The sequence below is a fragment of the Oncorhynchus gorbuscha genome, linkage group LG10 (genome assembly GCF_021184085.1).
Source record: "Oncorhynchus gorbuscha isolate QuinsamMale2020 ecotype Even-year linkage group LG10, OgorEven_v1.0, whole genome shotgun sequence".
Classification (NCBI taxonomy): domain Eukaryota; kingdom Metazoa; phylum Chordata; class Actinopteri; order Salmoniformes; family Salmonidae; genus Oncorhynchus; species Oncorhynchus gorbuscha.
The window spans coordinates 98,373,094-98,517,272 of NC_060182.1; the positions used below are offsets into that span (position 1 = coordinate 98,373,094).

Consider the following 144,179-nt stretch of genomic DNA (forward strand, 5'->3'; position numbering starts at 1 on the left):
TTGGTGTATGGAGTCAAAGACAGGTCTGATTTTTTTTTAAAAGCATGTCTTCATACAATTGTCTGTATTTCTACCTTAGACTACAACATACCAGGCACTTAACAGAATTTATTTAGCTGAACGTGAAGCACTAGTACAGTGCCTTGCGAAAGTATTCGGCCCCCTTGAACTTTGCGACCTTTTGCCACATTTCAGGCTTCAAACATAAAGATATAAAACTGTATTTTTTTGTGAAGAATCAACAACATGTGGGACACAATCATGAAGTGGAATGACATTTATTGGATATTTCAAACTTTTTTAACAAATCAAAAACTGAAAAATTGGGCGTGCAAAAAAAAACACAGTTTTATATCTTTATGTTTGAAGCCTGAAATGTGGCAAAAGGTCGCAAAGTTCAAGGGGGCCGAATACTTTCGCAAGGCACTGTATATATATACAGCTGATTTGACTAGGCTGAACACAACCAACTTGTGTACGTTACTTGCAACGTTTCCATGCCTCGAAGAATTCAGGGTGTTCTGGAGGCAAAACCCCTATACTGCACAAATATAGCAGATCCAGATCCCTGAAAGTGTTGTGTTGTCTACTACCGTGTCTTATTTAAACTGTAATGTATTTTTAGTTATGTGTATGGACTCCAGGAAGAGTACCTGTTAGCATAGTGATCTGAATAAAAAGTAGTTAAAGTAAAGCCTAATAATGACAACAGTTGAAACTAGTATGGGGGAGAAGAGACAGACAGAGAGACAGAGAGGGAGCGAGAGACAACGAGTGACAGAGAGGGAGAGCAAGACAGAGCGAGACAGACAGAGAGAGAGACAGAGACAGAGAGAGACAGCGAGAGACAGAGCAAGAGAGAGAGCGAGAGACAGAGGGAGAGAGAGAGGAGAGATTGTCTCAAGGCAGAATAAAGACTAAATGTGTAACTATCATGTAAAGTTGAATAAGAGTCTGATTCGTTGGTAACAGTTCATTCAGGTGAAAAACTTAACATTTATGTCCAAAACAGACCCACAAATATTCCATTTGCCATTATCAATCAAAACCTCTTCCATCAATATGTAGCAATTACTTTGCAGCTGAGCTGAAAAACGTCACAGTAGTAAAAGATAAAACATTAATTTAACGTAACATTACAATTCCTGTCAATTGAGAAAGTAAACCAAATTCCACATTTTCCTAAATGAAAAGCATTTGAAGAGAATCGGAACGTCAATGTACTTCCTGTATTGGCTGGAATGAACCCTGACGCGAGTGCCAGTAGAATGCCCATTGGGCGCCAGCCATGGAGCCTTCTATGGAGGTCAACATCTAGAGCTGAGCCATCGGCTGCTGATGGCGACAGAGCAATCAAGCAATTATATTAAACATGTCTGTTTAAACAGACATGTGATTATCCAGCAGTTAAGTTAAGGCAACATCGGTGGTTGTTCCTGGTGGGATTCATAGTCCTGTCAAACGTATGCAGACGGACCAGGCTACTTGTCTACCATAGAGCCCACCTACCTGGCTACTTGTACAGGCAAGCACACCACACCAATAGAGTGTGGAGGATAGAAGTGTAAAGGTCCTGCTGGACGGACAGTCTTTGGTTTAACAGTCTAAGTGCGAGTCTGGCTTTGGGTGAGAGCAGTCCTTGGGTCTTAAGTGCTAGTTTGACCTTCAGGGCCACCGTAGCAATCAGGATGGATCCAGGAGTTCCAGCAAAGCCCCGACTGATCCGAAGTAGCCCTGACAACAACAACAAAAACTATGTTAGTTTACTGCAGATCTCTCACTTTCTCACAGTGTTTTGAAATACAAACTGAGCAGATATACAGTGGTCAAGAGACGTTGTTCCGTTCCATCGCTTTACTTTGTCTCAAGGATTGATCAAGGAAGGAAGAGCTTTACCTCGTCTCAACGATTGATCGAGGAAGGAAGAGCTTTACCTCGTCTCAACGATTGATCGAGGAAGGAAGAGCTTTACCTCGTCTCAACGATTGATCGAGGAAGGAAGAGCTTTACCTCGTCTCAACGATTGATCAAGGAAGGAAGATTGAAGAGCTTTACCTCGTCTCACGATTGATCAAGGATTGATCAAGATTGAAGGAAGAGCTTTACCTCGTCTCAACGATTGATCAAGGAAGGAAGGGCTTTACCTCGTCTCAACGATTGATCAAGGAAGGGCTTTACCTCGTCTCAACGATTGATCAAGGAAGGGCTTTACCTCTTCTCAACGATTGATCAAGGAAGGGCTTTACCTCGTCTCAACGATTGATCAAGGAAGGAAGAGCTTTACCTCGTCTCAACGATTGATCAAGGAAGGAAGAGCTTTACCTCGTCTCAACGATTGATCAAGGAAGGAAGAGCTTTACCTCGTCTCAACGATTGATCAAGGAAGAGCTTTACCTCGTCTCAACGATTGATCAAGGAAGAGCTTTACCTCGTCTCAACGATTGATCAAGGAAGGGCTTTACCTCGTCTCAACGATTGATCAAGGAAGAGCTTTACCTCGTCTTACTGTGTTACTTTAGTCCCTCTTCCCATGGCGTTTACCAGTATGTGTATCTACAGGGCCTTCATAGTATTCACACCCCTGGACTTTTGACACATTTTGTTGTTATGCACATGGATTTGGTAGTAGAGTAGTGGCCTGAGGGCACACACTGAATATGTTGTGAAATGTACTGTAAATGTTTTTCCAATTGTATAACTATGATTCAAAAAGCAATCGATGCCTGAATTTAAAATGGATTAAATTGAGATGTTGTGTCACTGGTCTACACACAATACCCCATAATGTCAAAGTGGAATTATGTTTGTAGAATTATTTTACAAATGAATAAAACATGAAAATCTGAAATGTCTCGAGTCAATAAGAATTCAACCTGTTTGTTTACGGCCTAATTAAACGTGCTTAACAAGTCACATAATAAGTGCCATGGACTGTCTGCAATGAGTGTTGAGCATTAATTACACCTTGGATAATGTATCAATACACCCAGTCACTACAAAGATACAGGTGTCCTTCCTAACCCAGTGTATCAATACACCCAGTCACTACAAAGATACAGGCGTCCTTCCCAACTCAGTTGCCGAAGAGGAAGGAAACCGCTCAGGGATTTCACCATGAGACCAGTGGTGATTTTAAAACAGTTACAGAGTTTAGTGGCTGTGATAGGAGAAAACTGAGGATGGATCAACAACATTGTAGTTACTCCACAATACTAAACTAAATTATAAGGAGGCCTTCACAGAATAAAATATATATATATAAATATATAAATATATATAAATATATATAAAGCACTAAAGTAAAACTGAAAAAAAAATTGGCAAATAAATTAACTTTGTGTCCTGAATACAAAGCGTTATGTTTGGGGCAAATCCAACACATCACATCACTTAGTACCACTCAATATTTTCAAGCATAGTGGTTGCTGCTATGAAAAGCCAACAGACATATACTACTAACGAGGTGCTGACCAATCACTGATTATTATTTGAGCCTGCTGGTCATCTATGAACATCTTGAAAAACAATGTACTCTTAGAAATTTCCACCAGGCACAGCCAATAGAGGACTGGCCACCCCTCATAGCCTGGTTCCTCTCTACCCGGCACAGCCAATAGAGGACTGGCCACCCCTCATAGCCTGGTTCCTCTCTACCCAGCACAGCCAATAGAGGACTGGCCACCCCTCATAGCCTGGTTCCTCTCTACCCAGCACAGCCAGAAGAGGACTGGCCACCCCTCATAGCCTGGTTCCTCTCTACCCAGCACAGCCAATAGAGGACTGGCCACCCCTCATAGCCTGGTTCCTCTCTACCCAGCACAGCCAATAGAGGACTGGCCACCCCTCATAGCCTGGTTCCTCTCCACCCAGCACAGCCAATAGAGGACTGGCCACCCCTCATAGCCTGGTTCCTCTCTACCCAGCACAGCCAATAGAGGACTGGCCACCCCTCATAGCCTGGTTCCTTCCCAGCACAGCCAGAAGAGGACTGGCCACCCCTCATAGCCTGGTTCCTCTCTACCCAGCACAGCCAATAGAGGACTGGCCACCCCTCATAGCCTGGTTCCTCTCTACCCAGCACAGCCAATAGAGGACTGGCCACCCCTCATAGCCTGGTTCCTCTCTACCCAGCACAGCCAATAGAGGACTGGCCACCCCTCATAGCCTGGTTCCTCTCTACCCGGCACAGCCAATAGAGGACTGGCCACCCCTCATAGCCTGGTTCCTCTCTACCCGGCACAGCCAATAGAGGACTGGCCACCCCTCATAGCCTGGTTCCTCTCTATCCAGCACAGCCAATAGAGGACTGGCCACCCCTCATAGCCTGGTTCCTCTCTACCCAGCACAGCCAATAGAGGACTGGCCACCCCTCATAGCCTGGTTCCTCTCTACCCAGCACAGCCAATAGAGGACTGGCCACCCCTCATAGCCTGGTTCCTCTCTACCCAGCACAGCCAATAGAGGACTGGCCACCCCTCATAGCCTGGTTCCTCTCTACCCAGCACAGCCAGAAGAGGACTGGCCACCCCTCATAGCCTGGTTCCTCTCTACCCGGCACAGCCAATAGATGACTGGCCACCCCTCATAGCCTGGTTCCTCTCTACCCGGCACAGCCAATAGAGGACTGGCCACCCCTCATAGCCTGGTTCCTCTCTACCCGGCACAGCCAATAGAGGACTGGCCACCCCTCATAGCCTGGTTCCTCTCTAGGTTTCTTCCTAGGTTTTGGCCTTTCTAGGGAGTTTTTCCTAGCCAACGTGCTTCTACACCTGCACTGCTTGCTGTTTGGGGTTTTAGGCTGGGTTTCTGTATAGCACTTTGAGATATCAGCTGATGTATAAATACATGTGATTGATTATGTTATGGGTATCCTTGTCATCGGCAAGGATTGGGGAGGTTTTTTTTAGGATAGAAAGAAAAGTATAAAGCTAAGCACAGACAAAATCCTGGAGGAAAACCTGGTTGAGTCTGTGTTCAAACCAGGAGAAATTCCGGCTTTTTATTTACAGTAATGACTTAAAATCAGCTTGAAAATCTACGGCAAGATTTTAAAATGGCTGTCTAGCAATGATCAACAACCAAATTATAAAATAATAAATGTGCAAATATTGTACAATCCAGGTGTGCAAAGTAGAGGTCGACCGACTATGATTTTTCAACGCCGATACAGATTATTGGAGGACTAAAAAAAGCAGATACCGATTAATATCGGACGATTTTTATTTATTTATTTGTAATAATGACAATTACAACAATACTGAATGAACACTTTTATTCTAACTTAATATAATACATCAATAAAATCAATTTAGCCTCAAATAAATAATGAAACATGTTCAATTTGGTTTAAATAATGCAAAAACAAAGTGTTGGAGAAGAAAGTAAAAGTTCAATATGTGCCATGTAAGAAAGCTAACGTTTCAGTTCCTTGCTCAGAACATGAGAACATATGAAAGCTGGTGGTTCCTTTTAACGTGAGTCTTCAATATTCCAAGGTAAGAAGTTTTAGGTTGTAGTTATTATAGGAATTATAGGACTATTTCTCTCTATACCATTTGTATGTCATTAACCTTTGACTATTGGATGTTCTTATAGGCACTTTAGTATTGCCAGTGTAACAGTATAGCTTCCATCCCTCTCCTCGCTCCTCCCTGGGCTCGAACCAGGAACACATTGACAACAGCCACCCTCGAAGCCTCGTTACCCATCGCTCCCCTCCGCAAGGGGAATAACTACTCCAAGTCTCAGAGCGTGTGACGTCTGAAACACTATTAGCGCGCACCCCGCTAACTAGCTAGTCATTTCACAATGGTTACACCAGCCATTAGGCTGATAGGCTTTAAGTCATAAACAGCGCTGTGCTTGCTAAGAGCTGCTGGCAAAACACACGAAAGTGCTGTTTGAATGAATGCTTACGAGCCTGCTGGTGCCTACCATCGCTCAGTCAGACTGCTCTATCAAATATCAAATCATAGACTTAATTATAACATAATAACACACAGAAATACGAGCCTTTAGGTCATTAATATATCGTTCCGTAGTTTATCTAACGTGTGGCATCCATGAGTCTACATATTCCTGCACAACCTTCAATGTTATGTCATAATTACGTAAAATTCTGGCAAATTATTTCGCAACGAGCCAAGCGGCCCAAACTGTTGCATATACCCTGACTCTGCGTGCAAGGAACGCAAGAGAAGTGACAACTTCCCTAGTTTAATATTGCCTGCTAACATGAATCTTTTAACTAAATATGCAGGTTTAAAAATATATACTTCTGTGTGTTGATTTTAAGAAAGGCATTGGTGTTTATGGTTAGGTACATTCGTGCAATGATTATTCTTTTTTCGCAAATGCGCTTTTGTTAAATCATCCCCCGTTTGGCGAAGTTGGCTGTCTTTGTTAGAAAGAAATGGTCTTCACACAGTTTGCAACGAGCCAGGTGGCCCAAACTGCAGCATACACCCAGACTCTGTTGCACAGAACGCAAGAGAAGAAGTAACACAATTTCCCTAGTTAGAAATTCATGTTAGCAGGCAATATTAACTAAATATGCAGGTTTATAAATATATACTTGTGTATTGATTTTAAAAAAGACATTGATGTTTATGGTTAGGTACACATTGGTGCAACCACAGTTCTTTTTTTGCGAATGTGCTTGTTAAATCATCACCCGTTTGGCGAAGTAGGCTGTGATTTGATGATAAATTAACAGGCACCGCATTGATTATATGTAACGCAGAACAAGCTAGTTAACCTAGTAATATCATCAACCATGTGTAGTTAACCAGTGATTATGTTAAAATTGATTGTTTTTTATAGGATAAGTTTACATTTACATTTACATTTAAGTCATTTAGCAGACGCTCTTATCCAGAGCGACTTACAAATTGGTAAATGACTATTGTAGTTGGAAATGGCAGATTTGTTATGGAATATCTACATTCGTACAGAGCCCATTATCAGCAACCATCAATCCCGTATTCCAAACGTTGTGTTAGCTAATCCAAGTTTATCATTTTAAAGGCTAATTGATCATTAGAAAACCCTTTTGCCAATTATGTTAGCACAAAAAACTGTTCTTATGATTATAGAGGCAATAAAACTGTCCTTCTTTAGACTAGTTGAGTATCCAGAGCATCAGCATTTGTGGGTTAGTTTGCAGGCTCAAAATGGCCAGAAACAAAGACCTTTCTTCTGAAACTCATCAGTCTATTCTTGTTTGAGAAATGAAGGCTATTCCATGCGAGAAATTGCCAAGAAACTGAAGATCAAGTACAACGCTGTGCACTACTCCCTTCATTTTAACAGTGCAAATGGTCTCTAACCAGAATAGAAATAGGAGTGGGAGGCCCCTGCACAACTGAGCAAAAGGACAAGTACATTAGAGTGTCTAGTTTGACAAACAGACACCTCACAAGTCCTCAACTGGCAGCTTTATTAAATAGTATCCTCAAAACACAAGTCTCAACATCAACAGTGAAGAGGTGACTCTGGGATGTGGCCTTCTAGGCAGAGTTGTGAAGAAAACCATATTACATTTACATTTAAGTCATTTAGCAGACGCTTTATCCAAAGCGACTTACAAAACATTCACCTTATGACATCCAGTGGAACAGCCACTTTACAATAGTGCATCTAAATATTTTAAGGGGGGAGGGGGTGAGAAGGATTACTTTATCCTATCCTAAGTATTCCTTAAAGAGGTGGGGTTTCAGGTGTCTCCGGAAGGTGGTGATTGACTCCGCTGTCCTGGCGTAGTGAGGGAGTTTGTTCCACCATTGGGGAGCCAGAGCAGCGAACAGTTTTGACTGGGCTGAGCGGGAACTGTACTTCTGTTAAATGCTAGCTAGCACCTTACCTTGGCTCCTTGCTACACTCGCATAACAGGTAGTCAAGCCTGCAATACAGTCTCCTCGTGGAGCAATGTAAGGAACAGGGCTTTACAAAAATGCCGTTGATGAAAACTTGAAATCGGACCTAATTAAATCGGCCATTCAGAATAATCGGTCGACGTCTAGTGCAAAGCTCTTAAGAGACTTATCCAGAAAGACTCACAGCTATAGTTGCTGCCAAAAGTGATTCTTAATATATATATTTTTAATTTTACCTTTATTTAACTAGGCAAGTCAGTTAAGAACAAATTCTTATTTTCAATGACGGCCTGGGAACAGTGGGTTAACTGCCTGTTCAGGGGCAGAACGACAGATTTGTACCTTGTCAGCTCGGGGGTTTGAATTTGCAACCATTAGGTTACCATGCCGCCCCAAATACATAATAATATGTATTAACTCAGGGTTGAATACTGATGTAATCAAGATAGTGTTTTATTTTACAAATATTAAACATTTTCTTCACCTTTAACAGAGTATTTTGTGTAAAAATTACAATTAAAATCACCTTGTAACGAAATGTGAAAAAAGTCAAGGTGGATGAATATTTTCTGAAGGTGAACCACGCGGAGACATCTTCAAGGGACATTTAACAATATATATATTATACTCCATCACACTGGGGCTTTACTACAGGTTGACTGAATACCTTACCTCGTGTCTGAGGAACAGGGCTTTACTACAGGTTGACTGAATACCTTACCTCGTGTCTGAGGAACAGGGCTTTACTACAGGTTGACTGAATACCTTACCTCGTGTCTGAGGAACAGGGCTTTACTACAGGTTGACTGAATACCTTACCTCGTGTCTGAGGAACAGGGCTTTACTACAGGTTGACTGAATACCTTACCTCGTGTCTGAGGAACAGGGCTTTACTACAGGTTGACTGAATACCTTACCTCGTGTCTGAGGAACAGGGCTTTACTACAGGTTGACTGAATACCTTACCTTGTGTTTGAGGAACAGGGCTTTACTACAGGTTGACTGAATACCTTACCTCGTGTTTGAGGAACAGGGCTTTACTACAGGTTGACTGAATACCTTACCTCGTGTCTGAGGAACAGGGCTTTCAGACCAGTAGACAGTCTTACCTCGTGTCTGAGGAACAGGGCTTTACTACAGGTTGACTGAATACCTTACCTCGTGTCTGAGGAACAGGGCTTTACTACAGGTTGACTGAATACCTTACCTCGTGTCTGAGGAACAGGGCTTTCAGACCAGTAGACAGTCTTACCTCGTGTCTGAGGAACAGGGCTTTACTACAGGTTGACTGAATACCTTACCTCGTGTCTGAGGAACAGGGCTTTACTACAGGTTGACTGAATACCTTACCTCGTGTCTGAGGAACAGGGCTTTCAGACCAGTAGACAGTCTTACCTCGTGTCTGAGGAACAGGGCTTTACTACAGGTTGACTGAATACCTTACCTTGTGTCTGAGGAACAGGGCTTTACTACAGGTTGACTGAATACCTTACCTTGTGTTTGAGGAACAGGGCTTTCAGACCAGGTTGACAATCTTACCTTGTGTTTGAGGAACAGGGCTTTACTACAGGTTGACTGAATACCTTACCTCGTGTCTGAGGAACAGGGCTTTCAGACCAGTAGACAGTCTTACCTCGTGTCTGAGGAACAGGGCTTTCAGACCAGTAGACAGTCTTACCTCGTGTCTGAGGAACAGGGCTTTCAGACCAGCAGACAGTCTTACCTCGTGTCTGAGGAACAGGGCTTTCAGACCAGCAGACAGTCTTACCTCGTGTCTGAGGAACAGGGCTTTCAGACCAGCAGACAGTCTTACCTCGTGTCTGAGGAACAGGGCTTTCAGACCAGTAGACAGTCTTACCTCGTGTCTGAGGAACAGGGCTTTCAGACCAGTAGACAGTCTTACCTCGTGTCTGAGGAACAGGGCTTTCAGACCAGTAGACAGTCTTACCTTGTGTCTGAGGAACAGGGCTTTCAGACCAGTAGACAGTCTTACCTCGTGTCTGAGGAACAGGGCTTTCAGACCAGTAGACAGTCTTACCTCGTGTCTGAGGAACAGGGCTTTCAGACCAGTAGACAGTCTTACCTCGTGTCTGAGGAACAGGGCTTTCAGACCAGTAGACAGTCTTACCTCGTGTCTGAGGAACAGGGCTTTCAGACCAGTAGACAGTCTTACCTCGTGTCTGAGGAACAGGGCTTTCAGACCAGTAGACAGTCTTACCTCGTGTCTGAGGAACAGGGCTTTCAGACCAGTAGACAGTCTTACCTCGTGTCTGAGGAACAGGGCTTTCAGACCAGTAGACAGTCTTACCTCGTGTCTGAGGAACAGGGCTTTCAGACCAGTAGACAGTCTTACCTCGTGTCTGAGGAACAGGGCTTTCAGCTGGCCTTTAGACCAGTAGTCCATGGCGTAGGCCAGCAGCTTCATGGACAGGGTGTTCACCCTCAGGAAGTTCCCTACGAACACCACCCTCTCAATGTTCTGAACAGAAACACAAACAGGGGGAGGTACAGGTCATTAGGAACACTTATTTTTCTTATCATTGTAAAACGGAATGATTACAAATGGGTCATTTCAACCTGATATTCATATAAATATTTTAAGATGAAGTTTAATTTCTCAAATCAATAACAGACATGAAAAATAAAACAAGTTGCAATGCAGACTGGCTGAAGCAGAGGCTGAAGAAGAGGCTGAAGCAGACTGGCTGAAGCAGAGCCCAGTGCCTTCATAGCCCTGTACAATGCTGCTTGATCCAGATTCCACAAGGCAGCATCATAAAGAGGCTGAAGGCAAAGAGAGAACATCCAGCTCCCCCCTGAACATCCCCCCTGAACATCCAGCTTCCCCCGAACATCCCTCCTGAACATCCAGCTCCCCCCTGAACATCCCCCCTGAACATCCAGCTCCCCTGAACATCCAGCTTCCCCCTGAACATCCAGCTTCCCCCTGAACATCCAGCTTTCCCCCTGAACATCCCTCCTGAACATCCCCCGTGAACATCCCCCCGTGAACATCCCCCGTGAACATCCCCCTGAACATCCAGCTTCCCCGAACATCCCTCCTGAAGATCCCCCCGTGAACATCCCCCTGAACACATCTCTGTGTGATGTTTATCTGTCTCCATTGTCTTTCCATCGTCTTCAAAGCAGCGTGCACTATACAGCCACAACATGCGAACAGCGCCTGAAACTGTTTCCTGTCTGAACCGGCAGCCTGTTTCCTATATTTATAACCACTATATTTATTCACAATTTCAAACTGTACAAATACACTACGGCAGTTTAGATATAGTGCACTACTATTGACCAGGGCCCTGGTGATGCACTATTTGGGAATAGGGTGCATTGTGAAATACCTCGTTGAGCGCAACCATCCTGGTGATGGAGCCGATGTTGTTGGTGATGGAGACCAGGGTGGCTCTGGCTAGATCCTCTTTAGAGATGGACTCCCGCTTCTCTTTACACACCATGTTCCCAAAACTACAAGACAGAAATACATAATGTTCCCAAAACTACACCATGTTCCCAAAACTACAAGACAGAAATACATAATGTTCCCAAAACTACACCATGTTCCCAAAACTACAAGACAGAAATACATAATGTTCCCAAAACTACATCATGTTCCCAAAACTACAAGACAGAAATACACAATGTTCCCAAAACTACATCATGTTCCCAAAACTACAAGACAGAAATACACAATGTTCCCAAAACTACATCATGTTCCCAAAACTACAAGACAGAAATACATAATGTTCCCAAAACTACACCATGTTCCCAAAACTACATCATGTTCCCAAAACTACATCATGTTCCCAAAACTACACCATGTTCCCAAAACTACATCATGTTCCCAAAACTACACCATGTTCCCAAAACTACACCATGTTCCCAAAACTACATCATGTTCCCAAAACTACATCATGTTCCCAAAACTACACCATGTTCCCAAAACTACATCATGTTCCCAAAACTACATCATGTTCCCAAAACTACATCATGTTCCCAAAACTACACCATGTTCCCAAAACTACACCATGTTCCCAAAACTACACCATGTTCCCAAAACTACACCATGTTCCCAAAACTACATCATGTTCCCAAAACTACATCATGTTCCCAAAACTACACCATGTTCCCAAAACTACACCATGTTCCCAAAACTACATCATGTTCCCAAAACTACATCATGTTCCCAAAACTACATCATGTTCCCAAAACTACACCATGTTCCCAAAACTACAAGACAGAAATACATCATGTCCAGAGTGACTTACAAGAGCAATTAGGTTTAAGTGCCTTGCTCAACGGCAGACAGATTCTTCAGTTAGTCGGCTCAGAGATTCGAACCAGCAACCTTTCCATTACTGACCAAACGTTCTTAAAACGCTAGGCTACCTGTTGCAAAACATTTTGCGACGGTGTGCACTAATGAATACACCCCGGGTACTGCTAACGGTTTTACCTGGAGGCCACAGCCCAGCCGGGGAGGCCGAAGCGCTCGTAGTCCCCTCCGTAGATGTCCCGTACTAGCTTATCCACGTGCGTGCTCTCCCCCTGCGACGCCATCTCCAGAGCCTCCTCAAAGCTGGAGCAGCCAGTCAGTAAACAGCACAGCCCCAGGAATGTCCCTCCACCCAGACTGCATGAGGAAACACAGGACATGGTTATAACCTGTAGTAACCTACCACCATATTCTTAGAAATCACTACAAAATGTTCCAGTCTCCTCCTTCCTAGGCCTCAAGGGGGGGGGTTCTCCTAGGTACAGATCTAGGATCAGCTTCCCCTCTCCCAATCCTCAACCTTAACGAATGGTGGCGGAAATTCAAAGTCTGTCCTAAGATCAGAATCTAAAGGAAACCGCTCCGTGTCCCTTCCTGCCTCTAGCCATGCAGCACACAGGACCAGTATGACAGACAGGGCCCGAGCAGTCATGTGCCAGACCGGAAAACTACCAAGGACAACAAACAGAGGCAAGGGGAGCTCCCATAGCCTGGGTACCAGTCTGGTTGAGCTCCCATAGCCTGGGTACCAGTCTGGTTGAGCTCCCATAGCCTGGGTACCAGTCTGGTTGAGCTCCCATAGCCTGGGTACCAGTCTGGTTGAGCAACCATAGCCTGGGTACCAGTCTGGTCTAGCTAGAATTCCATTCCTTTTCAGAACACAAGGAGTGGAATGTAAGCACAAAAATAGGTTCTGGATTTCAGGCTAGGACAACCATCAGTCATTGGAGGAAAAGCTAGCAGATAATCAGAGATCCTATCAAATTACGAGAGAGGTTATATGTCATAAAACCCTCAAAGTTCAAAAACAGGGCCAAATGGCAGCCATCTTGGTAATGGAGAAATCCAAAACGAGTCAATTGGAATGAATGGCAGTAGAGATACGTGAATTATTCGCTGTTTTTACTAATGCAGGAAAACAAAAGTAAAGCATGTGATGTATCAGAAATGTTGCAAAGGAAATAATGTCACCACACAAATATTGTTGTATAATTATAAAAATTGTTTATATGGGTTATATACCAATTTTCTGTATAAATAGCCTCTAAAATACGGACACCGACGTCACGCTTCCAGACAAACTAAACACCTTCTTTGCCCACTATGAGGATAATTCAATGCCAACGTCGCGGCCCGCTAACAAGTACTGCACCCCCCCCCCTTCCTTCTCAGTGGCTGACGTGAGTAAAACATTTAAACGTGTTAACCCTCACAAGGCTGCTGGCCCAGACGGCATCCCTAGCCATGTCCTCAAAGCATGCGCAGACCAGGTGGCTGGTGTGTATACGGACATATTCAATCTCTCCCTATCCCAATCTGCTGTTCCCACATGATGTCAACCATTGTTCCTGTACCCAAGAAGGCAAAGATAACTGAACTAAATGCCTATAACTTCTGTCATCATGAAGTGCTTTGAGAGACTAGTCAAGGATCATATCACCTCCACCTTACCAGCCACCCTAGACCCACTTCAGTTCTTATTCCGCCCCAACAGGTCCACAGACGACACACTCGCCATCACACTGCCCTAACCCATCTGGACAAGAGGAATACCTACGTAAGAATGCTGTTCATTGACTACAGCTCAGCATTCAACACCATAGTGCCCTCCAAGCTCATCATCAAGCTGGAGGAGGCCCTGATCATGTTTACTTTGCTAGCTACTGGTAGAAACTTGGTACAGTTGGCTAAACATTGTGGTAAAGTAGATCTAATATAGGTCTACCTAACGAAGTTAAATAACATCCTCTTTTCAACATTGTTTTTAATTACGATTGCTACTGACAGACACGAGGCTACATTGATTGATGTATCACGTCAAATTGGCTAGCTAGCTAATAACAGATCAGTCAATATGGCTAGTTAACAAGCTAATAACAGATCAGTCAATATGGCTAGTTAACAAGCTATCAGTCAATATGGCTAGTTAACAAGCTATCAGTCAATATGGCTAGTTAACAAGCTAATAACAGGTCAGTCAATATGGCTAGTTAACAAGCTAATAACAGATCAGTGAATATGGCTAGTTAACAAGCTAATAACAGATCAGTGAATGTGGCTAGTTAACAAGCTAACTTTCCGGGGATAAACTAGATGACTATAGCCATATTGACATTATGTTATTAGCTTGTTAACTAGCCATATTGACTGATCTGTTAGCTTGTTAACTAGCCATATTGACATTGTTATTAGCTTGTTAACTAGCCATATTGACATTATGTTATTAGCTTGTTAACCAGCCATATTGACTGATATGTTATTAGCTTGTTAACTAGCCATATTGACTGACCTGTTATTAGCTTGTTAACGAGCCATATTGACTGACCTGTTGTTAGCTTGTTAACGAGCCATATTGACTGACCTGTTGTTAGCTTGTTAACGAGCCATATTGACATTATGTTATTAGCTTGTTAACGAGCCATATTGACTGATCTGTTATTAGCTTGTTAACTAGCCATATTGACTGATCTGTTATTAGCTTGTTAACCAGCCATATTGACATTGTTATTAGCTTGTTAACTAGCCATATTGACTGACCTGTTATTAGCTTGTTAACTAGCCATATTGACTGACCTGTTATTAGCTTGTTAACTAGCCATATTGACTGACCTGTTATTAGCTTGTTAACCAGCCATATTGACTGACCTGTTATTAGCTTGTTAACTAGCCATATTGACTGATCTGTTATTAGCTTGTTAACTAGCCATATTGACATTATGTTATTAGCTTAACTAGCCATATTGACTGACCTGTTATTTGCTTGTTAACTAGCCATATTGACTGATCTGTTATTTGCTTGTTAACTAGCCATATTGACATTATGTTATTAGCTTGTTAACTAGCCATATTGACTGACCTGTTATTAGCTTGTTAACTAGCCATATTGACTGATCTGCTATTAGCTTGTTAACTAGCCACATTGACTGATATAAAGTGCTTCATGGCTACCGATGTAAGTGGTCATTTAGGAATGTTAACTTCGCTTTGGGCACAGGGATTATGGTGGTCTGCTTGAAACAGGTACTACAGACTCAGTCAGGGAGAGGTTGAAAATGTCAGTGAAGACACTTGCCAGTTGGTAAGCGCATTGCTTTGAGTGCACTTCCTGGTAATCCATCTGGCCTCGTGGCCTTATGAATGTTTACCTGTGTTAAAGGTCTTGCTCACATCGGCTACGGAGAGTGTGATCACACAGTCGTTCAGAACAGCTGCTGCTCTCATGCATGCTTCAGTGTTGCTTGCCTCAACGAGAGTACAAAAGACATTTAGCTCGTCTGGTAGGCTCGCGTCTGGGTTTCCCCTTGTAGTCCAACGAGCGTCAGAGCCGGTGTCGTAGGATTCGATCTTAGTCCTGTATTGACGCTTTGCCTGTTTGATGGTTCATCTAAGGGCATAGCGGGATTTCTTATAAGCGTTCGGATTAGTGTCCCGCACCTTGAAAGCGGCAGCTCTACCCTTTAACTCGATGCGGATGTTGCCTGTAATCCATGGCTTCTGGTTGGGATATGTACGTGTGGTCACTGTGGTGACGACGTCGTCGATGCACTTCTTGATGAAGCCGGTGACTGAGGTGGTATACTCCTCAATGCCATTGGATGAATCCCGGAACGTATTCCAGTGTTATCCTAGAAAAACAGCCATGTAGCGTAGTATCAAAGTCATCTGACCACTTCCTTATTGAGCGAGTCACTGGAACTTCCTGCTTGAGTTTTTGCTTGTAAGCAGAAATCAGGAGAATAGAATTATGGTCAGATTTGCCAAATGGAGGGCGAGGGAGAGCTTTGCACATGTCTGTGTGTGGAGTAAAGGTAGTCTAGAATCTCCTCTGTGACATGCGGGTAGCTAGAAGGTAAAACAGATGGTAAATAGATGAAAAACTATTGGTAGATAGTGTGGTCTACAGCTTATCATGAGGTACTCTACCTCAGGCGAGCAATAACTTGATACTTCCTTAATATTAGACATCACGAACCAGCTTTTATTGACAAATAGACACAGACCACCACCCCTCGTCTTACCAGACGTAGCTGTTCTGTCCTGCCGATCCACAGAAAACCCAGCCAAATTAATATTATCCATGTCGTCGTTCAGCTACGACTCGGTGAAACACAAGATATTACGGTTTTTAAATGTCCTGTCGGGAGGATAGTCTCAAACAGAGCTCATCCAGTTTATTTTCCACGTCTTTTCTTCACGTGAATGACGGGGATTTGGGCTGGAGAAGCAGTATCTCCTTCACGTCAGCCTCATTAAAGAAATAAATCGTTCTCCAATCCGTGGTGATTAATCGCTGTTCGGAAGTTATTTTTCGGTCATAGCAGCAACATTATGTACAAAACAGCACAGTTGGTTAGGAGGCCGTAAAATGGCCAACCAACCCCCTGGCGCCATTATAAACCAAGGCCTAGTTGTCAATGGTTTTAGCGGGAGCTGGGGGGAGGGGTTCTGCCACCTGCCCCCCAGCAGCTAAATCGAACGTTGTGCATCTTATTGTGACCTTTTATTGGCAATAACCAATAAGGATGTTGCCTGTAAGCAAGTGTTTGTAACACTTTTTGGTTCATGTACAGATGTTTTGTGAATGCTTAAATAGTGATGTGAATACAATTATGTACATTGATGTTTTTGCTGTGTCGGAAACTCAGTTCAAAACGCTAAACTATTTCACAGGTTCAAGGTTCAACTTGGCCCCTTTTCAACATGTAGAGAAAAACATCTCTGAAGAGGAAGTGCTTCGCTTTTATCCCCCTTCGGCTACATGATACAAAACAAACCAGTGAAGTGATGTCAAACAGGAAATTACATCACAGCAGGAAGTAGAACACAAATGTACATCTACATCTTTTGGTGGGGGGGGTTGAATGTGGTTAATAGACTCAGGTGACAGACTCGACCACCCAGTGACCGCATGCTGACCTTACCTGGTCCCAGTTACTCGTTTGTAGTTGTTCTTGGAGTAGACGGCCAGAATGCTGACGCCAGAGCCGATGTTGACCAGCAGTAGAGGGTAAGGGTTCTCCAGAGTGAAGGGTTTCTGGACACAGTGTTCAGGGTCTGTAGGGTTCTCATAGTAGTAACACTCTGAAGGATTGGACACCACTGAGTCTATGTAGAGAACACCTCGTATCAGACAGTCCAGCTCATCTAGCTTCAGCAGCTGGAGGTCAGCCATCTGAGGAGAGAGGAGAGGAGGTCAGCCATCTGAGGAGAGAGGAGAGGAGGTCAGCCATCTGGGGAGAGAGGAGAGGAGGTCAGCCATCTGGGGAGAGAGGAGAGGAGGTCAGCCATCTGGGGAGAGAGGAGAGGAGGTCAGCCATCTGGGGAGAGAGGAGAGGAGGTCAGCCATCTGGGGAGAGAGGAGAGGAGGTCAGCCATCTGGGAGAGAGGAGAGGAGGTCAGCCATCTGGGAGAGAGGAGAGGAGGTCAGCCATCTGGGGAGAGAGGAGAGGAGGTCAGCCATCTGGGGAGAGAGGAGAGGAGGTCAGCCATCTGGGGAGAGAGGAGAGGAGGTCAGCCATCTGGGGAGAGAGGAGAGGAGGTCAGCCATCTGGGGAGAGAGGAGAGGAGGTCAGCCATCTGGGGAGAGAGGAGAGGAGATCAGCCATCTGAGGAGAGAGGAGAGGAGGTCAGCCATCTGAGGAGAGAGGAGAGGAGGTCAGCCATCTGGGGAGAGAGGAGAGGAGGTCAGCCATCTGAGGAGAGAGAGAGGAGGTCAGCCATCTGAGTAGGAGAGAGGAGATCAGCCATCTGAGGAGAGAGGGAGGATCAGCCATCTGAGGAGAGAGGAGAGGAGGTCAGCCATCTGAGGAGAGAGGAGGTCAGCCATCTGAGGAGAGAGGAGGTCAGCCATCTGGGGAGAGAGGAGAGGAGGTCAGCCATCTGAGGAGAGAGGAGAGGAGGTCAGCCATCTGGGGAGAGAGGAGAGGAGGTCAGCCATCTGGGGAGAGAGGAGAGGAGGTCAGCCATCTGGGGAGAGAGGAGAGGAGGTCAGCCATCTGGGGAGAGAGGAGAGGAGGTCAGCCATCTGGGGAGAGAGGAGAGGAGGTCAGCCATCTGGGGAGAGAGGAGAGGAGGTCAGCCATCTGGGGAGAGAGGAGGTCAGCCATCTGGGGAGAGAGGAGAGGAGGTCAGCCATCTGGGGAGAGAGGAGAGGAGGTCAGCCATCTGGGGAGAGAGGAGAGGAGGTCAGCCATCTGAGGAGAGAGGAGAGGAGGTCAGCCATCTGAGGAGAGAGGAGAGGAGGTCAGCCATCTGAGGAGAGAGGAGAAGGAGGTCAGCCATCTGAGGAGAGAGGACAGGAGGTCAGCCATCTGAGGAGAGAGGAGAGGAGGTCAGCCATCTGGGGAGAGAGGAGAGGAGGTCAGCCATCTGGGGAGAGAGGAGAGGAGGTCAGCCATCTGGGGAGAGAGGAGAGGAGGTCAGCCATCTGAGGAGAGGAGGTCAGCCATCTGAGGAGAGGAGGTCAGCCATCTGAGGAGAGGAGGTCAGCCATCTGAGGAGAGGAGGTCAGCCATCTGAGGAGAGGAGGTCAGCCATCTGAGGAGAGGAGGTCAGCCATCTGAGAGAGAGGAGAGGAGGTCAGCCATCTGGGGAGAGAGGAGAGGAGGTCAGCCATCTGGGGAGAGGAGGTCAGCCATCTGAGGAGAGGAGGTCAGCCATCTGAGGAGAGGAGGTCAGCCATCTGAGGAGAGGAGGTCAGCCATCTGAGGAGAGGAGGTCAGCCATCTGAGGAGAGGAGGTCAGCCATCTGAGGGAGAGGAGGTCAGCCATCTGAGGAGAGAGGAGGTCAGCCATCTGAGGAGAGAGGAGGTCAGCCATCTGAGGAGAGAGGAGGTCAGCCATCTGGGGAGAGAGGTGGTCAGCCATCTGGGGAGAGAGGAGAGGAGGTCAGCCATCTGGGGAGAGAGGAGAGGTGGTCAGCCATCTGGGGAGAGAGGAGAGGAGGTCAGCCATCTGAGGAGAGAGAAGGTCAGCCATCTGAGAACGGGAAGTTATTTTCCTCAATTCACCATATAACAGCATTTAAAAAATATTTTAAATTGCCTAATACATTTACTGACTATACTAAATATTAGGAACACCTTCCCCTTTTGCCCTCGGAACAGCCTTAATTCGTCGGGACATGGACTCTACAAGGTGTCTGAAGCGTTGCACAGGGATTCTGGTCCATGTCGACTCCAATGCTTCCCACAGTCGTGTCAAATTGTCTGGATGTCCTTTGGGTGGGTGGACCATTCTTGATACACAGGGGAAACTGTTGAACGTGGAAAAACCCAGCAGCATTACAGTTCTTGACACACTCAAACCTGTGCGCCTGGCACCTACTACCATACCCGGTTCAAAGGCACTTAAATATTTTGTCTCGCCCGTCTACCCTCACTGGCCCACACCCACAATCCATGTCTCAATTGTCTCAAGGTTTAAAAATCCTACTTTAACCACCTGTCTCCTCCCCTTCATCTACACTGATTGAAGTGGATTTAACAGGTGACATCAATAAGGGATCATATCTTTCACCTGGATTCACCTGGTCAGTCTACGTCATGGAAAGAGCAGCTGTTCCTAATGTTTTGTGCATATATTCACTTAAAAATCAATTAACATCAGGAAGAATAACATTTACCTTTCTGATCATGTGGTGTCTTATAACAACCCCCCCCCCACACACACACACTTTATGGCTGTGCCTGCTAGTGACCACTGAGGAGCTGCCTCCAGAACAACATTCAGGATGAGAAACGCTAACCTGCTAGTGACCACTGAGGAGCTGTCTCCAGAACAACATTCAGGATGAGAAACGCTAACCTGCTAGTGACCACTGAGGAGCTGCCTCCAGAACAACATTCAGGATGAGAAACGCTAACCTGCTAGTGACCACTGAGTAGCTGCCTCCAGAACAACATTCAGGATGAGAAACGCTAACCTGCTAGTGACCACTGAGGAGCTGCCTCCAGAACAACATTCAGGATGAGAAACGCTAACCTGCTAGTGACCACTGAGGAGCTGCCTCCAGAACAACATTCAGGATGAGAAACGCTAACCTGCTAGTGACCACTGAGGAGCTGCCTCCAGAACAACATTCAGGATGAGAAACGCTAACCTGCTAGTGACCACTGAGGAGCTGCCTCCAGAACAACATTCAGGATGAGAAACGCTAACCTGCTAGTGACCACTGAGGAGCTGCCTCCAGAACAACATTCAGGATGAGAAACGCTAACCTGCTAGTGACCACTCTGAGGAGCTGCCTCCAGAACAACATTCAGGATGAGAAACGCTAACCTGCTAGTGACCACTGAGGAGCTGTCTCCAGAACAACATTCAGGATGAGAAACGCTAACCTGCTAGTGACCACTGAGGAGCTGCCTCCAGAACAACATTCAGGATGAGAAACGCTAACCTGCTAGTGACCACTGAGGAGCTGCCTCCAGAACAACATTCAGGATGAGAAACGCTAACCTGCGAGTGACCACTGAGGAGCTGCCTCCAGAACAACATTCAGGATGAGAAACGCTAACCTGCTAGTGACCACTGAGGAGCTGCCTCCAGAACAACATTCAGGATGAGAAACGCTAACCTGCGAGTGACCACTCTGAGGAACTGCCTCCGGAACAACATTCAGGAAGAGAAACGCTAACCTGCAAAACATTACAGTAACTAGGAAGGATGTTCGCTCTCTTTCCCGCTAAAATCTTTTCCCCCGGTTGACTGTACCCACCTGGCGGAAGTCGAACTCAAACTTGTAGGCACCCCCTCCGGTGGCACAGAGGGTGGTGTGGAGGCTGGAGAAGTGTTTGTTGCGTGCCATCTGTAGGAAGGCCGGCAGATCCTGGGTGGGGAAGCGAATGAAGTGGAGGTTCCCTGTGCGTCCGCAGATCGTCAGGTCCTTCATCTCCAGGTGAACATCTCTGATCCCCGTCTTACCTAGCAGATTCACCGTCAGAAGGAATGTACATATGACCATCCCATCCCCATCCATCCATCCATCACCATCCCCATCCATCCATCCCCATTCATGGCAGCCTCTCACTCAGCACCACCTTGTCGTCAGTGAACACTCATCCCCAGTCTAAGTACTGTACGTGGAACATCTGTGTCTTCTGGAGAGTTACGGTACATTTTAAAGTTATGCTCTACTACGAACCGATGGAGAATCCTTTAACACTTACATCAAAGATATAATAATGCCACCTATAACATTTGATAATAGGTCGCTGTTTTTAAAAATGAGGTTTGATTATGTTCAAATGACAGTTCAAATCATTTAAAAAAAACACATTTTCACTTAAGTCATTAAGGGATATTATGTGTAGATAAAAAAACATTTTTTTTAATCCATTTTGAATTCAGGCTGTAACAACAAAATGTGTATAAAAGTCAAGGGGTGTGAAGCCTTTCTGAGCTGTATAGAGAGCCTGCGTAAAGTCAAGGGGTGTGAAGCCTTTCTGAGCTGTATAGAGAGCCTGCGTAAAGTCAAGGGGTGTGAAGCCTTTCTGAGCTGTATAGAGAGCCTGCGTAAAGTCAAGGGGTGTGAAGCCTTTCTGAGCTGTATAGAGAGCCTGCCGTAAAGTCAAGGGGTGTGAAGCCTTTCTGAGCTGTATAGAGAGCCTGCGTAAAGTCAAGGGGTGTGAAGCCTTTCTGAGCTGTATAGAGAGCCTGCGTAAAGTCAAGGGGTGTGAAGCCTTTCTGAGCTGTATAGAGAGCCTGCGTAAAGTCAAGGGGTGTGAAGCCTTTCTGAGCTGTATAGAGAGCCTGCGTAAAGTCAAGGGGTGTGAAGCCTTTCTGAGCTGTATAGAGAGCCTGCGTAAAGTATTCAGACCCCTTGACTTTTCCCCACATTTGGCTACTTCACAGCCTTATTCTAAAATGGATGACATTTCGGTCTCATAGCAAAGGGTCTGAATACTTACGTAAAATAAGGTATTGTTTTAAAAAATATATTTTTAATACATTTGCACACATTTCTAAAACAACTGTTTTCACTGTCATTATGGGGTATTGTGTGAAGATTAGAGGATTTTTTATTTATTTAATTTTTAAAATACATTTAAAAAATGTAAAAGTAGCCTATGCCTAAAGGGCAGAATCAGGATTATTTGCATCAATCCAGTGGCCATTTTGTTTGGAAACCTCCATCACAAAACTGCACTACAAAACTGCTAACCAAACACAGTCTGGCTGCGCCGGAATTATTAAAGGGTACTACACGAAAATGATCTACATTTCTCAAATGGTACCCTGATGTGGATTAAGCACTGTTGTGGACTTAGAAAATTAACTAAATTGGATGTTCTACGAAAAAAAGTGGTTTTGAGAGCAAAAACAACAACAAAAACAACCGGGTGAAATCAGTCTGTATTGTTTTGGTATCAAGTATTGTTTAAAACAAGTTATTCTGCCCTCTAGAGGACTTTGCAGAAAATAACATACGGCACTTTGAAAATCAGCAATAAATACAGATTTATAACAGTCTCTTTTCCTTTTCAGTAAATCTATCCAAATCAGCATAAGAACACAAGGGCAGCTCATTTAAAAAGATGGCTAGTCATTATTAGCCTGCTTCTGTATGGAATGCAGGTGCATTATGGGACGCAGGCATTATTGATTAACTTAGATGCGACCAAATCATGTGCTGGCGCCACCAGGGGAAATAGTTAGTAGCGCCAGTGCCACCAGGGGAAATAGTTAGTAGCGCCAGTGCCACCAGGGGAAATAGTTAGTAGCGCCAGTGCCACCAGGGGAAATAGTTAGTAGCGCCAGTGCCACCAGCCACCAGGGGAAATAGTTAGTAGCGCCAGTGCCACCAGGGGAAATAGTTAGTAGCGCCAGTGCCACCAGGGGAAATAGTTAGTAGCGCCAGTGCCACCAGGGGGAAATGCCACCAGGGGAAGTAGTTAGTAGCGCCAGTGCCACCAGGGGAAATAGTTAGTAGCGCCAGTGCCACCAGGGGAAATAGTTAGTAGCGCCAGTGCCACCAGGGGAAATAGTTAGTAGCGCCAGTGCCACCAGGGGAAATAGTTAGTAGCGCCAGTGCCACCAGGGGAAATAGTTAGTAGCGCCAGTGCCACCAGGGGAAATAGTTAGTAGCGCCAGTGCCACCAGGGGAAATAGTTAGTAGCGCCAGTGCCACCAGGGGAAAGAGTTAGAACCCTGCAGTGTAGAACCCTGCAGGTATGGTTCCAGCCCTACATAGAACATCAGCTCTTACCCAGGTAATGGAATACAGTGCAGGGCCACTGCAGGATGTGACGACACTGGTTACCGGTACTACTTGACAGACAGCATTTTGTGATTATTATTTTTGACCCTGCTGGTCATCTATAAACGTTTGAACATCTTGAAGAACGATCTGGCCTTAACTGGCCATGTCCTCTTATAATCACCACCCGGGACAGTCAGAAGAGGACTACCACAGCCTTCTAGAGGGACTGACTGTCAGCCTTCTAGAGGGACTGACTGTCAGCCTTTTAGAGGGGCTGACTGTCAGCCTTCTAGAGGGGCTGACTGTCAGCCTTCTAGAGGGGCTGACTGTCAGCCTTCTAGAGGGACTGACTGTCAGCCTGATAATGTAAACCTCATCTATAGGAACTTTTCTCCAGAGGTGTTTTAACATTCTGTAAGCTATACATGTTCCCTGTGTACACCTGTAATGGACAATCAATACAATTGAAAATGACATGGCATGTGAGGTCTTACCGTAGGCTGTTTTAGGTCTATAGTCTGGGCCAGGTGAGGTCTTACCGTAGGCTGTTTTAGGTCTATAGTCTGGGCCAGGTGAGGTCTTACCATAGGCTGTTTTAGGTCTATAGTCTGGGCCAGGTGAGGTCTTACCGTAGGCTGTTTTAGGTCTATAGTCTGGGCCAGGTGAGGTCTTACCATAGGCTGTTTTAGGTCTATAGTCTGGGCCAGGTGAGGTCTTACCGTAGGCTGTTTTAGGTCTATAGTCTGGGCCAGGTGAGGTCTTACCGTAGGCTGTTTTAGGTCTATAGTCTGGGCCAGGTGAGGTCTTACCGTAGGCTGTTTTAGGTCTATAGTCTGGGCCAGGTGAGGTCTTACCGTAGGCTGTTTTAGGTCTATAGTCTGGGCCAGGTGAGGTCTTACCGTAGGCTGTGTTAGGTCTATAGTCTGGGCCAGGTGAGGTCTTACCGTAGGCTGTGTTAGGTCTATAGTCTGGGCCAGGTGAGGTCTTACCGTAGGCTGTTTTAGGTCTATAGTCTGGGCCAGGTGAGGTCTTACCGTAGGCTGTGTTAGGTCTATAGTCTGGGCCTGGTGAGGTCTTACCGTAGGCTGTGTTAGGTCTATAGTCTGGGCCAGGTGAGGTCTTACCGTAGGCTGTGTTAGGTCTATAGTCTGGGCCAGGTGAGGTCTTACCATAGGCTGTTTTAGGTCTATAGTCTGGGCCAGGTGAGGTCTTACCGTAGGCTGTGTTAGGTCTATAGTCTGGGCCAGGTGAGGTCTTACCATAGGCTGTGTTAGGTCTATAGTCTGGGCCAGGTGAGGTCTTACCGTAGGCTGCGTTAGGTCTATAGTCTGGGGGCCAGGTGAGGTCTTAGCATAGGGAAGCTGGGACCAGGAGACTGAAAAATAGCTTCAATCTCAAGGCCATCAGACTGTTAAAACAGCCACCACTAGCACAGAGAGGCTGCTGCCTACATACTGACTTAAAATCATTGGCCACTTTCATAAATGGATCACTAGTCACTTTAATAATGTTTATATATCTTGCATTACCCATCCAATATGGATATACTGTATACTCTTATATATTGCATCTTGCTTATGCCAGTCAGTCATCCATATATTTATATATTATTATTCCATCCCTTTACTTAGATGTGTGTGTATAAGGTAGTTTTTGGGGGAATTGTTAGATATTGCTGCACTGTCGGGAACTAGAAGCACAAGTCGAGAGATCGAGAAACAGCTTCTAGAGAGGCTGCTGCCTACATTGAGACCCAATCACTGGACACTTTAATAAATGGATCACTAGTCACTTTAAAAAATGCCACTTTAATAATGTTTACATATCTTACATTACTCATATCACATGTATATACTGTATCTACTGCATCTGGTCTATGCCGCTCGGGCATCGCTCATCCATATACTCATATGTACATCTTCTCATTCACCCCTTTAGATTTGTGTGTTTTAGGTAGTTGTTGGGGAATTGTTAGATTACTTGTTAGATATTACTGCACTGTCGGAACTAGAAGCACAAGCATTATGCTACACTCACATCTACTAACCATGTGTATATGTGACTAATAAAATGTGATTTGATTCTTACCGTAGGCGATGTTGGAGGTCAGGTAGCGCCGGATGCTCTTCAGGTTCTCTACCTCCTCCTGCTCCTCCTCGGCTGTGATATCTTTGGGCTCAAAGTAGACCAGCTTCACCAGGGTGCCACCGATGTCCATCCCAAACCAAGGGAAGGCTGTACAGACACAGAGACCAAACAGAAAGAGGACGAGGAAACAAATGTTTGTTAATCAAAATGTCAGCAACAGTAGATACAAATAGAGCTGCTGCATAGAGACAGGTCTGGAAGTGATTAGGAGGAAGGGTGAACAGCAAATCTGTATGTCAACAACACACTACACAATGAGTTATCATTTACAGCACTGGGGTTACTGCACAATCCCAACTCATCTGTAAAGTTTGGCATCAAATAACACTACAATATATACATTAAACATGTGTTAACTGTTTCTTCTTTTTTTTAAATCGCGCAATCGTGACACAAAAGCTTATTGAACGATTTTCTTCAAATACAACGCTAATAAATATGAGAATGACAGTAGACCGCCGTGTAAACACGGTGCTCCTCCAAGGCAGTGCGCACTGGGACGCCATCTTGTCTGTCTGCTGGAGAAACATAGTCACATTGTAGACCTGGAAATGACAGGGTCGCATCTATTATCTATTATGCTGCCGTTAGACTAACATTAACATAATAGGTAAAAAAAAACTGTAAATATAATTTACTGGTTCGACATACGTGGCCTGATTTTTCCCAGGGAGTCAATCTTTTGCCTCGACGAATAGTTGGATGTGGATGTGCGTCGGTCGTCGGTAGTGGCACAACCCCCGGTCGTGGTCGTCTCCGTGTTGTTACCGTCTAATATAAACATATTCGACTCGTCACTCCTTGAACACGACTGTTTCGGTGGAGCAGGCGCCGTTTCTTCGTTCTCCCCGGTCTTCGGTTCATTCTCGCCGTGGTGGCCATTCCGTTTCTCCATTGAATACAATTGAAGAATGACGTCTTGATATACAATTAGTATTAAATTCTGCGTTCCGACTGAGATAATATCTCAAGCTGACAAGATAGCTTAAATGAAAATGGATCTGTTTTTAGCTATAATTTAGTTTGTTTTTTTTGGATGTCATTTCGTTTTCACAACAAGATGATGCTGAAGAGTGACAGGAGCTCTGAGCCAATTCCTTCTAACCTAAACGTCCCTTCAACAACATGTCCCAGTCGGTTAAAGGGATCTAGCTTTTGATCAAATTAACGTCAAAAAGTATCATATTTTTTTGTTGTTGTTGCATTTAATCTAACTCTAAACCATTTTCATAACATTAACCTAATTATCCTGTTACGATCATTCGAAAAGTTAAAATGTTAAAATTTTATTTTTTGTTTTTACAAAAGCTGGATCCCTTCTAGCCATGGCCGTTCTCGTCATGTCATTGGACAATATTAGTTCCGCGTTCAATAGAAGGTGGGGAGTACAGCACCTAGTGTTTACATTTAGGTCATTTAGCACAGTGGTTTTACCAACCGTTTTCAGTTAATGTACCACCAAACTGAATTTTGCTTTCCCCTCGTGTGCGTTTTACCGAAAGGCTATGGTCTCATCAAGTATAAGATAGGCCAAGTACCCCCAGGAGTGCTAGGAACCACTGATTTAGCAGACACTCTTATGCAGAGCAACTTACAGGAGCAATTAGGGTTAAGTACCTTGCTCAAGGGCACAGAGAAATATTACACCTAGTCAGTTCGGGGATTCGAACCAGCAACCTTTCAGTTATTGGCCCAACCACTAGGTTACCTGCAACCCTCGTAAAGATACATTTACAATTTACATTTATTTTCACAACCTCTTGAGAGGAAATTGGTGAATTGCTCACTGTTTAGACATAGTTCATAGAATAGATAATGAACCTCCCATATCTATTGGGTGAAATAACACAGTGTGACATCACAGCAGAAAGATGTCAGACCTGTTGCCACGAGAAAAGGGCAACCAGTGAAGCACAAACACCATTGTAAATACAATGCATATTTATTTATTTTCCCTTTTGCAGTTTAACTATTTGCACATCGTTACAATACTGTATATCACATTTGTATATTCCTTTGGAACTTTTGTGAGTGTAATGTTTACTGTTCATTTCACTTGTTCTGGCAATGTTATCATATGTTTTGGCACTTTTTAAAATTAAACTAGGCAAGTAGGTCAAGAACAAATTCTTATTTACAATGATAGCCTAGGAACAGTGGGTTAACTGCCAAAATAAGAGATTGTTTACCTTGTCAGCTCAGGGATTTGATCTAGAAACCTTTTGGTTACTGGCCCAACGCTCTAACCGCTAGGCTACCTGCCACCCCACAATAAAGCCCTTTGAATTGAATTAATCATGAGTGAGCAGCAGAATTGTATTGATTGTCCATTACAGGTGTTCACAGGGAACATGTATAGCCTACAGAATGTTAAAACACCTCTGTAGAAAAGTTCCTATAGATGAGGTTTACATTATCAGGCTGACTGTCAGTCCATCTAGAAGGCTGACAGACAGTCCATCTAGAAGGCTGACAGACAGTCCATCTAGAAGGCTGACAGTCAGTCCATCTAGAAGGCTGACAGTCAGTCCATCTAGAAGGCTGACAGTCAGTCCCTCTAGAAGGATGACAGACAGTAAGTCGCTCTGGATAAGAGCGTCTGCTAAATGACTTAAATGTAAATGTAAATCTAGAAGGCTGACAGACAGTCCATCTAGAAGGCTGACAGACAGTCCATCTAGAAGGCTGACAGTCAGTCCCTCTAGAAGGCTGACAGTCAGTCCATCTAGAAGGCTGACAGTCAGTCCATCTAGAAGGCTGACAGTCAGTCCCTCTAGAAGGCTGACAGACAGTCCATCTAGAAGGCTGACAGACAGTCCATCTAGAAGGCTGACAGACAGTCCATCTAGAAGGCTGACAGTCAGTCCCTCTAGAAGGCTGACAGTCAGTCCATCTAGAAGGCTGACAGTCAGTCCATCTAGAAGGCTGACAGTCAGTCCTTCTAGAAGGCTGACAGACAGTCCATCTAGAAGGCTGACAGACAGTCCATCTAGAAGGCTGACAGACAGTCCATCTAGAAGGCTGACAGACAGTCCATCTAGAAGGCTGACAGTCAGTCCCTCTAGAAGGCTGACAGTCAGTCCATCTAGAAGGCTGACAGTCAGTCCCTCTGAAGGCTGACAGACAGTCCATCTAGAAGATTCACTAAAGCCTGGGGCGGCAGGGTAGCCTAGTGGGCTAGAGCATTGGACTAGTAACCAAAATAGTTTCAAGTTCATATCCCTGAGCTGACAAGGTGCAAATCATTCTGTCCCTAAAAAACCCACTATTCCTAGTCTGTCATTGAATATAAGAATTTGTTCTTAACTGACTTGCCTAGGGTAAAGGTAAAAAAAAATTTTTTTTTTAAGTACCTAACCAACTGGTACGTACGCCATAATGAGAGAGAGCCCAACATTTACATTGTGTCTGCATAACAATATGTGTAATTACAAGACTATATACAGTGCCTTCAGAAAGTATTAATACCCCTTGACTTACTCCACATCAACACACAAAACCCCATAATGACAAAGAGAAAACATATTTTTAGATATTTCAGCAAATGTCTTAAATACAGAAATAGCTCATTTTCTGTCACACAACAAAATGTGGAATAAGTCATGAATCCATTCTGAAGGGATATAAACATTTGATTTCATGGTATTCCTCTCACTAGGATGTGCAGCATGGCCACATTTAGGGCATTGTCACGTACCACAAATCCCCACCACCATGCTGGACAGTTGGTATGAGATTCTTACTGTGGAAAGCAGAGTTCGTTATTGACAGGCATATTTATTTAACTAGGCAAGTCAGGTATTATTATTATTTACAATGACGGACCCTTGTTCAGCGGCAGAACGACAGATTTTTACCCTGTCAGCCCGGGGATTCGATCCAGCACCCCTTCGGTTACTGGCCCAATGCACTAGGCTACCTGTCGCCCCATAATGGGACCAATGCACTAGTCTACCTGTCGCCCCATAATGGGACCAATGCACTAGGCTACCTGTCGCCCCACAATGGGACCAATGCACTAGGCTACCAGTCGCCCCGTAATGGGACCAATGCACTAGGCTACCTGTCGCCCCACAATGGGACCAATGCACTAGGCTACCAGTCGCCCCGTAATGGGACCAATGCACTAGGCTACCTGTCGCCCCACAATGGGACCAATGCACTAGGCTACCTGTCGCCCCACAATGGGACCAATGCACTAGGCTACCTGTCGCCCCACAATGGGACCAATGCACTAGGCTACCTGTCGCCCCACAATGGGACCAATGCACTAGGCTACCTGTCGCCCCACAATGGGACCAATGCACTAGGCTACCTGTCGCCCCACAATGGGACCAATGCACTAGGCTACCTGTCGCCCCACAATGGGACCAATGCACTAGGCTACCTGTCGCCCCACAATGGGACCAATGCACTAGGCTACCTGTCGCCCCACAATGGGACCAATGCACTAGGCTACCTGTCGCCCCACAATGGGACCAATGCACTAGGCTACCTGTCGCCCCACAATGGGACCAATGCACTAGGCTACCTGTCGCCCCACAATGGGACCAATGCACTAGGCTACCTGTCGCCCCACAATGGGACCAATGCACTAGGCTACCTGTCGCCCCACAATGGGACCAATGCACTAGGCTACCTGTCGCCCCACAATGGGACCAATGCACTAGGCTACCTGTCGCCCCACAATGGGACCAATGCACTAGGCTACCTGTCGCCCCACAATGGGACCAATGCACTAGGCTACCTGTCGCCCCACAATGGGACCAATGCACTAGGCTACCTGTCGCCCCACAATGGGACCAATGCACTAGGCTACCTGTCGCCCCACAATGGGACCAATGCACTAGGCTACCTGTCGCCCCACAATGGGACCAATGCACTAGGCTACCTGTCGCCCCACAATGGGACCAATGCACTAGGCTACCTGTCGCCCCACAATGGGACCAATGCACTAGGCTACCTGTCGCCCCACAATGGGACCAATGCACTAGGCTACCTGTCGCCCCACAATGGGACCAATGCACTAGGCTACCTGTCGCCCCACAATGGGACCAATGCACTAGGCTACCTGTCGCCCCACAATGGGACCAATGCACTAGGCTACCTGTCGCCCCACAATGGGACCAATGCACTAGGCTACCTGTCGCCCCACAATGGGACCAATGCACTAGGCTACCTGTCGCCCCACAATGGGACCAATGCACTAGGCTACCTGTCGCCCCACAATGGGACCAATGCACTAGGCTACCTGTCGCCCCACAATGGGACCAATGCACTAGGCTACCTGTCGCCCCACAATGGGACCAATGCACTAGGCTACCTGTCGCCCCATAATGGGACCAATGCACTAGGCTACCTGTCGCCCCACAATGGGACCACTGCACTAGGCTACCTGTCACCCCATAATGGGACCACTGCACTAGGCTATCTGTCGCCCCATAATGGGACCAATGCACTAGGCTACCTGTCGCCCCATAATGGGACCAATGCACTAGGCTACCTGTCGCCCCACAATGGGACCAATGCACTAGGCTACCTGTCGCCCCATAATGGGACCAATGCACTAGGCTACCTGTCGCCCCACAATGGGACCAATGCACTAGGCTACCTGTCGCCCCACAATGGGAACAATGCACTAAGCTACCTGTCGCCCCACAATGGGACCAATGCACTAGGCTACCTGTCGCCCCATAATGGGACCACTGTCGTCCAAACAGTTTTACTTTGACTAATCTCTGAAATAGAATATTCTTCCAAGAGACTTGATGATCGTCCCAGGTGCTTTTTGGCAAACTGGAGTCAACCTTTTGGATGACATGGGTCCCATTATATCTGGCAAAAACCAAACACTGCATTCAACAGTAAGAACCTCATACCAACAGTCAAGCATGGTGGTGGTAGAGATGGTTTGGGGTCAGCATGGTGGTGGTAGTGTGATGGTTTGGGGTCAGCATGGTGGTGGTAGTGGGATGGTTTGGGGTCAGCATGGTGGTGGTAGTGTGATGGTTTGGGGTCAGCATGGTGGTGGTAGTGTGATGGTTTGGGGTCAGCATGGTGGTGGTAGAGATGGTTTGGGGTCAGCATGGTGGTGGTAGTGTGATGGTTTGGGGAGGCTTTGCTGCCTCAGGACCTGGTTGACTTGCCTTAATAGAAGGAACCATGAATTCTGCTCTGTATCAGATAACTCTACAGGAGAATGTCAGGCCATGTGTCTGTGAGCTGATGCTGAAGCACAGCTGTGTGTCATGCAGCAAGACAACGATCTAAAACAAACAATCAAGCTGTCGTGTCTTTGGCTATACCGGATTAAATGATATGACATGCTATTCTATAAAATCATTTCTCTGTAATTAATATTACCTGATTAAGCTACTCAGGTAAATAATTAAACTAGAAAGTCGGGGCACCACGAAAGAGTGTTTATAGAGCTGTTATCTTCCGAATAAACTCTTAAAGACCTGGTCATCTTTTACATCAGTAGCAGTCAATATTTAATCCTCACCTTATTTAGTCTCAACCAAGAATGTACAACTTTCAGATATCTTCATGAACCCTGGCTAACGAGTTGAATCATCAATACAACATTTGGTTTGATTATTTATTTACTAAATACCTAACTAATCACACAGAATGAATCATACATTGATGGACCTGGTGAACGGAGCCGATATAGAGGCTGGTTACACAAAGAAAACGGGCTGGGTTTGAGTGAAAGAGCGGGAAGACTGAGGAACAAAGGGAGAAGTGATGTCTCTATCGTAAATACAGTATCTTATGCATTCTAAATTACCACCCATTTGGAAAAGGAGAATGCAATAAATATTTATTCTGAGCTGCGCTTCGGTAGATTGGCCCTTTGAAGAATGTCTCTTGGTGAACTGGAGCGTGGTAGAATGGATACTCTGTCCGTCCTCTCCTAGCCAGCATTTAGCGACTGCTGCTAACTCATCGGCTAGGAGGTTTCACTTCTGGAGTGAATAAGAGGTCAAAGTTCATACCAAGTTGCCATACTTTTAAGCTCATTCTATATTCTGGCCGGTATCGTCGAAATTCATCCTTTCGGCGTGTTGGTCATCACCTTCACATTGAAATTTGATGCCAATTGCGTTAGGTTCTTGCTGAGGTTGGCTTAGTTCTGGAGGTGGTGTTTGTCCTTTCAACGTGGGGATGGTAAGTCCTCACGTCCTTGGAACAGGTTGTTATCTGAGCCCTTTTAACGTAGGACCGTCGCCCTAACGTACTCGGAATAGAAAGTTACATTTTCGTCAAGGGGTTTATATAGGATTGGGAGAGAGGGCCGTGTTTCATAGTTTACAACCCAGGTCTGTTCACATGGGCGGGGCCTCTGAGTGAGCAGAGTGGTGTTCTTCTGACAAACCGTTCTTTCATCTTCTCACAAATAGTTTCATATTGCACAACAATTGCACAACAATTCCATGTGAATCTGATAACTAGAATGTGTAGATTTTCCGAGATACAGTTTATTTCATCCTATCATCAGTAATCATGTCTCAGACATCAACTGAACTGACATCATATTCATTAAGTCCCAACGCATATTTTCAACTGGTTGGATTACCGATATATGGTTCCGTTTCCCACCTTCTGATGTCACCAGACTCTCTACGTTAACTAAATGGATTTCCAATAGTCACATCGGTAGAGTAGAGAGAGGAAAAAGGTATTTATGGGCTGTCATAAACCTCCCCCCTCAGGCCAACGTTGTGACAAAGTCTACATGAAAATGTCTAAGAAAGCAACACATTTGAAGTTTTGGAAAGTCAAAGTTGGTATGTATCTTCAAGTGAACACGTACAGTGACTTGGGAAAGTATTCGGCCCCCTTGAACTTTGCAACCTTTTGCCACATTTCAGGCTTATAATAATAATATAATAATATATGCCATTTAGCGGACGCTTTTATCCAAAGCGACTTACAGTCATGTGTGCATACATTCTACGTATGGGTGGTCCCGGGAATCGAACCCACTACCCTGGCGTTACAAGCGCCATGCTCTACCAACTGAGCTACAGAAGGACCATGATGCAGGGCTGCCGTCACTCCATAAAGATATAAAACTGTATTTTTTTGTGAAGAATCAACAACAAGTGGGACACAATCATGAAGTGGAATGACATTTATTGGATATTTCAAACTTTTTTTAACAAATCAAAAACTGAAAAATTGGGCGTGCAAAATTATTCAGCCCCCTTAAGTTAATACTTTGTAGCGCCACCTTTTGCTGCGATTACAGCTGTAAGTCGCTTGGGGTATGTCTCTATCAGTTTTGCACATCGAGAGACTAACATTTTTTCCCATTCCTCCTTGCAAAACAGCTCGAGCTCAGTGAGGTTGGATGGAGAGCATTTGTGAACAGCAGTTTTCAGTTCTTTCCACAGATTCTCGATTGGATTCAGGTCTGGACTTTGACTTGGCCATTCTAACACCTGGATATGTTAATTTTTGAACCATTCCATTGTAGATTTTGCTTTATGTTTTGGATCATTGTCTTGTTGGGAAGAAGTCTTTTGCAGACTCCATCAGGTTTTCTTCCAGAATGGTCCTGTATTTGGCTCCATCCATCTTCCCATCAATTTTAACCATCTTCCCTGTCCCTGCTGAAGAAAAGCAGGCCCAAACCATGATGCTGCCACCACCATGTTTGACAGTGGAGATGGTGTGTTCAGGGTGATGAGCTGTGTTGCTTTTACGCCAAACATAACTTTTTGCATTGGTGCCAAAAAGTTCAATTTTGGTTTCATCTGACCAGAGCACCTTCTTCCACATGTTTGGTGTGTCTCCCAGGTGGCTTGTGGCAAAACTTTAAACAACACTTTTTATGGATATCTTTAAGAAATGTCTTTCTTCTTGCCACTCTTCCATAAAGGCCAGATTTGTGCAATATACGACTGATTGTTGTCCTATGGACAGAGTCTCCCACCTCAGCTGTAGATCTCTGCAGTTCATCCAGAGTGATCATGGGCCTCTTGGCTGCATCTCTGATCAGTCTTCTCCTTGTATGAGCTGAAAGCTTAGAGGGACGGCCAGGTCTTGGTAGATTTGCAGTGGTCTGATACTCCTTCCATTTCAATATTATCGCTTGCACAGTGCTCCTTGGGATGTTTAAAGCTTGGGAAATCTTTTTGTATCCAAATCCGGCTTTAAACTTCTTCACAACAGTATCTCGGACCTGCCTGGTGTGTTCCTTGTTCTTCATGATGCTCTCTGCGCGTTTAACGGACCTCTGAGACTATCACAGTGCAGGTGCATTTATACGGAGACTTGATTACACACAGGTGGATTGTATTTATCATCATTAGTCATTTAGGTCAACATTGGATCATTCAAAGATCCTCACTGAACTTATGGAGAGCGTTTGCTGCACTGAAAGTAAAGGGGCTGAATAATTTTGCACGCCCAATTTTTCAGTTTTTGATTTGTTAAAAAAGTATGAAATATCCAATAAATGTCGTTCCACTTCATGATTGTGTCCCACTTGTTGTTGATTCTTCACAAAAAAATACAGTTTTACATCTTTATGTTTGAAGCCTGCAATGTGGCAAAAGGTCGCAAAGTTCAAGGGGGCCAAATACTTTCGCAAGGCACTGTATTTACAGTAAGCAAAGATGGGGCCTGAGATCCTAGTGAACATATATTTACAGTAAAACATAGATGGGGCCTGAGATCCTAGTGAATATATATTTACAGTAAACAAAGATGGGGCCTGAGATCCTAGTGAACATATATTTACAGTAAACATAGATGGGGCCTGAGATCCTAGTGAATATATATTTACAGTAAACATAGATGGGGCCTGAGATCCTAGGGAACATATATTTACAGTAAAGATCCTAGTGAACATATATTTACAGTAAACATAGATGGGGCCTGAGATCCTAGTGAATATATATTTACAGTAAACAAAGATGGGGCCTGAGATCCTAGTGAACATATATTTACAGTAAACAAAGATGGGGCCTGAGATCCTAATGAACATATATTTACAGTAAACATAGATGGGGCCTGAGATCCTAGGGAACATATATTTACAGTAAAGATCCTAGTGAACATATATTTACAGTAAACATAGATGGGGCCTGAGATCCTAGTGAACATATATTTACAGTAAACATAGATGGGGCCTGAGATCCTAGTGAATATATATTTACAGTAAACAAAGATGGGGCCTGAGATCCTAGTGAACATATATTTACAGTAAACAAAGATGGGGCCTGAGATCCTAGGGAACATATATTTACAGTAAAGATCCTAGTGAACATATATTTACAGTAAAGATCCTAGTGAACATATATTTACAGTAAACAAAGATGGGGCCTGAGATCCCATTAAACATATATTTACAGTAAAGATCCTAGTGAACATACATTTAAGAATTGTAGGACTAGAAATCCTAGTGAACTTGTTCTTTAGGAGTGCACAATACACACTTAGTATGGGTAGGTTTCCTGAACAGATGAATCATAGTCCTATTAGTTCATTTGTGTCCAGGAAAACAGGCCTATAAGTATATGCTATCTGTTGCTTTATTAAGTCATCATGACAGAGAAAGGTGTGTCAACTTGGATAGAGACATACTATATCATGCTACTAATGATCCATTGACTTAGACCAGAGGCCGGTCATACTGTTCCTGTAGTGCCTCGGGTACTGCGGGAGTTTGTTCCAACACCTGACCAATAGAGCTAACTGATTGGTTCGGTGACCGCCTAAACTCAACACATCTACCTGGTCTTCCTGATTGGTTAAATCAGAAACATGAAGTGGATCCAGGATCAGGGTTGCCTAGCACTGTTTTCACTGTCTTTTCACTGTTGTTTTATTTCTTTACTTACCTGTTGTTCACCTAATACCTTTCTGTGAGGTCTACGACACCTGTTGTTCACCTAATACCTTTCTGTGAGGTCTACTACACCTGTTGTTCACCTAATACCTTTCTGTGAGGTCTACTACACCTGTTGTTCACCTAATACCTTTCTGTGAGGTCTACTACACCTGTTGTTCACCTAATACCTTTCTGTGAGGTCTACTACACCTGTTGTTCACCTAATACCTTTCTGTGAGGTCTACTACACCTGTTGTTCACCTAATACCTTTCTGTGAGGTCTACTACACCTGTTGTTCACCTAATACCTTTCTGTGAGGTCTACTACACCTGTTGTTCACCTAATACCTTTCTGTGAGGTCTACTACACCTGTTGTTCACCTAATACCTTTCTGTAAGGTCTACTACAGCTGTTGTATTCAGCATTTCACTGTGAGGTCTACTACACCTGTTGTATTCAGCATTTCACTGTGAGGTCTACTACACCTGTTGTATTCAGCATTTCACTGTGAGGTCTATTACACCTGTTGTATTCAGCATTTCACTGTGAGGTCTACTACACCTGTTGTATTCAGCATTTCACTGTGAGGTCTACTACACCTGTTGTATTCAGCATTTCACTGTAAGGTCTACTACACCTGTTGTATTCAGCATTTCACTGTGAGGTCTACTACACCTGTTGTATTCAGCATTTCACTGTAAGGTCTACTACACCTGTTGTATTCAGCATTTCACTGTAAGGTCTACTACACCTGTTGTATTCAGCATTTCACTGTAAGGTCTACTACACCTGTTGTATTCAGCATTTCACTGTAAGGTCTACTACACCTGTTGTATTCAGCATTTCACTGTGAGGTCTACTACACCTGTTGTATTCAGCATTTCACTGTGAGGTCTACTACACCGGTTGTATTCAGCATTTTACATGTCGTGGAAATTTCCTGTATTTACCAAATCATGAGAGCAAACCACACACAAGTCAGAGTTAGTTATCACAAAGTCCATCTTTAATTATATGAGCTCCATCACAACCCTGTGACTCTCAGATCAATTCAGTGTCTATAAATGAATTCTCTGAGAGACCCTTACACATTGCAACTGAGATCCTTTATAGCAAAGACACCCATAGCCAGACAGCATTGGCTATAAATTATCGTTCAGCTTTGTCTCCTAAACTATGTTATTTTCTCAAACTCAGAACCATAAAACAAATCCTCATATCAACAGGCATATATCAAATCCACCCCTCCTTGACAAGATCACAGAGACACATTGACTGGCACATAGACATTGTGGAGCCAAGAGATACACGCCTGACCTGTCCCCTCTCTGCGGCCCAAGTAACTTAGTCCTGACAGAGAACAGATACTGCAACCCCGCCACAGTATTATACAAACACATTCTGATGAGAAGTAACTTACACACTTATGATGAATATAAAACATCTTACCTATGTTACCAACGAATTCTGATTATTCCACAACATACACCTGTTGTATTCAGCATTTCACTGTAAGGTCTACTACACCTGTTGTATTCAGTATTTCACTGTGAGGTCTACTACACCTGTTGTATTCAGCATTTCACAGTAAGGTCTACTACACCTGTTGTATTCAGCATTTCACTGTGAGGTCTACTACACCTGTTGTATTCAGCATTTCACTGTAAGGTCTACTACACCTGTTGTATTCAGCATTTCACTGTAAGGTCTACTACACCTGTTGTATTCAGCATTTCACTGTAAGGTCTACTACACCTGTTGTATTCAGCATTTCACTGTAAGGTCTACTACACCTGTTGCATTCAGTGCATGTGACAAATAAACTTTGATTTGATTTAGACTGTCGATCAAAGTCTTGGATAAGTGCTGCTATCAGTCACCTATAAATACTTAATTTCAGCACCTTCATTACTAACAACACAATAAAGCACTGGGCCAATAATCTCTTAAAATCTTGAACCACAATCTTCCCTTCTTTTCACAGCAATTCAGCTATTTCTCCATTAATCTCTATTTGATTTGCACATCCTCTCTCCTCACCTTCTCAAATCTCATTGCAGAAGAAAATCAGACCTCTCTTCCAATAAGGCTGATCAGGAGGCAAGGAGATAGTCTGTCTGTGATTCTAACTTCAGACACAACATCCTTCTTTCCCAAAACCCTTAATTCTTCCTTCTCCAGGCTACGAACAGGGCCGAGACACCCAGGACAGCAGCCCCCAGGAAGTGGTATCCCCCAGGAAGTGGTATCCCCCAGGAAGTGGTATCTCCCAGGAAGTGGTATCCCCCTCCTCTTCTGGCTCCCTCCCCCTCCTGTTTCTGCTTCAGCTCAGGGACAACGCTAGCCATCATGGCCTTGAGCATGACCTCTGCCTCCACAGCCTCCGGGAGAGGACAGTTATCAGTGGAGGAGCCGTTGACGATGGTGACAGAAGGAGAAGTGGCCGGAGGTGGAGGATCAGGATGTTTGGTTGAGGGGCTGGCGGCCTGACCGTTAACGATCATAATCAGATCCCGAGAGTCGTCAGACTCACTAACTGCTTTCCCCAGAATGTCCTCAGCTTGGTCGTGCCGGTTCGGACCAGACGACAGGGCAAGTTCTGTAGATCCAGAGAGAGGTGTGATCCGCGATCGGCTGTTGTGGTTCTGAACTGGTGGGAGGGTTTCAGACACACCTGCATCCTTATTACCCAGCATGCTCTGTGTTTGGCCTTCCTGATTCTGGATGTACGCGTCCTCAGACACATGAATTACATTGATCAGCACCTCCTGGTACGTGTCCTCCTCAGGCTCGTTACGGGACACGTGTTCCTCATGCTCCTGACATGGCAGAGGCGTTACACTAGTCAGAGGGCCTGGAACACTAGACAAGTGGTCTGGGACCACAGTAGGACAGGTCACAGGACAGGTCACAGGAGCAGGACTCGTCACAGCAGCAGGACAGGTCACAGGAGCAGGACAGGTCACAGCAGCAGGACAGGTCACAGCAGCAGGACAGGTCACAGCAGCAGGACAGGTCACAGGAGCAGGACAGGTCACAGGACAGGTCACAGCAGCAGGACAGGTCACAGACACAGGTGAGGACAGGAGGACAGGTCACAGCAGCAGGACAGGTTGACAGGTCACAGGAGCAGGACAGGTCACAGGACAGGTCACAGCAGCAGGACAGGTATCCTCATCCACTGGGTCCAAGGTCCATCTGCACCATGAGGGATGGCTGGTTCTCACTGAGGCTGGTGAGTCAGTATGGCTGGACTGGGAGAACGTCAGGCTTGCTGGCTCCCTGGCTGGTTCTCACTGAGGCGGCTCTGAGCTCCCGTGGCTGGTTCTCACTGAGGAGAACGTCAGGCTGCAGTCACCTGGAGGAGGCTTGCTGAGAGTATGGCTGGTTTTAAGTTCCTTGCTGAGCTCCCAGTATGGCTGGTTCTCACAATGTTTTCAACTGGTTCTCACTGAGGAGAACTCAGGCTTGCTGAGAAAATTCAAAATGTACCTGGAGGAGAGATAGCTTTAAGTTCCCGCTTCTCGTCAATGATGAAAATTCAAAATGTAGATGTGGTCAACTGATTTCCTTTCATTAGTAAGATAAACTGAATTTAACTCTATCTAGTCAGTAAACATACAAAATCTAACAAGAAATACTATTCACCTGAGTTGCAGTTGGATCAGAGTCCTCTACTGGCCTCTGGTGGAAGGAGATCACTTTGGCTGTTGGTGGAGTGGCCTCCTGAACCGGACCTGTCTCAGGGGCCTGGACCGAGGCAGAGGCAGCAGTGGTGGGCGTGGCGTCCTGAACCGGACCTGTCTCAGGGGCCTGGACCGAGGCAGAGGCAGCAGTGGTGGGGGTGCATTCAGTCTGGGACAGGGCTGGGTTTAGGTCTGACACCGGCAAGGTGAGAGTGGTTTCAGACAGGACTATATGAGATGGGTTATCCTCCAGAGATCCCGTTGCTACAGGACCAGGCTGAGAGGAGGCAGCGTTATCAGAGTGAGAGAGTGGAGGCTGTGGTTCAGAGACCACTGTGGCAGGCAAAGGTGCTGCCTGGGTGGCTGTGACAGGTTTTACTGCTGCTTCCAGAGCCTGGGGAACTGGCTCTGGGGAGGCACCAGCGATGGGAGCCTCAGCAACTGAACTCGTGGGGACTACTGGCTGGCCACCATCCTCCGGACAGGCAGCAATCTCAGGGCTGAGTGACTCTGAAGGTGGTGCTGGCCGAGCTGGGAGGACCATAGAAGATGTAGGGTCATCAGAGCTCTCTGAGATGGGCAGAGATGGGCTGGTAGGAGGAGCAGCAGGAGAAGGATCTGGGGAAACAAAAGCAGATTAGACTTTTAAAAAGGAAATGAGTTGTGGTATATAAGAATAAGGCACATCAACATCCCCAACAGATGTACCCTCCGTGTTCTGTCTAAGATTTATCGTGATGGTGAAGCCTGGTGGAAAATGTCCTGAGATGAATCAAGTGGACCAGTCGTTTACAGCATTTAATCAATTCTATTATTTTAACTAGGCAAGTCATTTTTGGGAACAAATTCTTATTTACAATGACGGCCTAGAAACAGTTGGGTAACTGCCTTGTTCAGGGGGCAGAACAATAGATGTTTACCTTGTCAGCTCAGGGATTTGATCTAGCAATCTTTCAGTTGCTCTAACCACTAGGCTACCTGCCGCCCTAATAAATTCTGGCTCTGGGGAGCTTATAAAGCCCTTTATACACCACCCTTATGAAGCCCTTTATACACCACCCTTATAAAGCCCTTTATACACCACCCTTATAAAGCCCTTTATACACCACCCTTATAAAGCCCTTTATACACCACCCTTATGAAGCCCTTTATCCATCACCCTTATAAAGCCCTTTATCCATCACCCTTATAAAGCCCTTTATACACCACCCTTATAAAGCCCTTTATCCATCACCCTTATGAAGCTCTTTATACACCACCGATATAAAGCCCTTATACACCACCGATATAAAGCCCTTTATACACCACCGATATAAAGCCCTTTATACACCACCGATATAAAGCCCTTTATACACCACCGATATAAAGCCCTTTATCCATCAATGTTTTTCACAAAGTGCTGTACAGATACCCAGTTTAAAACCCCAAAGACTGAGAAATGCTGGTGCAGAGGCACAGTGGCCTGGAAAACCTCCCTAGAAAGGCAGGACCCTAGGAAGAAACCTAGAGAGGAACCAGGCTATGAGGGCTAACAGGCTCCCAACAAAAAAGTAATTTTCACCTGGTCATAACCACAATTTTGAACGGAGTCACAGACAAAGGTACTAGTGTCTAGTGATGTTTTATCACAAAGGTACTAGTGTCTAGTGATGTTTTATCACAAAGGTACTAGTGTCTAGTGATGTTTTATCACAAAGGTACTAGTGTCTAGTGATGTTTTATCACAAAGGTACTAGTGTCCAGTGATGTTTTATCACAAAGGTACTAGTGAGTGATGTTTTATCACAGACAAAGGTACTAGTGTCTAGTGATGTTTTATCACAAAGGTACTAGTGTCTAGTGATGTTTTATCACAAAGGTACTAGTGTCTAGTGATGTTTTATCACAAAGGTACTAGTGTCTAGTGATGTTTTATCACAGACAAAGGTACTAGTGTCCGGTGATGTTTTATCACAGACAAAGGTACTAGTGTCCGGTGATGTTTTATCACAGACAAAGGTACTAGTGTCCAGTGATGTTTTATCACAGACAAAGGTACTAGTGTCTAGTGATGTTTTATCACAGACAAAGGTACTAGTGTCTAGTGATGTTTTATCACAGACAAAGGTACTAGTGTCTAGTGATGTTTTATCACAGACAAAGGTACTAGTGTCTAGTGATGTTTTATCACAGACAAAGGTACTAGTGTCTAGTGATGTTTTATCACCGACAAAGGTACTAGTGTCTAGTGATGTTTTATCACCGACAAAGGTACTAGTGTCTAGTGATGTTTTATCACAAAGGTACTAGTGTCTAGTGATGTTTTATCACAAAGGTACTAGTGTCTAGTGATGTTTTATCACAAAGGTACTAGTGTCTAGTGATGTTTTATCACAAAGGTACTAGTGTCTAGTGATGTTTTATCACAAAGGTACTAGTGTCCAGTGATGTTTTATCACAAAGGTACTAGTGTCTAGTGATGTTTTATCACAGACAAAGGTACTAGTGTCTAGTGATGTTTTATCACAGACAAAGGTACTAGTGTCTAGTGATGTTTTATCACAAAGGTACTAGTGTCTAGTGATGTTTTATCACAAAGGTACTAGTGTCTAGTGATGTTTTATCACAAAGGTACTAGTGTCTAGTGATGTTTTATCACAAAGGTACTAGTGTCCAGTGATGTTTTATCACAAAGGTACTAGTGTCTAGTGATGTTTTATCACAAAGGTACTAGTGTCTAGTGATGTTTTATCACAAAGGTACTAGTGTCTAGTGATGTTTTATCACAAAGGTACTAGTGTCCAGTAATGTTTTATCACAAAGGTACTAGTGTCTAGTGATGTTTTATCACAGACAAAGGTACTAGTGTCTAGTGATGTTTTATCACAGACAAAGGTACTAGTGTCTAGTGATGTTTTATCACAGACAAAGGTACTAGTGTCTAGTGATGTTTTATCACAGACAAAGGTACTAGTGTCCGGTGATGTTTTATCACAGACAAAGGTACTAGTGTCTAGTGATGTTTTATCACAAAGGTACTAGTGTCTAGTGATGTTTTATCACAAAGGTACTAGTGTCTAGTGATGTTTTATCACAAAGGTACTAGTGTCTAGTGATGTTTTATCACAAAGGTACTAGTGTCCAGTGATGTTTTATCACAAAGGTACTAGTGTCTAGTGATGTTTTATCACAAAGGTACTAGTGTCTAGTGATGTTTTATCACAAAGGTACTAGTGTCTAGTGATGTTTTATCACAAAGGTACTAGTGTCCAGTGATGTTTTATCACAAAGGTACTAGTGTCTAGTGATGCTTTATCACAGACAAAGGTACTAGTGTCTAGTGATGTTTTATCACAAAGGTACTAGTGTCTAGTGATGTTTTATCACAAAGGTACTAGTGTCTAGTGATGTTTTATCACAAAGGTACTAGTGTCTAGTGATGTTTTATCACAAACTAGTGTCTAGTGATGTTTTATCACAGACAAAGGTACTAGTGTCTAGTGATGTTTTATCACAGACAAAGGTACTAGTGTCTAGTGATGTTTTATCACAAAGGTACTAGTGTCTAGTGATGTTTTATCACAAAGGTACTAGTGTCTAGTGATGTTTTATCACAAAGGTACTAGTGTCCAGTGATGTTTTATCACAAAGGTACTAGTGTCTAGTGATGTTTTATCACAAAGGTACTAGTGTCTAGTGATGTTTTATCACAAAGGTACTAGTGTCTAGTGATGTTTTATCACAAAGGTACTAGTGTCTAGTGATGTTTTATCACAAAGGTACTAGTGTCTAGTGATGTTTTATCACAGACAAAGGTACTAGTGTCTAGTGATGTTTTATCACAGACAAAGGTACTAGTGTCTAGTGATGTTTTATCACAGACAAAGGTACTAGTGAGTGATGTTTTATCACAAAGGTACTAGTGTCTAGTGATGTTTTATCACAAAGGTACTAGTGTCCAGTGATGTTTTATCACAAAGGTACTAGTGTCTAGTGATGTTTTATCACAGACAAAGGTACTAGTGTCTAGTGATGTTTTATCACAGACAAAGGTACTAGTGTCTAGTGATGTTTTATCACCGACAAAGGTACTAGTGTCTAGTGATGTTTTATCACAAAGGTACTAGTGTCTAGTGATGTTTTATCACAAAGGTACTAGTGTCTAGTGATGTTTTATCACAAAGGTATTAGTGTCTAGTGATGTTTTATCACAAAGGTACTAGTGTCTAGTGATGTTTTATCACAGACAAAGGTACTAGTGTCCGGTGATGTTTTATCACAGACAAAGGTACTAGTGTCCAGTGATGTTTTATCACAGACAAAGGTACTAGTGTCCGGTGATGTTTTATCACAGACAAAGGTACTAGTGTCCAGTGATGTTTTATCACAGACAAAGGTACTAGTGTCCAGTGATGTTTTATCACAGACAAAGGTACTAGTGTCTAGTGATGTTTTATCACAGACAAAGGTACTAGTGTCTAGTGATGTTTTATCACAGACAAAGGTACTAGTGTCCAGTGATGTTTTATCACAGACAAAGGTACTAGTGTCCAGTGATGTTTTATCACAAAGGTACTAGTGTCCAGTGATGTTTTATCACAAAGGTACTAGTGTCTAGTGATGTTTTTCACAAAGGTACTAGTGTCTAGTGATGTTTTATCACAAAGGTACTAGTGTCTAGTGATGTTTTAGGTACTAGTGTCCAGTGATGTTTTATCACAAAGGTACTAGTGTCTAGTGATGTTTTATCACAGACAAAGGTACTAGTGTCTAGTGATGTTTTATCACAGACAAAGGTACTAGTGTCTAGTGATGTTTTATCACAAAGGTACTAGTGTCTAGTGATGTTTTATCACAAAGGTACTAGTGTCTAGTGATGTTTTATCACAAAGGTACTAGTGTCTAGTGATGTTTTATCACAAAGGTACTAGTGTCTAGTGATGTTTTATCACAAAGGTACTAGTGTCCAGTGATGTTTTATCACAAAGGTACTAGTGTCTAGTGATGTTTTATCACAAAGGTACTAGTGTCTAGTGATGTTTTATCACAAAGGTACTAGTGTCTAGTGATGTTTTATCACAAAGGTACTAGTGTCCAGTGATGTTTTATCACAAATCTAGTGTCTAGTGATGTTTTATCACAGACAAAGGTACTAGTGTCTAGTGATGTTTTATCACAGACAAAGGTACTAGTGTCTAGTGATGTTTTATCACAGACAAAGGTACTAGTGTCTAGTGATGTTTTATCACAAAGGTACTAGTGTCTAGTGATGTTTTATCACAGACAAAGGTACTAGTGTCCTAGTGATGTTTTATCACAGACAAAGGTACTAGTGTCTAGTGATGTTTTATCACAGACAAAGGTACTAATGTCTAGTGATGTTTTATCACAAAGGTACTAGTGTCTAGTGATGTTTTATCACAGACAAAGGTACTAGTGTCTAGTGATGTTTTATCACAGACAAAGGTACTAGTGTCTAGTGATGTTTTATCACAGACAAAGGTACTAGTGTCTAGTGATGTTTTATCACAAAGGTACTAGTGTCTAGTGATGTTTTATCACAGACAAAGGTACTAGTGTCCAGTGATGTTTTATCACAGACAAAGGTACTAGTGTCCGGTGATGTTTTATCACAGACAAAGGTACTAGTGTCTAGTGATGTTTTATCACAGACAAAGGTACTAGTGTCTAGTGATGTTTTATCACAAAGGTACTAGTGTCTAGTGATGTTTTATCACAGACAAAGGTACTAGTGTCCAGTGATGTTTTATCCAGTGATGTTTTATCACAAAGGTACTAGTGTCTAGTGATGTTTTATCACAAAGGTACTAGTGTCTAGTGATGTTTTATCACAAAGGTACTAGTGTCTAGTGATGTTTTATCACAAAGGTACTAGTGTCTAGTGATGTTTTATCACAGACAAAGGTACTAGTGTCTAGTGATGTTTTATCACAAAGGTACTAGTGTCTAGTGATGTTTTATCACAAAGGTACTAGTGTCTAGTGATGTTTTATCACAAAGGTACTAGTGTCTAGTGATGTTTTATCACAGACAAAGGTACTAGTGTCTAGTGATGTTTTATCACAGACAAAGGTACTAGTGTCTAGTGATGTTTTATCACAGACAAAGGTACTAGTGTCTAGTGATGTTTTATCACAGACAAAGGTACTAGTGTCTAGTGATGTTTTATCACAGACAAAGGTACTAGTGTCCAGTGATGTTTTATCACAGACAAAGGTACTAGTGTCCGGTGATGTTTTATCACAGACAAAGGTACTAGTGTCTAGTGATGTTTTATCACAGACAAAGGTACTAGTGTCTAGTGATGTTTTATCACAAAGGTACTAGTGTCTAGTGATGTTTTATCACAGACAAAGGTACTAGTGTCCAGTGATGTTTTATCACAAAGGTACTAGTGTCCAGTGATGTTTTATCACAAAGGTACTAGTGTCTAGTGATGTTTTATCACAAAGGTACTAGTGTCTAGTGATGTTTTATCACAAAGGTACTAGTGTCCAGTGATGTTTTATCACAAAGGTACTAGTGTCTAGTGATGTTTTATCACAGACAAAGGTACTAGTGTCTAGTGATGTTTTATCACAGACAAAGGTACTAGTGTCTAGTGATGTTTTATCACAGACAAAGGTACTAGTGTCTAGTGATGTTTTATCACAAAGGTACTAGTGTCTAGTGATGTTTTATCACAAAGGTACTAGTGTCTAGTGATGTTTTATCACAAAGGTACTAGTGTCTAGTGATGTTTTATCACAAAGGTACTAGTGTCTAGTGATGTTTTATCACAAAGGTACTAGTGTCCAGTGATGTTTTATCACAAAGGTACTAGTGTCTAGTGATGTTTTATCACAAAGGTACTAGTGTCTAGTGATGTTTTATCACAAAGGTACTAGTGTCTAGTGATGTTTTATCACAAAGGTACTAGTGTCCAGTGATGTTTTATCACAAAGGTACTAGTGTCTAGTGATGTTTTATCACAGACAAAGGTACTAGTGTCTAGTGATGTTTTATCACAAAGGTACTAGTGAGTGATGTTTTATCACAAAGGTACTAGTGTCTAGTGATGTTTTATCACAAAGGTACTAGTGTCTAGTGATGTTTTATCACAAAGGTACTAGTGTCTAGTGATGTTTTATCACAGACAAAGGTACTAGTGTCTAGTGATGTTTTATCACTGACAAAGGTACTAGTGTCTAGTGATGTTTTATCACAAAGGTACTAGTGTCTAGTGATGTTTTATCACAAAGGTACTAGTGTCTAGTGATGTTTTATCACAAAGGTACTAGTGTCTAGTGATGTTTTATCACAAAGGTACTAGTGTCTAGTGATGTTTTATCACAAAGGTACTAGTGTCCAGTGATGTTTTATCACAAAGGTACTAGTGTCTAGTGATGTTTTATCACAAAGGTACTAGTGTCTAGTGATGTTTTATCACAAAGGTACTAGTGTCTAGGGATGTTTTATCACAAAGGTACTAGTGTCCAGTGATGTTTTATCACAAAGGTACTAGTGTCTAGTGATGTTTTATCACAGACAAAGGTACTAGTGTCTAGTGATGTTTTATCACAGACAAAGGTACTAGTGTCTAGTGATGTTTTATCACAAAGGTACTAGTGTCCAGTGATGTTTTATCACAAAGGTACTAGTGTCTAGTGATGTTTTATCACAAAGGTACTAGTGTCTAGTGATGTTTCACTGTAAAGTCTGTTTTTTTATTTGATTTTTACAACACACTTTAAAATAAAGTTTGATTTAATGTAATGGTGACTTACTGGTCTGGTTGTGCTTGGTCCACTCTGCCCTCAGTTCATCAGCCAGGTCCTGATGCTCCACCACCTCCAGAGCTGATATCAACTCTTCTGGCCAGTTCATTCTCTTCTGTACATAGTCCAGCAGGATCTGCATTGCAGCGGAGTTACCGACACAATTCCTCATGGCCTGGATCTCCTCCTATGAATATGATGAATGAGAATATTTGAAAAACTAGAACTGCGCCACCGCATTGGTGCAGGGTTTTGCTTCCATTCAGCCACAAAAAGCAGTGGTGAGGTCGGGCACTGATGTTGGGCGGGAGGCCCGGGTATGGGCTTTTTTGTGGTTTCCCAAAATCGGTATCTGCGTTGAAAAATCGTAATCGGTCGACCTCTAGTCCATACAGAAATGGTTTGTCGAGATCAATATGTAAGAACTTGACTGGCCTGCACAGTGCCCTGACCTCAACCCCATCGAACTCCTTTGGGATGAATTGGAACGCCGACTGCGAACCGGGCCTAATCGCCCAACATCAGTGCCCGACCTCACCAATGCTTTTGTGGCTGAATGGAAGCAAAAGCCTGCAGTAATGTTCCAAAATCTAGTGGAAAGCTGTTATAGCAGCGAAGGGGGAACCAACTCCATATTCATCCCCATGATTTTGGAATCAGATATTGTCCACATACTTTTGGTCATGTAGTGTACCTGACTATACACAGCCATAACCAACCCATACCTGACTATACACAGCCATAACCAACCCATACCTGACTATACACAGCCATAACCAACCCTAACCCATACCTGATTATACACAGCCATAACCAACCCATACCTGACTATACACAGCCATAACCAACCCATACCTGACTATACACAGCCATAACCAACCCATACCTGACTATACACAGCCATAACCAACCCTAACCCATACCTGACTATACACAGCCATAACCAACCCTAACCCATACCTGACTATACACAGCCATAACCAACCCTAACCCATACCTGACTATACACAGCCATAACCAACCCTAACCCATACCTGACTAGACACAGCCATAACCAACCCTAACCCATACCTGAATAGACACAGCCATAACCAACCCATACCTGACTATACACAGCCATAACCAACCCTAACCCATACCTGACTAGACACAGCCATAACCAACCCTAACCCATACCTGACTAGACACAGCCATAACCAACCCTAACCCATACCTGACTAGACACAGCCATAACCAACCCAACCTGACTAACAGCCATAACCAACCCATACCTGACTAGACACAGCCATAACCAACCCTAACCCATACCTGACTATACACAGCCATAACCAACCCATACCTGACTATACACAGCCATAACAAACCCTAACCCATACCTGACTATACACAGCCATAACCAACCTAACCCATACCTGACTATACACAGCCATAACCCTAACCCATACCTGACTATACACAGCCATAACCAACCCATACCTGACTATACACAGCCATAACCAACCCTAACCCATACCTGACTAGACACAGCCATAACCAACCCTAACCCATACCTGACTAGACACAGCCATAACCAACCCTAACCCATACCTGACTAGACACAGCCATAACCAACCCATACCTGACTATACACAGCCATAACCAACCCTAACCCATACCTGACTAGACACAGCCATAACCAACCCTAACCCATACCTGACTAGACACAGCCATAACCAACCCTAACCCATACCCAGCCATAACCAACCCATACCTGACTATACCCAGCCATAACCAACCCATACCTGACTATACACAGCCATAACAACCCTAACCCATACCTGACTATACACAGCCATAACCAACCCATACCTGACTATACACAGCCATAACAAACCCTAACCCATACCTGACTATACACAGCCATAACCAACCCTAACCCATACCTGACTATACACAGCCATAACCAACCCTAACCCATACCTGACTATACACAGCCATAACCAACCCTAACCCATACCTGACTATACACAGCCATAACCAACCCTAACCCATACCTGACTAGACACAGCCATAACCAACCCTAACCCATACCTGACTATACACAGCCATAACCAACCCATACCTGACTATACACAGCCATAACCAACCCATACCTGACTAGACACAGCCATAACCAACCCATACCTGACTAGACACAGCCATAACCAACCCTAACCCATACCTGACTATAAACAGCCATAACCAACCCTAACCCATACCTGACTAGACACAGCCATAACTAACCCATACCTGACTAGACACAGCCATAACTAACCCTAACCCATACCTGACTATACACAGCCATAACCAACCCATACCTGACTAGAACAGCCATAACCAACCCTAACCCATACCTGACTATACACAGCCATAACCAACCCTAACCCATACCTGACTATACACAGCCATAACCAACCCATACCTGACTATACACAGCCATAACCAACCCTAACCCATACCTGACTATACACAGCCATAACCAACCCTAACCCATACCTGACTAGACACAGCCATAACCAACCTAACCCATACCTGACTAGACACAGCCATAACCAACCCATACCTGACTATACACAGCCATAACCAACCCTAACCCATACCTGACTAGACACAGCCATAACCAACCCTAACCCATACCTGACTAGACACAGCCATAACCAACCCTAACCCATACCCTGACCCTAGACACAGCCATAACCAACCCATACCTGACTATACACAGCCATAACCAACCCTAACCCATACCTGACTAGACACAGCCATAACCAACCCATACCTGACTATACACAGCCATAACAAACCCTAACCCATACCTGACTAGACACAGCCATAACCAACCCTAACCCATACCTGACTATACACAGCCATAACCAACCCTAACCCATACCTGACTATACACAGCCATAACCAACCCATACCTGACTATACACAGCCATAACCAACCCTAACCCATACCTGACTAGACACAGCCATAACCAACCCTAACCCATACCTGACTAGACACAGCCATAACCAACCCTAACCCATACCTGACTAGACACAGCCATAACCAACCCATACCTGACTATACACAGCCATAACCAACCCTAACCCATACCTGACTATACACAGCCATAACCAACCTAACCCATACCTGACTATACACAGCCATAACCAACCCTAACCCATACCTGACTAGACACAGCCATAACCAACCCTAACCCATACCTGACTAGACACAGCCATAACCAACCCTAACCCATACCTGACTACACAGCCATAACCAACCCATACCTGACTATACACAGCCATAACCAACCCTAACCCATACCTGACTAGACACAGCCATAACCAACCTAACCCATACCTGACTAGACACAGCCATAACCAACCCTAACCCATACCTGACTAGACACAGCCATAACCAACCCATACCTGACTATACCAGCCATAACCAACCCATACCTGACTATACACAGCCATAACCAACCCTAACCCATACCTGACTATACACAGCCATAACCAACCCATACCTGACTATACACAGCCATAACAAACCCTAACCCATACCTGACTATACACAGCCATAACCAACCCTAACCCATACCTGACTATACACAGCCATAACCAACCCTAACCCATACCTGACTATACACAGCCATAACCAACCCATACCTGACTATACACAGCCATAACCAACCCTAACCCATACCTGACTAGACACAGCCATAACCAACCCTAACCCATACCTGACTAGACACAGCCATAACCAACCCTAACCCATACCTGACTAGACACAGCCATAACCAACCCATACCTGACTATACACAGCCATAACCAACCCTAACCCATACCTGACTAGACACAGCCATAACCAACCTAACCCATACCTGACTAGACACAGCCATAACCAACCCTAACCCATACCTGACTAGACACAGCCATAACCAACCCATACCTGACTATACATAACCAACCCATACCTGACTATACACAGCCATAACCAACCCTAACCCATACCTGACTATACACAGCCATAACCAACCCATACCTGACTATACACAGCCATAACCAACCCTAACCCATACCTGACTATACACAGCCATAACCAACCCTAACCCATACCTGACTATACACAGCCATAACCAACCCTAACCCATACCTGACTATACACAGCCATAACCAACCCTAACCCATACCTGACTATACACAGCCATAACCAACCCTAACCCATACCTGACTAGACACAGCCATAACCAACCCTAACCCATACCTGACTATACACAGCCATAACCAACCCATACCTGACTATACACAGCCATAACCAACCCATACCTGACTAGACACAGCCATAACCAACCCATACCTGACTAGACACAGCCATAACCAACCCATACCTGACTAGACACAGCCATAACCAACCCTAACCCATACCTGACTATAAACAGCCATAACCAACCCTAACCCATACCTGACTAGACACAGCCATAACTAACCCATACCTGACTATACACAGCCATAACTAACCTAACCCATACCTGATTATACACAGCCATAACCAACCCATACCTGACTAGACACAGCCATAACCAACCCTAACCCATACCTGACTATACACAGCCATAACCAACCCTAACCCATACCTGACTATACACAGCCATAACCAACCCTAACCCATACCTGACTACACACAGCCATAACCAACCCATACCTGACTATACACAGCCATAACCAACCCTAACCCATACCTGACTAGACACAGCCATAACCAACCCTAACCCATACCTGACTACACACAGCCATAACCAACCCATACCTGACTAGACACAGCCATAACCAACCCATACCTGACTATACACAGCCATAACCAACCCTAACCCATACCTGACTAGACACAGCCATAACCAATCCTAACCCATACCTGACTAGACACAGCCATAACCAACCCTAACCCATACCTGACTAGACACAGCCATAACCAACCCATACCTGACTATACACAGCCATAACCAACCTAACCCATACCTGACTAGACACAGCCATAACCAACCCATACCTGACTATACACAGCCATAACCAACCCTAACCCATACCTGACTAGACACAGCCATAACCAACCCTAACCCATACCTGACTAGACACAGTCATAACCAACCCTAACCCATACCTGACTAGACACAGCCATAACCAACCCTAACCCATACCTGACTATACACAGCCATAACCAACCCTAACCCATACCTGACTATACACAGCCATAACCAACCCTAACCCATACCTGACTAGACACAGCCATAACCAACCCTAACCCATACCTGACTATACACAGCCATAACCAACCCATACCTGACTATACACAGCCATAACCAACCCATACCTGACTAGACACAGCCATAACCAACCCATACCTGACTAGACACAGCCATAACCAACCCTAACCCATACCTGACTATAAACAGCCATAACCAACCCTAACCCATACCTGACTAGACACAGCCATAACTAACCCATACCTGACTATACACAGCCATAACTAACCCTAACCCATACCTGATTATACACAGCCATAACCAACCCATACCTGACTAGACACAGCCATAACCAACCCTAACCCATACCTGACTATACACAGCCATAACCAACCCTAACCCATACCTGACTATACACAGCCATAACCAACCCATACCTGACTATACACAGCCATAACCAACCCTAACCCATACCTGACTATACACAGCCATAACCAACCCTAACCCATACCTGACTAGACACAGCCATAACCAACCCTAACCCATACCTGACTAGACACAGCCATAACCAACCCATACCTGACTATACACAGCCATAACCAACCCTAACCCATACCTGACTAGACACAGCCATAACCAACCCTAACCCATACCTGACTAGACACAGCCATAACCAACCCTAACCCATACCTGACTAGACACAGCCATAACCAACCCATACCTGACTATACCCAGCCATAACCAACCCATACCTGACTATACACAGCCATAACCAACCCTAACCCATACCTGACTATACACAGCCATAACCAACCCATACCTGACTATACACAGCCATAACAAACCCTAACCCATACCTGACTATACACAGCCATAACCAACCCTAACCCATACCTGACTATACACAGCCATAACCAACCCTAACCCATACCTGACTATACACAGCCATAACCAACCCATACCTGACTATACACAGCCATAACCAACCCTAACCCATACCTGACTAGACACAGCCATAACCAACCTAACCCATACCTGACTAGACACAGCCATAACCAACCCTAACCCATACCTGACTAGACACAGCCATAACCAACCCATACCTGACTATACACAGCCATAACCAACCCTAACCCATACCTGACTATACACAGCCATAACCAACCCTAACCCATACCTGACTATACACAGCCATAACCAACCCTAACCCATACCTGACTAGACACAGCCATAACCAACCCTAACCCATACCTGACTAGACACAGCCATAACCAACCCTAACCCATACCTGACTATACACAGCCATAACCAACCCATACCTGACTATACACAGCCATAACCAACCCTAACCCATACCTGACTAGACACAGCCATAACCAACCCTAACCCATACCTGACTAGACACAGCCATAACCAACCCTAACCCATACCTGACTAGACACAGCCATAACCAACCCATACCTGACTATACCCAGCCATAACCAACCCATACCTGACTATACACAGCCATAACCAACCCTAACCCATACCTGACTATACACAGCCATAACCAACCCATACCTGACTATACACAGCCATAACAAACCCTAACCCATACCTGACTATACACAGCCATAACCAACCCTAACCCATACCTGACTATACACAGCCATAACCAACCCTAACCCATACCTGACTATACACAGCCATAACCAACCCATACCTGACTATACACAGCCATAACCAACCCTAACCCATACCTGACTAGACACAGCCATAACCAACCCTAACCCATACCTGACTAGACACAGCCATAACCAACCCTAACCCATACCTGACTAGACACAGCCATAACCAACCCATACCTGACTATACACAGCCATAACCAACCCTAACCCATACCTGACTAGACACAGCCATAACCAACCCTAACCCATACCTGACTAGACACAGCCATAACCAACCCTAACCCATACCTGACTAGACACAGCCATAACCAACCCATACCTGACTATACCCAGCCATAACCAACCCATACCTGACTATACACAGCCATAACCAACCCTAACCCATACCTGACTATACACAGCCATAACCAACCCATACCTGACTATACACAGCCATAACCAACCCTAACCCATACCTGACTATACACAGCCATAACCAACCCTAACCCATACCTGACTATACACAGCCATAACCAACCCTAACCCATACCTGACTATACACAGCCATAACCAACCCTAACCCATACCTGACTATACACAGCCATAACCAACCCTAACCCATACCTGACTAGACACAGCCATAACCAACCCTAACCCATACCTGACTATACACAGCCATAACCAACCCATACCTGACTATACACAGCCATAACCAACCCATACCTGACTAGACACAGCCATAACCAACCCATACCTGACTAGACACAGCCATAACCAACCCATACCTGACTAGACACAGCCATAACCAACCCTAACCCATACCTGACTATAAACAGCCATAACCAACCCTAACCCATACCTGACTAGACACAGCCATAACTAACCCATACCTGACTATACACAGCCATAACTAACCCTAACCCATACCTGATTATACACAGCCATAACCAACCCATACCTGACTAGACACAGCCATAACCAACCCTAACCCATACCTGACTATACACAGCCATAACCAACCCTAACCCATACCTGACTATACACAGCCATAACCAACCCTAACCCATACCTGACTACACACAGCCATAACCAACCCATACCTGACTATACACAGCCATAACCAACCCTAACCCATACCTGACTAGACACAGCCATAACCAACCCTAACCCATACCTGACTACACACAGCCATAACCAACCCATACCTGACTAGACACAGCCATAACCAACCCATACCTGACTATACACAGCCATAACCAACCCTAACCCATACCTGACTAGACACAGCCATAACCAATCCTAACCCATACCTGACTAGACACAGCCATAACCAACCCTAACCCATACCTGACTAGACACAGCCATAACCAACCCATACCTGACTATACACAGCCATAACCAACCTAACCCATACCTGACTAGACACAGCCATAACCAACCCATACCTGACTATACACAGCCATAACCAACCCATACCTGACTAGACACAGCCATAACCAACCCATACCTGACTAGACACAGCCATAACCAACCCATACCTGACTAGACACAGCCATAACCAACCCTAACCCATACCTGACTATAAACAGCCATAACCAACCCTAACCCATACCTGACTAGACACAGCCATAACTAACCCATACCTGACTATACACAGCCATAACTAACCCTAACCCATACCTGATTATACACAGCCATAACCAACCCATACCTGACTAGACACAGCCATAACCAACCCTAACCCATACCTGACTATACACAGCCATAACCAACCCTAACCCATACCTGACTATACACAGCCATAACCAACCCTAACCCATACCTGACTACACACAGCCATAACCAACCCATACCTGACTATACACAGCCATAACCAACCCTAACCCATACCTGACTAGACACAGCCATAACCAACCCTAACCCATACCTGACTACACACAGCCATAACCAACCCATACCTGACTAGACACAGCCATAACCAACCCATACCTGACTATACACAGCCATAACCAACCCTAACCCATACCTGACTAGACACAGCCATAACCAATCCTAACCCATACCTGACTAGACACAGCCATAACCAACCCTAACCCATACCTGACTAGACACAGCCATAACCAACCCATACCTGACTATACACAGCCATAACCAACCTAACCCATACCTGACTAGACACAGCCATAACCAACCCATACCTGACTATACACAGCCATAACCAACCCTAACCCATACCTGACTAGACACAGCCATAACCAACCCTAACCCATACCTGACTAGACACAGTCATAACCAACCCTAACCCATACCTGACTAGACACAGCCATAACCAACCCTAACCCATACCTGACTATACACAGCCATAACCAACCCATACCTGACTATACACAGCCATAACTAACCGTAACCCATACCTGACTAGACACAGCCATAACCAACCCTAACCCATACCTGACTATACACAGCCATAACCAACCCTAACCCATACCTGACTAGACACAGCCATAACCAACCCATACCTGACTATACACAGCCATAACCAACCCTAACCCATACCTGACTAGACACAGCCATAACCAACCCATACCTGACTATACACAGCCATAACCAACCCATACCTGACTATACACAGCCATAACCAACCCTAACCCATACCTGACTATACACAGCCATAACCAACCCATACCTGACTAGACACAGCCATAACCAACCCATACCTGACTAGACACAGCCATAACCAACCCATACCTGACTATACACAGCCATAACCAACCCATACCTGACCATACACAGCCATAACCAACCCTAACCCATACCTGACTATACACAGCCATAACCAACCCATACCTGACTAGACACAGCCATAACCAACCCATACCTGACTAGACACAGCCATAACCAACCCATACCTGACTATACACAGCCATAACCAACCCTAACCCATACCTGACTAGACACAGCCATAACCAACCCATACCTGATTATACACAGCCATAACCAACCCTAACCCATATCTGACTATACACAGCCATAACTAACCCTAACCCATACCTGACTATACACAGCCATAACCAACCCATACCTGACTAGACAAAGCCATAACCAACCCATACCTGACTAGACACAGCCATAACCAACCCATACCTGATTATACACAGCCATAACCAACCCTAACCCATACCTGACTATACACAGCCATAACCAACCCATACCTGACTAGACACAGCCATAACCAACCCTAACCCATACCTGACTATACACAGCCATAACCAACCCATACCTGACTAGACACAGCCATAACCAACCCTAACCCATACCTGACTATAAACAGCCATAACCAACCCTAACCCATACCTGACTAGACACAGCCATAACCAACCCTAACCCATACCTGACTATAAACAGCCATAACCAACCCTAACACATACCTGACTATACACAGCCATAACCAACCCTAACCCATACCTGACTATACACAGCCATAACCAACCCATACCTGACTATACACAGCCATAACCAACCCTAACCCATACCTGACTATACACAGCCATAACAGACCCTAACCCATACCTGACTATACACAGCCATAACCAACCCTAACCCATACCTGACTATACACAGCCATAACCGACCCTAACCCATACCTGACTATACACAGCCATAACCAACCCATACCTGACTATACACAGCCATAACCAACCCATACCTGACTAGACACAGCCATAACCAACCCTAACCCATACCTGACTATACACAGCCATAACCAACCCATACCTAACTATACACAGCCATAACCAACCCTAACCCATACCTGACTAGACACAGCCATAACCAACCCATACCTAACTATACACAGCCATAACCAACCCTAACCCATACCTGACTAGACACAGCCATAACCAACCCATACCTGACTAGACACAGCCATAACCAACCCATACCTGACTAGACACAGCCATAACCAACCCATACCTGACTAGACACAGCCATAACCAACCCATACCTGACTAGACACAGCCATAACCAACCATTACCATGTATGTTATGTCTAAATGATTCCCTGATTAGAGGGGAATCACCTACCTGTTGTCCCAGGTCTAAATCAGTCCCTGATTAGAGGGGAATCACCCACCTGTTGTCCCAGGTCTAAATCAGTCCCTGATTAGAGGGGAATCACCCACCTGTTGTCCCAGGTCTAAATCAGTCCCTGATTAGAGGGGAATCACCCACCTGTTGTCCCAGGTCTAAATCAGTCCCTGATTAGAGGGGAATCACCCACCTGTTGTCCCAGGTCTAAATCAGTCCCTGATTAGAGAGGAATCACCTACCTGTTGTCCCAGGTCTAAATCAGTCCCTGATTAGAGAGGAATCACCCACCTGGTGTCCCAGGTCTAAATCAGTCCCTGATTAGAGGGGAATCACCCACCTGTTGTCCCAGGTCTAAATCAGTCCCTGATTAGAGGGGAATCACCCACCTGGTGTCCCAGGTCTAAATCAGTCCCTGATTAGAGAGGAATCACCCACCTGGTGTCCCAGGTCTAAATCAGTCCCTGATTAGAGGGGAATCACCCACCTGGTGTCCCAGGTCTAAATGATTCCCTGATTAGAGGGGAAGAATGACTGGCGTCCCAGGTCTAAATCAGTCCCTGATTAGAGAGGAATCACCCACCTGGTGTCCCAGGTCTAAATCAGTCCCTGATTAGAGAGGAATCACCCACCTGGTGTCCCAGGTCTAAATCAGTCCCTGATTAGAGGGGAATCACCCACCTGGTGTCCCAGGTCTAAATCAGTCCCTGATTAGAGGGGAATCACCCACCTGGTGTCCCAGGTCTAAATCAGTCCCTGATTAGAGAGGAATCACCCACCTGGTGTCCCAGGTCTAAATCAGTCCCTGATTAGAGAGGAATCACCCACCTGGTGTCCCAGGTCTAAATCAGTCCCTGATTAGAGAGGAATCACCCACCTGGTGTCCCAGGTCTAAATCAGTCCCTGATTAGAGGGGAATCACCCACCTGGTGTCCCAGGTCTAAATCAGTCCCTGATTAGAGGGGAATCACCCACCTGGTGTCCCAGGTCTAAATCAGTCCCTGATTAGAGGGGAATCACCCACCTGGTGTCCCAGGTCTAAATCAGTCCCTGATTAGAGGGGAATCACCCACCTGGTGTCCCAGGTCTAAATCAGTCCCTGATTAGAGGGGAATCACCCACCTGGTGTCCCAGGTCTAAATCAGTCCCTGATTAGAGGAGGAATCACCCACCTGGTGTCCCAGGTCTAAATCAGTCCCTGATTAGAGGGGAATCACCCACCTGGTGTCCCAGGTCTAAATCAGTCCCTGATTGGAATCACCCACCTGGTGTCCCAGGTCTAAATCAGTCCCTGATTAGAGGGGAATCACCCACCTGGTGTCCCAGGTCTAAATCAGTCCCTGATTAGAGAGGAATCACCCACCTGGTGTCCCAGGTCTAAATCAGTCCCTGATTAGAGAGGAATCACCCACCTGGTGTCCCAGGTCTAAATCAGTCCCTGATTAGAGGGGAATCACCCACCTGGTGTCCCAGGTCTAAATCAGTCCCTGATTAGAGAGGAATCACCCACCTGGTGTCCCAGGTCTAAATCAGTCCCTGATTAGAGGAATCACCCACCTGGTGTCCCAGGTCTAAATCAGTCCCTGATTAGAGGGGAATCACCCACCTGGTGTCCCAGGTCTAAATCAGTCCCTGATTAGAGGGGAATCACCCACCTGGTGTCCCAGGTCTAAATCAGTCCCTGATTAGAGGGGAATCACCCACCTGGTGTCCCAGGTCTAAATCAGTCCCTGATTAGAGAGGAATCACCCACCTGGTGTCCCAGGTCTAAATCAGTCCCTGATTAGAGGGGAATCACCCACCTGGTGTCCCAGGTCTAAATCAGTCCCTGATTAGAGGGGAATCACCCACCTGGTGTCCCAGGTCTAAATCAGTCCCTGATTAGAGGGGAATCACCCACCTGGTGTCCCAGGTCTAAATCAGTCCCTGATTAGAGGGGAATCACCCACCTGGTGTCCCAGGTCTAAATCAGTCCCTGATTAGAGAGGAATCACCCACCTGGTGTCCCAGGTCTAAATCAGTCCCTGATTAGAGAGGAATCACCCACCTGGTGTCCCAGGTCTAAATCAGTCCCTGATTAGAGGGAATCACCCACCTGGTGTCCCAGGTCTAAATCAGTCCCTGATTAGAGGGGAATCACCCACCTGGTGTCCCAGGTCTAAATCAGTCCCTGATTAGAGGGGAATCACCCACCTGGTGTCCCAGGTCTAAATCAGTCCCTGATTAGAGGGGAATCACCCACCTGTTGTCCCAGGTCTAAATCAGTCCCTGATTAGAGAGGAATCACCCACCTGGTGTCCCAGGTCTAAATCAGTCCCTGATTAGAGGGGAATCACCCACCTGGTGTCCCAGGTCTAAATCAGTCCCTGATTAGAGGGGAATCACCCACCTGTTGTCCCAGGTCTAAATCAGTCCCTGATTAGAGGGGAATCACCCACCTGGTGTCCCAGGTCTAAATCAGTCCCTGATTAGAGGGGAATCACCCACCTGGTGTCCCAGGTCTAAATCAGTCCCTGATTAGAGGGAATCACCCACCTGGTGTCCCAGGTCTAAATCAGTCCCTGATTAGAGGGGAATCACCCACCTGGTGTCCCAGGTCTAAATCAGTCCCTGATTAGAGGGGAATCACCCACCTGGTGTCCCAGGTCTAAATCAGTCCCTGATTAGAGGGGGAATCACCCACCTGGTGTCCCAGGTCTAAATCAGTCCCTGATTAGAGGGGAATCACCCACCTGGTGTCCCAGGTCTAAATCAGTCCCTGATTAGAGGGGAATCACCCACCTGGTGTCCCAGGTCTAAATCAGTCCCTGATTAGAGGGGGAATCACCCACCTGGTGTCCCAGGTCTAAATCAGTCCCTGATTAGAGGGGAATCACCCACCTGGTGTCCCAGGTCTAAATCAGTCCCTGATTAGAGGGGAATCACCCACCTGGTGTCCCAGGTCTAAATCAGTCCCTGATTAGAGGGGAATCACCCACCTGGTGTCCCAGGTCTAAATCAGTCCCTGATTAGAGGGGAATCACCCACCTGGTGTCCCAGGTCTAAATCAGTCCCTGATTAGAGGGGAATCACCCACCTGGTGTCCCAGGTCTAAATCAGTCCCTGATTAGAGGGGAATCACCCACCTGGTGTCCCAGGTCTAAATCAGTCCCTGATTAGAGGGGAATCACCCACCTGGTGTCCCAGGTCTAAATCAGTCCCTGATTAGAGGGGAATCACCCACCTGGTGTCCCAGGTCTAAATCAGTCCCTGATTAGAGGGGAATCACCCACCTGGTGTCCCAGGTCTAAATCAGTCCCTGATTAGAGGGAATCACCCACCTGGTGTCCCAGGTCTAAATCAGTCCCTGATTAGAGGGGAATCACCCACCTGGTGTCCCAGGTCTAAATCAGTCCCTGATTAGAGGGGAATCACCCACCTGGTGTCCCAGGTCTAAATCAGTCCCTGATTAGAGGGGAATCACCCACCTGGTGTCCCAGGTCTAAATCAGTCCCTGATTAGAGGGAATCACCCACCTGGTGTCCCAGGTCTAAATCAGTCCCTGATTAGAGGGGAATCACCCACCTGGTGTCCCAGGTCTAAATCAGTCCCTGATTAGAGGGGAATCACCCACCTGGTGTCCCAGGTCTAAATCAGTCCCTGATTAGAGAGGAATCACCCACCTGGTGTCCCAGGTCTAAATCAGTCCCTGATTAGAGGGGAATCACCCACCTGGTGTCCCAGGTCTAAATCAGTCCCTGATTAGAGGGGAATCACCCACCTGGTGTCCCAGGTCTAAATCAGTCCCTGATTAGAGGGGAATCACCCACCTGGTGTCCCAGGTCTAAATCAGTCCCTGATTAGAGGGGAATCACCCACCTGGTGTCCCAGGTCTAAATCAGTCCCTGATTAGAGGGGAATCACCCACCTGGTGTCCCAGGTCTAAATCAGTCCCTGATTAGAGGGGAATCACCCACCTGGTGTCCCAGGTCTAAATCAGTCCCTGATTAGAGGGGAATCACCCACCTGGTGTCCCAGGTCTAAATCAGTCCCTGATTAGAGGGGAATCACCCACCTGGTGTCCCAGGTCTAAATCAGTCCCTGATTAGAGGGGAATCACCCACCTGGTGTCCCAGGTCTAAATCAGTCCCTGATTAGAGAGGAATCACCCACCTGGTGTCCCAGTATAAAATGATTAGAGGAATCACCCACCTGGTAGGTCAAATCAGTCCCTGATTAGAGAGGAATCACCCACCTGGTGTTCTAAATCAGTCCCTGATTAAAGGGGAATCACCCACCTGGTGTCCCAGGTCTAAATCAGTCCCTGATTAGAGAATCACCCACCTGGTGAGGTCTAAATCAGTCCCTGATTAGAGGGGAATCACCCACCTGGTGTCCCAGGTCTAAATCAGTCCCTGATTGAGGGGAATCACCCACTTTATTTGTCCCAGGTCTAAATCAGTCCCCAGAAGAATCACCCACCTGGTGTCCCAGGTCTAAATCAGTCCCTGATTAGAGAATCACCCACCTGGTGTCCCAGGTCTAAATCAGTCCCTGATTAGAGGAGGAATCACCCACCTGGTGTCCCAGGTCTAAATCAGTCCCTGATTAGAGGACACCTTTATTTGGTCCCACCCTCAGTCCCTGATTGAGCCTGGTTCCTCAGTCCCTGACCTGGCACAGCCAAAGAGGACTGTGTCCCAGGTCCAGTCCCTGATTAGAGGGGAATCATAGCCTGGTTCCTCTCAGTCCCTGATTAGAGGGGAATGGCCACCCAGCACAGTTTCCAGAAGAGGACTGGAACCCCTCATAGCCTGGTTCCTCTCCACCCAGCACAGCCAGAAGAGGACTGGCCAATCAGCCTGGTTCCCTTTAGCCAGAAGGGAATGGCCACCCCTCATACCTGGTTCCTCTCTACCTAGCATCAGCCAGAAGAGGACTGGCCACCCCTCATAGCCTGGTTTCCTCAGAAGAGGACTCCAAATAGCCTGGTTCCTGCCTGAGCCAGAAGAGGACTGGCCACCCTCATAGCCTGGTTCCTCTCACCCAGCACAGCCAGAAGAGGACTGGCCACCCCTCATAGCCTGGTTCCTCTCTACCCAGCACAGCCAGAAGAGGACTGGCCACCCTCATAGCCTGGTTCCCTCTAAACAGCCAGAAGAGGACTGGCCACCCCTCATAGCCTGGTTCCTCTCTAAATCAGGCCTGCCAGAAGAGGACTGGCCACCCCCTCATAGCCTGGTTCCTCTCTAGCAGTCACTGCCAGAAGAGGACTGGTGTCCCCTAAATAGCCTGGTTCCACCTGTACCCAGGCACAGCCAGAAGAGGACTGGAATCCCCTCATAGCCTGGTTCCCTCAACCCAGCACAGCCAGAAGAGGACTGGCCACCCCTCATAGCCTGGTTCTCTCACCCAGCACAGCCAGAAGAGGAATCACCCACCTGGCCAGCACCCCTCATAGCCTGGTTCCCACCTGGTGTCCCAGCACAGCCAGAAGAGGACTGGCCACCCCTCATAGCCTGGTTCCCTCTACCCAGCACAGCCAGAAGAGGGGAATCACCCTCATAGCCTGGTTCCCAGGTCTAAATCAGCCAGATTAGAGGCCTGGTTCCTCTCTAAATCAGCCCTGATTAGAGAGGAATCACCCACAGCCAGAAGAGGACTGGCCACCCTCATAGCCTGGTTCCTCTCCACCCGGCACAGCCAGAAGAGGACTGGCCACCCCTCATAGCCTGGTTCCTCTCTACCCAGCACAGCCAGAAGAGGACTGGCCACCCCTCATAGCCTGGTTCCTCTCTACAAATGGCACAGCCAGAAGAGGACTGGCCACCCCTCATAGCCTGGTTCCTCTCTACCCAGCACAGCCAGAAGAGGACTGGCCACCCCTCATAGCCTGGTTCCTCTCTACCCGGCACAGCCAGAAGAGGACTGGCCACCCTCATAGCCTGGTTCCTCTCACCCGGCACAGCCAGAAGAGGACTGGCCACCCCTCATAGCCTGGTTCCTCTCTACCCGGCACAGCCAGAAGAGGACTGGCCACCCCTCATAGCCTGGTTCCTCTCTACCCGGCACAGCCAGAAGAGGACTGGCCACCCCTCATAGCCTGGTTCCTCTCTACCCAGCACAACCAGAAGAGGACTGGCCACCCCTCATAGCCTGGTTCCTCTCCACCCAGCACAGCCAGAAGAGGACTGGCCACCCCTCATAGCCTGGTTCCTCTCCACCCAGCACAGCCAGAAGAGGACTGGCCACCCCTCATAGCCTGGTTCCTCTCTACCCAGCACAGCCAGAAGAGGACTGGCCACCCCTCATAGCCTGGTTCCTCTCTACCCGGCACAGCCAGAAGAGGACTGGCCACCCCTCATAGCCTGGTTCCTCTCTACCCAGCACAGCCAGAAGAGGACTGGCCACCCCTCATAGCCTGGTTCCTCTCTACCCGGCACAGCCAGAAGAGGACTGGCCACCCCTCATAGCCTGGTTCCTCTCTACCCAGCACAGCCAGAAGAGGACTGGCCACCCCTCATAGCCTGGTTCCTCTCCACCCAGCACAGCCAGAAGAGGACTGGCCACCCCTCATAGCCTGGTTCCTCTCTACCCAGCACAGCCAGAAGAGGACTGGCCACCCCTCATAGCCTGGTTCCTCTCTACCCAGCACAGCCAGAAGAGGACTGGCCACCCCTCATAGCCTGGTTCCTCTCCACCCAGCACAGCCAGAAGAGGACTGGCCACCCCTCATAGCCTGGTTCCTCTCTACCCAGCACAGCCAGAAGAGGACTGGCCACCCCTCATAGCCTGGTTCCTCTCTACCCGGCACAGCCAGAAGAGGACTGGCCACCCTCATAGCCTGGTTCCTCTCTACCCAGCACAGCCAGAAGAGGACTGGCCACCCACATAGCCTGGTTCCTCTCTACCCAGCACAGCCAGAAGAGGACTGGCCACCCCTCATAGCCTGGTTCCTCTCTACCCAGCACAGCCAGAAGAGGACTGGCCACCCACATAGCCTGGTTCCTCTCTACCCAGCACAGCCAGAAGAGGACTGGCCACCCCTCATAGCCTGGTTCCTCTCCACCCAGCACAGCCAGAAGAGGACTGGCCACCCCTCATAGCCTGGTTCCTCTCCACCCAGCACAGCCAGAAGAGGACTGGCCACCCCTCATAGCCTGGTTCCTCTCCACCCAGCACAGCCAGAAGAGGACTGGCCACCCCTCATAGCCTGGTTCCTCTCCACCCGGCACAGCCAGAAGAGGACTGGCCACCCCTCATAGCCTGGTTCCTCTCTACCCAGCACAGCCAGAAGAGGACTGGCCACCCCTCATAGCCTGGTTCCTCTCTAGGTTTCTTCCTAGGTTTTGTTCTTTCTAGGGAGTTTTTCCTAGCCACCGTGCTTCTACACCTGCATTGCTTGCTGTTTGGGGTTTTAGGCTGTGTTTCTGTACAGCACTTTGAGATATCAGCTGATGTACGAAGGGCTATATGAATAAATTTGATTTGAGCTACCCACCCTGTCAGACTGTGTAAGGCAGGGGAGGTTGGCCATGAGCTCTGTGGCTTTCACTCTTGTGACAAACTTCGGCATTCTGTTGCGCAGGTGCAAAGACAGTTTATCACGTGTGAAAGACATCTCTGCGCTGTCGAGAGAGTAGGAGAGAGAGAGCAGAGAAGAAATCCTCAACAAAACGTAGATATTTATTGCCATTAGATTTGACAATATAAACGCAATTCAACAACACATGTGGATACAGTACATTTAAACGCATTGAGGATGACACTTAAAGCACTTTATTTCTCATTGTGGTTCTCTCAGTCCAAAAGGTTCCTTGACTATGACCCAGCAGTGTGTGATGCAGCTTTACATTAGCTGTAAATGTACCCGCTAAAACTACGTAGGATGTGGGTTGCATTGTGAAGCTGTATCCTTACCTGGTCTCTCAGATGATACGTACTACTTCAGTATGGATCTCAGACTGATCCATTTGGTTAAATTAAGGACATGAAAGAGGGGAACAAAATATATAGTATGTCAGATTATGCAAGAATCAAATTTCATTATCAGTAGTGGCAAAAAGAACTGCTGAAAGTGGAAACAGAATCCAGGATAATCACTGCTGCGCTGTCTGAGAATCTCCCACTTCTATTGTTCAGGAAAATGAAAGAGAAAGAGAAAGATTAGTGAATCATGATGCAATGGCCCAAATTAGCTTTCAATGTCTAAGAGTTCAAGGGGATTTCCTGCTTTTTAAACAGGGCAATATTATAGAGTATAATACAATATTATAGAGTATTATACAGAATTATAGAGTATAATACAATATTATAGAGTATAATACAATATTATAGAGTATAATACAATATTATAGAGTATTATACAGAATTATAGAGTATAATACAATATTATAGAGTATAATACAATATTATAGAGTAATATTATAGAGTATAATACAATATTATAGAGTATAATACAATATTATAGAGTATAATACAGAAATACAAGTTTCCAGAGTTAAGAAGCATATTATAGAGTATAATACAATATTATAGAGTATAATACAATATTATAGAGTATAATACAATATTATAGAGTATTATACAGAATTATAGAGTATAATACAATATTATAGAGTATTATACAGAATTATAGAGTATAATACAATATTATAGAGTATAATACAATATTATAGAGTATTATACAGTATTATAGAGTATTATACAATATTATAGAGTATAATACAATATTATAGAGTATTATACAGAATTATAGAGTATTATACAATATTAGAGTATTATACAGTATTATAGAGTATTATACAATATTATAGATTATTATACAGTATTATACAATATTATTGATTATTATGCAATATTATAGATTATTATACAATAGTATAGATTATTATACAATATTATAGATTATTATGCAATATTATAGAGTATTATACAGTATTATACAATATTATAGAGTATTATACAATATTATAGAGTATTATACAATAGTATACAATATTATAGAGTATTATACAATATAGCAAATTTTTTATTGATTTATTATTTCACCTTTATTTAACCAGGTATGCTAGTTGAGAACACCTTTATTTAACCTGGTAGGCTAGTTGAGAACACCTTTATTTAACCAGGTAGGCTAGTTGAGAACACATTTATTTAACCAGGTAGGCTAGTTGAGAACACCTTTATTTAACCAGGTAGGCTAGTTGAGAACACCTTTATTTAACCAGGTATGCTAGTTGAGAACACCTTTATTTAACCAGGTAGGCTAGTTGAGAACACCTTTATTTAACCAGGTAGGCTAGTTGAGAACACCTTTATTTAACCAGGTAGGCTAGTTGAGAACAAGTTCTCATTTACAACTGCGACCTGGCCAAGATAAAGCAAAGCAGTGTGACAAAAACAACAACACAGAGTTACACATATCATGTCAATTATAGGTCGACTGATTAATCGGAATGGCCGATTAATTAGGGCCGATTTCATGTTTTAATAACAATCGGAAATCTGTATTTTTGGGCGCAGATTTTTTAAAATATTTGTATACCTTTATTTAACTAGGCAAGTCAGTTAACATTCTTATTTTCCAAAAATAGAACACATTCTTATTTTCAATGACGGCCTAGGAACGGTGGGTTAACTGCCTGTTCAGAGGCAGAAAGACAGATTTTCACCTTGTCAGCTCGGGGGATACAATCTTGCAACCTTACAGTTAACAAGTCCAATGCAGTAAGCCAAGGTAAGTTGCTGGCTAGTATTAAACTTATCTTATAAAAAACAATCAATCATAATCACTAGTTAACTACACATGGTTGATGATATTACTAGATATTATCTAGCATGTCCTGTGTTGCATATAATCTGACTGAGCATACAAGTATCTAAGTATCTGACTGAGCGTTGATAGGCAGAAGCAGGCGCGTAAACATTCATTCAAACAGCACTTTTGTGCACTTTGCCAGCTGCTCTTCATTGTGCGTCAAGCATTGCGCTGTTTATGACTTCAAGCCTATCAACTCCCGAGATGAGGCTGGTGTAACCGAAGTGAAATGGCTAGCTAGTTAGCGGGGTGCGCGCTAATAGCGTTTCAAACTTCACTCGCTCTGAGCCTTGGTGGTTGTTTCCCTTGCTCTGCGTGGGTAACGCTTTGATGTGGTGGCTGTTGTCGTTGTGTTGCTGGTTCGAGCCCAGGGAGGAGCGAGGAGGGGACCGGAAGCTATACTGTTACACTGGCAATACTAAAGTGCCTATAAGAACATCCAATAGTCAAAGGTTAATGAAATACAAATGGTATAGAGGGAAATAGTCCTATAATTCCTATAATAACTACAACCTAAAACTTCTTACCTGGGAATATTGAAGACTCGTGTTAAAAGGAACCACCAGCTTTCATATGTTCTCATGTTCTGAGCAAGGAACTTAAACGTTAGCTTTCTTACATGGCACATATTGCACTTTTACTTTCTTCTGCAACACTTTGTTTTTGCATTATTTAAACCAAATTGAACATGTTTCATTATTTACTTGAGGCTTGATTTTATTGATGTATTATATTAAGTTAAAATAAGTTAATTGTTGTAATTGTCATTATTACAAATACATTTTTAAAAACGTCCGATTAATCGATATCGGCTTTTGGGCCCTCCAATAATCGGTATTGGCATTGACAAATCATAATCGGTCGACCTCTAATGTCAACTCAGTGAAAGGGAGCCTGAGTGCCAGTCTGGTTGTTGCCATCATGTCAACTCAGTGAAAGGGAGCCTAATGTTCATCATGTCAACTCAGTGAAAGGTAGCCTGAGTGCCAGTCTGGTTGTTGCCATCATGTCAACTCAGTGAAAGGGAGCCTGAGTGCCAGTCTGGTTGTTGCCATCATGTCAACTCAGTGAAAGGGAGCCTGAGTGCCAGTCTGGTTGTTGCCATCATGTCAACACAGTGAAAGGGAGCCTGAGTGCCAGTTTAGACCAGGGAATGCCCTGGTCTAAAGCAGTGTACTGTAAAGGGAATGCCCTGGTCTAAAGCAGTGCACTGTAAAGGAAATGCCCTGGTCTAAAGCAGTGTACTAGGCCTCAGGTAGGAGAAACAAAGGCCTGTCAGGAGAAACAAAGGCCTGCTCTGGTTAGAGTGGGGTACATTGCAAGGAAATGCCCTGGTCTAAAGCAGTGCACTGTAAAGGGAATGCCCTGGTCTAAAGCAGTGCACTATAAAGGGTATGCCCTGGTCCTTCTGTAGCTCAGTTGGTAGAGCATGGCGCTTGTAACGCCAGGGTAGTGGGTTCGATTCCCGGGACCACCTACACCACCCGATGTCACAGGAAGGCCATAAAGATCATCAAGGACAACAACCACCCGAGCCACTGCCTATTCACCCCGCTATCATCCAGAAGGCGAGGTCAGTACAGGTGCATCAAAGCTGGGACCGAGAGACTGAAAAACAGCTTCTATCTCAAGGCCATCAGACTGTTAAACAGCCACCACTAACATTGAGTAGGGGGCAGGTAGCCTAGTGGTTAGAGTGTAGAGGTGGCAGGGTAGCCTAGTGGTTAGAGTGTAGAGGTGGCAGGGTAGTCTAGTGGTTAGAGTGTAGTTGAGGTAGGGTAGCCTAGTGGTTAGAGTGTAGAGGAGGTAGGTAGCCTAGTCAATTGGTCCACCCACACAGGTTAGAGTGTAGAGGAGGCAGGTAGCCTAGTGGTTAGAGTGTAGAGGAGGCAGGTAGCCTAGTGGTTAGAGTGTAGAGGCGGCAGGTAGCCTAGTGGTTAGAGTGTAGAGGCGGCAGGTAGCCTAGTGGTTAGAGTGTAGAGGAGGCAGGTAGCCTAGTGGTTAGAGTGTAAAGGAGGCAGGTAGCCTAGTGGTTAGAGTGTAAAGGAGGCAGGTAGCCTCGTGGTTAGAGTGTAGGGGAGGCAGGTAGTCTAGTGGTTAGAGTGTAGAGGTGGCAGGTAGCCTAGTGGTTAGAGTGTAGAGGAGGTAGGTAGCCTAGTGGTTAGAGTGTAGAGGAGGCAGGTAGCCTAGTGGTTAGAGTGTAGAGGAGGCAGGTAGCCTAGTGGTTAGAGTGTAGAGGAGGCAGGTAGCCTAGTGGTTAGAGTGTAGAGGAGGTAGGTAGCCTAGTGGTTAGAGTGTAGAGGAGGCAGGTAGCCTAGTGGTTAGAGTGTAGAGGAGGCAGGTAGCCTAGTGGTTAGAGTGTAGAGGAGGCAGGTAGCCTAGTGGTTAGAGTGTAGAGGAGGTAGGTAGCCTAGTGGTTAGAGTGTAGAGGAGGCAGGTAGCCTAGTGGTTAGAGTGTAGAGGAGGCAGGTAGTCTAGTGGTTAGAGCATTGGACCTGAATGGTTGCGAGATCGAGTCCCTGAGCTGACACGGTAAAAATCTGTCGTTCTGCCCCCTGAACAAGCCAGTTAATTTAGATATCTCCTCCACTGTTCCCAGGCCGGCATTCAAAATAAGAATTTGTTCTTAACTGACTTGCATAGTTACATAAAGGTAACAGTCAGAGAGAGATAATTCATTGCAGCCTAAATGGTGTGAAACATTTTCAATATATCCCTGACTAAATAATAACCATAGATTTGAAGGATAATAAATCAGTCCACGTTCACAGTGAGTTCGTTTTAAAGACCAGAGACGACCGTTTAATGTTGTCTGTTGCTGTATTGGATGTTATTTCGTTTTTTTGTCAGTAGCACCTTTGTTAACTGTGGAGCTGAAGAAAAACGAATAAGTAACTGCATTTTATAACAGACGTGAAGTCCGAAGTGCCTGAAGATATGCACTTCAGAAGAGAAGATGTAAAAAATAATAATAATAGACGTAAACAAAGCCTAAATTCAGATGGGGTAGATTTACCGGCAACAATGTATACTTTAGAGGTAATAATGTATTTAGCAGAATTGTCATGAAACAGTAAGGAGCAGGTCGCGAACTCTCAACCTTCTGTCCCGAAGTCCAGCTCGCTATCGACTGTGCCCCAAAAGCATCGAGTCGATATCCTCCGCTAAAAATAAAGCCAGGGTCGTTACAGTATGTATCCCAGTGACTGACTACTATGGCCTTCTTTTCTCTGTAATTCTTTCCTCATTCAGCTTTCTGACCAAATCAAGGAAATACTGTGTCGACAATTGCGCTCCATTCAACGATGGGAGAAATGTAAAAAAAGCAATGCTGGATATTGTGACAGTGAGAAATATACAACTGTCTTACCTTTCGGTGGCAGAGATTCCGCATCCGCGAATACTTCTTCTACTTCGGTGGGGTCTATCGGCGGTTGGCCTCCAACGTTATGTTGCATGACCGCCACCTACTGTACTGGAGTGTGGGCCAGAGACATGGAGGAACGACATCCTATCTGCCAGCCCTTTGCTCACCTCTTCATCAAACCCTTTTCCTCCCCCAATTATCTCCTAAAATTACATACCCAAATCTAACCGCCTGTTGCTCAGGAACAGAAGCAAGGATATGCATATTCTTGGTACCATTTGAAATGAAACACTTTGAAGTTTGTGGAAATGTGAAATTATTGTAGGAGAATAAAACACATTAGATCTGGTAAAAGATAATGCAAAGAAAAAAAGCTATTTTTTTGTTCCATCATCTTTGAAATGCCAGAGAAAGGCCATCATGTATTTTAGCAGTTTAGGGGCAATTTAGATTTTGGTGTCTAGATGGCAGTAGTGTAATAATATATAATAATATATGCCATTTAGCAGACGCTTTTATCCAAAGCGACTTACAGTCATGCGTGCATACATTCTACATATGGGTGGTCCCGGGGATCGAACCCACTACCCTGGCGTTACAAGCGCCATGCTCTACCAACTGAGCTACACAGGACCACCATGTGCAAAGTTTTAGACTGATCAAATGAACTATTGCATTACTATTCAAAATGTTGTATCAAGTCTGACCAAATGTGCCTAATTGGTTAATTGATGCATTTTCAAGTACATATCTGTGCACTCTCCTCAATCAATAGCATGTTATTCTTTCACTGTAAAAGCTACTGTTAATTGGACAGTGCAGTTAGATAAACAAGAATTGACGCTTTCTGCCCATATAGCTCAACCATTGGCTCAACCGTCCCTTGGGGGACACACCGATCCTCTGGCTGTGTCCCACCCTTCATCTACTGGCTGTGTCCCACCCTTACTCTACTGGCTGTGTCCCAGCCTCCATCTACTGGCTGTGTCCCACCCTTACTCTACTGGCTGTGTCCCAGCCTCCATCTACTGGCTGTGTCCCACCCTTAATCTACTGGCTGTGTCCCAGCCTTAATCTACTGGCTGTGTCCCACCCTTAATCTACTGGCTGTCTCCCACCCTTGATCTTGTAAAAATAGCCTCCTCTCTTCTGTCCCTCCTTGACTCTCCTCTGTACTTCAAAAATAAATGCCTGCCCTTTGTATATCTGTTCCACTGCTCCTGCCATCTCTACACCATCACTGTCAGTATCAGGCTACTCTGTCTAGCTTGACTTCCTCGACCCACTGCAAATCCAACAGTATGGCCATCAACTCCGCCATATATACAGCCAGATGATCTGTACATCAGAGGGATATCACACTCCTGTGAGCTGAAGTAGCTACCTTCCTCTCCTTCTCCTTCTCTTCTTCTTCTTCTTCTTCTTCTTTTTTTAAAGTTTTATTGACCGACTACATCCAACAAATGTGTATTGTCGCCACCTACTGGGTAAAAACGGAGATATAAAAAATAAAAAATCTATAATATTCCCCAAAACATTTACAAAAGTCATTGTACTCCTTTACTTGGTCAAATGTACACTTATCTCTACAGACTCTGGGGTCTGATCCCTACAGGTCTAATCCCTAAAGGCTCTAGGGTCTGAACCCTACAGGCTCTGGGGTCTGATCTCTACAGGCCCTGGGGTCTGATCTCTACAGGCCCTGGGGTCTGATACCTACAGGCCATGGGGTCTGATCTCTACAGGTTCTGGGGTCTGATCCCTACAGGCTCTGGGGTCTGATCCCTACAGGCTCTGGGGTCTGATCTCTACAGGCCCTGGGGTCTGATACCTACAGGCCATGGGGTCTGATCTCTACAGGCTCTGGGGTCTGATACCTACAGGCTCTGGGGTCTGATACCTACAGGCTCTGGGGTCTGATCTCTACAGGCTCTGGGGTCTGATCCCGACAGGCTCTGGGGTCTGATCCCGACAGGCTCTGGGGTCTGATCCCTACCGGCTCTAGGGTCTGATCTCTACAGGCTCTGGGGTCTGATACCTACAGGCCATGGGGTCTGATCTCTACAGGCTCTGGGGTCTGATCCCGACAGGCTCTGGGGTCTGATCCCTACAGGCTATGGGGCCTGATCCCTACAGGCTCTGTGGTCTGATCTCTACAGGCTCTGGGGTCTGATACCTACAGGCTCTGGGGTCTGATCCCTACAGACTCTAGGGTCTGATCTCTACAGGCTCTGGGGTCTGATACCTACAGGCTCTGGGGTCTGATCCCTACAGACTCTAGGGTCTGATCTCTACAGGCCCTGGGGTCTGATCCCTACAGGTCTGATCTCTACAGGCTCTAGGGTCTGATCTCTACAGGCTCTGAGGCCTGATAATCTACAGGCCATGGGGCCTGATCCCTACAGGCTCTGGGGTCTGATCTCTACAGGCTCTGGGGTCTGATACCTACAGGCTCTAGGGTCTGATCTCTACAGGCCCTGGGGTCTGACCCCTACAGGTCTGATCTCTACAGGCTCTAGGGTCTGATCTCTACAGGCTCTGAGGCCTGATCTCTACAGGCCCTGGGGTCTGATCTCTACAGGCTCTGGGGTCTGATCCCTACAGGCCATGGGGTCTGATCCCTACAGGCTCTGGGGTCTGAACCCTACAGGCTCTGGGGTCTGATCCCTACAGGCTCTGGGGTCTAATCCCTACAGGCTCTGGGGTCTGATCCCTACATGCTCTAGGGTCTGATCCCTACAGGTCTGATCCCTACATGCTCTGGGGTCTGATCCCTACAGGTCTGATCCCTACATGCTCTGGTGTCTGATCTCTACAGGTCTAATTCCCACAGGCTCTGGGGTCTGATCTCTACAGGTCTAATCCCTACAGGCTCTGGGGTCTGATCTCTACAGGTCTAATCTCTACAGGCTCTGGGGTCTGATCCCTACAGGTCTGATCCCTACATGCTCTGGGGTCTGATCCCTACAGGTCTGATCCCTACATGCTCTGGGGTCTGATCCCTACAGGTCTGATCCCTACATGCTCTGGGGTCTGATCTCTACAGGTCTAATCTCTACAGGCTCTGGGGTCTGATCCCTACAGGTCTGATCCCTACATGCTCTGGGGTCTGATCTCTACAGGTCTAATCTCTACAGGCTCTGGGGTCTGATCCCTACAGGTCTGATCCCTACATGCTCTGTGGTCTGATCTCTACAGGCTCTGTGGTCTGATACCTACAGGCTCTGTGGTCTGATCCCTACAGGCTCTGTGGTCTGATACCTACAGGCTCTGTGGTCTGATACCTACAGGCTCTGTGGTCTGATACCTACAGGCTCTGGGGCCTGATTCCTACAGGCTCTGTGGTCTGATCCCTACAGGCTCTGTGGTCTGATACCTACAGGCTCTGTGGTCTGATACCTACAGGCTCTGTGGTCTGATCCCTACAGGCTCTGTGGTCTGATACCTACAGGCTCTGTGGTCTGATCCCTACAGGCTCTGTGGTCTGATCCCTACAGGCTCTGGGGCCTGATTCCTACAGGCTCTGTGGTCTGATACCTACAGGCTCTGGGGCCTGATTCCTACAGGCTCTGTGGTCTGATACCTACAGGCTCTGTGGTCTGATCCCTACAGGCTCTGTGGTCTGATACCTACAGGCTCTGTGGTCTGATCCCTACAGGCCATGGGGTCTGATCCCTACAGGCCCTGGGGTCTGATACCTACAGGCTCTGTGGTCTGATCCCTACAGGCCATGGGGTCTGATCCCTACAGGCCCTGGGGTCTGATACCTACAGGCTCTGTGGTCTGATCCCTACATGCTCTGGGGTCTGATCCCTACAGGTCTGATCCCTACATGCTCTGGGGTCTGATCTCTACAGGTCTAATCCCCACAGGCTCTGGGGTCTGATCTCTACAGGTCTAATCCCTACAGGCTCTGGGGTCTGATCTCTACAGGTTTAATCTCTACAGGCTCTGGGGTCTAATCCCTACAGGTCTAATCCCTACATGCTCTGGGGTCTGATCCCTACAGGTCTGATCCCTACATGCTCTGGGGTCTGATCCCTACAGGTCTGATCCCTACATGCTCTGGGGTCTGATCTCTACAGGTCTAATCTCTACAGGCTCTGGGGTCTGATCCCTACAGGTCTGATCCCTACATGCTCTGGGGTCTGATCTCTACAGGTCTAATCTCTACAGGCTCTGGGGTCTGATCCCTACAGGTCTGATCCCTACATGCTCTGTGGTCTGATCTCTACAGGCTCTGTGGTCTGATACCTACAGGCTCTGTGGTCTGATCCCTACAGGCTCTGTGGTCTGATCCCTACAGGCTCTGTGGTCTGATCCCTACAGGCTCTGTGGTCTGATCCCTACAGGCCATGGGGTCTGATCCCTACAGGCCCTGGGGTCTGATACCTACAGGCTCTGTGGTCTGATACCTACAGGCTCTGGGACCTGATTCCTACAGGCTCTGTGGTCTGATCCCTACAGGCTCTGGGGTCTGATCCCTACAGGCTCTAAGAAATACGTCCCTATCACATCTCTCTGATGTCACTTCCTGTACTCCTACCATGCAGTTTGGAAATACGTCCCTATCACATATCTCTGATGTCACTTCCTGTACTCCTACCATGCAGTTTGGAAATACGTCCCTATCACATCTCTCTGATGTCACTTCCTGTACTCCTACCATGCAGTTCGGAAATACGTTCCTATCACATCTCTCTGATGTCACTTCCTGTACTCCTACCATGCATTTTGGAAATACGTCCCTAACACATCTCTCTGATGTCACTTCCTGTACTCTTACCATGCAGTTTGGAAATACGTCCCTATCACATCTCTCTGATGTCACTTCCTGTACTCCTACCATGCAGTTTGGAAATACGTCCCTATCACATCTCTCTGATGTCACTTTTTACATTTATGCATTTTGGAAACGTCCTTATCACATCTCTCTGATGTCACTTCCTGTACTCCTACCATGCAGTTTGGAAATACGTCCCTATCACATCTCTTGCACCAGAGAACCCTTCCATGCAGTTTGCCTACCACCTCTCTTACCACAGTCACTTCCTGTGGCTATCTACCTTATGCATCTTGGCCGGGCCTTCACATCTGCACTTTCTGGGTTCTCCTGCATACCTACCATGGGGCTATGTTCATATAACCATTCTGTCCTGGATCTGTGCACCTGCTTTGCCTACCAGAGCCCTCTTACCACAGTCACTTCCTCCTGCTTTGCCAGTTGTTCATCTTAGATGAGTGGTTATCATACTGCACTTCCTGTGGGTTCTCACCTGTATTCCTGACCTGGGGCTATGTCAACATATAGCCTTTCTGATTCCTGGATCTGTGGACATCTATGGAGTATCTCCTGTAGCTTTATTTTTCACTATAAACCCCATCTGTTTTTTTCTGAGTTGTTCCATCCTTAGAACACCACTATATCACAGTGTTTTTCTGACGTCCATCCGTAAACACCACTATATCACTGTGTTTTTCTGACTTCTGCAGCTTCCATCCGTAAACACCACTATATCACTGTGTTTTTCTGACTATCTCCTGTCCATTTAAACACCACTATATCACATGTGTTTTTCTGACTTCTCGCTTCCATCCGTAAACACCACTATATCACTGTGTTTTTCTGACTTCTCGCTTCCATCCGTAAACACCACTATATCACTGTGTTTTTCTGACTTCTCGCTTCCATCCGTAAACACCACTATATCACTGTGTTTTTCTGACTTCTCGCTTCCATCCGTAAACACCACTATATCACTGTGTTGTTCTTTTGGTGTTTTATGCTTCCTTTGCCTTGCTTTTAGGAGGTTCATCGTCTTGTTCCCAACCTTTGTCTGCTACAAAGTACTCCCTTGGTTCCTACTACATTTCTCCATTTGTCCCAGGTGGTGGTTGTCACCTCTAGCATTTTCTTCATGTGGTTGTCTGCCCATAGCCTGTTTAGCTCCTGGTTTTTTATTATAATTTGTTGACCCTGAGTCAGTGATAATATCTTGTTCCAATATATTTCTAATAGGGCCATCTTGGCTCCTTCAGGCGTATATACCCTGCATTCCACTGCTGGCTTGCTTCTGAAGCTAAGCAGTGTTGGTCCTGGTCAGTCCCTGGATGGGAGACCAGATGCTGCTGGAAGTGGTGTTGGAGGGCCAGTAGGAGGCACTCTTTCCTCTGGTCTAAAAAAAACATCCCAGGGTAGTGATTGGGGACACTGCCCTGTGTAGGGTGCCGTCTCTCGGATGGGACATTAAAGCGGTTATCCTGACTCTCTGAGGTCATTAAAGATCCCATGGCATTTATCGTAAGAGTAGGGGTGTTAACCCCGGTGTCCTGGCTAAATTCCCAATCTGGCCCTCAAACCATCACGGTCACCTCATAATCCCCAGTTTACAATTGGCTCATTCATCCCCCTCCTCTCCCCTGTAACTATTCCCCAGGTCGTTGCTGTAAATGAGAACATGTTCTCAGTCAACTTACCTGGTAAAATAACGGATAATTTTTATTTATTTTTTAAAGATCACTGGTCCCTTTAAGTGTTTACTGTAGCACTTCACTGTTCTCTCCGATCCTTCATTGGCCACTCATATGAACCCGTCCCTATCTATGTCCTCCCCTTCTAATTTGACAAATATCCATAGGGGCAGATCGGGGTTTCTTGGCTCATTAGTCTGGGCTACAGCTGCCATCTTTTTTTAACTTTATCCATGATTCAGTCATTTTGTCTGTTCAAATTATGGGCTCTTTCCCATATTGCTTATGTGACAGCTCTAGTTGGTCATTTCGTCTAGTAATGCCTTTATAGCAATGCTTAGCTACCCTGCTATAGCCCGGTATGTGGTTTCTAATATACCCTAGTTTACCTAGGCATTTCTGCATCTCATTCACTGTTTGTGGCTTCTCCATTCTCTGCACTTTTTCTAGGTATCCTTCACTCGCAGTTATTCCGTCTGTCATGGTGTAATAGGTGGCAGGGAAGTCAGGCGCAGCAGAGTCAAATGGAGTCTTTTAATAAAGTCCACGGAGTGTGCTCCATAACACTAAATGTACATAAACAAACAAACATGGGTACGAGGACCCGACGCTCACCTATACAACAAACACACTACACTGACAATAAAACAATCTCTGACAAAGACATGAGGGGAAACAGAGGGTTAAATACACAACAGGTAATGAAAGGGATTGAAAACAGGTGTGTGGGAAGACAAGACAAAACCATTGGAAAACGAAAAAAGGATCAATGATGGCTAGAAGACCGGTGACTTCGCAACGCCGAGCACCGCCCGAACAAGGAGAGGCAACGACTTCGGAGGAAGTCGTGATACCGTCGCTGATTGTGAAACCGAGAAAGCTGACTTCCTTCCTGCCTATCTGTCTTTTTGTCAGATTCAGTTTCCTGCCTGCAGTATTCAACTTGGTTAAGGCCTCTTTTGTCTGGCTATCCAAAACCGTCCTTTTTCGCTTCCGCATCTGCTTCCTGTTGCCGCAGCTAATACTGACAGTACCAGATATGGTCTCTGTCTCCAAATATTGACTGACTGTCTCACTGTCTCCCTGTTTACACTAATGCATTTTATGGAACTCAACATTTCTATGTAGTAACCTATAAGATAATTATATAGTTCAACTTAATTAACCCGATACTCTCAATGACCCTGGGTCACAACAGATGCCATATATTCTTGTCATCTTTCTACTATTTGAAGACAAACCTTCAAATGATTAGATAAGGCCAAAACGCTGCTAAACATAGCATATGTTTTCTGTACTAATGAAATCTCTCTTTTGGGAGTCCACTGTATTTTATCTAACAATAACCTGGGTTAATCTTAACTCAGTCGCATCAATAATTATATATATGTTGCGCAGTATGGGATCCATCATCTACAGTACTTTATTATTCCTAACAAGTATTTTTATGTTTTTGTATATTTCCAACACTGAATGTTTCTAGATCTTCACCCAAAACCTAACATTAGATGAAAGGAACCCGAGGGAACAAATAACACAACATTTTGATAATTATTTTGTTTTATAAACAAAGTTATGCAACACCCAATGCCCCTGTGTGAAAAAGTAATTGGCCCCTTAAGCTCAATAACTGGTTGTGCCACCTTTAGTAATGACCACAACCAAACACTTCCTACAGTTGTTGATCAGCCTCCTGTGGTTTATTCCCCTTCGGCCTGTACAAGTATTGAAAAGAACAACACATTCAGATCTTTCTGCCACAAATAAAGAATAAACCGTCAATAGATTCATGGCCTGTGGATCTAACAGTGTAGTGCATCTACTGTCTTGCAAAACACACAGACAACTACGGGTACGCATCAATGAGCATCGCAGTGCCAATCCTCTAGAAAGGACCTGAAATCACCAGACACTTTCATGAGGCGAATCATACTGTGACTGATCTTAAGTTCTGTGTCATTGACCATGTTTTCTCAAACCGCAGATGGTACGGATGAGTGCCTTCACCAGATGGTAGGGATGAGTTCCTTCTCCAGATGGTATGGATGAGTGCCTTCTCCAGATGGTAGGGATGAGTTCCTTCTCCAGATGGTAGGGATGAGTTCCTTCTCCAGATGGTGCAGATGAGTTCCTTCTCCAGATGGTACGGATGAGTTCCTTCTCTAGATGGTAGGGATGAGTTCCTTCTCCAGATGGTAGGGATGAGTTCCTTCTCCAGATGGTAGGGATGAGTTCCTTCTGCAGATGGTACGGATGAGTTCCTTCTCCAGATGGTAGGGATGAGTTCCTTCTCTAGATGGATGACGGATGAGTTCCTTCTCCAGATGGTACGGATGAGTGCCATCTCCAGATGGTAGGGATGAGTTCCTTCTCCAGATGGTAGGGATGAGTTCCTTCTCTAGATGGTAGGGATGAGTTCCTTCTCCAGATGGTAGGGATGAGTTCCTTCTCCAGATGGTAGGGATGAGTTCCTTCTCCAGATGGTGCAGATGAGTTCCTTCTCCAGATGGTAGGGATGAGTTCCTTCTCTAGATGGTACGGATGAGTTCCTTCTCCAGATGGTGCGGATGAGTTCCTTCTCTAGATGGTAGGGATGAGTTCCTTCTTCAGATGGTACGGATGAGTGCCATCTCCAGATGGTAGGGATGAGTTCCTTCTACAGATGGTAGGGATGAGTTCCTTCTCCAGATGGTAGGGATGAGTTCCTTCTCCAGATGGTACGGATGGCTCTTCCACTTAAAAACTCTACTCCCCCAAGGGGTTAATGAGGAATTGGACTTTGTATGTTTCTTGTAGGGGCGGCAGGGTAACCTAGTGGTTAGAGCATTGGACTAGTAACTGAAAGGTTGCAAGTTCAAATCCCCGAGCTGACAAGGTACAAAATCTGTCGTTCTGCCCCTGAACAGGCAGTTAACCCACTGTTCCTAGGCCGTCATTGAAGATAAGAATTTGTTCTTAACTGACTTGCCTCGTAAAATAAAGAAAAAATAAAAGTGTTGTCCACACACATCAGCAGTCCCTTACACTTTAACATTTTGTGTTATTTCTTGTCATGGTTTTGAGTGTGAGTACTTTTTGAGCTCTCTCCCACGCACCAGCCGCCTTTCATTCTAGCCTGAGCGCTAACCCTCAAAATCTCTACGGCCGCCTTTCATTCTAGCCTGAGCACTAACCCTCGTACTGGCTTTCTACGGCCGTCTTTCATTCTAGCCTGAGCGCTAACCCTCGTACTGGCTTTCTACGGCCGTCTTTCATTCTAGCTGAGTGCTAACCCTCAAAATCTCTACGGCCGCCTTTCATTCTAGCCTGAGCGCTAACCCTCGTACAGGCTTTCTACGGCCGTCGTTCATTCTAGCCTGAGCACTAACCCTCGTACAGGCTTTCTACGGCAGTCTTTCATTCTAGCCTGAGTGCTGGCTTTCTACTACTGCCTTATTACACAGTCATACCAGTTAATGTCTGACACACAGGACATCTGAAGTTCCATTTCAACACGATAGAAATGAATGCTTTTCAGACCCTGTATTTATCAACATATTACGTAAGTGTTTCAGCCTGCCCACGGCCAGAAAAGAGGAACCCCTCAGGGCTGTACATAAATCTATCGGTCTCCTGAGATGGACTACCAAGGGCATTTCTACACGTAACACAGCACTGTGCCAGAGAACTGAAGGTAGGTTATAAACTATGATTCATAGATTCTACACTCAACACAGCACTGTGCCAGAGAACTGAAGGTATGTTATAAACTAGAATTTATATGAATATCTGTAGACATAATAGCAGAACTAATTGTTAAAATGTTATATTGGCCGAACCAATTCTGTTTTATTTAAAACACAGAAAACACCATAGTTCAAAATTTACATTTACTTGTTTATTTTTATTTTTTAATAAAAAAATTGTACCAATTTGTGAATATTTCACCCATTATGTTGTTGTTGATTCAATCCCAGTCATTGAAGTCCATACCTCATGGAGGCTGTCTCCAGCGGTCCACACCGAGCCTCAGGATTCCTGTGAGTCCAGAGGTAATAATCACACCTGAGTTCAACCTGGATGTGATTATTTGTTATGGAAATAAATACTTTCTGTTTATTTGATTATTATCAAATAAATGTGGACAAAATGAACTACTTTTATTATTTTAAAATTATTTCCTCAAAGTCGTCTACAATTTGAAAATATTTTCAAGTGCTTATTTGCAAATACATTATTTTAAATACTCCTAGGACGTGGGTTCAAATGCATGGGGGTATTTATTTGTATTTGAAAATAATCTGAGCATTTGAGTATTATCAAATACATCCCAATACTTCCCAAATACATTCCAATATTCAACTGCTTTTATTTTCAACTAGAAAATATCTGATTGCTGAATTTAAAATGTATGTGAAAGAAATGGAAATAATTTAAATAGTATTTGAACCCAGGTCTGTTATACAGTGTATACATTTTTTTACCATTATATATGTTTCATGTAATTGTTACAAAACCGATTAACCAGACTGCTAATATTATTGCTCTCGAGGGGTCGAGGGGTCGAGGGGTCGAGGGGTCTTAGGCCCAGTTCACTGTGTGTAACCTGATTTGACACATTAAAATGAGAAGTAAGAGCAACCAGGTGTTTAATGTACGTGGATGGACCAAGGAGCGAGCCACCTTACCTTCCAGGGCCACCTTACCTTCCAGGGCCACCTTACCTTCCAGGGCCACCTCACCTTCCAGGGCCACCTTACCTTCCAGGGCCAGCTCACCTTCCAGGGCCAGCTCACCTTCCAGGGCCACCTCACCTTCCAGGGCCACCTCACCTTCCAGGGCCACCTCACCTTCCAGGGCCACCTCACCTTCCAGGGCCACCTCACCTTCCAGGGCCACCTCACCTTCCAGGGCCACCTCACCTTCCAGGGCCACCTCACCTTCCAGGGCCACCCACCTTCCAGGGCCACCTCACCTTCCAGGGCCAGCTCACCTTCCAGGGCCACCTTACCTTCCAGGGCCACCTTACCTTCCAGGGCCACCTTACCTTCCAGCCACCTTACCTTCCAGGGCCACCTTACCTTCCAGGGCCACCTTACCTTCCAGGGCCACCTTACCTTCCCGGGGCCACCTTACCTTCCAGGGCCACCTTCCAGGGCCACCTTTACCTTCCAGGGCCACCTTACCTTCCAGGGCCACCTTCCGGGGTACCTTCCAGGGGCCACCACCTTCCGGGGCCACCTTACCTTCCGGGGCCACCTTACCTTCCGGGGCCACCTTACCTTCCGGGGCCACCTTACCTTCCGGGGCCACCTTACCTTCCAGGGCCACCTTACCTTCCAGGGCCACCTTACCTTCCAGGGCCACCTTACCTTCCAGGGCCACCTTACCTTCCAGGGCCAGCTTACCTTCCAGGGCCACCTTACCTTCCAGGGCCACCTTACCTTCCAGGGCCACCTTACCTTCCAGGGCCACCTTACCTTCCAGGGCCAGCTCCTTCTTGACCACCTTACCTTCCAGGGCCACCTTACCTTCCAGGGCCAGCTTACCTTCCAGGGCCAGCTTACCTTCCAGGGCCAGCTTACCTTCCAGGGCCAGCTTACCTTCCAGGGCCAGCTTACCTTCCAGGGCCAGCTTACCTTCCAGGGCCACCTTACCTTCCAGGGCCAGCTTCCAGGGCCACCTTCCAGGGCCAGCTACCTTCCAGGGCCAGCTCCTTCTTGACCACTTTACCTTCCAGGGCCAGCTTACCTTCCAGGGCCACCTTACCTTCCAGGGCCAGCTTACCTTCCAGGGCCACCTTACCTTCCAGGGCCAGCTTACCTTCCAGGGCCAGCTACCTTCCAGGGCCACCTTCCAGGGCCACCTTACCTTCCAGGGCCACCTTACCTTCCAGGGCCAGCTTCCTTCCAGGGCCAGCTTACCTTCCAGGGCCACCTTACCTTCCAGGGCCAGCTTACCTTCCAGGGCCAGCTTACCTTCCAGGGCCACCTTACCTTCCAGGGCCAGCTTACCTTCCAGGGCCAGCTTCCAGGGCCAGCTTACCTTCCAGGGCCAGCTTACCTTCCAGGGCCAGCTTACCTTCCAGGGCCACCTTACCTTCCAGGGCCAGCTTACCTTCCAGGGCCAGCTTACCTTCCAGGGCCAGCTTACCTTCCAGGGCCACCTTACCTTCCAGGGCCAGCTTACCTTCCAGGGCCAGCTCCTTCCAGGGCCAGCTTACCTTCCAGGGCCAGCTCCTTCCAGGGCCAGCTTACCTTCCAGGGCCAGCTACCTTCCAGGGCCACCTTACCTTCCAGGGCCAGCTTACCTTCCAGGGCCACCTTACCTTCCAGGGCCAGCTTACCTTCCAGGGCCAGCTTACCTTCCAGGGCCAGCTTACCTTCCAGGGCCAGCTACCTTCCAGGGCCACCTTACCTTCCAGGGCCAGCTTACCTTCCAGGGCCAGCTTACCTTCCAGGGCCAGCTTACCTTCCAGGGCCAGCTTACCTTCCAGGGCCAGCTTACCTTCCAGGGCCAGCTTACCTTCCAGGGCCACCTTACCTTCCAGGGCCACCTTACCTTCCAGGGCCAGCTTACCTTCCAGGGCCAGCTTACCTTCCAGGGCCAGCTCCTTCTTGACCACCTTACCTTCCAGGGCCAGCTTACCTTCCAGGGCCAGCTTACCTTCCAGGGCCAGCTTACCTTCCAGGGCCAGCTTACCTTCCAGGGCCAGCTTACCTTCCAGGGCCAGCTTACCTTCCAGGGCCAGCTTACCTTCTTCCAGGGCCAGCTTACCTTCCAGGGCCAGCTACCTTCCAGGGCCAGCTTACCTTCCAGGGCCAGCTTACCTTCCAGGGCCACCTTACCTTCCAGGGCCAGCTTACCTTCCAGGGCCAGCTTACCTTCCAGGGCCAGCTTACCTTCCAGGGCCAGCTTACCTTCCAGGGCCACCTCCTTCCAGGGCCACCTTACCTTCCAGGGCCAGCTTACCTTCCAGGGCCACCTTACCTTCCAGGGCCAGCTTACCTTCCAGGGGGCCAGCTTACCTTCCAGGGCCAGCTTACCTTCCTTACCTTCCAGGGCCACCTTACCTTCCAGGGCCAGCTTACCTTCCAGGGCCAGGGCTTACCTTCCAGGGCTTACCTTCCAGGGCCAGCTTACCTTCCAGGGCCAGCTTACCTTCCAGGGCCAGCTACCTTCCAGGGCCACCTTACCTTCCAGGGCCAGCTTACCTTCCAGGGCCAGCTACCTTCCAGGGCCACCTTACCTTCCAGGGCCACCTTACCTTCCAGGGCCAGCTACCTTCCAGGGCCACCTTACCTTCCAGGGCCAGCTACCTTCCAGGGCCAGCTTACCTTCCAGGGCCAGCTTACCTTCCAGGGCCAGCTTACCTTCCAGGGCCAGCTTACCTTCCAGGGCCAGCTTACCTTCCAGGGCCAGCTTACCTTCCAGGGCCACCTTACCTTCCAGGGCCAGCTTACCTTCCAGGGCCACCTTACCTTCCAGGGCCAGCTTACCTTCCAGGGCCACCTTACCTTCCAGGGCCAGCTTACCTTCCAGGGCCAGCTTACCTTCCAGGGCCAGCTTACCTTCCAGGGCCACCTTACCTTCCAGGGCCAGCTTACCTTCCAGGGCCAGCTTACCTTCCAGGGCCAGCTTACCTTCCAGGGCCAGCTTACCTTCCAGGGGGCCACCTCACCTTCCAGGGCCAGCTTACCTTCCAGGGCCAGCTTACCTTCCAGGGCCAGCTTACCTTCCAGGGCCAGCTTACCTTCCAGGGCCAGCTCCTTCTTGACCACCTTACCTTCCAGGGCCAGCTTACCTTCCAGGGCCAGCTTACCTTCCAGGGCCAGCTTACCTTCCAGGGCCAGCTTACCTTCCAGGGCCAGCTTACCTTCCAGGGCCAGCTTACCTTCCAGGGGGACCACCTTACCTTCCAGGGCCAGCTTACCTTCCAGGGCCAGCTCCTTCTTGACCACCTTACCTTCCAGGGCCAGCTTACCTTCCAGGGCCAGCTTACCTTCCAGGGCCAGCTCCTTCTTGACCACCTTACCTTCCAGGGCCAGCTTACCTTCCAGGGCCAGCTCCTTCCAGGGCCACCTTACCTTCCAGGGCCAGCTTACCTTCCAGGGCCAGCTTACCTTCCAGGGCCAGCTTACCTTCCAGGGCCAGCTCCTTCCAGGGCCAGCTTACCTTCCAGGGCCAGCTTACCTTCCAGGGCCAGCTTACCTTCCAGGGCCAGCTTACCTTCCAGGGCCAGCTACCTTCCTTGGCCACCTTACCTTCCAGGGCCAGCTACCTTCCAGGGCCAGCTTCCAGGGCCAGCTTACCTTCCAGGGCCAGCTTACCTTCCAGGGCCAGCTTACCTTCCAGGGCCAGCTTACCTTCCAGGGCCAGCTTACCTTCCAGGGGCTTACCTTCCAGGGCCAGCTTACCTTCCAGGGCCAGCTTACCTTCCAGGGCCAGCTTACCTTCCAGGGCCAGCTTCCAGGGCCACCTTCTTACCCACCTTCCAGGGCCCTTCCAGGGCCAGCTTACCTTCCAGGGCCAGCTACCTTACCTTCCAGGGCCACCTTACCTTCCAGGGCCACCTTACCTTCCAGGGCCAGCTTACCTTCCAGGGCCACCTTCCAGGGCCCTTCCAGGGCCACCTTACCTTCCACCTTACCTTCCAGGGCCAGCTCCTTCCAGGGCCACCTTCCAGGGCCACCTTACCTTCCAGGGCCAGCTTACCTTCCAGGGCCAGCTTACCTTCCAGGGCCACCTTCCAGGGCCAGCTTACCTTCCAGGGCCAGCTTACCTTCCAGGGCCAGCTTACCTTCCAGGGCCAGCTACCTTCCAGGACCACCTTACCTTCCAGGGCCACCTTACCTTCCAGGGCCACCTTACCTTCCAGGGCCACCTTACCTTCCAGGGCTTACCTTCAGCTACCTTCCAGGGCCAGCTTACCTTCCAGGGCCAGCTTACCTTCCAGGGGCTCCTTCCAGCTTACCTTCCAGGGCCAGCTTGACCACCCTTCCAGGGCCAGCTTACCTTCCAGGGCCAGCTTACCTTCCAGGGCCAGCTTACCTTCCAGGGCCAGCTTACCTCCTTACCTTGACCACCTTACCTTCCAGGGCCAGCTTACCTTCCAGGGCCAGCTTACCTTCCAGGGCCAGAAAACCCAGGGCCAGGGCTTACCTTCCAGGGCCACCTTACCTTCCAGGGGGCCACCTTACCTTCCAGGGCCACTTACCTTCCAGGGCCAGCTTACCTTCCAGGGCCACCCTTACCTTCCAGGGCCAGCTTACCTTCCAGGGCCACCTTACCCAGGGCCACCTTACCTTCCAGGGCCAGCTTTACCTCCAGGGCCAGCTTACACCTTACCTTCCAGGGCCCTTACCAAGGGGGGCCAGCTTACCACCTTCCAGGGCCACCTTACCTTCCAGGGCCAGCTTACCTTCCAGGGCCACCTTTACCTTCCAGGGCCAGCTTACCTTCCAGGGCCACCTTACCTTAGGGCCACCTTACCTTCCAGGGCCAGGTAAGCTTACCCAATACTTCCAGGGGGTAACCTTCCAGGGGGTCCAGGGCCAACCTTCCAGGGCCAGCTTACCTTCAGGGCCATACTTACCTTCCAGGGGTAAGGGCCAACCTTCCAGGGCCACCTTCCACCTTCCAGGGCCAGCTTACCTTCCCAGCTCCCAGCTTACCTTCCAGGGGCTTACCTTCCAGGGCCACCTTACCTTCCAGGGCCAGCTTACCTTCCAGGGCCAGCTTACCTTCCAGGTAACCACCTTCCAGGGCCACCTTACCTTCCAGGGGGGTCCAGGGCCAGCTTACCTTCCAGGGCCAGCTTACCTTCCAGGGCCACCTTACCTTCCAGGGCCACCTTACCAATCCACCCAGCTTACCTTCCAGGGGTAACCTTACCTTCCAGGGCCACCTTACCTTCCACCAATACCTTCCAGGGCCACCTTACCTTCCAGGGCCAGGGGCTTACCTTCCAGGGCCACCTTACCTTAACCAACCTACAGGGCCACCTTACCTTCCAGGGCCAGCTTACCTTCCAGGGCCAGCTTACCTTCCAGGGCCACCTTACCTTCCAGGGCCAACCAGGGCCAACCTTACCTTCCAGGGCCACCTAACCAACCTTACCTTCCAGGGCCAGCTTACCTTCCAGGGGCCACCTTACCTTCCAGGGGGTAACCAATTCCAGGGGGTAACCAATACACCTTCCAGGGGTAACCAATGACAAGGGGGTAACCAATACAAAGGGGTAAAACCTTCAATACAAGGGGGGTAACCAATACAAGGGGGTAACCAATACAAGGGGGGGTAACCAATACAAGGGGGGTAACCAATACAAGGGGGGGTAACCAATACAAGGGGGGGTAACCAATACAAATGAAGGGGAGGTTTTGTGCCAACAAAAAAAGGACTTAAATACAGTTGAAGTTGGAAGTTTACATACACTTAGGTTTGAGTTATTAAAACTCGTTTTTCAACCACTCCACAAATGATCTTGTTAACAAACTATAGTTTTGGCAAGTCGGTTAGGACATCTACTTTGTGCATGACACAAGTTATTTTCCCAACAATTGTTTACAGACAGATTATTTCACTTATCATTCACTGTATCACAATTCAAGCCAGCTGGGTCAGAAGTGTACATACACTAAGTTGTCTGTGCCTTTAAACAGCATGGAAATTTCCAGAAAATTATGTCATGGCTTTAGAAGTTTCAGATGGGATAATTTCAATAATTTGAGTCAATTGGAGGAGTACCTGTGGATGTATTTCAAGGTCTACCTTCAAACTCAGTGCCTCTTTGCTTGACATCATTGGAAAATCGAAAGAAATTTAGCCAAGACCTCAGAATTTTTTGGGGTAGATTTCCACAGGTCTGGTTCATCTTTGGGAGCAATGTCCTGAAGGGACCACGTTCATCTGTACAAACAATAGTACGCAAGTATAAACACCATGGGACCACACAGCCGTCATACCGCTCAGGAAGGAGATGTGTTCTGTCTCCTAAAGATGAAAGTACTTTCGTGCGAAAAGTGCAAATCAATCCCAGAACAGCAGTAAAGGACCTTGTGAAGATGCTGGAGGAAACAGGTACAAAACTATCTATATCCACAATAAAACAAGTCCTATATTGACATAACCTGAAAGGCCGCTAAACAAGGAAGAAGCCACTGCTCCAAAACCGCCATAAAGACGCCAGACTACAGCTTGCAACTGCACATGGGGACAAAGATCATACTTTTTGGAGAAATGTCCTCTGGTCTGAAAAAAATATAACTGTTTGGCCATCATGACCATCATTATGTTTGGAGGAAAAAGAGGGAGACTTGCAAGCCGAAGAACACCATGCCAACCTTGAAGCAGGGGGGTGGCAGCATCATGTTGTGGGGGTGCTTTGTTGCAGGAGGGACTGGTGCACTTCACAAAATAGATGGCATCACGAGGTAGGAAAATTATGTGGATATATTGAAGCAACATCTCAAGACATCAGTCAGGAAGTTAAAGCTTGGTCACAAAAGGGTCTTCCAAATGGACAATGACCCCATGCATCCTTCCAAAGTTGTAACAAAATGGCTGAAGGACAATGAAGTCAAGGTATTGGAGTGGCCATCACAAAGCCCTGACCTCAATCCTATGGAAGATTTGTGGGCAGAACTGAAAAAGTGTGTGCGAGCAAGGAGGCCTACAAACCTGACGCAGTTACACCATGGGCCAAAATTCACCCAACTTCTTGTGGGAAGCTTGTGGAAGGCTACCCGACATGTTTGACCCAAGTTCAACAATTTAAAGGCAATGCTACCAAATAATAACTGAGTGTAAGTAAACTTCTGACCCACTGGGAATGTGATGAAAGAAATACAAGTTTAAATAAATCATTCTCTCTACTATTATTCTGACATTTCACATTCTTAAAATAAACTGGTGATCCTAACTGACCAAAAGACAGGGAATGAAATGTCAGGAGTTGTGTAAAACTGAGTTTAAATGTATTCGACTGAGGTGTAAAACTTCCCGACTGTGTCCAAAAAACCACCAACAATCTCCGAGATATTGTTATGCTGGTGAATGAGGACCCAAAAGCGACTTAACGAAAACAGAGTCTTTATTCCAGTATATGACAAAAGTAATAATCCTGGAAAAATCAAGAAGAAAACAAAACAGGAAAAAAACTTAAATCCACTCGTAGTAACGAGGACAGACTGGAGACTCGACCATTGACTGCAGGTTGCTTCGGGAAGGCACCGACCGTAGCAGACTAAGACACCTGCTCACACGCAGCATCTGAAGGAGACAAAACACGACAGGGCGAGACAAGGACACAGAACAGCGAACATCATACAAGGATCCGACAAGGACAGAAGCGGAAAACAAGGGGAGAAATAGGGACTCTAATCAGAGGGCAAAATAGGGGACAGGTGTGAAAAGAGTAAATGAGTGAGTTAGAAGAATGAGGAACAGCTGGGAGCAGGAACGGAACGATAGAGAGAAGAGAGAGAGGGAGGGGGAGAGAGAGGGATAGAAAAAAGGAACGAACCTAATAAGACCAGCAGGGGGAAACGAACAGAAGGGAAAGCACAAGGACAAGACAATATATGACAAAACACGACAGATATAGAACAGACACATCAAAACCTTATATCTCATATTATATATCCTATATTCAGTGCTGCCACCTGGGGCATGGAGTGTGGAAGTATATCCTGGTAGAGTGTGTTACCTAACCACCCCCCGCCCCAATGTGTTAAGTCGTATCATAATATAACATCTAATTAAAAGACCAGGGTGGTAGAACACTGTCCAAGAAGATGATCAACGAAATGACAAAAAAATAAATACTTTTTTTTGTTTTTTGTTTTGAATCTATAGATCATCTTTAAAAAGAAGACTATCTTCCCTGTTGACGTTCCAATGGGGTGTATATTCCAAACCTTCCCCGGCGAACACGTTAGAGGTCTTCATCCTCTTCTGTTTCTGTCTCGTCATCGGTGCAGCGATAGGAGGTCTTCTACACGTCTGGATGGTCTACAGTCTGAACTACCAGCCCTTTACCTCGATGGTGGTGTCCAGTACCTGGGGCTGTATAGTAGTCCTGCTGTTGCTCCTCCTCCACCCCGTCCGCTGTGTCCTCTCTATGTCAGTGCCCTCCCTGGGAACCAAACAGGTAGAGTTGTCATTAGGGTTTCATTAGGGTTTCACATTAGGGTTTCACATTAGGGTTTCACATTAGGGTTTCATTAGGGTTTCATTAGGGTTTCATTAGGGTTTTAGGGTTTCATTAGGGTTTCATTGGGGTTTCACATTAGGGTTTCATTAGGGTTTCATTGGGGTTTCACATTAGGGTTTCATATTAGGGTTTCACATTAGGGGGTTTCTCATTAGGGTTTCATTAGGGTTTCATTAGGGTTTCATTAGGGTTTCATTAGGGTTTCATTAGGGTTTCACATTAGGGTTTCACATTAGGGTTTCATTAGGGTTTCATTATGGTTTCACATTAGGGTTTCTCATTAGGGTTTCATATTAGGGTTTCACATTAGGGTTTCATTAGGGTTTCAGGGTTTCACATTAGGGTTTCACATTAGGGTTTCACATTAGGGTTTCACATTAGGGTTTCACATTAGGGTTTCATATTAGGGTTTCACATTAGGGTTTCACATTAGGGTTTCATTAGGGTTTCATTAGGGTTTCACATTAGGGTTTCACATTAGGGTTTCATTATGGTTTCACATTAGGGTTTCTCATTAGGGTTTCACATTAGGGTTTCATATTAGGGTTTCATTAGGGTTTCATTATGGTTTCACATTAGGGTTTCATTAGGGTTTCATTAGGGTTTCACATTAGGGTTTCATTAGGGTTTCATTAGGGTTTTTAGGGTTTCACATTAGGGTTTCAATTAGGGTTTCACATTAGGGTTTCACATTAGGGTTTCATTAGGGTTTCATTAGGGTTTCACATTAGGGTTTCATTAGGGTTTCATATTAGGGTTTCATATTAGGGTTTTTAGGGTTTCACATTAGGGTTTAATTAGGGTTTCACATTAGGGTTTCATATTAGGGTTTCATATTAGGGTTTCATATTAGGGTTTCACATTAGGGTTTCATTAGGGTTTCCATTAGGGTTTCACATTGGTCTTCTTAGGGTTTCATTAGGGTTTCATTATGGTTTCACATTAGGGTTTCATTAGGGTTTCACATTAGGGTTTAATTGGGTTTCACATTAGGGTTTCATATTAGGGTTTCATATTACTGTAAGTTTCACATTTGGTTTACATTAGGGTTTCATTAGGGTAAATTAGGGTTTCATTAGGGTTTCATTAGGGTTTCATTATGGTTTCACATTAGGGTTTCATTATGGTTTCACATTAGGGTTTAATTAGGGTTTCACATTTCATGGCAAAAAAAAAGAAAGTACGAAGCAGACTAAACTCTTTAGTCCTTTAAGAACCTGCTTTATGTCAAACACTTGGAAAATAAAACATGTGGCTCATAACACAACAACATAAGCTAAGGACGACAAGGAAAAGCTCAAACGAAACGTATTCAACCCACTGGGTCATGCAGCTGCAAATATTGTTTTTGCACATGATCAAACAGGCATTTATATGTCAAGATGAGATTAGGGGTATAATTTCTCAGAACTGTTATCTGTTGCCCGATATACTGCCTAAATTTTGCGGTGTTGTCTTCGCGGTCATGTACTCTGTTCCCATTTTCTCTCACAGTAACTTGAGGTCAGTAACTTTACACACACCTAGTTCCTCTTTACCCCTAACATATACATTCCTTATACACGTGAAGTAATCAATACATTCTAGTATGGTAACATGAATAAGTACATTTCAAGCTAGAATCCAACAGTTTCTAATGGTAGGACTGTCTTCATCAGGACTCTGTGATAGACTAGTAGTGTTTCTGACAGCAGAACTGTCTTCATCAGGACTCTGTGATAGACTAGTAGTGTTTCTAATGGTAGGACTGTCTTCATCAGGACTCTGTGATAGACTAGTAGTGTTTCTGATAGCAGGACTGTCTTCATCAGGACTCTGTGATAGACTAGTAGTGTTTCTGATAGCTGGACTGTCTTCATCAGGACTCTGTGATAGTCTAGCGTCAAGTCCAGGGGGTGTACTGGAACATCAAGCTGTCTAGGTTCCTGCTCCAATGAGCCGGTGGCTCCTGCTCCAATGAGCCGGTGGTTCCTGCTCCTATGAGCCGGTGGTTCCTGCTCCTATGAGCCGGTGGTTCCTGCTCCTATGAGCCGGTGGTTCCTGCTCCTATGAACCGGTGGTTCCTGCTCCTATGAGCCGGTGGTTCCTGCTCCAATGAGCCGGTGGTTCCTGCTCCTATGAGCCGGTGGCTCCTGCTCCAATGAGCCGGTGGCTCCTGCTCCAATGAGCCGGTGGCTCCTGCTCCAATGAGCCGGTGGTTCCTGCTCCAATGAGCCGGTGGCTCCTGCTCCAATGAGCCGGTGGTTCCTGCTCCAATGAGCCGGTGGTTCCTGCTCCTATGAGCCGGTGGTTCCTGCTCCAATGAGCCGGTGGTTCCTGCTCCTATGAGCCGGTGGTTCCTGCTCCTATGAGCCGGTGGTTCCTGCTCCTATGAGCCGGTGGTTCCTGCTCCTATGAGCCGGTGGTTCCTGCTCCTATGAGCCGGTGGTTCCTGCTCCTATGAGCCGGTGGTTCCTGCTCCTATGAGCCGGTGGTTCCTGCTCCTATGAGCCGGTGGTTCCTGCTCCTATGAGCCGGTGGTTCCTGCTCCAATGAGCCGGTGGTTCCTGCTCCTATGAGCCGGTGGTTCCTGCTCCAATGAGCCGGTGGTTCCTGCTCCAATGAGCCGGTGGTTCCTGCTCCTATGAGCAGTTGTTGGTTGTGGCTCGAACAAGGCTATTTACATAATTCCTCACGATATTGAATCCAGCTTCATGTTTTGTTTCCTTGCCATGGTACTTCCTGGTACGGCGATACTTCCTGGTGTCATCACTGCAACCCTACAAACAGGGCAGGAAGATCCTCATCTCCACCTCCCTGGTTATTGTGGTGACCAGCAGCATCCCCAACATGACCAGGAACTTGAGCCGCTCTGTTGACATGATCAAGTGCTCCTCCCACAGGTGAGCCCCTCTGTTGATATGATCAAGTGCTCCTCCCACAGGTGAGCCCCTCTGTTGATATGATCAAGTGCTCCTCCCACAGGTGAGCCCCTCTGTTGATATGATCAAGTGCTCCTCCCACAGGTGAGCCCCTCTGTTGATATGATCAAGTGCTCCTCCCACAGGTGAGCCCCTCTGTTGATATGATCAAGTGCTCCTCCCACAGGTGAGCCCCTCTGTTGATATGATCAAGTGCTCCTCCCACAGGTGAGCCCCTCTGTTGATATGATCAAGTGCTCCTCCCACAGGTGAGCCCCTCTGTTGATATGATCAAGTGCTCCTCCCACAGCTGCGGTGCCATTGGCCCGTGGTAGCCCTCCCAGCTCCATGCACATTCGGGACTCACCCCTGGGAGGCGTGTTGCCATATTTCAGTTTGCATACAATTCAATGTTCATCCTATGTTTTCCTACAGAGTTCATATTTCCGTTATCTCACTACCCATTGGATGAGAAAGGACCTGACTGACTACATATTTTAGTTATAGGACTACAATTACCAATGTTCATATTAATGGAAGTGTTGTGGACTACAGAGTTCATAGTTTAGTTATAGGACTACAATTACCAATGTTCATATTAATGGAAGTGTTGTGGACTACAGAGTTCATATTTTAGTTATAAGACTACAATTACCAATGTTCATATTAATGGAAGTGTTGTGGACTACAGAGTTCATAGTTTAGTTATAGGACTACAATTACCAATGTTCATATTAATGGAAGTGTTGTGGACTACAGAGTTCATAGTTTAGTTATAGGACTACAATTACCAATGTTCATTTTAATGGAAGTGTTGTGGACTACAGAGTTCATATTTTAGTTATAAGACTACAATTACCAATGTTCATTTTAATGGAAGTGTTGTGGACTACAGAGTTCATATTTTAGTTATAGGACTACAATTACCAATGTTCATATTAATGGAAGTGTTTTGGGCTTCTAACCCTTTTTAAACATTGTGCGTTTGAACTTCAGACTTCTGGGTTGCACCATTGGATTAGTTGATTTCTTCCGCATCCATTGATGCCAACTAGGCTGTGTGATTAACGAGGGCTTTAGATAGTGTTTTGTGAGACAAGGGGGACCCGAAGAGGCACGGGCCAGGTCAACTAGGCTGTGTGATTAACGAGGGCTTTAGATACAACAGTGTTTGGTGAGACAAGGGGGACCCGAAGAGGCACGGGCCAGGTCAACTAGGCTGTGTGATTAACGAGGGCTTTAGATAGTGTTTTGTGAGACAAGGGGGACCCGAAGAGGCACGGGCCAGGTCAACTAGGCTGTGTGATTAACGAGGGCTTTAGATAGTGTTTTGTGAGACAAGGGGGACCCGAAGAGGCACGGGCCAGGTCAACTAGGCTGTGTGATTAACGAGGGCTTTAGATAGTGTTTGGTGAGACAAGGGGGACCCGAAGAGGCACGGGCCAGGTCAACTAGGCTGTGTGATTAACGAGGGCTTTAGATAGTGTTTTGTGAGACAAGGGGGACCCGAAGAGGCACGGGCCAGGTCAACTAGGCTGTGTGATTAACGAGGGCTTTAGATAGTGTTTTGTGAGACAAGGGGGACCCGAAGAGGCACGGGCCAGGTCAACTAGGCTGTGTGATTAACGAGGGCTTTAGATACAACAGTGTTTGGTGAGACAAGGGGGACCCGAAGAGGCACGGGCCAGGTCAACTAGGCTGTGTGATTAACGAGGGCTTTAGATAGTGTTTTGTGAGACAAGGGGGACCCGAAGAGGCACGGGCCAGGTCAACTAGGCTGTGTGATTAACGAGGGCTTTAGATAGTGTTTTGTGAGACAAGGGGGACCCGAAGAGGCACGGGCCAGGTCAACTAGGCTGTGTGATTAACGAGGGCTTTAGATAGTGTTTTGTGAGACAAGGGGGACCCGAAGAGGCACGGGCCAGGTCAACTAGGCTGTGTGATTAACGAGGGCTTTAGATACAACAGTGTTTTGTGAGACAAGGGGGACCCGAAGAGGCACGGACCAGGTCAACTAGGCTGTGTGATTAACGAGGGCTTTAGATACAACAGTGTTTGGTGAGACAAGGGGGACCCGAAGAGGCACGGGCCAGGTCAACTAGGCTGTGTGATTAACGAGGGCTTTAGATACAACAGTGTTTGGTGAGACAAGGGGAGAGGCACGGGCCAGGTCTTTTTTTAATTTAAAAAACGTCCGAATGGTTTGAAATGATTAAATGCTATGAAGACCCTTACAAACATGTAGATATAATGGGTTACATGCTTTGCTGTCACAAATGCCAAACTCCACACAGTCGTCACTAACAAGTTGGATATTAATTTCCCACTGAGCAAACCATTTCTGTACTTATGGTATTTATATACTGTACCAGTCAACAGTTCAGGACACACCTAGTCATTCAAGGGTTTTTCTTTATTTGTACTATTTTCTACATTGTAGAATAATAGTGAAGACATTAAAACTATTAAATAACACATAGCAAGCAAAAAAAGTGTTAAACAAATCAAAATATATTTTATATGTATGTTAAATGTTAAATGTTATATTTGTGATTCTTCAAATTGCCAACCTTTGCCTTGATGACAGTTTTGCACACTCTTGGCATTCTCCCAACCAGCTTCATGAGGTAGTCACCTGGAATGCATTTCAATAAACAAGTGGGCCTTCTTAAAAGTTAATTTGAGGAATTTATTTCCTTGTGCGTTTGAGCCAATCAGTAAAACGCTCTACATCAAAGCTTTCTCTGCCCTGAACACCTCCAAAACAAAGGTCATGTGGTTTGGTAAGAAGAATGCCCCTCTCCCCTACCGGTGTGATTATGTGATTACTACCTCTGAGGGTTTAGAGCTTGAGGTAGTCACTTCATACAAGTACTTGGGAGTATGTCTAGACGGTACACAATCCTTATCTCAGCACATATCAAAGCTGCAGGCTAAAGTTAAATCTAGACTTCCTCTATCGTAATCACTCCTCTTTCACCCCAGCTGCCAAACTAACCTTGATTCAGATGACCATCCTACCCATGCTAGATTACGGAGATGTAATTTATAGATTGGCAGGTAAGGGGGTGCTCTGGAGTGGCTAGATGTTCTTTACCATTCGGCCATCAGATTTGCCACCAATGCTCCTTATAGGACACATCACTGCACTCTATACTCCTCTGTAAACTGGTCATCTCTGTATACCCGTCGCAAGACCCACTGGTTGATGCTTATTTATAAAACCCTCTTAGGCCTCACTCCCCCCTATCTGAGATACCTACTGCAGCCCTCATCCTCCACATACAACATCCGTTCTGCCAGTCACATTCTGTTAAAGGTCCCCAAAGCACACACATCCCTGGGTCGCTCGTCTTTTCAGTTCGCTGCAGCTAGCGACTGGAATGAGCTGCAACAAACACTCAAACTGGACAATTTTCTCTTCATTCAAAGACTCAATCATGGAGACTCTTACTGACAGTTGTGGCTTCTTTGTGTGATGTATTGTTGTCTCTACCTTCTTGCCCTTTGTGCTGTTGTCTGTGCCCAATAACATTTGTATCATGTTTTGTGCTGCTACCATGTTGTGTTGCTACCATATTGTTGTTATGTGGTGTTGCTACCATGCTGTGTTGCTACCTTGCTATGTTGTTGTCTTAGGTCTCTCTTTATGTAGTGATGTGTTGTCTATCTTGTCGTGATGTGTGTGTTGTACAATAATGTATTTTTTATCCCAGCTACGTCCATGCAGGATGACTTGTCTTTTGGTAGACCGTCATTGTTCTTAGACCAGTTAACCCACTGTTCCTAGACCAGTTAACCCACTGTTCCTAGACCAGTTAACCCACTGTTCCTAGACCAGTTAACCCACTGTTCCTAGACCAGTTAACCCCCTGTCCCTAGACCAGTTAACCCCCTGTCCCTAGACCAGTTAACCCCCTGTTCCTAGACCAGTTAACCCCCTGTTCCTAGACCAGTTAACCCACTGTTCCTAGACCAGTTAACCCACTGTTCCAAGACCAGTTAACCCATTGTTCCTGGGCTGTCATTGTAAATAAGAATTTCTTCTTAACTGACTTGCCTAGTTAAATAAAGGTAAAATAAACAAAATAAGTAAAAATTAAAAACGGGAGAAGCTTCCAGAAGGACAACCATCTCTGCAGCACTCCACCAATCAGGTCTTTATGGTAGAGTGGCCACTCTTCAGTAAAAGGCACATGACAGCCCGCTTGGAGTTTGCCAAAAGGCACCTAAAGACTCTCATACCTTGAGAAAGAAGATTCTATGGTCTGATGAAATCAACATTGAACTCTTTGGCCTGAATACGAAACGTCACGTCTGGAGGAAGCATGGTGGTGGCAGCATCATGCTGTTGGGATGTCTTTCAGCGGCAGGGACTGGGAGACTAGTCAGGATCAAGGCAAAGATGAATGGAGCAAAGCACAGAGAGATCCTTAATGAAAACCTGCTCCAGAGCGCTCAGGACCTCAGACTGGGGCGAAGGTTCACCTTCCAACAGGACAACGACCCTAAGCACACAGCTAAGACAACGTATGAGTGGCTTTGGGACAAGAATCTGAATGTCCTTGACTGGCCCCGCCAGAGCCCAGACTTGAACCCGATCGAACATCTCTTAAAGAGACCTGGAAATAGCTGTGCAGCAATGCTCACCATCCAACCTGACAGAGCTTGAGAGGATCTGCAGAGAAGAATGGGAGAAACTCCCCAAATACAGGTGTGTCAAGCTTGTAGCGTCATACCCAAGAAGACTCGAGGCTGTAATTGCTGCCAAAAGTGCTTTGGTCTAAGGCACTATGTCTCAGTGCTAGAGGCGTCACTACAGCCACCCTGGTTTGTATCCAGGCTGTATCACAACCGGACGGGATTGGGAGCCCCATATGGCGGTGTACAATTGGCCCAGCATCGTCTGGGTTTGGCCGGTGTAGGGCCGTCATTGTAAATAAATTAAATAATAATTAAATAATAATAAATTAAATTAAATAAAGGTTTAAAAGAAAATACAAATAAGTACTGAGTAAAAGGTCTGAATATTTATGTAAATGTGATACTTCAGTTTCTTATTTTAATAAAATCCTGTTTTTGCTTTCTTATTATGCAGTATTGTGTGTAGATGAGGGGGAAAAGATATGATCAAATCAAATCAAATTGTATTTATATAGCCCTTCGTACATCAGCTGATATCTCAAAGTGCTGTACAGAAACCCAGCCTAAAACCCCAAACAGCAAGCAGTGCAGGTGTAGAAGCATTGCTTAACATATGATCAATGTTAGAATATGTCTGTAACCATATTATATTTATATTTATATAATATATAATAAGAAAATGTGTGAAAAGGCTTCTGAATGCTTTCCGAAGGCAGATCTCTCTGTTCAACATCACTTACCATTTTTTGACCAATTTGTTGGCAAGTTCTCGGAGTTGAGTTCAAATTCATGACTCATTGCAAGAATGCTATACATATTACGCATTAAAAACGGAGAATAATATAATAATATAATATAATATAATATATAATAATAATATAATAATATAATAATAATAATATATGCCATTTAGCAGACGCTTTTATCCAAAGCGACTTACAGTCATGTGTGCATACATTCTACGTATGAGTGGTCCCGGGAATCGAACCCACTACCCTGGCGTTACAAGCGCCATGCTCTACCAACTGAGCTACAGAAGGACCACAACATGTAATCATCATTTGTATGGATATAGTGGCCATTGACTCAACTTAGCCTTTGGCCTTTTGGCTCCAGCCATTAGCACGAGCCCATCCTCCTCAATTAAGGTGCCACCAACCGCCTGTGCTGAATTTACCCCACTCTCCCCTGAAGCATGAAGGAGAGATGTTATTTAATCAAGAAGCAGACTAAACTCTTTAAGAACCAGCTGTATGGAAAAAAAGTGTGTGCTATATCATGGAAAATAAATAAATGTGACTCCATGTGACACACTTTTAAATGGTTCCCACAGCACCGCCGAGAGAATCCTGGCCTCCACCAGTCAAGTAAACAACGCCCTACACGACATGAAGAATTTCATCGGAAGCATACCGAGTATTGTGAACAGCGACCGGTTCTTGCAGATGGAGCAGAAAGTGGATGTCGAGGAGATGAAGATGGGTATCAGAAACGCCTCGGCCAGACTGAAGGCTGAGTTCAAAGCCATGCAGGTGAGGTGTATCGTGTTATTGGAAACTCACGTTGTTCTGCGGGGCAGGCCTGCCGGGTTTTGACTAGATGGGGAGTATGGCAGACGTAACTTTTTATAGCAGGTTAGGAGAACTTAATCAGAAGGTTATAATAATTAACATAGCAGGTTAGGAGAATTAGGTTGAGTTTAGGAAAGGGTTATTGTCGTAGTTTGCAAAAAAAAAAAAAATCCTGACGCTATTTGAACACAAGCAGCAGCCTTTGTTTTCAATAACGCAATTCTGCTTCAGGTGAAACCAACATCAGTGTGTTGCTAACAGCTTCACTTCATCAGTCTGATCGCGAACTCCACCGCCCTCTTTGAAAAACATACCAATCAGTTGTGCCACCAAAAAAATGAATATTTTCGATGGCACCAGAGTGGATGTCGAGGAGATGAAGATGGGTATCAGAAACGCCTCGGCCAGACTGAAGGCTGAGTTCAAAGCCATGCAGGTGAGGTGTATCGTGTTATTGGAAACTCACGTTGTTCTGCGGGGCAGGCCTGCCGGGTTTTGACTAGATGGGGAGTATGGCAGACGTAACTTTTTATAGCAGGTTAGGAGAACTTAATCAGAAGGTTATAATAATTAACATAGCAGGTTAGGAGAATTAGGTTGAGTTTAGGAAAGGGTTATTGTCGTAGTTTGCAAAAAAAAAAAAAATCCTGACGCTATTTGAACACAAGCAGCAGCCTTTGTTTTCAATAACGCAATTCTGCTTCAGGTGAAACCAACATCAGTGTGTTGCTAACAGCTTCACTTCATCAGTCTGATCGCGAACTCCACCGCCCTCTTTGAAAAACATACCAATCAGTTGTGCCACCAAAAAAATGAATATTTTCGATGGCACCAGATTTTCAGCTTAAGGCAAATTCTTAACTCCCTTACACAGGATACTCTGGAGGTCACAGGTCACGTAGCACAGAAGGTCATCGCCTCCTCCTTCATCATGCTGCTGCTGGGGAGTTCTGCCAGTTACCTGGTCAGGTAATCTATCCAATACAGCTGAAGAGGACACCCCTCTGAGTTCCTCTCTAGGTTTATTTCTAGGTTCCTGCCTAACTACTGTAGGTCCCCTTCTTCTAGGGAGGCTTGCTCTTTAGGGTGGGTATCTGTGTACTGCTGACGGAAAAATGATTTTTAAAATACATTTGATGTGATGTAGTTTTGGTTCCAGGCTCCGATTTCATATGTTTAGACGAGGAGTTCTCTTCTTTTCCTCAGGTATCTCACAGACCTAAAGCATGACAATGTGTGTCAGACACGCCGGCTACAGGAGTTACTGAGGGCCCGGGGGGTGGAGGAGCTCCCAGAGGCCTACAGGTGGGAAACCTGTAGGTCTCTTCAGATCCAGGCTGGGTATCTGTAGAGCACTTTGTGCCAACTACTGATGTAAAAGGAATTTATAAAGTACATTTGATTGATTGATTACAGAAAGAGGCTGGTGAGGACCAGGGGCTGGAGGATGACACAGAGGGAGCTGAGACGATGCCTGTGGGGAGGCACCATCCTGGGCTTCTACTGCCTGGTATGTGCCCTGGTCCTAGGGCTCGACCACCTCATCTACTCTGTCCTGCAGACGTCTCTGAGCTGGGCACAGGACATTCCTGAGGTGAAAACTACCATCTCACTCCGTGTGAAGGTTAGTATATTCAACAAAGACTTTTCTATCATGAGTCGGACGTGAAGAATTTACTCCAGACATCCAACACCCCTCCCCCCCCCCCAATAAAGAAGGAGATATCGCGGAAGGAGATCGGGTGCCTTATAAGGATCCGGTGACGAGGGGAAAATCTGCCGTTACTCATTGACTCTGGTACCCCGTCTATATATTATATATTATATATTATATATATAGTTACTCATTGATTCTGGCATCCCGTCTATATATTATATATTATATATATATAGTTACTCATTGACTCGGTACTGGTACCCTGTCTATATATTATATATTATATATATAGTTACTCATCGATTCTGGCATCCCGTGTATATATATATATATATATATATATATAGTTACTCATTGACTCGGTACTGGTACCCTGTCTATATATTATATATATAGTTACTCATTGATTCTGGTACCCTGTCTATATATATATATATATATATATAGTTACTCATTGATTCTGGTACCCTGTCTATATATTATATATATATAGTTACTCATTGATTCTGGTACCCTGTCTATATATTATATATATATATATATATAGTTACTCATTGACTCGGTACTGGTACCCTGTCTATATATTATATATATAGTTACTCATTGATTCTGGTACCCTGTCTATATATTATATATATATATATATAGTTACTCATTGACTCGGTACTGGTACCCTGTCTATATATTATATATATAGTTACTCATTGATTCTGGTACCCCGTGTATATATTATATATTATATATATAGTTACTCATTGACTCTGGTACCCTGTCTATATATTATATATATATATATATATAGTTACTCATTGACTCGGTACTGGTACCCTGTCTATATATTATATATATATATATAGTTACTCATTGATTCTGGCACCCCGTCTATATATTATATATTATATATATATAGTTACTCATTGACTCGGTACTGGTACCCTGTCTATATATTATATATATATATCGTTACTCATTGATTCTGGCACCCCGTCTATATATTATATATATAGTTACTCATCGATTCTGGCATCCCGTGTATATATTATATATATATATATATAGTTACTCATTGACTCGGTACTGGTACCCTGTCTATATATTATATATTATATATATAGTTACTCATCGATTCTGGCATCCCGTGTATATATTATATATATATATATATATAGTTACTCATTGACTCGGTACTGGTACCCTGTCTATATATTATATATATAGTTACTCATTGATTCTGGTACCCCGTGTATATATTATATATTATATATATAGTTACTCATTGACTCTGGTACCCTGTCTATATATTATATATATAGTTACTCATTGACTCTGGTACCCTGTCTATATATTATATATATATATAGTTACTCATTGACTCTGGTACCCTGTCTATATATTATATATATAGTTACTCATTGACTCTGGTACCCTGTCTATATATTATATATATATATATAGTTACTCATTGACTCTGGCACCCTGTCTATATATTATATATATAGTTACTCATTGACTCTGGTACCCTGTCTATATATTATATATATATAGTTACTCATTGACTCTGGCACCCTGTCTATATATTATATATATATAGTTACTCATTGACTCTGGCACCCTGTCTATATATTATATATATAGTTACTCATTGACTCTGGTACCCTGTCTATATATTATATATATATAGTTACTCATTGACTCGGTACTGGTACCCTGTCTATATATTATATATATATAGTTACTCATTGACTCTGGTACCCCGTGTATATATTATATATATATATTTATATATATATAGTTACTCATTGACTCTGGTACCCTGTCTATATATTATATATATAGTTACTCATTTACTCTGGTACCCTGTCTATATATTATATATATATATAGTTACTCATTGATTCTGGTACCCTGTCTATATATTATATATATAGTTACTCATTTACTCTGGCACCCTGTCTATATATTATATATATATCGTTACTCATTGACTCTGGTACCCTGTCTATATATTATATATATCGTTACTCATTGATTCTGGTACCCTGTCTATATATTATATATATAGTTACTTATTGACTCTGGTACCCTGTCTATATATTATATATATAGTTACTCATTGATTCTGGTACCCTGTCTATATATTATATATATAGTTACTCATTTACTCTGTTACCCTGTCTATATATTATATATATATAGTTACTCATTGACTCTGGTACCCTGTCTATATATTATATATATATAGTTACTCATTGACTCTGGTACCCTGTCTATATATTATATATATAGTTACTCATTGACTGGTTAGATTATCTGGTTAGATTATCTGGTTACGTAACCTGGTTAGATTATCTAGTTAGATTACCTGGTTAGATTACTTGGTTAGACTAACTGGGCACGTTACCTGGTTACGTTACCTGGTTACGCTACCTGGTTACGTTAACTGGTTACGCTACCTGGTTACGTTACCTGGTTACGTTACCTGGTTACGTTACCTGGTTACGTTACCTGGTTAGATTATCTGGTTACGTTACCTGGTTAGATTATCTGGTTACGTTACCTGGTTACGTTACCTGGTTACGCTACCTGGTTACGCTACCTGGTTACGTTACCTGGTTACGTTACCTGGTTACGTTACCTGGTTAGATTATCTGGTTACGTTACCTGGTTACGTTACCTGGTTACACTACATGGTTAGATTATCTGGTTACGTAACCTGGTTAGATTATCTAGTTAGATTACCTGGTTAGATTACTTGGTTAGACTACCTGGTTAGATTACCTGGTTATGTTACCTGGTTATATTACCTGTTTAGATTACCTGGTTACGTTACCTGGTTATATTATCTGGTTAGATTATCTGGTTACGTTATCTGGTTACACTACCTGGTTAGATTACCTGGGCACGTTACCTGGTTAGATTATCTGGTTATGTTACCTGGTTACGTTACCTGGTTAGATTATCTGGTTATGTTACCTGGTTACACTACCTGGTTAGATTATCTGGTTATGTTACCTGGTTACGTTACCTGGTTAGATTATCTGGTTATGTTACCTGGTTACACTACCTGGTTAGATTATCTGGTTATGTTACCTGGTTACACTACCTGGTTAGATTATCTGGTTACGTTACCTGGTTACACTACCTGGTTAGATTACCTGGGCACGTTACCTGGTTAGATTATCTGGTTAGATTACCTGGTTACACTACCTGGTTAGATTATCTGGTTACGTTACCTGGTTACGTTACCTGGTTAGATTATCTGGTTACGTATCCTGGTTACATTACCTGGTTAGATTATCTGGTTACGTTACCTGGTTACACTACCTGGTTAGATTACCTGGGCACGTTACCTGGTTAGATTATCTGGTTACGTTGCCTGGTTACGTTACCTGGTTAGATTATCTGGTTACGTTACCTGGTTAGATTACTTGGTTAGACTACCTGATTAGATTACCTGGTTATGTCACCTGGTTATATTACCTGTTTAGATTACCTGGTTACGTTACCTGGTTATATTACCTGTTTAGATTACCTGGTTACGTTACCTGGTTACGTTACCTGGTTACACTACCTGGTTAGATTACCTGGTTACACTACCTGGTTAGATTATCTGGTTACGTTACCTGGTTATGTTACCTGGTTAGATTATCTGGTTACGTTACCTGGTTATGTTACCTGGTTAGATTATCTGGTTAGATTATCTGGTTACGTTATCTGGTTACACTACCTGGTTAGATTACCTGGGCACGTTACCTGGTTAGATTATCTGGTTATGTTACCTGGTTACGTTACCTGGTTAGATTATCTGGTTATGTTACCTGGTTACACTACCTGGTTAGATTATCTGGTTATGTTACCTGGTTACGTTACCTGGTTAGATTATCTGGTTATGTTACCTGGTTACGTTACCTGGTTAGATTATCTGGTTACACTACCTGATTAGATTATCTGGTTATGTTACCTGGGCACGTTACCTGGTTAGATTATCTGGTTATGTTACCTGGTTACGTTACCTGGTTAGATTATCTGGTTAGATTACCTGTTTACGTTACCTGGTTACGTTACCTGGTTAGATTATCTGGTTATGTTACCTGTTTACGTTACCTGGTTACGTTACCTGGTTAGATTATCTGGTTATGTTACCTGTTTACACTACCTGGTTACGTTACCTGGTTAGATTATCTGGTTATGTTACCTGGTTACACTACCTGGTTACGTTACCTGGTTAGATTATCTGGTTATGTTACCTGGTTACACTACCTGGTTAGATTATCTGGTTACGTTACCTGGTTACACTACCTGGTTAGATTACCTGGTTACACTACCTGGTTACGTTACCTGGTTAGATTACCTGGTTAGATTATCTGGTTACGTTACCTGGTTAGATTATCTGGTTATGTTACCTGTTTACACTACCTGGTTAGATTACCTGGTTAGATTATCTGGTTACGTTACCTGGTTACACTACCTGGTTAGATTACCTGGTTACACTACCTGGTTAGATTACCTGGTTAGATTACCTGGTTAGATTATCTGGTTACGTTACCTGGTTAGATTACCTGGTTACACTACCTGGTTAGATTATCTGGTTACGTTACCTGGTTAGATTATCTGGTTACGTTACCTGGTTACGTTACCTGGTTAGATTACCTGGGCACGTTACCTGGTTACGTTACCTGGTTAGATTACCTGGGCACGTTACCTGGTTAGATTACCTGGGCACGTTACCTGGTTAGATTACCTGGGCACGTTACCTGGTTGGATTATCTGGTTAGATTATCTGGTTACGTTACCTGGTTAGATTATCTGGTTACGTTACCTGGTTACGCTACCTGGTTACGTTACCTGGTTAGATTATCTGGTTACACTACCTGGTTACGTTACCTGGTTAGATTATCTGGTTACGTTACCTGGTTAGATTATCTGGTTACGTTACCTGGTTACGTTACCTGGTTAGATTATCTGGTTACGTTACCTGGTTATGTTACCTGGTTAGATTATCTGGTTACGTTACCTGGTTAGATTACCTGGTTACGTTACCTGGTTAGATTATCTGGTTACGTTACCTGGTTAGATTATCTGGTTACGTTACCTGGTTACGTTACCTGGTTAGATTATCTGGTTACGTTACCTGGTTATGTTACCTGGTTAGATTATCTGGTTACGTTACCTGGTTACGTTACCTGGTTACGTTACCTGGTTACGTTACCTGTTTACGTTACCTGGTTACATTACGTGGTTAGGTTACGTGGTTAGGTTACGTGGTTAGATTACCTGGTTAGATTACCTGGTTAGATTACCTGGTTAGATTACCTGGTTACGTTACCTGGTTACGTTACCTGGTTACGTTACCTGGTTACATTACCTGGTTACGTTACCTGGTTACGTTACCTGGTTACGTTACGTGGTTAGGTTACGTGGTTACGTTACGTGGTTAGGTTACCTAGTTAGATTACCTGGTTAGATTACCTGGTTAGATTACCTGGTTACATTACCTGGTTATATTACCTGGTTACGTTACCTGGTTAGATTATCTGGTTACGTTACCTGGTTAGATTATCTGGTTACGTTACCTGGTTAGATTATCTGATTATGTTACCTGGTTACACTACCTGGTTAGATTATCTGGTCATGTTACCTGGTTACACTACCTGGTTAGATTATCTGGTTACACTACCTGGTTAGATTACCTGGTTACACTACCTGGTTAGATTACCTGGTTAGATTACCTGGTTAGATTATCTGGTTACACTACCTGGTTAGATTATCTGGTTACGTTACCTGGTTAGATTATCTGGTTACGTTACCTGGTTACGTTACCTGGTTAGATTACCTGGTTAGATTACCTGGTTACACTACCTGGTTAGATTATCTGGTTACGTTACCTGGTTACGTTACCTGGTTAGATTACCTGGTTAGATTACCTGGGCACGTTACCTGGTTACGTTACCTGGTTAGATTACCTGGGCACGTTACCTGGTTAGATTACCTGGGCACGTTACCTGGTTGGATTATCTGGTTAGATTATCTGGTTACGTTACCTGGTTACGTTACCTGGTTACGCTACCTGGTTACGCTACCTGGTTACGTTACCTGGTTAGATTATCAGGTTACACTACCTGGTTACGTTACCTGGTTAGATTATCTGGTTACGTTACCTGGTAACACTACCTGGTTAGATTATCTGGTTACGTTACCTGGTTATGTTACCTGGTTAGATTATCTGGTTATGTTACCTGGTTACGTTACCTGGTTACGTTACCTGGTTACGTTACCTGGTTACGTTACCTGGTTACGTTACGTGGTTAGGTTACCTGGTTACGTTACCTGGTTACGTTACGTGGTTAGGTTATGTGGTTACGTTACGTGGTTAGGTTACCTGGTTAGATTACCTGGTTAGATTACCTGGTTAGATTACCTGGTTAGATTACCTGGTTAGGTTACCTGGTTACGTTACCTGGTTAGATTACCTGGTTAGATTACCTGGTTAGATTACCTGGTTACGTTACCTGGTTACGTTACCTGGTTAGGTTACCTGGTTAGATTACCTGGTTAGATTACCTGGTTAGATTACCTGGTTAGATTACCTGGTTACGTTACCTGGTTACGTTACCTGGTTACGTTACCTGGTTACACTACCTGGGCACATTATCTGGTTACGTTACCTGGTTACGTTACCTGGTTAGATTATCTGGTTACGTTACCTGGTTACGTTACGTGGTTAGGTTACCTGGTTACGTTACCTGGTTACGTTACGTGGTTAGGTTATGTGGTTACGTTACGTGGTTAGGTTACCTGGTTAGATTACCTGGTTAGATTACCTGGTTAGATTACCTGGTTAGATTACCTGGTTAGGTTACCTGGTTAGATTACCTGGTTAGATTACCTGGTTATGTTACCTGGTTAGATTATCTGGTTATGTTACCTGGTTACGTTACCTGGTTACGTTACCTGGTTACGTTACCTGGTTACGTTACGTGGTTAGGTTACCTGGTTACGTTACCTGGTTACGTTACGTGGTTAGGTTATGTGGTTACGTTACGTGGTTAGGTTACCTGGTTAGATTACCTGGTTAGATTACCTGGTTAGATTACCTGGTTAGATTACCTGGTTAGGTTACCTGGTTACGTTACCTGGTTAGATTACCTGGTTAGATTACCTGGTTAGATTACCTGGTTACGTTACCTGGTTACACTACCTGGGCACATTATCTGGTTACGTTACCTGGTTACGTTACCTGGTTAGATTATCTGGTTACGTTACCTGGTTAGATTATCTGGTTACGTTACCTGGTTAGATTACCTGGTTATGTTACCTGGTTACGTTACCTGGTTACGTTACCTGGTTACGTTACCTGGTTACACTACCTGGTTACACTGCATGGTTAGATTACTTGGTTACATTACCTGGTTAGATTACCTGGTTATGTTACCTGGTTATATTACCTGGTTAGATTACTTGGTTACACTACCTGGTTAGATTATCTGGTTATGTTACCTGGTTACACTACCTGGTTAGATTATCTGGTTATGTTACCTGGTTAGATTACCTGGTTATGTTACCTGGTTACGTTACCTGGTTACGTTACCTGGTTAGATTATCTGGTTACGTTACCTGGTTACGTTACCTGGTTACGTTACCTGGTTAGACTACCTGGTTACGTTACCTGGTTAGATTATCTGGTTATGTTACCTGGTTACACTACCTGGTTAGATTATCTGGTTACGTTACCTGGTTACACTACCTGGTTACACTACCTGGTTAGATTATCTGGTTACGTTACCTGGTTACGTTACCTGGTTAGATTATCTGGTTACGTTACCTGGTTAGATTATCTGGTTACGTTACCTGGTTACGTTACCTGGTTAGATTATCTGGTTACGTTACCTGGTTACGTTACCTGGTTAGATTATCTGGTTACGTTACCTGGTTAGATTATCTGGTTACGTTACCTGGTTAGATTATCTGGTTACGTTACCTGGTTAGATTATCTGGTTACGTTACCTGGTTAGATTATCTGGTTACACTACATGGTTAGATTATCTGGTTACGTTACCTGGTTAGATTATCTGGTTACGTTACCTGGTTAGATTATCTGGTTAGATTATCTGGTTACGTTACCTGGTTACGTTACCTGGTTAGATTATCTGGTTACGTTACCTGGTTAGATTATCTGGTTACGTTACCTGGTTACGTTACCTGGTTACGTTACCTGGTTACACTACCTGGTTACACTGCATGGTTAGATTACTTGGTTACATTACCTGGTTAGATTACCTGGTTATGTTACCTGGTTATATTACCTGGTTAGATTACCTGGTTATGTTACCTGGTTAGATTACCTGGTTAGATTACTTGGTTACACTACCTGGTTAGATTATCTGGTTATGTTACCTGGTTAGATTACCTGGTTATGTTACCTGGTTAGATTACCTGGTTAGATTACCTGGTTACACTACCTGGTTAGATTATCTGGTTATGTTACCTGGTTAGATTACCTGGTTAGGTTACCTGGTTACGTTACCTGGTTAGATTACCTGGTTAGATTACCTGGTTAGATTACCTGGTTACGTTACCTGGTTACACTACCTGGGCACATTATCTGGTTACGTTACCTGGTTACGTTACCTGGTTAGATTATCTGGTTACGTTACCTGGTTAGATTATCTGGTTACGTTACCTGGTTAGATTACCTGGTTATGTTACCTGGTTACGTTACCTGGTTACGTTACCTGGTTACACTACCTGGTTACACTACCTGGTTACACTGCATGGTTAGATTACTTGGTTACATTACCTGGTTAGATTACCTGGTTATGTTACCTGGTTATATTACCTGGTTAGATTACTTGGTTACACTACCTGGTTAGATTATCTGGTTATGTTACCTGGTTACACTACCTGGTTAGATTATCTGGTTATGTTACCTGGTTAGATTACCTGGTTATGTTACCTGGTTACGTTACCTGGTTACGTTACCTGGTTAGATTATCTGGTTACGTTACCTGGTTACGTTACCTGGTTACGTTACCTGGTTAGACTACCTGGTTACGTTACCTGGTTAGATTATCTGGTTATGTTACCTGGTTACACTACCTGGTTAGATTATCTGGTTACGTTACCTGGTTACACTACCTGGTTACACTACCTGGTTAGATTATCTGGTTACGTTACCTGGTTACGTTACCTGGTTAGATTATCTGGTTACGTTACCTGGTTAGGTTACCTGGTTACGTTACCTGGTTAGATTACCTGGTTAGATTACCTGGTTAGATTACCTGGTTACGTTACCTGGTTACACTACCTGGGCACATTATCTGGTTACGTTACCTGGTTACGTTACCTGGTTAGATTATCTGGTTACGTTACCTGGTTAGATTATCTGGTTACGTTACCTGGTTAGATTATCTGGTTACGTTACCTGGTTACGTTACCTGGTTACGTTACCTGGTTAGACTACCTGGTTACGTTACCTGGTTAGATTATCTGGTTATGTTACCTGGTTACACTACCTGGTTAGATTATCTGGTTACGTTACCTGGTTACACTACCTGGTTACACTACCTGGTTAGATTATCTGGTTACGTTACCTGGTTACGTTACCTGGTTAGATTATCTGGTTACGTTACCTGGTTAGATTATCTGGTTACGTTACCTGGTTACGTTACCTGGTTAGATTATCTGGTTACGTTACCTGGTTACGTTACCTGGTTAGATTATCTGGTTACGTTACCTGGTTAGATTATCTGGTTACGTTACCTGGTTAGATTATCTGGTTACGTTACCTGGTTAGATTATCTGGTTACGTTACCTGGTTAGATTATCTGGTTACTGGTTACTACATGGTTAGATTATCTGGTTACGTTACCTGGTTAGATTATCTGGTTACGTTACCTGGTTAGATTATCTGGTTAGATTATCTGGTTACGTTACCTGGTTACGTTACCTGGTTAGATTATCTGGTTACGTTACCTGGTTAGATTATCTGGTTACGTTACCTGGTTACGTTACCTGGTTACGTTACCTGGTTACACTACCTGGTTACACTGCATGGTTAGATTACTTGGTTACATTACCTGGTTAGATTACCTGGTTATGTTACCTGGTTATATTACCTGGTTAGATTACCTGGTTATGTTACCTGGTTAGATTACCTGGTTAGATTACTTGGTTACACTACCTGGTTAGATTATCTGGTTATGTTACCTGGTTAGATTACCTGGTTATGTTACCTGGTTAGATTACCTGGTTAGATTACCTGGTTACACTACCTGGTTAGATTATCTGGTTATGTTACCTGGTTACACTACCTGGTTAGATTATCTGGTTATGTTACCTGGTTAGATTACCTGGTTATGTTACCTGGTTAGATTATCTGGTTACGTTACCTGGTTACGTTACCTGGTTACGTTACCTGGTTACACTACCTGGTTACACTGCATGGTTAGATTACTTGGTTACATTACCTGGTTAGATTACCTGGTTATGTTACCTGGTTATATTACCTGGTTAGATTACCTGGTTATGTTACCTGGTTAGATTACCTGGTTAGATTACTTGGTTACACTACCTGGTTAGATTATCTGGTTATGTTACCTGGTTAGATTACCTGGTTATGTTACCTGGTTAGATTATCTGGTTATATTACCTGGTTAGATTACCTGGTTATGTTACCTGGTTAGATTACCTGGTTAGATTACCTGGTTACACTACCTGGTTAGATTATCTGGTTATGTTACCTGGTTACACTACCTGGTTAGATTATCTGGTTATGTTACCTGGATACGTTACCTGGTTAGATTATCTGGTTATGTTACCTGGTTACACTACCTGGTTAGATTATCTGGTTATGTTACCTGGTTACGTTACCTGGTTATGTTACCTGGTTACGTTACCTGGTTAGATTATCTGGTTATGTTACCTGGTTACGTTATCTGGTTACACTACCTGGTTAGACTACCTGGTTACGTTACCTGGTTAGATTATCTGGTTATGTTACCTGGTTAGATTACCTGGTTATGTTACCTGGTTAGATTACCTGGTTAGATTACCTGGTTACACTACCTGGTTAGATTATCTGGTTATGTTACCTGGTTAGATTACCTGGTTAGATTATCTGGTTACGTTACCTGGTTAGATTATCTGGTTATGTTACCTGGTTATGTTACCTGGTTACACTACCTGGTTACACTGCATGGTTAGATTATCTGGTTACGTTACCTGGTTACACTACCTGGTTAGATTACCTGGTTACGTTACCTGGTTACACTACCTGGTTAGATTACCTGGTTAGATTATCTGGTTACGTTACCTGGTTACACTACCTGGTTAGATTACCTGGTTACGTTACCTGGTTACACTACCTGGTTAGATTACCTGGTTAGATTATCTGGTTACGTTACCTGGTTACACTACCTGGTTAGATTACCTGGTTACGTTACCTGGTTAGATTATCTGGTTAGATTACCTGGTTAGATTATCTGGTTAGATTACCTGGTTAGATTACCTGGTTACGTTACCTGGTTAGATTATCTGGTTAGATTACCTGGTTAGATTTTCTGGTTAGATTACCTGGTTAGATTATCTGGTTACGTTACCTGGTTAGATTATCTGGTTAGATTACCTGGTTAGATTATCTGGTTACACTACCTGGTTAGATTACCTGGTTACGTTACCTGGTTAGATTATCTGGTTATGTTACCTGGTTACGTTACCTGGTTAGATTATCTGGTTACGTTACCTGGTTACGTTACCTGGTTAGATTATCTGGTCATGTTACCTGGTTAGATTATCTGGTTAGATTACCTGGTTAGATTATCTGGTTAGATTACCTGGTTAGATTACCTGGTTACGTTACCTGGTTAGATTATCTGGTTAGATTATCTGGTTAGATTACCTGGTTAGATTATCTGGTTAGATTACCTGGTTATATTATCTGGTTAGATTATCTGGTTAGATTATCTGGTTAGATTACCTGGTTAGATTATCTGGTTAGATTATCTGGTTAGATTATCTGGTTAGATTACCTGGTTAGATTATCTGGTTAGATTATCTGGTTAGATTATCTGGTTAGATTATCTGGTTAGATTATCTGGTTAGATTATCTGGTTAGATTATCTGGTTAGATTATCTGGTTAGATTACCTGGTTAGATTATCTGGTTAGATTACCTGGTTAGATTATCTGGTTACGTTACCTGGTTAGATTATCTGGTTAGATTACCTGGTTAGATTATCTGGTTACACTACCTGGTTAGATTACCTGGTTACGTTACCTGGTTAGATTATCTGGTTATGTTACCTGGTTACGTTACCTGGTTAGATTATCTGGTTAGATTATCTGGTTATGTTACCTGGTTACGTTACCTGGTTAGATTATCTGGTTAGATTATCTGGTTAGATTACCTGGTTAGATTATCTGGTTAGATTACCTGGTTAGATTATCTGGTTAGATTACCTGGTTAGATTATCTGGTTACGTTACCTGGTTGGATTATCTGGTTAGATTACCTGGTTAGATTATCTGGTTACACTACCTGGTTAGATTACCTGGTTACGTTACCTGGTTAGATTATCTGGTTATGTTACCTGGTTACGTTACCTGGTTAGATTATCTGGTTACGTTACCTGGTTAGATTATCTGGTCATGTTACCTGGTTAGATTATCTGGTTAGATTACCTGGTTAGATTATCTGGTTACGTTACCTGGTTACACTACCTGGTTACACTGCATGGTTAGATTACTTGGTTACACTGCATGGTTAGATTACTTGGTTACATTACCTGGTTAGATTACCTGGTTATGTTACCTGGTTATATTACCTGGTTAGATTACCTGGTTATGTTACCTGGTTAGATTACCTGGTTAGATTACCTGGTTATGTTACCTGGTTACACTACCTGGTTAGATTATCTGGTTATGTTACCTGGTTATATTACCTGGTTAGATTACCTGGTTAGATTACTTGGTTACACTACCTGGTTAGATTACCTGGTTACGCTACCTGGTTACGTTACCTGGTTAGATTATCTGGTTACGTTACCTGGTTACGTTACCTGGTTAGATTACCTGGTTAGATTACCTGGTTAGATTACCTGGTTACGTTACCTGGTTACGTTACCTGGTTAGGTTACCTGGTTAGATTACCTGGTTAGATTACCTGGTTAGATTACCTGGTTAGATTACCTGGTTACGTTACCTGGTTACGTTACCTGGTTACACTACCTGGGCACATTATCTGGTTACGTTACCTGGTTACGTTACCTGGTTACGTTACCTGGTTAGATTATCTGGTTACGTTACCTGGTTAGATTATCTGGTTACGTTACCTGGTTAGATTACCTGGTTATGTTACCTGGTTACGTTACCTGGTTACGTTACCTGGTTACGTTACCTGGTTACACTACCTGGTTACACTGCATGGTTAGATTACTTGGTTACATTACCTGGTTAGATTACCTGGTTATGTTACCTGGTTATATTACCTGGTTAGATTACTTGGTTACACTACCTGGTTAGATTATCTGGTTATGTTACCTGGTTACACTACCTGGTTAGATTATCTGGTTATGTTACCTGGTTAGATTACCTGGTTATGTTACCTGGTTACGTTACCTGGTTAGATTATCTGGTTACGTTACCTGGTTACGTTACCTGGTTACGTTACCTGGTTACGTTACCTGGTTAGACTACCTGGTTACGTTACCTGGTTAGATTATCTGGTTATGTTACCTGGTTACACTACCTGGTTAGATTATCTGGTTACGTTACCTGGTTACACTACCTGGTTACACTACCTGGTTAGATTATCTGGTTACGTTACCTGGTTACGTTACCTGGTTAGATTATCTGGTTACGTTACCTGGTTACGTTACCTGGTTACGTTACCTGGTTAGATTATCTGGTTACGTTACCTGGTTAGATTATCTGGTTACGTTACCTGGTTAGATTATCTGGTTACGTTACCTGGTTAGATTATCTGGTTACGTTACCTGGTTAGATTATCTGGTTACACTACATGGTTAGATTATCTGGTTACGTTACCTGGTTAGATTATCTGGTTACGTTACCTGGTTAGATTATCTGGTTAGATTATCTGGTTACGTTACCTGGTTACGTTACCTGGTTAGATTATCTGGTTACGTTACCTGGTTAGATTATCTGGTTACGTTACCTGGTTAGATTACCTGGTTACGTTACCTGGTTACACTACCTGGTTACACTGCATGGTTAGATTACTTGGTTACATTACCTGGTTAGATTACCTGGTTATGTTACCTGGTTATGTTACCTGGTTAGATTATCTGGTTACGTTACCTGGTTACGTTACCTGGTTACGTTACCTGGTTACACTACCTGGTTACACTGCATGGTTAGATTACTTGGTTACATTACCTGGTTAGATTACCTGGTTATGTTACCTGGTTATATTACCTGGTTAGATTACCTGGTTATGTTACCTGGTTAGATTACCTGGTTAGATTACTTGGTTACACTACCTGGTTAGATTATCTGGTTATGTTATCTGGTTAGATTACCTGGTTATGTTACCTGGTTAGATTATCTGGTTATGTTACCTGGTTAGATTATCTGGTTATATTACCTGGTTAGATTACCTGGTTATGTTACCTGGTTAGATTACCTGGTTAGATTACCTGGTTACACTACCTGGTTAGATTATCTGGTTATGTTACCTGGTTACACTACCTGGTTAGATTATCTGGTTATGTTACCTGGTTACGTTACCTGGTTAGATTATCTGGTTATGTTACCTGGTTACGTTACCTGGTTATGTTACCTGGTTACGTTACCTGGTTAGATTATCTGGTTATGTTACCTGGTTACGTTATCTGGTTACACTACCTGGTTAGACTACCTGGTTACGTTACCTGGTTAGATTATCTGGTTATGTTACCTGGTTAGATTACCTGGTTATGTTACCTGGTTAGATTACCTGGTTAGATTACCTGGTTACACTACCTGGTTAGATTATCTGGTTATGTTACCTGGTTAGATTACCTGGTTAGATTATCTGGTTACGTTACCTGGTTAGATTATCTGGTTATGTTACCTGGTTATGTTACCTGGTTACACTACCTGGTTACACTGCATGGTTAGATTATCTGGTTACGTTACCTGGTTACACTACCTGGTTAGATTACCTGGTTATGTTACCTGGTTACACTACCTGGTTAGATTACCTGGTTAGATTATCTGGTTACGTTACCTGGTTACACTACCTGGTTAGATTACCTGGTTAGATTATCTGGTTACGTTACCTGGTTACACTACCTGGTTAGATTACCTGGTTACGTTACCTGGTTACACTACCTGGTTAGATTACCTGGTTAGATTATCTGGTTAGATTACCTGGTTACACTACCTGGTTAGATTACCTGGTTACGTTACCTGGTTAGATTATCTGGTTAGATTACCTGGTTAGATTATCTGGTTACGTTACCTGGTTAGATTATCTGGTTAGATTACCTGGTTAGATTATCTGGTTAGATTACCTGGTTAGATTATCTGGTTACGTTACCTGGTTAGATTATCTGGTTAGATTACCTGGTTAGATTATCTGGTTACACTACCTGGTTAGATTACCTGGTTACGTTACCTGGTTAGATTATCTGGTTATGTTACCTGGTTACATTACCTGGTTAGATTATCTGGTTACGTTACCTGGTTACGTTACCTGGTTAGATTATCTGGTCATGTTACCTGGTTAGATTATCTGGTTAGATTACCTGGTTAGATTACCTGGTTACGTTACCTGGTTAGATTATCTGGTTAGATTATCTGGTTAGATTACCTGGTTAGATTATCTGGTTAGATTACCTGGTTAGATTATCTGGTTATGTTACCTGGTTACGTTACCTGGTTACACTACCTGGTTAGATTATCTGGTTATGTTACCTGGTTATATTACCTGGTTAGATTACCTGGTTAGATTACTTGGTTACACTACCTGGTTAGATTACCTGGTTACGCTACCTGGTTACGTTACCTGGTTAGATTATCTGGTTACGTTACCTGGTTAGATTATCTGGTTACGTTACCTGGTTAGATTATCTGGTTACGTTACCTGGTTAGATTATCTGGTTACGTTACCTGGTTAGATTATCTGGTTACGTTACCTGGTTAGATTATCTGGTTACGTTACCTGGTTACGTTACCTGGTTAGATTATCTGGTTACGCTACCTGGTTACGTTACCTGGTTAGATTATCTGGTTACGTTACCTGGTTAGATTATCTGGTTACGTTACCTGGTTACGTTACCTGGTTACGTTACCTGGTTAGATTATCTGGTTACGTTACCTGGTTACGTTACCCGGTTACGTTACCTGGTTACGTTACCCGGTTACGTTACCCGGTTCAACAGTTTCAGCTGTATTACCATCCACAATGCTCCACCCTCTGTCTCTGTTTTTAGATTACAGCCCTAATCATTGGCTTTATCCGTGAACCTGCGGGAGAAATGAACAAAGAGTATCGCTACAGGATCCTGCTGTTGCCCCCGGACTGCGTACGTCCCCTGTCCCCCCCAGACCCGTCTGTCCTCTCTACCACCGCAGCCCTCTTCCTCACCGCCCTGGTCATGATTCTGGGAGAGGTGAGAGGTGGTCCTGTGTAGCTCTTTTGTTTGCTGCCACCCATTTGAAAACGTTACTACTCTACGTAACGTTTGGATAAAAAGCTTCTGCAAATGCCATGTATCATATTACGATGTTATTATGTCAGGTGTTCTCCAGGAGGATCAGGAGGAAGATCTGCTCGTCCTTCTACAGAGACAGAGAGGAGGAACGAGCCTTGTACCTGCGGGACAAGATTCTATTAAAGCTGGAGGATGAGGGAAATATTTCCTAGATTGGTGTATGGAATTAGTATTTTTTTGGTTATTTCACATCTTCATGATGTCCATTCTTTAGATCAATCAATTATTGAATGAATCAATAATGTGATTATGATACAGGAAGTAAAATTGAAATCTACTTTATAGAAACTGGAAGGCGGATCAGACCATAAACCTCGGGAACACGATTCTACTGCAGACCAACGATGACTAGAAATGAACACGATTCTACTGCAGACCAACGATGACTAGAAATGAACAAGATTCTACATATACATTAATCAATCAATCATGTCAATAAGATAATTGACTGTAAATCTTATTAAAATCAGCATTACCTATCCATCTGACTCTGTTTTCAATGTCATCATAGGGAAGCACACCAACTGGAAATACCCTGTCTACCATTACACCAAAAAGTGTTGGTTATTTATCAAACATATTAATCACTACACCAAACAGCACCAGTTATTTATAAAACATATTAATGATTACACTGCGGGAGAAAATTATGACAGTTCAGGAACAAGGAGCTTGTTTCGAGGCTGCCTGTATATGGCCCTGTTGGGTCCCAGTTTATATCAAGCCTACTACATGGCCCTGTTGGGTCCCAGTTTATATCAAGCCTACTACATGGCCCTGTTGGGTCCCAGTTTATATCAAGTGGCTCTTATAGCAAGGTATTTACATTGGACTTACAGAATGGCTTAAAAATCCTTATTTAACCCGTCTCCTCCCCTTCATCTACACTGATTTGAAGTGGATTTAACAAGTGACAGCAATACGGGATCATAGCTTTCACCTGGATTCACCTGGTCAGTCTATGTCATGGAAAGAGCAGATGTTCCTAATGTTTTGGAAATACTCAGTTTACATATTGTAACATACTGTATTCTCCCAATCAGTTGTCTGGAAAATAGTCAAATGAATCAACTCAAGGTAGTTCGATAATATAATTGCACAAACACCAAATAGACATGCAGTTTCAAGAACTTTCCAAATAGCTAGGCTAATAGTAACATTAAACATCGTAGAGCATATTATGTTTGGGCATCTAGCTCATTAGGATCATGCAAAGAGGATAACCAGCATCAGTGAGTATTAACATGACTTATTAAAAACATGACTTATTAAAAACATGACTTATTAAAAACATGACTGGTATTAAAAACATGACTTATTAAAAACATGACTGTTATTAAAAACATGACTTATTAAAAACATGACTGTTATTAAAAACATGACTGTTATTAAAAACATGACTGTTATTAAAAACATGACTGTTATTAAAAACATGACTGTTATTAAAACATGACTGTTACTAAAAACATGACTGTTATTAAAAACATGACTCTTACTAAAAACATGACTCTTACTAAAAACATGACTCTTACTAAAAACATGACTGTAATTAAAAATAAGATAAACACAATTGGATCTATTTATAAAATGTACCAGGGGTGCAACTTTCCCTGGGGACGGGGGAGAGGGGGTCATGTCTCCCCAACATTCTGAAATTGCATTTTTTGTTGTTGTGTTCAGCCTGCTTGATTTAGGACAATTTGGACACCACAGAGCAGAATAACAGGTTGTGTGAAGCCTACTATATGGCCTCGTTGGGTCCCATTTTACATCAAGTGATCATAGTAACCTAACCTATGGTGACCATAGTAACCTAACCTATGGTCACCATAGTAGCCTAACCTATGGTCACCATGGTAACCTAAACCTATGGTCACCATGGTAACCTAAACCTATGGTCACCATAGTAGCCTAAACCTATGGTCACCATGGTAGCCTAACCTATGGTCACCATGGTAACCTAAACCTATGGTCACTATGGTAACCTAACCTATGGTCACCTATGTGCGAGTTGTGCCTTTCAATCATAATTACATGTTTTTCATTGTACTTCGACTCACGTTGGCTGAGCACCCTCTTTGTTCCATTATCAATATTTATTTACAGACACTGTAGTAAACTACATTCTAATCATATTTAATTTAATTTAATATTTAAGTTTAACTGCGACTTGATTCTCCGCCCATGTACTCTACTTAGTGAGAACACCCACTGAGACCACGCAATTGAACTCTCATGCACAACAAGGAGAGGTAGGCAACTGAAGATGAAGCAACTAATTCTGAGTGTATGAATAATGCGAAAAATATGTCATTTTAATTCAATAGTTAGGCTAACGCATATACATCAGAAAGAGGACCATTTCCAAATCATCTGTGGGACAGCAAAACTATATTCATCCCAAAATCGTCTGTCTCTCCGTCCGCTCAGATCAATTCAGGATTTAAAGTATGATTGTTCCTCCTGTGACTCCCACGGAAGTGGATCGTGCGTGTTCACGCGCTCTGTCCAAAAGTGTTCCAAGTCAGGAAAGATCTTCCGCGCTGCAGTGTCTGTGCGCAGATCGCACCCCTCTGGCGTCTCCAAAGACGCATGTTTCAAGTCCACGAGCGGATAGAGGACAATGGCTCCTCTTCCCTCTGCTCCGTTCTCCTCCATATTTGGACTTGTGCTACTACTGGTGCGTTTCGAGCGTCTGCAAGTTCTAATAAGCCACAGACTTTTGAGCCCATGACGCACGTCTTCATATGCGGTGAGGAATATGATGGGAGACAGAGCGCTACATGAGTACATGAGGACCTGAGAGAAGATGACGAACCCCACAGGAGGTGTGTAGTTGTTACTGTATCCCAACCGAGCCCAAGTCCATGAGCTCCATTCGGGCAGTAGCATGAGCGCGTTGGCCACACTGACGGATAACCACACCGTAGTGGCCCCCTTGTCCTGGGGTTGAACACTGGTCACGTCAAGGTCCCCCTTCGACTTCGTGTCCAGTAGTGTCTTGGTGTAGTGCACAACGGTAAAGAGAATGGGCACCAGGTAAGTTAGGGTTGGGTAGATCTTGTAGAACACATCCATGAACCCAGATGCGCAAAATGGTATTTCAGTTACGCACAGCTTGACGTCATGGTATGGCTGTAAAGACGCGAATATCGTAAGAGGGGTGGAGGAGACCAGTGATGCTATCCAGATGAAAGCCAGGGCTCCATAGATGTGCATGTGGCTAAAATATTTGCTATCAGAGGAGCCTGAAACAAAGGTACATCTTGCCCCGGTTGTTGCCGCCAGGGTGAACGTTTTGGCGACCAGGCAGGAGTGCTGAAACCAATCCGCTGTTTGGCACAACAAGCTTCCCAAGATCCAGGTCTGTCTGTAGTAGGTGACTGCGCGCACAGGTGCACACAGCAGTGTGATCAATAGGTCTGTAGAGCTCAGACCGGCAAGTAGCGCTTTGACTTCGGATGCTGTCCCGTTTCTCAGGTCGTGGATGAGACTCAGTAGTACCAGAAGGTTCCCTATGACTCCAGTCCAACAGATCCCTATCAGAATAAGAGGGAGGACTGACCTGGCGTTCTCTCCGTGGAGTAGTTGAACTCCCCCGGTAAAGTAAAAAAATGAAACGTTCCTCGGTCGGTCAAAATCCATATTTTCTGTAATCTGTGTTTAGGTTTTTTATATATTTTTTTATATGCGGTAATCAACTAGTTGAAATGGATTGATCTCTAGATGTTTCCCTTAGAAAGAAAGATCTGTCCCTGAGCTGTGGTGCCGAAATGCTGCTATCTGATAAGACATGTAGTGGTTGAGCGGACTGGCAGGCAAAGCTATTTCAAGTGCTGCCGTTTATTGTTGTCGTCGACCACTTTCGTCATTGATGGCTGTGGCTCCAGGGTACTATTCTGAGAGGAAGGGTACTTTGAGTGTGCTGTCGGCAAAATCTACACTTACATTTTTAAAAAAAATGACTAAAGGCTTATTTTCTAAAATACATTCAATTAATTCTAACGAAAATAGGCCAAAGTTAGGACCGATGTCCAGTGTTCAGTGGCTTGTGTTGAGTAGCAGCAGTGGCATACGACCCCTGGTCCCGTACATATCATATGAACACGTCATGAACACGTCCTTCTGTAGCTCAGTTGGTAGAGCATGGCGCTTGTAATATAATAATATATGCCATTTAGCAGACGCTTTTATCCAAAGCGACTTACAGTCATGTGTGCATACATACTACGTATGGGTGATCCCGGGGATCGAACCCACTACCCTGGCGTTACAAGCGCCATGCTCTACCAACTGAGCTACAGAAGGACCACCGCTTGTAACGCCAGGGTAGTGGGTTCGATTCCCGGGACCACCCATACATATAATGTATGCACACATGACTGTAAGTCGCTTTGGATAAACGCGTCTGCTAAATGGCATATTATTTATTTATTATAAGCCTTGGAATTTTTTTTATTTTTAGAATTGCACGACCTTGTTTTCCTTTAAAATTAAAATAAAAAAAGACTGCTAGAACCTTATGGAGGAGGAAGGTGTGTGTCTGTCTGTGTGGGTTACAATGGCACCCACACCAGGCTCTCACCTCCTTGTTGAGAAGGCCTGTTAGGAAGATACATGACACCACCATAGAGCTGTCTGTAAAGGGGAAGCGTTATGAACTACAACACAGAGATTAATAAGGAGACTGAACGTCTACAGGAGAGAATAGGGGGACTGTAATGGCAGCGCCTCATTACTAACCCCTCAAATCAAGAGGCTGACGGACAGGAGGGTTGAATCCCCCAGAATCTGTACAGTCCTGTGTGTAGCATCACACATTTATAGAGCTTCAGTGTTCTCTGTTGTTCTCTTTAGGTATGATTATTCATATTTACTGCCCGTGGTCTTTCCTCTCAGTCTAATAATATCTTTTTGCTTTATCCAGTCAGGCCTTATTCAAATCTGTGGCACATGTGGTGCCTGCTTACACAAGGGCACTCTGTGTGGTCCTCTACTCAGCTAACAGACTCCCTCCTCTACTCAGCTAACTGACTCCTCTACACTCAGCTAACTGACTCTCTCCTCTACACTCAGCTAACTGACTCCCTCCTCTACTCAGCTAACTGACTCCCTCCTCTACTCAGCTAACTGACTCCCTCCTCTACTCAGCTAACTGACGCTCTCCTCTACTCAGCTAACTGACGCTCTCCTCTACACTCAGCTAACTGACTCTCTCCTCTACACTCAGCTAAATGACTCCCTCGTCTACTCAGCTAACTGACTCCCTCTTCTACACTCAGCTAAATGACTCTCTCCTCTACACTCAGCTAACTGACTCTCTCCTCTACTCAGCTAACTGACTCTCTCCTCTACACTCAGCCAACTGACTCTCTCCTCTACACTCAGCTAACTGACTCCCTCCTCTACACTCAGCTAACTGACTCCCTCCTCTACACTCAGCTAACTGACTCCCTCCTCTACACTCAGCTAACTGACTCCCTCCTCTACACTCAGCTAACTGACTCCCTCCTCTACACTCAGCTAACTGACTCCCTCTACACTCAGCTAACTGACTCCCTCTACACTCAGCTAACTGACTCCCTCTACACTCAGCTAACTGACTCCTCTACACTCAGCTAACTGACTCCTCTACACTCAGCTAACTGACTCCTCTACACTCAGCTAACTGACTCCCTCTACACTCAGCTAACTGACTCCCTCTACACTCAGCTAACTGACTCCCTCTACACTCAGCTAACTGACTCCTCTACACTCAGCTAACTGACTCCTCTACACTCAGCTAACTGACTCCTCTACACTCAGCTAACTGACTCCCTCTACACTCAGCTAACTGACTCCTCTACACTCAGCTAACTGACTCCCTCTACACTCAGCTAACTGACTCCCTCTACACTCAGCTAACTGACTCCCTCTACACTCAGCTAACTGACTCCTCTACACTCAGCTAACTGACTCCTCTACACTCAGCTAACTGACTCCTCTACACTCAGCTAACAGACTCCCTCCTCTACACTCAGCTAAATGACTCCCTCCTCTACACTCAGCTAAATGACTCCCTCCTCTACACTCAGCTAAATGACTCCCTCCTCTACACTCAGCTAACTGACTCCCTCCTCTACACTCAGCTAACTGACTCCCTCTACACTCAGCTAACTGACTCCTCTACACTCAGCTAACTGACTCCTCTACACTCAGCTAACTGACTCCTCTACACTCAGCTAACAGACTCCTCTACACTCAGCTAACAGACTCCTCTACACTCAGCTAACTGACTCCTCTACACTCAGCTAACAGACTCCTCTACACTCAGCTAACAGACTCCCTCCTCTACACTCAGCTAAATGACTCCCTCCTCTACACTCAGCTAACAGACTCTCTCCTCTACACTCAGCTAACAGACCCCTCTACACTCAGCTAAATGACTCCCTCCTCTACACTCAGCTAACAGACTCCCTCCTCTACACTCAGCTAAATGACTCCCTCCTCTACACTCAGCTAACAGACTCTCTCCTCTACACTCAGCTAACAGACCCCTCTACACTCAGCTAAATGACTCCCTCCTCTACACTCAGCTAACAGACTCCCTCCTCTACACTCAGCTAACTGACTCTCTCCTCTACACTCAGCTAACAGACCCCTCTACACTCAGCTAACAGACTCCCTCCTCTACACTCAGCTAAATGACTCCCTCCTCTACACTCAGCTAACAGACTCCCTCCTCTACACTCAGCTAACTGACTCTCTCCTCTACACTCAGCTAACAGACCCCTCTACACTCAGCTAACAGACTCCCTCCTCTACACTCAGCTAAATGACTCCCTCCTCTACACTCAGCTAACAGACTCCCTCCTCTACACTCAGCTAACAGACTCCCTCCTCTACACTCAGCTAACAGACTCCCTCCTCTACACTCAGCTAACAGACTCCCTCCTCTACACTCAGCTAAATGACTCCCTCCTCTACACTCAGCTAACAGACTCCCTCCTCTACACTCAGCTAACAGACTCCCTCCTCTACACTCAGCTAACTGACTCTCTCCTCTACACTCAGCTAACAGACCCCTCTACACTCAGCTAACAGACTCCCTCCTCTACACTCAGCTAACAGACTCCCTCCTCTACACTCAGCTAAATGACTCCCTCCTCTACACTCAGCTAACAGACCCCTCTACACTCAGCTAACAGACCCCTCTACACTCAGCTAACAGACCCCTCTACACTCAGCTAACAGACTCCCTCCCCTGGGGACCAACAGAGAAAACACAACACAAACAACAAAGCCAATAACGCTCCACGAGATTGTTAAAGAAATTAACGGCGGAAATGTTCCCTTTTCAGAGATTCCAAACCCTTCGGTGAGACGGGATGTAAAGTATGTTTTACACCGCAGGCGGAACGGCCATCACCCCACTGAGAATGAAAGGGAACACGTCAAGTAGCCCACACCATATATTCTCTAAAAGAACATGTCAAGTAGGCCTAGTCATATATTCTCTAAAAGAACATGTCAAGTAGGCCTAGTCATATATTCTCTAAAAGAACATGTCAAGTAGGCCTAGTCATATATTCTCTAAAAGAACACGTCAAGTAGCCCACACCATATATTCTCTAAAAGAACACGTCAAGTAGCCCACACCATATATTCTCTAAAATAACACGTCAAGTAGGCCAAAACATATATTCTCTTGTTTTACTGGGAAGTTTAGCAGAAGTGCTCAGGTTATTTATGTTAGTGCAGGGTGAGCTGATCACAGTGGACTTCCTGCTAGGCCACACCGCCTCAGTGCTGACAGTATAACGCACAGGCACATGATTACTGCATACAATAACTGTAGGATCAGTAGAGGCATGCAGGGCAGTAAGAGGGACATACAATAGGTTATTTACATTGTGTCTTCCAACTCCCCTGGTATAATGTACATTTTGCTGAAGCATTATGATGACTCAGCAACACAATGGTAGGGATTAAATGAGGTGGGCTTGGGTCATTGGTAAGACATTGTCTCAAAGCAGCCTTATAATGCTGTGAAAGGATCCAGGAACCCAAGTGATTTGGGTGGATCACATCCTCCTTATAAAATGTTACACCCACAGAGCTGCCATAGTCTGGGAACTCGATGACGAAGCAACAGCTGGAGTCAGACACAAACGGTCCCGGAGCTGAAGGCACAGGTAGATTAGGCCCCACAGGAGTCAGACTCAAACGGTCCCGGAGCTGAAGGCACAGGTAGATTAGGCCCCACAGGAGTCAGACTCAAACGGTCCCGGAGCTGAAGGCACAGGTAGATTAGGCCCCACAGGAGTCAGACACAAACGGTCCCGGAGCTGAAGGCACAGGTAGATTAGGCCCCACAGGAGTCAGACTCAAACGGTCCCGGAGCTGAAGGCACAGGTAGATTAGGCCCCACAGGAGTCAGACTCAAACGGTCCCGGAGCTGAAGGCACAGGTAGATTAGGCCCCACAGGAGTCAGACTCAAACGGTCCCGGAGCTGAAGGCACAGGTAGATTAGGCCCCACAGGAGTCAGTACTGCCGTTGCAGACACAATCCCATCAATGAAGACGCATTGCAGCGAAAGCTATTCCTTATGTCAATCTGCTCTGAACCTCTCGCAGTCACTCCAGTCCACTTAACATCATGCTGCTGCCTTCGGTTTCCACGACTTGTGACATGGGATCGTGTTGTTGTGGTGATTGTATCGTGTGTTTAAAATGATGTAACATTGTGTTTTGCTGCTGCCTTCTTGGCCAGGGGCCATATCCACAAAGTGTCTCAGAGTAGAAAATTGGTTGTAAGTTCTGAGAATAGAGACATTTTACTCTTATGGGTGAAAATGAAATATTTAACCTTGTTTTGACAGGAAGTCATACTGAAACCAGGGTCTGTTTTACAGATGAGCCTAAAAACATAAAATCAAATCAAATTTTATTGGTCACATGCACATATTTCTCAGATTTTATTGTGGGTGTAGCGAAATGCTTGTGTTCCTAGCTCCAGCTGTCACGCCCTGGTCTAAGTAGTTTGTGTTTATCTTCATGTATTGGGTCAGGCCAGGGTGTGGCATGGAGTTTTTGTATTGTGGTGTGTTTTGTCTTGGGGTTTTGGTGTGTATGTATTTGGGATTGTAGCTAGTGGGGTTATCTAGCAAAGTCTATGGCTGTCTGGAGTGGTTCTCAATCAGAGGCAGGTGCTTATCGTTGTCTCTGATTGGGAACCATATTTAGGCAGCCATATTCTTTGGTTGTATTGTGGGTGATTGTCCTTAGTGTCTTGACGTCCTTATTCTGTGTTAGTTTGCACCAGTTTAGGCTGTTTCGGTTTTCATTATGTTTATTGTTTTGAGTTTTTGTATTGATTTGTGTTACGTTTGTTTTATTAAACATGGATCACAATATACACGCTGCAGTTTGGTCCGACTCTCCTTCACCTTATGAAAACCGTTACACCAACAGTGCAGTAGTATCTAACAATTCACAACAATACACACAAGTCTAAAAGTAAAAGAATGGAAATAAGAAAAACATAAATATTAGACTGAGCAATGTCAGAGTGGCATTGACTAAAATACAGTAGAATGTCGCTCCTGCTCCTGCTCTTCCCCCTGGCGCTCGAGAGCGCCAGGCTCCCCACCATTACACACACCACAACTTGCCTAGAGAGTTTTCAGCTATACTTTCGTGGCTGTTTATTTACCACCACAGACAGCACAGACAGGCGCTCCTAGTGGCCGGAGACTTTAATGCAGGGAAACTTAAATCAGTTCTTCCAAATCTTTATCAACATGTTAAATGTGCAAACGGAGGGAAAAATTATTCACGATCACCTGTACTCCCACACACAGAGACGCGTACAAAGCTCTCCCTCACCCTCCAATTGGTAAATCTGACCACAACTCTATCCTCCTGATTCCTGCTTACAAGCAAAAATTAAAGCAGGAAGCACCAGTGACTCGGTCTATAAAAAGTGGTCAGATGAAACAGATGCTAAACTACAGGACTGTTTTGCGATCACAGACTGGAACATGTTCTGGGAATCTTCCGATGCCATTGGAGTACACCACATCAGTCACTGGCTTTATCAATAAGTGCATCGAGGACGTCGTCCCCACAGTGACTATACGTACATACCCCAACCAGAAGCCATAGATTACAGGCAACATTCGCACTGACCTAAAGGGTAGGGCTGCCACTTTCAAGGTGCGGGACTCTAAATCAAATCAAATTTATTTATATAGCCCTTCGTACATCAGCTGATATCTCAAAGTGCTGTACAGAAACCCAGCCTAAAACCCCAAACAGCAAACAATGCAGGTGTAAAAGCACGGTGGCTAGGAAAAACTCCCTAGAAAGGCCAAAACCTAGGAAGAAACCTAGAGAGGAACCGGGCTATGTGGGGTGGCCAGTCCTCTTCTGGCTGTGCCGGGTAGAGATTATAACAGAACATGACCAAGATGTTCAAATGTTCATAAATGACCAGCATGGTCAAATAATAATAAGGCAGAACAGTTGAAACTGGAGCAGCAGCACAGTCAGATGGACTGGGGACAGCAAGGAGCCATCATGTCAGGTAGTCCTGGGGCACGGTCCTAGGGCTCAGGTCCTCCGAGAGAGAGAAAGAAAGAGAGAATTAGAGAGAGCATATGTGGGGTGGCCAGTCCTCTTCTGGCTGTGCCAGGTGGAGATTATAACAGAACGTGGCCGAGATGTTCAAATGTTCATAAATGACCAGCATGGTTGAATAATAGTAAGGCAGAACAGTTGAAACTGGAGCAGGAGCATGGCCAGGTGGACTGGGGACAGCAAGGAGTCCTCATGTCAGGTAGTCCTGGGACATGGTCCTAGGGCCCAGGCCAGTTGAAACTGGAGCAGCAGCATGGCCAGGTGGACTGGGGACAGCAAGGAGTCATCATGTCAGGTAGTCCTGGGGCATGGTTCTAGGGCTCAGGTCCTCCGAGAGAGAAAGAAAGAGAGAAGGAGAGAATTAGAGAACGCACACTTAGATTTACACAGGACACCGAATAGGACAGGAGAAGTACTCCAGATAAACAAACTGACCCTAGCCCCCGACACATAAACTACTGCAGCATAAATACTGGAGGCTGAGACAGGAGGGGTCAGGAGACACTGTGGCCCCATCCGAGGACACCCCCGGACAGGGCCAAACAGGAAGGATATAACCCCACCCACTTTGCCAAAGCACAGCCCCCACACCACTAGAGGAAATCTTCAACCACCAACTTACCATCCTGAGACAAGGCCGAGTATAGCCCACAAAGATCTCCGACACGGTACAACCCAAGGGGGGGGGGAACCCAGACAGGCCGACCACAACAGTGAATCAACCCACCCAGGTGACGCATCCCCCCCCAGGGATGGCACGAGAGAGCCCCAGCAAGCCAGTGACTCAGCCCCCGTAACAGGGTTAGAGGCAGAGAATCCCAGTGGAAAACGGGGAACCGGCCAGGCAGAGACAGCAAGGGCGGTTCGTTGCTCCAGAGCCTTTCCGTTCACCTTCCCACTCCTGGGCCAGACTACACTCAATCATATGACCCACTGAAGAGATGAGTCTTCAGTAAAGACTTAAAGGTTGAGACCGAGTTTGCGTCTCTGACATGGGTAGGCAGACCGTTCCATAAAAATGGAGCTCTATAGGAGAAAGCCCTGCCTCCAGCTGTTTGCTTAGAAATTCTAGGGACAATTAGGAGGCCTGCGTCTTGTGACCGTAGCGTACGTATAGGTATGTACGGCAGGACCAAATCAGAGAGGTAGGTAGGAGCAAGCCCATGTAATGCTTTGTAGGTTAGCAGTAAAACCTTGAAATCAGCCCTTGCTTTGACAGGAAGCCAGTGTAGAGAGGCTAGCACTGGAGTAATATGATCAAATTTTTGGTTCTAGTCAGGATTCTAGCAGCCGTATTTAGCACTAACTGAAGTTTATTTAGTGCTTTATCCGGGTAGCCGGAAAATAGAGCATTGCAGTAGTCTAACCTAGAAGTGACAAAAGCATGGATTAATTTTTCTGCATCATTTTTGGACAGAAAGTTTCTGATTTTTGCAATGTTACGTAGATGGAAAAAAGCTGTCCTCGAAATGGTCTTGATATGTTCTTCAAAAGAGAGATCAGGGTCCAGAGTAACGCCGAGGTCCTTCACAGTTTTATTTGAGACGACTGTACAACCATTAAGATTAATTGTCAGATTCAACAGAAGATCTCTTTGTTTCTTGGGACCTAGAACAAGCATCTCTGTTTTGTCCGAGTTTAATAGTAGAAAGTTTGCAGCCATCCACTTCCTTATGTCTGAAACACATGCTTCTAGCGAGGGCAATTTTGGTGCTTCACCATGTTTCATTGAAATGTACAGCTGTGTGTCATCCGCATAGCAGTGAAAGTTTACATTATGTTTTCGAATAACATCCCCAAGAGGTAAAATATATAGTGAAAACAATAGTGGTCCTAAAACAGAACCTTGAGGAACACCGAAATGTACAGTTGATTTGTCAGAGGACAAACCATTCACAGAGACAAACTGATATCTTTCCGACAGATAAGACCTAAACCAGGCCAGAACATGTCCGTGTAGACCAATTTGGGTTTCCAATCTCTCCAAAAGAATGTGGTGATCGATGGTATCAAAAGCAGCACTAAGGTCTAGGAGCACGAGGACAGATGCAGAGCCTCGGTCCGATGCCATCAAAATGTCATTTACCACCTTCACAAGTGCCGTCTCAGTGCTATGATGGGGTCTAAAACCAGACTGAAGCATTTCGTATACATTGTTTGTCTTCAGGAAGGCAGTGAGTTGCTGCGCAACAGCCTTCTCTAAAATCTTTGAGAGGAATGGAAGATTCGATATAGGCCGATAGTTTTTTATATTTTCTGGGTCAAGGTTTGGCTTTTTCAAGAGAGGCTTTATTACTGCCACTTTTAGTGAGTTTGGTACACATCCAGTGGATAGAGAGCCGTTTATTATGTTCAACATAGGAGGGCCAAGCACAGGAAGCAGCTCTTTCAGTAGTTTAGTTGGAATAGGGTCCAGTATACAGCTTGAAGGTTTAGAGGCCATGATTATTTTCATCATTGTGTCAAGAGATATAGTACTAAAACACTTGAGCGTCTCTCTTGATCCTAGGTCCTGGCAGAGTTGTGCAGACTCAGGACAACTGAGGTTTGGAGGAATACGCAGGTTTAAAGAGGAGTCCGTAATTTGCTTTCTAATAATCATAATCTTTTCCTCAAAGAAGTTCATGAATTTATCACTGCTAAAGTGCAAGTCATCCTCTCTTGGGGAATGCTGCTTTTAGTTAGCTTTGCCACAGTATCAAAAAGGAATTTCGGATTGTTCTTATTTTCCTCAATTAAGTTAGAAAAATAGGACGATCGAGCAGCAGTAAGGGCTCTTCGGTACTGCACGGTACCATCCTTCCAAGCTAGTCGGAAGACTTCCAGTTTGGTGTGGCGCCATTTCCGTTCCAATTTTCTGGAAGCTTGCTTCAGAGCTCGGGTATTTTCTGTGTACCATGGAGCTAGTTTCTTATGAGACATTTTTTTAGTTTTTAGGGGTGCAACTGCATCTAGGGTATTGCGCAAGGTTAAATTGAGATCCTCAGTTAGGTGGTTAACGGATTTTTGTCCTCTGGCGTCCTTGGGTAGGCAGAGGGAGTCTGGAAGGGCATCAAGGAATCTTTGTGTTGTCTGTGAATTTATAGCACGACTTTTGATGTTCCTTGGTTGGGGTCTGAGCAGATTATTTGTTGCAATTGCAAACGTAATAAAATGGTGGTCTGATAGTCCAGGATTATGAGGAAAAACATTAAGATCCACAACATTTATTCCATGGGACAAAACTAGGTCCAGCGTATGACTGTGAGAGTGAGTGGGTCCAGAGACATGTTGGACAAAACCCACTGAGTCGATGATGGCTCCAAAAGCCTTTTGGAGTGGGTCTGTGGACTTTTCCATGTGAATATTAAAGTCACCAAAGATTAGAATATTATCTGCAATGACTACAAGGTCTGATAGGAATTCAGGGAACTCAGTGAGAAACGCTGTATATGGCCCAGGAGGCCTGTAAACAGTAGCTATAAAAAGTGATTGAGTAGGCTGCATAGATTTCATGACTAGAAGCTCAAAAGACGAAAACGTCATTTTTTTTTTTGTAAATTGAAATTTGCTATCGTAAATGTTAGCAACACCTCCGCCTTTGCGGGATGCACGGGGATATGGTCACTAGTGTAGCCAGGAGGTGAGGCCTCATTTAACACAGTAAATTCATCAGGCTTAAGCCATGTTTCAGTCAGGCCAATCACATCAAGATTATGATCAGTGATTAGTTCATTGACTATAATTGCCTTTGAAGTAAGGGATCTAACATTAAGTAGCCCTATTTTGAGATGTGAGGTATCATGATCTCTTTCAGTAATGACAGGAATGGAGGTGGTCTTTATCCTAGTGAGATTGCTAAGGCGAACACCGCCATGTTTAGTTTTGCCCAACCCAGGTCGAGGCACAGACACGGTCTCAATGGTGATAGCTGAGCTGACTACACTAACTATGCTAGTGGCAGACTCCACTATGCTGGCAGGCTGGCTAATAGCCTGCTGCCTGGCCTGCACCCTATTTCATTGTGGAGCTAGAGGAGTTAGAGCCCTGTCTATGTTGGCAGATAAGATGAGAGCACCCCTCCAGCTAGGATGGAGTCCGTCACTCCTCAGCAGGTCAGGCTTGGTCCTGTTTGTGGGCGAGTCCCAGAAAGAGGGCCAATTATCTACAAATTCTATCTTTTGGGAGGGGCAGAAAACAGTTTTCAACCAGCGATTGAGTTGTGAGACTCTGCTGTAGAGCTCATCACTCCCCCTAACTGGGAGGGGGCCAGAGACAATTACTCGATGCCGACACATCTTTCTAGCTGATATGCACGCAGAAGCTATGTTGCGCTTGGTGATCTCTGACTGTTTCATCCTAACATCGTTGGTGCCGACGTGGATAACAATATCTCTATACTCTCTACACTCGCCAGTTTTAGCTTTAGCCAGCACCATCTTCAGATTAGCCTTAACGTCGGTAGCCCTGCCCCGGGTAAACAGTGTATGATCGCTGGATGATTCGCTTTAAGTCTAATACTGCGGGTAATGGAGTCGCCAATGACTAGAGTTTTCAATTTGTCAGAGCTAATGGTGGGAAGCTTCGGCGTCTCAGACCCCGTAACGGGAGGAGTAGAGACCAGAGAAGACTCGGCCTCTGACACCGACCCGCTGCTTAATGGGGAGAACCGGTTGAAAGTTTCTGTCTGCTGAATGAGCGACACCGGTTGAGCGTTCCTACAGCATTTCCTTCCAGAAACCGTGAGAAAGTTGTCCGGCTGCGGGGACTGTGCCAGGGGATTTATACTACTATCTGTACTTACTGGTGGCACAGACGCTGTTTCATCCTTTCCTACACTGAAATTACCCTTGCCTAACGATTGCGTCTGAAGCTGGGCTTGCAGTACAGCTATCCTCGCCGTAAGGCGAGCACAGCGGCTGCAATTAGAAGGCATCATGTTAATGTTACTACTTAGCTTCGGCTGTTGGAGGTCCTGACGAATCGTGTCCAGATAAAGCGTCCGGAGTGAAAAAGTCGAGGAAAAAATAAATATGAACGGTAATTAAAAAGTGAAACCCGTAAAGTTGTCAGGTAGCAAAATAGGTTGGCAACAAAACGCACAGCAATTTGAAAACAAGCCTGCAAGTTGTGACCGGAAATGACGTCTACCGTCCACACAATTACAGCCTATCTGGTGACTACAACACACTCTAACCCGGAAGCTTACAAGAAATACTGCTATGCCCTGCGACGAACCATCAAACAGGCAAAGCGTCAATACAGGGCTAAGATTGAATCGTACTACACCGGCTCTGATGCTCGTCTTATGTGGCAGTGCTTGCAAACTATTACAGACTACAAAGAGAAGCACAGCCGCGAGCTGCCCAGTGACACGAGCCTACCAGATCACTTCTATGCTCGCTTCGAGGAAAGCAACACTGAGGCATGCATGAGAGCATCAGCTGTTCCGGACGACTGTGTGATCACGCTCTCCGTAGCCGATGTGAGTAAGACCTTTAAACAGGTCAACATACACAAGGCCACAGGGCCAGATGGATTACCAGGACTTGTGCTCCGGGCATGTGCTGACCAACTGGCAGGTGTCTTCACTGACATTTTCAACATGTCCCTGATTAAGTCTGTAATACCAACATGTTTCAAGCAGACCACCATAGTCCCTGTGTCCAAGAACACAAAGGCAACCTGCCTAAATGACTACAGACCCGTAGCACTCACGTCCGTAGCCACGAAGTGCTTAGAAAGGCTGGTAATGGCTCACATCAACACTATTATCCCAGAAACCCTAGACCCACTCCAACTTGCTTACCGCCCAAACAGATCCACAGATGATGGAATCTCTATTGCACTCCACACTGCCCTTTCCCACCTGGACAAAGAGAACACTTATGTGAGAATTATATTCATTGACTACAGCTCAGGGTTCAACACCATGGTACCATCAAAGCTCATCACTAAGCTAAGGATCCTCGGACTAAACACCTACCTCTGCAACTGGATCCTGGACTTACTGACGGGCCATCCCAAGGTGGTTAGGGTAGGTAGCAACACATCTGCCACGCTGATTCTCAACACTGGAGCTCCCCAGGGGTGCGTGCTCAGTCCCCTCCTGTACTCCCTGTTCACCCATGAGTGCATGGCCAGGCATGACTCCAACACCATCATTAAGTTTGCAGACGACACAACAGTGGTAGGCTTGATCACAGACAATGATGAGACAGCCTACAGGGAGGAGGTCAGAGACCTGGCCGGGTGGTGCCAGAATAACAACCTCTCCCTGAACGTAACCAAGACTAAAGGAGATGATTGTGGACTACAGGACAAGGAGGACCAAGCATGGCCCCATTCTCATTGACGGGGCTGTAGTGGAGCAGGTTGAGAGCTTCAAGTTCCTTGGTGTCCACATCACCAACAAACTAACATGGTCCAAACATTTACATTTACATTACATTTAAGTCATTTAGCACACGCTCTTATCCAGAGCGACTTACAAATTGGTGCATTCACCTTATGACATCCAGTGGGACAGTCACTTAACAATAGTGCATCTAAAACTTAGGGGGGGTGGGGTGAGAGGGATTACTTAACCTATCCTAGGTATTCCTTAAAGAGGTGGGGTTTCAGGTGTCTCCACCAAGACAGTCGTGAAGAGGGCACGACAAAGTCTACTCCCCCTCAGGAAACTAAAAAAGATTTGGCATGGGTCCTGAGATCCTCAAAAGGTTCTACAGCTGCAACATCGAGAGCATGATTGCATCACTGCCTGGTACGGCAACTGCTCGGTCTCTGACCACAAGGCACTACAGAGGGTAGTGTGTACGGCCCAGTACATCACTGGGGCTAAGCTGCATGCCATCCAGGACCTCTACACCAGGACCTCTATCAATATTTGTACATAAAGGCTTTTCCACCGCCATTTCTCTCAAAATTTATTTTACAGGCACAAAAAGATCCCAATGAACAAATGATCTCTCGGCATTTATACAACTTTACCTCAACTTCCTGTTTCCATCAGAGCTGTCATGATTTGTATTATTCTGTATTATTTGATTTTAAACTAAACGACGGAGGAGGATGGTCCTTGAGCTTTTAAGCACTAAACGGGACGTAGAATGTATGATGACTGAGGATGGCTAAATGGCATATATTATATTATTATTATTATTATTAGAACAGTGCATGTCGACGTCCTGAGTCTGAATTTAGAAAAACATCGTCTGCATCATCTGCGGTATAGTGTATTAAAGTGGATTCATCCCAAATCGCACACTATTCCCTATGTAGTGCACTACTTTTGACCTGAGCCCTACAGACCTGGTCAAAAGTAGTGCCCAAAATAAGGAATAGGGTGCCATTCGGGACTTCTCCAATGACTGAACAGAAACCCAGGGGAAGGAGACGAGACACCCGGCTTCCTGAGCCAATGTCTTTACTTATGACTCATTCTGAGAAAGCTAAATGGCACCCTATTCCCTATATAGTGGCGTCTCCAATGGCGCCCTATTCAAATATAGTGGCACCCTATTCCTATATAGTGGCACCCTATTCTCTATGTAGTGGCATCTCCAATGGCACCCTATTCCCTATGTAGTGGCATCTCCAATGGCACCCTATTCCCTATGTAGTGGCATCTCCAATGGTACCCTATTCCCTATGTAATAATAATAATAATATATGCCATTTAGCAGACGCTTTTATCCAAAGCGACTTACAGTCATGTGTGCATACATTCTACGTATGTAGTGGCGTCTCCAATGGTACCCTATTCCCTATGTAGTGGCACCCTATTCCCTATGTAGTGGCATCTCCAATGGCACCCTATTCCCTATGTAGTGGCATATCCAATGGCACCCTATTCCCTATGTAGTGGCATCTCCAATGGTACCCTATTCCCATCACTTTGACCAGGGCCGAAAGGGAATAGGGTGCCATTTGGGGCACAGTGTTGTTGTGTTTTATTACATGAGAGGAAATACATGTCTGTTTACATTACTCATCAGGAGACTGGCACCGTGTGGTAAACATGACACTACACTTCTCATCAGGAGACTGGCACCTTGTGGTAAACATGACACTACACTTCTCATCAGGAGACTGGCACCTTGTGGTAAACATGACACTACACTTCTCATCAGGAGACTGGCACCTTGTGGTAAACATGACACTACACTTCTCATCAGGAGACTGGCACCTTGTGGTAAACATGACACTCTACACTTCTCATCAGGAGACTGGCACCTTGTGGTAAACATGACACTACACTTCTCATCAGGAGACTGGCACCTTGTGGTAAACATGACACTACACTTCTCATCAGGAGACTGGCACCTTGTGGTAAACATGACACTACACTTCTCATCAGGAGACTGGCACCTTGTGGTAAACATGACACTACACTTCTCATCAGGAGACTGGCACCTTGTGGTAAACATGACACTCTACACTTCTCATCAGGAGACTGGCACCTTGTGGTAAACATGACACTCTACACTTCTCATCAGGAGACTGGCACCTTGTGGTAAACATGACACTCTACACTTCTCATCAGGAGACTGGCACCTTGTGGTAAACATGACACTCTACACTTCTCATCAGGAGACTGGCACCTTGTGGTAAACATGACACTACACTTCTCATCAGGAGACTGGCACCGTGTGGTAAACATGACACTCTACACTTCTCATCAGGAGACTGGCAGCTTGTGGCGGCAGGAAGGAAGAGCAGACAGGGACACAAACACACACAGTGTACAAAACCCTTACGAACACCTGTTCTTTCCATGACATGGACTGACCAGGTGAATCCAGGTGAAACGTATGATCCCATATTGATGTCACCTGTTAAATCCACATCAATCAGTGTAGATGAAGGGGAGGAGACAGGTTTAAGAAGGATTGTTAAGCCTTGAGATAATTGAGACATGGATTGTGTATGCGTGTGCCATTCAGAGGGTGAACGGGCAAGACAGAATATTTAAGTGCCTTTGAACAGGTTATGGTAGTAGGTGCCAGGCGCACCGGTTTGTGTCAAGAACTGCAACGCTTCTGGGGTTTTCACACTCAACAGTTTCCTGTATATCAAGAATGGTCCACCCACCCAAAGGACATCCAGCCAACTTGACACAACTGTAGGTGGTCCTTCTGTAGCTCAGTTGGTAGAGCATGGCGCTTGTAACGCCAGGGTAGTGGGTTCGATTCCCGCGACCACCCATACGTAGAATGTATGCACACATGACTGTAAGTCGCTTTGGATAAAAGCGTCTGCTAAATGGCATATATTATATTATTATTATTAGGAAGCATTGGAATTAACATGGGCCATCAGCCCTGTGGAACGCTTTTGACACCTTGTAGAGTCCATGACCCGACGAACTGAGGCAATTCTGAGGACAAAAGTGAGTGCAACTCAATATTTGGAGTGTTGTACAACCCATAATATGTGACAACAGATGTGAGACTAACAACTAGCAGTAGAGGGCAGCAGAGTCTGCGATATGAACCTACCTGAGAAGCCTTCTGTTATATCAACCTGTCTGAGTACCATTCTGTTATATAAACCTGCCTGAGTACCATTCTGTTATATGAACCTACCTGAGAAGCCTTCTGTTATATCAACCTGTCTGAGTACCATTCTGTTATATAAACCTGCCTGAGTACCATTCTGTTATATAAACCTGCCTGAGTAGCCTTCTGTTATATCAACCTGTCTGAGTACCATTCTGTTATATAAACCTGCCTGAGTAGCCTTCTGCTATAGAAACCTGCCTGAGTAGCATTCTGTTATAGAAACCCGCCTGAGTAGTGTTCTGTTATATAAACCTGCCTGAGTAGCCTTAAGTTATAGAAACCTGCCTGAGTAGCCTTAAGCTATAGAAACCTGCCTGAGTAGTGTTCTGTTATATAAACCTGCCTGAGTAGTGTTCTGTTATATAAACCTGCCTGAGTAGCCTTCTGTTATATAAACCTGCCTGAGCAGTGTTCTGTTATATAAACCTGCCTGAGTACCATTCTGTTATATAAACCCACCTGAGTAGTGTTCTGTTATATAAACCTGCCTGAGTAGCCTTAAGTTATAGAAACCTGCCTGAGTAGCCTTAAGCTATAGAAACCTGCCTGAGTAGCGTTCTGTTATAGAAACCTGCCTGAGTAGTGTTCTGTTATATAAACCCGCCTGAGTAGTGTTCTGTTATATAAACCTGCCTGAGTACCATTCTGTTATATAAACCTGCCTGAGTAGTGTTCTGTTATATAAACCCGCCTGAGTAGTGTTCTGTTATATAAACCTGCCTGAGTACCATTCTGTTATATAAACCTGCCTGAGCAGTGTTCTGTTATATAAACCTGCCTGAGTACCATTCTGTTATATAAACCCACCTGAGTAGTGTTCTGTTATATAAACCTGCCTGAGTAGCCTTAAGTTATAGAAACCTGCCTGAGTAGCCTTAAGCTATAGAAACCTGCCTGAGTAGCGTTCTGTTATAGAAACCTGCCTGAGTAGTGTTCTGTTATATAAACCCGCCTGAGTAGTGTTCTGTTATATAAACCTGCCTGAGTACCATTCTGTTATATAAACCTGCCTGAGTAGTGTTCTGTTATATAAACCCGCCTGAGTAGTGTTCTGTTATATAAACCTGCCTGAGTACCATTCTGTTATATAAACCTGCCTGAGTAGTGTTCTGTTATATAAACCTGCCTGAGTAGTGTTCTGTTATATAAACCTGCCTGAGTAGCCTTCTGTTATATAAACCTGCCTGAGTAGTGTTCTGTTATATAAACCTGCCTGAGTAGTGTTCTGTTATATAAACCTGCCTGAGTAGCCTTCTGTTATATAAACCTGCCTGAGTAGCCTTAAACTTGAAACGGTGCTCTCTCTCTCACACACACACACACACACACACACACACACACACACACACACACACACAGGCACACACAGTTAAACTTGGGTCTGGGATCTCTGCTCTTCATTTGTTTTCTATGTCCACAGCGAACATGTGGACGATGTATAAAGGACATACAGTTTATATTTCATCTAGATGAATGGTATGTTCTTTCCTTTATGCATATAGGAGTCGGAATAATCGCGTAGCCTATCAGCCGCTGTGCATAATGAAAACATCTTATCGTGATGTTGGCCCCGGGCGTGACGTCGACTTCCTCTATTTACCCCCGCACTGAATAAAGGGAAAGCCACTTAAACCATGTGACCAGTGGAAATCACCGCGGCCAATGGGTGCCACCGCTCCAGGAACGAGAACAATAATGCAGAGTGAAGAAAATGAAGAGTTCAATTGGGAAGCGATTAAAATGAATAGGAGCCATGGCTAGATAAGAGACATACCATTTCCACATCTATTTAACATTCATTGAATTGAATAATCCGCCCTTATTATCGTAAATAGTCTGCATATTTACCCTGAATATGTTAATTTATGTTTGCTGCAAGCGCTCTATGACTTAATATTTTTTTCATCACTATATGCATATCTCTTCTGCACCTCGTAGGCACTATTGCTATTTGAAGAGAGGGGGAGTAGAGAGAGAGATTTATTTTATATTTGCTCATTGTTTCTTTAACTTTTCTATTCATTTTTTTCCCCCGCAGTTTGCCCGGAGCCAAGCCAGTAACATTTCAATCAAAAGATTCATTGTAAAGTCATTATCCCAAACTAGGCCCTGATAATTGCCTGTCACTTTGCATAGCGGCCGCTCTCTGCCTCCGGGCCAAACTACTGCGGCCTTATCTGACGCTTTTTAAGAAAAAAAAAAATTATAGACAATTTATCATTAATCTTCTCAGGGAAATAATAACACGTTAAATGTCATTCCCTGTGTCGTGCCTTACAAATCAAGGCCGTTGCTTAGGGCCTCGACCGTTCGCTGGGTGACTGATTTTAGTCTCCTCATAGCAGGAGGTTTAGATCGCCTGCTTTACTTTCAAACAGCTCGACCACGCTAGATTGAACATTTGGGTGAATGTAGGTTACAACCGATGGGATTGAGAAGACTTTGCCCATATAGACACGTGTAGCCTTACTAAACTGTTTCCATTTAAAGCAAATCATGTAAATTAAGCTGCATTGTAGGCCTAATAGAAAATAACATGTAATTTAGTTTGATGGAAATAGAGAATAAGGCCTGCTGGATTTTCCAAAGGTTTCCTGTCTATTACAAGGCTGTCTGGAGTTTCCTGTCTATATTTACCTTAGTGAAATGTAAATCTAAATGTTGTGATAATAAAGTCGACCGTAAAATACAAAAAAATAGTTTAGCTCATAACTTGTTTGTAAATGAGATTTTAACGTGCACAATTACGCACAAATTACCTGTGAACTTTTCAGAAACATCAAATGATATCAGTTCTCTCTAATTCCTTATCACATCACACAACAAAACCCTTCAAATTGAATTTATTAGCCTATATTTGTTCATAAATTGTGAGGAAAATAAAGTTGAAAACCTTTTAACCTTGACGAGAGCCTGGCTATGACCATCATAATGCGGTGACCCTTCTCATTTAGCGTTCTGATCTTACTCCAGTCTATACTGAGTCAATAAGATAAATAGAGAATTAATGTGCGGAGTGAAAGGGGGCATTATCCCGTCTCGGGGAGGACGACGTCCATTCCCATTCGTTTACCGGATTACGTTCAATGCGAAGGACGAGGGCGAATAACTCGTTTGGCATTCAAAAGCAACAGTGGCCACGGCGACCTGTTTGAACAGAGATCAATGATCAATCAGCCTATAGGGGACGACCAGCCACAGGGACGGGGGGAACACGGGGCGATACAGAGATTAACGGAGCTATACGAGTTTTGTTGACAAATAACCTCTAAAATCCCGTCGATGAATGCACGCGGCCTCGCGCCTTTGGCTTTGACACTGGCTGTCCGGCGCGGTGACAGTGACCGGTTCCCAGAGCCTCCTGTTGAAATAAGACATAACAATCCGCATTTAAAAAAAAATCTAAGTTTATTGATCGTGGACACAGTTTAGCAGATGTTATAGCCGGTGCAGCGAAATGCATATTAATGCTTAACAACAGCAGTATTTGCGTTAGCCTATTATTATGTGTAGTCGATGGTTGAACACCCCGAGCTTCCAACAATTTAGCCATGTAAATGTTTTATCTACACGATGTTAGGACACACGTTAAAAGGATTTAAAGAAAACATTTATAGGCATTTGGAACAAATTGAGAATGTGATTGAATAGTCAACTAGAGCTCTTTTTAAAACGATAACAATTGAAATGCTTTTTTTGAATGAATGGTAAGGTCTATTGCAGTAGGGTTATAAATTGTTATAGCCAAGGCAAGACCAACTGCAAAAAGGTTCCCGAAAGGGGGAATATTATAATATAGCTGTTTAAAGTGACCCCACGATGACAGATGACAGATGAACGAGAAAAAAAATACGAGTTCACACTGAACTGAGATGTAGTTATTGATTTATTCATTCGTTTATTGATGCTCTAATGTAATTAAATCCTGCCCTTGGGTGCAGAGTGAACACTGCAGAATTCAATCATTTTGTTGTGTGTTCCGCTGGAACATTCTCTGCTTGTTGTGGAACTGGCCAGGGTTGTATATGACTTCAATGGGAAACCACTGCGGTTTATAATGGGAATGTTATTGTGTTATTACAGTTTATGACCTTCTTAGAAGAGAAAGCATAGATTACAACCATAACAGGAACACATGGATTTTTTTAGGGATCAAATTGGGATATTTCGTTTTTGGTCTAGTAACTGTTGTTTCTGTTTATAATTATCTGGTTTTAACCAAAAATCATGAGGCTCTTTAAAAATTGTTTTTGCCGATGTCATAATCAGATATTATAGTTCACTATAAGTAGGATATATTATAGTTCACTGTGAGTAGGATATATTATAGTTCACTGTAAGTAGGATATATTATAGTTCACTGTGAGTAGGATATATTATAGTTCACTGTGAGTAGGATATATTATAGTTCACTGTGAGTAGGATACATTATAGTTCACTGTGAGTAGGATATATTATAGTTCACTGTGAGTAGGATACATTATAGTTCACTGTGAGTAGGATATATTATAGTTCACTGTGAGTAGGATACATTATAGTTCACTGTGAGTAGGATACATTATAGTTCACTGTGAGTAGGATACATTATAGTTCACTGTGAGTAGGATACATTATAGTTCACTGTGAGTAGGATACATTATAGTTCACTGTGAGTAGGATACATTATAGTTCACTGTGAGTAGGATATATTATAGTTCAC

The 144,179-nt window shown here is 44.8% G+C and overlaps 4 protein-coding genes across 4 annotated transcripts; 2 read left to right on the forward strand and 2 right to left on the reverse strand.

Annotated features, from left to right (window-relative positions):
* Positions 1–320: 320 nt before the first annotated feature.
* pank2 (pantothenate kinase 2) lies at positions 321–27,044 on the reverse strand. The gene is made up of 8 exons (XM_046367614.1): positions 26,381–27,044; positions 25,670–25,816; positions 21,098–21,303; positions 17,304–17,554; positions 12,343–12,519; positions 11,231–11,354; positions 10,228–10,353; positions 321–1,734 (listed from the first exon to the last, which is right to left on the reverse strand). Exons 1-8 carry the CDS (start codon positions 26,622–26,624, stop codon positions 1,684–1,686), a joined length of 1,326 nt encoding a protein of 441 aa, XP_046223570.1. The 5' UTR covers positions 26,625–27,044; the 3' UTR covers positions 321–1,683.
* An 11,246-nt stretch (positions 27,045–38,290) lies between these two features.
* Positions 38,291–67,198, reverse strand: LOC124047010 (mitochondrial antiviral-signaling protein-like). Its single transcript, XM_046367754.1, has 6 exons — positions 66,897–67,198; positions 66,478–66,604; positions 48,029–48,206; positions 40,225–40,880; positions 39,874–39,995; positions 38,291–39,615 (listed from the first exon to the last, which is right to left on the reverse strand). The coding sequence occupies exons 2-6, from the start codon at positions 66,595–66,597 to the stop codon at positions 38,739–38,741; spliced, it is 1,953 nt and encodes a 650-aa protein (XP_046223710.1). The 5' UTR covers positions 66,598–66,604; positions 66,897–67,198; the 3' UTR covers positions 38,291–38,738.
* A 15,108-nt stretch (positions 67,199–82,306) lies between these two features.
* Positions 82,307–100,968, forward strand: LOC124047011 (osteoclast stimulatory transmembrane protein-like). The gene is made up of 5 exons (XM_046367755.1): positions 82,307–82,371; positions 82,591–82,665; positions 91,472–91,766; positions 94,599–94,711; positions 100,707–100,968. The coding sequence occupies exons 3-5, from the start codon at positions 91,623–91,625 to the stop codon at positions 100,966–100,968; spliced, it is 519 nt and encodes a 172-aa protein (XP_046223711.1). The 5' UTR covers positions 82,307–82,371; positions 82,591–82,665; positions 91,472–91,622.
* A 313-nt stretch (positions 100,969–101,281) lies between these two features.
* On the forward strand, positions 101,282–119,740 carry LOC124047012 (osteoclast stimulatory transmembrane protein-like). Its single transcript, XM_046367756.1, has 7 exons — positions 101,282–101,380; positions 101,819–101,913; positions 102,151–102,249; positions 102,361–102,568; positions 119,033–119,212; positions 119,341–119,472; positions 119,600–119,740. The coding sequence occupies exons 1-6, from the start codon at positions 101,282–101,284 to the stop codon at positions 119,464–119,466; spliced, it is 807 nt and encodes a 268-aa protein (XP_046223712.1). The 3' UTR covers positions 119,467–119,472; positions 119,600–119,740.
* Positions 119,741–144,179: the final 24,439 nt, after the last annotated feature.

Bases quoted from the DNA above. Each gene is read 5' to 3' on its own strand.
- pank2 (XM_046367614.1), bottom strand. From the start codon at position 26,624: ATGGAGAAACGGAATGGCCACCACGGCGAGAATGAACCGAAGACCGGG. The intron at 25,817-26,380 runs GTATGTCGAACC...GTGTCTGTACAG, and splicing joins CCTGGGAAAAATCAGGCCAC to CCTTCCCTTGGTTTGGGATG. The intron at 12,520-17,303 runs GTAAGGTCAGCA...TTCCTCATGCAG, and splicing joins AAACGAGTAACTGGGACCAG to TCTGGGTGGAGGGACATTCC.
- LOC124047010 (XM_046367754.1), bottom strand. From the start codon at position 66,597: ATGTCTTTCACACGTGATAAACTGTCTTTGCACCTGCGCAACAGAATG. The intron at 48,207-66,477 runs GTGGGTAGCTCA...TCATATTCATAG, and splicing joins GCCTTACACAGTCTGACAGG to GAGGAGATCCAGGCCATGAG. The intron at 39,996-40,224 runs GTGAATAGTATT...TGTGAGAACCAG, and splicing joins CTGATCCAACTGCAACTCAG to CCATACTGGGAGCTCAGCAA.
- LOC124047011 (XM_046367755.1), top strand. From the start codon at position 91,623: ATGGTCTACAGTCTGAACTACCAGCCCTTTACCTCGATGGTGGTGTCC. The intron at 91,767-94,598 runs GTAGAGTTGTCA...CCCTACAAACAG, and splicing joins CCTCCCTGGGAACCAAACAG to GGCAGGAAGATCCTCATCTC. The intron at 94,712-100,706 runs GTGAGCCCCTCT...TGGTTCCCACAG, and splicing joins ATCAAGTGCTCCTCCCACAG to CACCGCCGAGAGAATCCTGG.
- LOC124047012 (XM_046367756.1), top strand. From the start codon at position 101,282: ATGAATATTTTCGATGGCACCAGAGTGGATGTCGAGGAGATGAAGATG. The intron at 101,381-101,818 runs GTGAGGTGTATC...TCCCTTACACAG, and splicing joins CTGAGTTCAAAGCCATGCAG to GATACTCTGGAGGTCACAGG. The intron at 102,250-102,360 runs GTGGGAAACCTG...GATTGATTACAG, and splicing joins GAGCTCCCAGAGGCCTACAG to AAAGAGGCTGGTGAGGACCA.